General features: G+C 27.9%; 4 protein-coding genes and 1 non-coding gene across 8 annotated transcripts; 3 read left to right on the forward strand and 2 right to left on the reverse strand.

Moving 5' to 3' along the window:
- Positions 1-2,799: 2,799 nt before the first annotated feature.
- On the forward strand, positions 2,800-55,289 carry LOC100206895 (threonine--tRNA ligase 1, cytoplasmic). Of its 2 annotated transcripts, none has more exons than XM_065815099.1 (21): positions 2,800-2,942; positions 12,950-13,031; positions 27,356-27,455; positions 27,617-27,650; positions 34,501-34,582; positions 37,700-37,944; positions 39,692-39,756; positions 39,923-40,001; positions 40,277-40,360; positions 40,530-40,592; positions 40,677-40,775; positions 41,002-41,097; positions 41,185-41,255; positions 45,089-45,251; positions 45,539-45,676; positions 51,276-51,353; positions 52,982-53,082; positions 54,162-54,266; positions 54,384-54,456; positions 54,584-54,692; positions 54,988-55,289. In XM_065815099.1, exons 1-21 carry the CDS (start codon positions 2,826-2,828, stop codon positions 55,134-55,136), a joined length of 2,133 nt encoding a protein of 710 aa, XP_065671171.1. In that variant the 5' UTR covers positions 2,800-2,825; the 3' UTR covers positions 55,137-55,289. The 2 variants fall into 2 exon arrangements, with proteins under 2 accessions (XP_065671171.1, XP_065671170.1); XM_065815098.1 differs by lacking the exon at positions 2,800-2,942 and adding an exon at positions 12,264-12,644.
- Positions 12,220-12,301, forward strand: trnas-gcu (transfer RNA serine (anticodon GCU)). The gene has a single exon. It is a non-coding gene; the product is annotated as a tRNA-Ser (tRNA).
- A 12,929-nt stretch (positions 55,290-68,218) lies between the features above and the next one.
- Positions 68,219-68,761, reverse strand: LOC136089695 (uncharacterized). The gene has a single exon (XM_065815754.1). The coding sequence runs from the start codon at positions 68,759-68,761 to the stop codon at positions 68,219-68,221; it is 543 nt and encodes a 180-aa protein (XP_065671826.1).
- A 45,215-nt stretch (positions 68,762-113,976) lies between these two features.
- Positions 113,977-120,802, reverse strand: LOC105847024 (uncharacterized). 3 transcript variants are annotated; one of them, XM_065815186.1, is made up of 4 exons: positions 120,661-120,796; positions 119,791-119,843; positions 118,577-118,825; positions 113,977-116,719 (listed from the first exon to the last, which is right to left on the reverse strand). In XM_065815186.1, exons 2-4 carry the CDS (start codon positions 119,816-119,818, stop codon positions 114,093-114,095), a joined length of 2,904 nt encoding a protein of 967 aa, XP_065671258.1. In that variant the 5' UTR covers positions 119,819-119,843; positions 120,661-120,796; the 3' UTR covers positions 113,977-114,092. The 3 variants fall into 3 exon arrangements, with proteins under 3 accessions (XP_065671258.1, XP_065671259.1, XP_065671260.1); XM_065815187.1 differs by lacking the exon at positions 120,661-120,796 and adding an exon at positions 120,124-120,334; XM_065815188.1 differs by lacking the exon at positions 118,577-118,825 and having other exon boundaries at positions 120,661-120,802.
- Positions 120,803-142,099: 21,297 nt separating this feature from the next.
- Positions 142,100-143,899, forward strand: LOC124815784 (beta-2 adrenergic receptor). The gene has a single exon (XM_065815353.1). The coding sequence runs from the start codon at positions 142,253-142,255 to the stop codon at positions 143,258-143,260; it is 1,008 nt and encodes a 335-aa protein (XP_065671425.1). The 5' UTR covers positions 142,100-142,252; the 3' UTR covers positions 143,261-143,899.
- The last annotated feature ends 280 nt before the right edge of the window (positions 143,900-144,179 follow it).

Raw genomic sequence — 144,179 nt, forward strand, 5'->3', positions numbered from 1 at the left:
TGGGCAAATGTGGAAAAACGAGGACCTTTTTTATTTTTTTATAGATAAGTTAGTCATCAAAAAAATTTGCTTTAGTCGTCAAAAAACAGATATGTCACATACACCACTCCCCTTCCCCCCCCCCCCATCCCCATTAAAATCTCTTCGGGACAGCCCTGGTCAATTGGTACGGATTTTAAGGATTTAATCCTCCCCCCTCATTTTATTCGTAGAATCGCGAATGCATAAGACTATTGGATTAATACTTTTTGTGGTATTTTGTTACAAAAAAAGTTTATTGCAAGCAATCTGAAATTTTTAGAGAAGTATCTTATACTAACTTAATAAATATATTATCAATGGCAGTAACTGTTCTTTCATAGGAAAATATTTTATAGTTTAGAGGCTATAACTCGTTCTTGCTGCTTAGTCAGAACACTATGTGACACCATTCTGTTAGATTATATTGAAAAAATATTTGCATTAAAGGAAAAAGTTTTTTAAGGTGCAGATAAACAACCTAGATATTATTTTAGTTTAATTTATTTTTAATACAAATTAATTCAATATTAACCTGATTTCAAGTTGTGTACGTGCAGGTTAATTAATTAACGAATAAAAATAAACCGTAAATAATTCTGTAAATAAGGATATTTTTAATTTTCAATCTTGTTTGCTGTTGCGGATACTGTTAATTAACACTATTCGTAATAGCAAAGATTGAAAATGAAACAATACAAAATTGAAAAATTAAGTTACCCAAAACTCATGTCCACAGATTATTAACCATGGTAACAAAGTTGTTACAATCTGGACACTTTTTTTTTTAAAATTTCATTTAGGTACCCCAAGAAGTCCTTATGGTCTTATCACAGAGCACAGTGGATGAGCATTTAATTAGAAGCTCACACCTCCTTTCTAACCGTTGTCGCAAAACTTGCCCAGAGGTGGTGTTTGAACCACGGATACTTTGTTTCTAAGGGAAGTGCGCTACCACTGTGCCACGGCTGCGCAGTTAATTAACAAAGCTGTGATAGTTAAGTGTCCGGATTGTAACAAACAAAAAGAAGTTTTATTGTCTGTACCTTTAAATTAAAAAAAAAAAAAATACAAAAAACTTCTAAGATATTATATGTATTATAATCTACACACTATCGGCTACTATCAAAGCCTACCATTTTATTTCTAACCTATGAACTATACCCAGTTACTAAAAAAAGGTTGGAAACCCGAAAGTTAAAGTTAAGTTTTTTATCCAACAAAATTTTCAACTTGACCATCATTTCTACACGCCTGGCTTTTATTATCATGATATCATCTGGTGATAAACTTAGACCAATAATTTCATTTAACTAACATTAAACAAGTTGCATTTATTTGTCATAAGTTTCCCCTCAAAAAAATTGCAAGAAGATTTTTATTTAATCAGTTTTAATTTTTTAATTAACAATCCACTAAAACAAAAATTAAAAAATTACAAAATCAACCCCTCCCTAACATAAAAATTTTTCAAAACGTTAAAAATAAAAAACTTTTAGATAATTTGGCATATCTATGTTATATAACATAATATTGATTTTTTAAACTCGTAAAATTCTACCAAGTTCTAGGAGACACAGAGAACCAGATATATACAAACTACGTACGTGCTAACTGTCTTTAATACCCTCCTTCTTTTTTGCATGTATCCGTACGTTTTTGGGTTACTCTCTTCCTCCACACCTACATAGGGGAGGAGGAAAAGGAAGTTTATGGAAATATAATAATTTGTGCAGGACGACTGAATAAGCGCGAATTTAATAAGTGCGAACTGGCATAAGTGAGAGTGGCGAAAGAGCAAACTGACATAAGTGCAAATTAGTTACAAAAACTGACACAAGTGCAAACTGGCATAAGTGCAAATTAGCATAGGTGCGCCAAAAAGATTTGCAGACATTGGCATAAGTACTTCATAAGTGTCACAACTGTCATAAGTGCGAACTGTCATAAATGTAAAGCAGTTGCAAAAATCGGCAAATGTGCAAACTGGCATAAGTGTGAATTGGCATAAGTGCGAAAATGCCAATTCGCACTTATACCAGTTCGCTTTTATGACAATGTTCACAAATTCTTTTGGTGCATTTATGCCAATTCGCACTTGTGCCAGTTTTTGTAACTGCTTCGCATTTATGCCAGTTCGCACTTATGTCAATTTTTGCAAATTTATATGCTGCACTTATGCCAATTTGCACTTATGCCAGTTTTTGCAACGCTTCGCGCTCGTGCCAGTTCGCACATATGAAATTTGCTCTTATTCAATCTCCCACTTTGTGCAAGAGCGTTTGAAAATTAAGATTCACAAAACGGCGTTATATTTGCGGACGCTATTGTAATTGTCGCACGTGGGGTATTACCATCTTGAGAATCAGTAAAAATCTGGAATTGATCGCAACCGATTTGATAAATTTTTGCTTTGCTTTGTTTTAGCGTTTAGAAAATAAATATTTACAATTTAATGCATACATAAGTATACATTAAATATGCACATGGATATATTATAATATGCGTTTGATTTGATATATCGTTGATTTATAATCAAATTACTTTAGGTTGAAGTAATTCGGTGTTTAATATATAAAAATATATTTTTTAAAACAATGCTTTTTTATATAGCAAAAAATTTATTAATACACTTAGAGAAAAGATAATAAAATAAAATTGTCTGACGCAAATTTTTTTAAATTTATTCATTTCATATTTTGCTATTCTTATTTTAAATGTATTTTATATTTATTTGTAATGTTTGTAATGAATAAAAAGGTTTTATATAATATGGCTAAATTGTATTTAGAGTTTAAAAATTCAACATGTTAAAAAGACTACCTTTATTTATTAATTTTTTACATACTCATCGTATCTCAGTTGTAACATCTATTCAGAAGAGGTTATATGCGATCAACAATATTAGCATTTCTCCACTCGAGGTTAGTTTTGCAATATGCTTTTTTAAATATTATTGTTAATAATATTATTTTATTATTAATGAGCATACAAGCAACATGTGTTTTTTTGTTTACATATTTAATATCAAGTTAGGTTTATGATTTACTAAATTGATTTTTACTGCCTGTTCAAATCTGTAAAAAATGTGTAAACCTTGAGGTTAAAAGGGCAGGGTTTTCAAGGTGGTAGAGCTATGGGTTTACTGGTGTATGCAAAATTATTATTAATCATGGTACGAGTAAATTGTTATTAGTTTTTATTGAAGAATTTAAGATTAGATGGTGTGGTATGTTGGGAAATTTTTTAACAGTGTTACAGGCTAAAAGCCAAAGTTTGAGTTAAAGGATATTTATAAGTTATATTTGTAAGTTATCTACAGTATAATATATACAATACAATGCATTGTATTGTATATATTATACTGAAGATCTTTCTTAATCATAACATTAAACTGATTCTATGTTAGGATAGGTATGGTTTTTTAGCAATGGTGAAGGCAACTTACCTTAATGAAGAAAAAACCTTTAATTTAACGGGTACAATATTAAAACAGCTTCGCACTTTTTTTTTCAAGTTAAGCTTTAAAAAAAATAAAATAAAAGGTTAACTACCCTTCCAGACATTAAGTTATTTTATAGATCAGGACTTGATATTTTTATCGTGATGCTGCCACTAAAAAAATTTTCATCTAAAATTTATAGTCTCTCTTTATCTTTACCCACTACTAAATTGCCTCAAGTGCCTCGCCTGCCTCTTATGTACTATAACTATGTATAAAACACTTATAGGGTTTAAAAAACATGTTTTGTGTTTCAATATGTTATATTTATCAAAATTTATCTAAATATGTTGTAGTTATCAATATCTGAATATTTTTCATTTATCAAGGTCTAAAGTATCTGAATAGAAATTAAGATATATCTATTAATAAAATAAGATTCAGGTGGCATTGAGTGATTCAGGTGGCTGTTCATCAAGTATGTTGTAGTAATAGTGTATTAATATTGTAATAGCAGCAGTAATATTGCAGTAGGAGCAATAATATTTTAGTTATTATTAAAGTTGTCACTTAGATGATAATATAATTAAAACTTTTGCAAAGCAACTTTAATGTTTCTTAAATATCCTTTGACTAATATATTGCTGTTGAATAATTTGTCAAAAAATAAAGTTTGTTTCTTAGCTTGAAGCCAGATTAAAACCTGTTTAACAACTTTGTAAAACCAACAAAATTGGTTTTTCTAAAACAATGGCTACATAATGATTCTTTTCAAAGTGACAATAACATATATGACAATATATATAATAATAGAATACCTTTTTTTTTTTTTGAAAAAATTAGCATAGACATTCATTTTACTGTGCTGAAGACAAGTGTTTTATAAAATTTGTTATGTCTTTTTATGTTTAATTTTTTGTTGATTTTAGTTTATTAAGTTTACAACATTACTCATATGTAAATTTTCCAATAAGTATAAAGGTTTTCAAGGTAAAAAAATCCCTAAATTTGATTGCTTGTTAATTGGTCAGTGCGTTAAAAAGAGCAGTCTACAAATTATTTAGATAGATAAATGCATATATATAAATTTAATTATTTATTTTTTTCAAAAAGTTGTTATTTCAACACTCACATGCAAGTAGATATGGTAGTTTGGAAAAATTGTTATTTAATTGTTTTGTAGAACTCTGGTTTTTTGTACTAACATTTTTTATCTGCCAATGCTTAGTGCTAAATGATCAGTTTTATGCTTATGTTCAAGTAATGGAACAGCATTTGAGCAATTTTTAAAATAAATTTTGTTAAAGTTTGATGTATGAAACCTTTTTGTAATAATAATAGATTTTTAAGTTAGTTGCCACAAAGTTGAGGCAGTAATGGTTAATGGTTTATCCAAAGCACAACTTGATAATGGATTTAATCTTAGTTTGAATTAATAAATTTATGAAGAGGTTATTAAAGCATCTGTTTGTTGTTGCCAGATTAAGTTGGCGTTGAAGATGTGAGTGTTGAAATATTTTAAATAGAAAATTTTATACCTTTTTTAATTGCTGCATGTTACATATTATTTTATTTATATTTTATTTATTTTAGAAAACTTGCTCCTACATATCTGTTAGAGCTCCTGCATTTATTCAGTTTTGGAAATTAAATAAAAAGTCTTGATAAATTTATAATAGTCACAGCTACTACACATCTGATAGATGTTGCACACCTGTTCTGTTGCACACCTGTTCTGTTGCACACCTGTTCTGTTGCACACCTGTTCTGTTGCTCACCTGTTCTGTTGCACACCTGGCATTTCAAAACGGCATTTCATTTTTCTAAAGTTGTTATATAAATATTTAAATCAAATTATCAAACAACGATAAACATATTAATAAAAGTTGAATTTCAAATTAACAACAATAACTCGAATTAACAACTTCAAGACAACGTCAGAACAAACAAGCAATTAAACCATTGAAAATGTTGCTATTATAAATACTTTTGATTTGGTCAATTTGTTTTTTGATTGGTTTTAGTCGACAAAGAGATTTGAAACAAAATGAAAAATATTTCTATATAGCAAATGAAAACATTTATATATATAATATATAGCATATAACAAATAGTGATTATATCAAAACTCTTGGAGCAAATTTTCAAAAAAATGTATATATATACATCATGTCTATATACCTGCAATATTTATGACTATACCTGACATTTTTGAGGAGTAAGTTAAAAAGCCGATTTTAAAGATTGTTTAAGATAAAAAATGCTTTAAAATTATTTAAAAAACTTATTTCGAAATATTTACTAACTTTTAAAGAAATTGTATTTAAAATGGTCAACAAGTGTGCTGTATCTAAGTGTACATTTGGATATTTAAGCAATGAACACAAACAAATTGCATCATTTCATTTTCAAACAAACCAAAACATTTTGAACTTTATTTTGAAGATAAATATGTAACTAGAGGTGATAAATGCACTCTGAATCTCTTTATAAAACTTGTTACTTCCAAATATTCTTGCGAATTTTTGAAGAAAAAACAAACATCTTTACCAGTTTCCAAGACTTCTCGAAGTCCTCCTAAAAGCAGAATATTTCAAGAAGATCAGATCAATCAGAGGATATCAGATATAAATATTCCAAGATTTTTTTCTAACTTTACATAAGTTAACATAAGTTAATATAACTTGATTAAAGCAGTAGCACCATCTGGGTTTTAATTTAAACGATTTGAAAAATCGTTGTTGTATTTTATATTATATTACTCTATGGACAAACTATATTAGAATCAATAAAATAATAGATGCAGATTTAAAGGTGCATTTGCAATACAAGAGTAATGGTAGTGGTATTTGCAGTACCACTAGTTTGTTAAAGGATATAATACTAAACTTGATAAAATCAGTATGCTAAAAAATATTCCTTCTTTTATAAGAAACACTACATTAGAAAATCACAACACTGTTTTGGATGAGATTAAAGCTTTTTAAGCCACAAGGTCATGGCCACCATATCACAAAAAATAGCTGACAGCCTTAACATTTTTTCCATTGTCATTAGTTACAATGTTCAATTCTGAATCAAAATATTTTATAAATTGCAACAAAATTGTGAAAAGAAGACTTATTTGTTTTTAAATACTGTAATGTGAATATCAATATTGATTGTCCATCAGGATATATTAGTTGGGACTGTTTATGCAAGATTTACTAAATTGATAATGGAATAAAAGGTAAACCTAAAAAAGCTTCTAAGCATACATATGAAAAATAACACCCTAAACTAAACAAAACGTGCCACCAGACTTATCACTTATATATGAAGTTACAATTACGACTTAAAAAAGTTATTATGCAAATCGTAATGATATCTCAAATTTTTAATTATTTTTTACACTTGATGGGCTATTGCTAGTTTTAAAAACAGATTTTCAACTAATAATAATGGTATTGCTATTGTATTAGGAGACAAAAATTGGCATTTTACCTGGCTGATTGGATCAATTAGTGGTCTTTTTCTCCTGCATTACCATCACAACTCAAACAGCATTAGCATTTGAAGTTTTAGCGTAGTTGTAAATGCAAAAACTGCGAAATATTTAAAAACAGGAGACTGATTTCAAAACAGTTCATCTTTCTCCCTTATCACGTGGTGGGTTATTTCTTCTATCCAAACAGCTTGCAGAATTAGTTTGTAGTGTATTTGCCGGTTTGGATTTAATTGAAAAGAAGTTTCATCCTTATTAATTCCTGTCATCAACGAACATGTTACATAAATGTGCACCAATAATAAAATTAATTTGTGAAAATCATGAAATTTGAAGATGTATATTTTTAACAGAAATTATTTTCGATGTTTTTTTTAATAATAAAAACTATGGAAGAGTTTTCTTTCAAATGATAATTTAAAAACATTAAAAAGACAGAAAGAAATGAAATCAAAATTGCTAATATGCAAGTTGTATAGCGTAAAAAAAATTTACCTATTAAATGATTTTTTTGACATTTTTTCATATCGTTAAAATATACATAATTATAGATTTATGATATAGATGAATATATGTAAATATAAATGTACATCGATTTGAATTATTTTTTTGACAATTGCCTTATTAATATTTTGGCATTCATTAACAAACTCCAACAAATATTACACAGAAATAAAAACCTTCATGCAGGACAGGGCACCATTTCAAACGGCTAAATCAGTTAAAAAATATCAAAACAGAATATTCCATTACTTGATTGGCCAGGAAACTCTCCTGGCCTAAATTCTATAGAAAATGCTCGGGCGCTCCTAAAGAAGCAAATATCTAAAGAAAATATTACAAATAAAGTGTATTCAATAGAAAGAATTATTCACCATCGGAACCATAAAAAAAATTGAAGGAAATGACTGAAAAATGCATCAAAAGTATGCCAAAAAGGGTTCTTGCAATTATTGAGGCAAAAATCGCCAAATATTGATCTTGAATATATTTGTAGTAACATTTAAATAATAAAATTTATTACCAATTTGTTAAATGTTTTTTATTTGTCAAAAAATGTCTCTTAAATAAAAATTATTTTTGAGGACATAAATCCAAAAAAAAAATTAAAATAATAGACTTTGAAACTTGAAAATGTAAAAAATGGTGGGTGGCCATAATAAATTGTCACACGACTGTATATAATTTTTTAGTTTCACTATGTTGATAACAAGTAAAAATTAATTAACGGGAGGGTATTAATAAGCTTGGGGTAGTGGGAATTTCCAAAAATTTATAATTTATAAGTTAATTTTTAATTTATAGTTCCTCAATAAAAAAGTAGCAGTTGGTGTTTATTATTAAACAGTTATTCAAGATAAATTAGGTACCCAGGGTTTGAAGACATTAGGTACCCAAGATTTCTGTTCTGATAGATATTTTTTAACTGATTCAGCCATTTGAAATGGTGCCCTGTCCTGCATGAAGTTTTTTTTTTTCAGCTGAACCAAACCATTTTTATGTCATGCTTTCTGGAATAACTTCAAAACTTTTGGAATAACTTCAAAACAAGAAAGTTCGACCTGGTCAGCTACCTCGCAAATTTACTGAGTTATATTTTTAGTAAAATATTTTTACAGGAAATATATAACCAAATAAATAAATTCCTTTAAGAGTTGATATATTCCTACCAGAATAATTTATTCTCATGAAATATTATTCGTCTAGCATAAGTAATGATTCAGACATTCATTTTATGCTAGCTACTTCAACAGTAATGCACATAAAAAGTACACTGAACAATATCTATATGATCAAATGATTGGGATTGTTGAAGATGAAAAGCTATCAAACAAAAGAAAAAGAAAAACTTTTTGCACTAACTGAATGCATTTAGCTAATGAGAAAAAAACATCTCGAAAAACACACAAAAACTTTAAAGACTTGAAAAGTTTAATTGTTTAATTCAACTTTTTGGAAGAAAACTGGTTTACCTGTGTCAGAGGTCTGAAATCAGTAGGTGATCCATCAACAGTGCCAATCGTATTACAAGTCTTTTCATACGTTACAGCTGAGATATTTGATGTTGCAAAACCCAATTCTGCTCACTTTACAACAAAATGAAAATATCGAGAATTGTGTTAAAAAGAAGACTGTGAAGGACTACCCAGTATCATAGGGGTGTCCAGACCTTATTCGCAGGTCGTGTAAAACAGTTGCATATTTAGGGGGAGTAGGTTCCTGCACCCCTATCACCCACTAAAAAAATTAGGTTTCAGTTTAGGGATATGACCCCCGAATTTCTTAATAAGCTTTATCATTATTATCTAATAATGATTAAATCAGTTTTACTTTTTTTATTAGGAATAAAAAACATTTTTTTTTATTAGGAATAAAAAACATTATTCCTTTTATTAAATAAATAATTAACTAGGCAATATGAAATTGTATTTAGTATTTAAAAATATAATTTGTAATTTTTTTTATTTATAAATTGTTTCAAATTTAATATTTTTATAATTACAAACTTAATATATATTATAATTCGTCGTTTTGTTGGTGTCATCACTTTAAATTCCTCGATAACTTTATGATAATTAATATTTGTTATCATCTGTTGTTCTATGAATAGAAACATTAAAGCGTCAAGTCTTTCTCGAGTCATAGTGCTGCTATTTTTAACTAATTATTAAAAAAGTTTAATATTTCAAAATATAAATGTAAAAATACTTGGTTAACTAAATAATAAAAGACTTTCTACATCTAAGAAAGTCTTTTTTTCCCATTTTTTTTTATAATTAAAGTTCTGTTTGGTGATTTTTAACTAACAGCACTACTACTATCACTATTAAATAGCGTATTATTAGATAGAGATCGCTATAGCAATTTATAATGTAAGTTAATCAAATTTCGCAGGTCATGCCTGTGCATGACAGGCAAAACCCGTAGACACGCCTATGCCCAGTATTAAAACGTATTAGTACGTATTTAAAATGTGTCAAACACGTCTTGTGCTTTCCAGGAAATACAGAAAGATGCGGGTAAAAATACCTGAAGCAAAAAATACTTTGCACAAGAAGCATTTTTCACTTTAAGTTGAAATCGGCTTCAAATTTTTATTGTAGTTGTGGTAACTCGGCAACCATTTATTTAATTAAACTCTTTTTTTACAAATTCGAAGTAATCTTTGAAAAGTGTTAAAAAAATGTGCGAAGTTAACCGGGGATCTGAGGTTTAGCATTGCACAACATTATAAAAGGTAAAAATATTTTTACGATTAATATTTATATGGATTGATGTAAACTCTTTTTATCTTATTTTTTCAAGGACTTATATTTTTAAGGAGAATTTAATTAAAATCAAAAGTTCAATTCACAGTTATGTAGGCTTATAAAGAATTTAATATGTTAGTTAATATTAAAAGTAAATTAAAATAAAGTATTTTTGTGTGTAGGTAAATTTAATTTAAACTTAAATTAAAAATATTGTTTTTAAACGTTTAAATGAGGTACTATGTCGAGTTCTCATATAGAGTTTTAAGGGCTGGATTTACCCTGGTGGGGGCATCTGTACTTTTAAGTATTGCTTATCTAAATTTTACTGTACTTTTGTTTCCTTAGTTGAAAGTCTAATACTAATGGGTCGGTCATATTTATAACAGTCATTAGAGATCCCTATCTTACATTAGTACAATCATGTGCAACTGAAATTAAAAAATCAAATTTCCTGAAGAAATTCCTTTTTTCCTGTTTTTTTTCTCCTGCAGAACTTCATTTACTAGGATAGATAGGACAGTACAGTAAACGATATTTTTTTCAAAGAAGTTTCATTCCTGAATCGACATTTTTTGACATTTTTTTTTATTAGTCCTGAATTTTTTTAAATCTTAGAACCAATGACATCGTAAATCCGAGCGGTGTGATTTGTTTATAGCATCAGTATAAATAATTCTCCTGTATTCCAAAATTTTCAACATCTTTTATTACCTTTTTCATTATACTTAACACCCCACAATTTATAAGTTGATAATCTTCAAAACGGTTTTACTTCTTATCTGTTTTACAGGTGATTATTTTTTGCACACTTTGACAGAAAGGATGGTTCCTTCTGTTGCTTAATTTGTTCTGTCACCAACAACAGATAATTCTTTAGCGCATAAAGAACAACTCTGTTCGTGAGATTTAAATTCTTTTGAAATAATGCATAGCAATTTTGAACATTTGTTTTTTATAGTCCGCAACTCAAATACCAGTTGGGTCAATAAACTATTGCTTTCCAAAGATTGATGATTTTTGTCTTTTTAAACAACAGATTGAACTGAATAAAGTCTTACTGAGTAAAGTCTTGCTATTTGCAGGGTCGTTTTGCAGGGTCGGTTTTGCTATAGTTTTGTGACAAACTTATAAATTGATATTCTGGCAAATGATCTTAATTTAATCAGTTAAGTTATTAGATAATTTAATTAGTTTATTAAGACTAAATTGTCTGAATTTCGAAATATTTTTTCTAATCTTTTCTAATTAGTTTCCGAATAAGAAAAAAGAGTGACTTTGGTTGAAGCACGTTATTTAAAAGAAGTTATTTAAAAACTAAAACAAAAATGCCTGTGAAAAACGCTTTAAGTTACTTTCTAGTTGAGGAAAACTAATTTAAACTAATAATAATAAAAAAGTCTTAAAAATCATAATATACTTTGATTTAAACTCAAAAGATACAGCCATGTAAAGTTTACAACCCCTTCATTTCTTCATCTTAAGGATGGGGTATTTAATTTGTTTTTATCTCATGCTCACCTATTGGAAAGGTGGTTACAATAAAATCTTTAGTAAAAACAGCTTTAAGTAAAACACTCGTAAAAACAAGCGTGGGTATGATAAAAGTCAAAGAAAACCCTCAAAACTTGAAAAAAAATTATGGAAAGAGAGAAGTATTCATGAAGAAAATCTGTTCCTTTTTCATTATAGTTACCTTTTGAAAATTTGTTTGCGATGCGGTTTGTGTGCGATGATAACAGCCGTCAGCAGCGGCGATTCAAGAAAGAAAATAAGAGAGGGGGGGGGGGTAAAACCTTTAAAAGTACCCCGAGTGTTTCTAAAATTGTCCTGGAGTAGCTTCCACAACTTTGCAACTTAATAGATAGTCCGGATATCGTAGAGGTGCGGATCAAGCTGCACTACTATTCAACTTTTCATAAAATCATATCATAGTTCTAAGAATATTTATTTCTACGACTAAGAAAACATCAATTATTAAAATAAATTTGTTTTAATAAATTACTAGTTGCATATTTAAATAAGACGAGGTGGCCGAGTGGTTAAGGCGATGGACTGCTAATCCATTGGGCTCTGCCCGCGTGGGTTCGAATCCCATCTTCGTCGGATTAATTTTGTCGCTAGCATAACAATTTTGTTGGTAAAAAATTGTTTTAACTTTAAACGGTTTCAGTTGTGAAATTTACAAATAATAAAATTAAAATAAAAATGAAATTAAACTTGAGGACAGCACGAGTTTCACTTTACAAAACTTTGTTGATTAAATGTGATATCCGATCGTGATAATTCAATTATTTCTATTGCGTTATTCAACATGGCAACGTTGCACGAGAAAATGGAAGACATGAAGGTAGATGAAAAGCCTGCTGATTTAGTACCAGAAAAACCTGAAAACAAAAATAAAAAAAAGTCAGCAGGCTCTGACAAGAAACATGCTAGTAATCTTGAGGTAATAAAAGTTTTTTGATGAGGTTCTTTTCATCAATAATTTTTCTTTTCTGTTTAAAAAGTAGAATGTCAGAGTTATGGTTGTTTAAATTAAATTTGTTACTAAAGAAGTTAAGCACCATAGAATAGTAATTTTGTTTAACACAATTCTGATATTTTTAATGAAATTACTATTAATTAATGAAATTACTATAAATATCTAAGAAGAAAGTTTAGATTTAAATTATTATAAAAATTTACATATATTAATTTTGTTTTTTGTTTGTTTCATTAACTTTTTACATAGTCTAGAATAATTTTTTATAGCTTGATCCTCCTCCAAGTTTTATTGCTGATAGAATAAAAATGTTTGATAAACTTAAAATAGCATATGATGAAGAAATAAAAGGTAATTGATAAATATTTATATATGTTTTAGTGATTTTACATAAGGCACGTGAGATGTAATAATATGATATAAAACTTCATTAATAAGTAGTTTACATATGCAAAAATATTAAACTTTTTTTTTAAGTAAATATAAAATAGTCTAAAATTAAATTTAAAAATAAAAAATATATCAAAATTGTTTTAACCTTTTTTTAAAAACTAATTTTTTTTTAGTTAAATTTCCCCAAGGATCCATAATGGTCACTACAGTTAAGGAGACTACTCAACTATTTACTTTTATTTTTTAATGTAATTTGCAGCTTGCTAAATTCTAAACTCCACAATGCCTTGTTAAACGAGGCTGCTGCATGGAGAAACAGTTTGATTTAATGGGTAGACAGACTGAATTAATAATAAAGATTATCTTAAGTTTTAAATAGTTGTTTATTTATTTATGTCTATACTTTATTTAACCAAGTTCATGTGGTAACTTTTTACTACACACAGCAGCCTTGTTTGTCAAAGTTTGTTGTATATAATTAAAAATGAGAAACCTTGACTTCTTCTGGCCTCAGTGGCAACAACTAAACATTTGAACTAAAATTTTCATGATAAATCTGTATTATATATATATATATATATATATATATATATATATATATATATATATATATATATATATATATATATATATATATATATATATATATGTATATTCCTGTTGTTTGACATCTAAATTTATCGTTTGTGGTAAAAAGCAGCTCTTAATAACTTTTTATGTTTAGGAAAAACAAAGTACACTTTATATAAAAACCATTAAAATTAATTGAAAAAACTAAATTATGAGCTTAATACTAAAAGTACTCAAATCACAAAATAAATGTTTTGAGAAAGTCTACTTTGATCAGCCAATATTAAATCCTTATTTTGAAGTGTTTTATCTCTAATCAAATAAAGGGTAATTCCATGTAAAAGTGGGACAGTCATTTCATTCACCCTTTGGATTTTCTTTGAATTTTAACCAGTGATATGTATTGATACAACATGACAAAATGTAAAATTTAAGCTCTCAAATCCAAACAGTTCAAAAGTTATGAGGTTTTAAAATTCAGCCTAAAATGTTCCTTTTTTTTTTACCTAATCCACCATTATGGGTTTTGTAGTAGTACTTTTTAATGAATAATTTAAGGTCTAGTAGAAGAATGTGGCTAAAAATTGGTACCTGACTATTTTTGAGGGTACTGAATTCAAAAATGTAGAGAAAATAATGAAATTTAAGTTTTTGGATAATTATTTTTTAATTTAAAAATGGTCAGTTAAATTTTTTTGTTCTGTTGCCATGGGTTGCGCTTTCATTAACTCCTGGAGTTACCCATGTCTTATGGATTCAATTTTTTTTTCAAATAAAGTATTAGATCTTAGGCTTATTTTTATAAAAAAGATGGTTTTGGTTTCTTAAAGCATAATATAGATTTGTCATTTTTAAATTTAGACAAAAAAATTCTTTTTTTGGTCTCCGTTCTCTATTATTGAATTTATAGCGGTATTTTTTGTATGAATAACTTAAGTTTTAGAGGAAGAATAAGACTGCAAATTGGTACCTGACCATTTTTGAAAGTGTTGAATACAAAGATGAAGAAAATAAGAAAATAACCCAATTCTTAATATTTGAGAATAAATTTTTAATTTTTAAATATCAATCAATTTTTTTGTTTTGTAACCATGGTTTACATTTCACTTATTTCAGGAGTTGCCTTATTCTAAATGTGAAATAAAAGGTCTAAGAAAAGGTCTCTTTAGGTCTCTGAAAGAAAATAAAAAAATTATATTGCTTTGCATAACTTGCATATTTATAATCAGTATTTTCAAAAATATAGTTTGCAATATTTTTTTTTTTTTTTTTTTAACATCTTCGCTTCCAACAAGGCTGCAAGCAGCCACTAATTAAAGTTGGAAGTTACTGTAAGAGAAAAGATGAAGATTGTAGAGCAAGATAACGATTGACAGACGATTTAAAAGATTGCAAATTATATGAATCAGGAAAGCAAGATGAAGGAAGAGAATTCCAAAGAACTGATGTTCGAGAAAAAAAACTAGACGAATAAGCGTTTTTGAAGCACTTAGGAACAGTCACAGAAAAAGGATGACACTTAATTGAATGACGAGTAACATGAGAATGAATTTTAGTAGATGGCACAAGAGACGCTAGCTCTTTAGAGCAGTGCCCATTATGCAAGAGCAGGTCCAACTATGTTTACAATGCGTTTTTGCATCTTGTCTAAAAGAGAAAGGGCATCATTAGAAGATCCGCCCCAGATATGGCAACAGTATTCCACACAAGGCCGGATTTGAGATTTATAGAGATAGAGAATAGAATCCAGAGTAAGAAAGTGGCGAGCTCGATAAAGAGATGCAACCTTAGCAGATGCTAATTTTGCAACCGATTTGATATATGGTTTCCAAGAAAGATTGGAAGTAAGAGTTAATCCTAGAAGATGAAGAGTAGGTGACTCATCGAGTACATCACCGTTCATAAATATAGGAAGATCTAAATTATTGCGATAACGATTGGCTGAAAAAAATTGAGTTTTATCTGAATTAAAGTTCACCAGCCACTGTGAGCCCCATGCTGTAGCAGAAGTGAGATCCTTTTCAAGCTCAAATGCCCCCTCCAAGCAATCAGAGGGTGTTGGTTTCTTATCACGACAAGAATAAATGGTAGTATCATCAGCAAACGATGCCACCTTAGATGTGAGAATATCTGGAAGATCGTTAATGTAAATTAAAAAGAGTATACGGCTAAGGAACCTTGAGGAACCCCTGAAGTTACAGAATAAGAAGAAGAGTGTTGTCCATCGAGGACAACTTTTATGCTACGATTGGAAAGGAAGGATTCAATGATCTTAAAGATAATGCCGGATACACCATAAGAAGAAAGCTTATGGAGAAGACCAGCATGCCAAACTTTATCAAACGCTTTTGAAATGTCAAGAGCGATGGCCTTAACCTCTCCACCTTCATCTAATGCACGATAAAACCTGTCAGTTATTACTGTTAGCAAATCAGGTGTAGAACGAGAAGATCAAAATCCATATTGATGGTCAGAAAGTAAGTTATTAGATTCAAGATGAGAAATTAAGTGTTTGTTAATTAAAGATTCAAAAACCTTGCTTATGATAGGAAGAAGACTTATGGGACAGTAGTTAGACGAATCAGATCGCTCCCCAGAATTTTTTAAGATAGGGATAACAGATGCGGCTTTCCAGCAGGCTGGAAAACAAGACTCTGATAAGCACTTGTTGAATAGTTTTGAGAGTATAGACGACAGCTCCGGAGAACACTTCTGCAAGACAATAACAGGTATGTTGTCTGGGCCACAAGCTGTAGAAGAGTCTAGGCAGGAAGTCACTTTAGATACAGATGCTGGAGTGATATGAATGTCAAGCAATGGATCAACCTGTTTGTTGGCAATATCAGGTAGAACGTAACTAGTGGAATCAAGATATGATATTGATGAAAAGTTTTTAGCAAACAGTTCGGCTTTGTCTTTAGGTGAGGTGACAAAGTCTGAACCATACAAGAGAGGTGGAATTATAGATTTGCCCTTATTATTGATATTATTAAAGATTCTCCAGAAGTCACGAGAGCCTAATTTTTGAGATGAGATACGAGATTTCATGACCTGAGAATAGCGGATTTTGGCGTTAGACAAAACCTTTTTACAGTTGTTTCTAGCAGTAATAAACAGACGTCTGTTTTCTGGGGAATTGTTTTGCTGATAAATATGGAAGTAACGGTTTCGATTGGCAATCGCAGCAGCACAGTGTGAGGAAAACCATTGAGGAGAGTGAGGCTTGACCTGGAATCGTCGACAGGGAATAAAAGATTCCATGCCAGCCTGAATCCACGAAGTTATGCAAGAAGCACACTTGTCGAGAGGAAGTTGAAAGATTTCTACCCAAGGGCCATCACGAAGAAAATCACAGAAAGAATCCCAGTCAGCTTTACTGTAGTTGTAAGAGGTTCGATAATAGGAGTATTCAGGTGATGAAGAAGAATGAGATATTAGTTTTAAAGAGATCAAACTGTGATCAGAAGCACCTAAGGGTGAATGTGGAGAAACTGAGCACTGACTAGGATCAGAAACAAGACATAGGTCGAGTAGAGAAGGTAAATGATTAAGGTTGTCAGGAAAGCGAGTTGGAAAGTTGACTATTTGAGTTAGGGATTGAGAAAGGCAAAAGTTGTGGGCTTTAATGCCTGCAGAGTCACTGACACTAGAGCCAAGCCATTCAGAGTGGTGAGCATTAAAGTCACCAACAACAACTATATTAGCTGATGGATAAAGAGAGAGGGCTCGGTCAATATGATCAGAAATAATGTCAAAAAGAGTGCAGTCTTGAGATGAAGGAGAGCGATATAGAACAAAGAGAAAGACAATAGAGTGAAGTGGTGCTAAACGAAAGCACATGAAAGAATAGTCTGTGGATTCAAACCTAGTTTCACGACAAATGGGTGAATTCTTACGAATGTAAATGCCCAGGCCAAGTATGTGACTATTGGAGTTTTTACGAATCAGAGGAAGATAACCATCAACACTAAGATTACAAGATGAGACAGCCGAACTTAAATTAGTCTCACAAAGAGCAAGTAGGTCTGGTGAACTTTGCAAGAGATAAGACTCAACAGAAGAAAAGTTACTTCGAAGACCACGAATATTAGTGAATGAAAGGTTTAGAGAACTTGATGATGATGATGATTTTTTGTGCTTTATAGTTTTTGGTACTTTATTCATTTTTAAATTAGATTGAAGAACTTGACTCAAAGCATAGATAGTACTCAGAACACCGTTTAATAGCCCAAGCAATTGCCTCATTACTACTAATAAACCTTAAGCCGTAACAAAGGGCTCTAAATGTGGCCTCCGCAATGCACACCAAAAGTACAAACAAGGACACCATCCATGCGCAACATGGCACTGTTAATACTTTGATATTTTTCAGCTGTTGATGGAATCAGCCTCTCTGAGAGCTACCACAGAGTTCGGGAAACCTGACTACCAGCCGGCCTCAGAACCATAAAACTGAATTTTAGAGCTGTACCCTCATAAGGAGATAATAGAATGAGTTGCCTAGTCATAAAAACAGTGACACAAGCAAAACCATGCATTGAGTCAAGAAGATCCAGCATTTAACATCCTAAACTGGAAACAATGTATTAAAAATACATCTGGGCCAGCCTAATAGATGAAGAAGGGGTGCGAGGCTGGTCAACAAATAGAATCTGTTTACCCCTTAAATATATCACATATGTTTACCCCTTAAATATATCACATATCACATTACCCCTGTTTACCCCTTAAATTTACCCCTTAAATTTAAACACACTGTTTACCCCTTAAATATATCACATATCACATTACCCCTTAAATATATCACATATACCCCTTTAATATATCACATTGAAAATATAATTTCATTATTTATTAATTATAATAATTTAACTTGACATTATTACTTAATATCTTTTAATTAAGTATTGTTTCAAAATATTGGTTGCTCAAATTTTAGGTTGCTCAAATGTTGTGTTAAAAAATGAGAAACTAAAATGAAATTTGTTTTGAAAAATAATAAAAAACTTGCTTTATTGAAAAAAGCTCAAAAATAATAATGAAAAAGAATAACCCAATATTACTGAAATTGATATCATTTAAACAATGAAAGTAAAATATTAATAAAACTTTCACTGACAAGATAAAAGCTGTTCAAATCAGGGTTGGTACCCAAAAACCCAAGACGAAAAACCCACCAAAAACCCAACTTAATGGGTTTTTGGTCTTAAATTTTTTATTATTTATTTATTTTATTCATAAATCAATTTCCATTAACAAACAAGATTTGATGCTGCTCAACGGTTATTCTAATAAAAACAAAATATGAAGTTTAGTAAATCATAATTGAGAATTTTATTTTACTTGGAGCAATAATATTCAAACTTAAACATTTAAAACAAAGTTATCTAACAACTTAGTCATCAGCAATTGTGCATCTTGATTTTAAATGCCTGTAAATTCGTACAAGCATTTCAGCTTTTTCTCTTCCTAAACGATTCCTAATTTTGCTCCAAATAATCTCAAAAGATGAGAAAAATCTTTCAATGGATCCAGAACTAGCTGAACATGTGTGCAACTGCCGTAAAAGTTTTGCAAAATTTGCAGGCAATTTGGAAGACTTAGATTCCTTCATTTCTATAATTCTCCACTAATTTGTTGCTGATGTTGTGCTTTTTACACAATCGTTGAAAAAATATGTTGGGAAACAATTAGCATCTTTTAGTTTAAATGCATAGTAGCCTGGCATAAATTCAGGATATACTTTATTCAACCATTCCTCGGCTTCTTCTTCTTAATTTCTATCCAATGTTCTTTCTAAGTAAATAAGTAAAGTTATAAGAGTGGTAAACTTAAATAAAAACTTTACTTCTGTTTTTATTTAAAACTGATCAGATGCAATATTTTAATTTTTTTACAATTGTTTAGTTACCTTCATATTTTGGATCTGTTAAATTGACCAGAAAATGACATGGAACGGTTGCTTTCTTAAACCTCTTTAAAATATCATCTTTTTACAAAGCCAATTTTTCATTATGTATGAGGCTTTGCCAAATCTCAACTGCCTCAGACAAAGTTGTATCGTCTGCCTGCAACTACAGTAAACACAATAATTTTGCTGATAATTATGTAAATAAAGTTAATGATGGCATGGTGCCTAATATAAGTAGTGTTAATATACTTATTATAATTAAATTTAATACATCCAGTTACTAACTTTATTAACTTTATTTAACGCAACACCAACAATTTTTAGTTGTGCATATAAATTTATTGCTTCTCTCTGTATTGACAGATTGTCAATTAGTTTTCCTAACGAAGGATCAATGGATTCCATATAGGCCATTTCAAAATTGTATATAAAAATAATAATTTTTGAACTTTATTTGGGCTACCCTTTGATTTAATGTGGTTTGTGGTCAGGAAAATTAGTTCAAAATTGCAAACTTAAATAATGTGTTTTAGGGACAGCAAAATTAACTTTACTTTTTAACAGGTCCCTATTATTTTGAAAAAAGAAATTTTTTCAAAAGTATGTCATGTTGGGTCTTAAAAGTAGCGAAATTATATAAAAATTTCAAAAAAAAAATGATAATTTCATACTACAATTATTATTTTAAATTTAATTGCACAAAAACTATGGTTTTTTAACTAGAAATAAAAAAAAGTACATTTTTACAAGTTTTTAATAAAAATAAAAATTTTTTAATTTATTTTTTATAAAACAATTATTATTTTTGAAATTTATATATTATTTTGCTTCTTTGAAGTACCAGGTTGACCTACTTTTAAGGAATTTTTTTTTTTTAAATTTAGGACCCCATTGAAAAGTAAACTTAATTGAACTGTTACTAAATATTGGAATAATGCTTTGAGACTTTAATGGTTTACTTTTTTTCATCAATTAACAGCATTTAAACATCTAGCCACTTAATTATTAAAAAATATTTTTCTTGAACTGGTCTAATGCTCACCTCTAATGTCAACATACAGAGAATGATTAGAAAGGTATGTCTGTAAACAATCTAGTTGGGAGTTCCAGTGAGTATAATTGGGTAGCTATGGCATCAGTCCACCTTTTTCAAATAACCATCCCTATAATACATTTGTTCAAGAAAATTTAACAAAGAAATATTAAAAAATAATTTTGTTAAAATAAAGCTAGGATCTCTTTTGTCATAATTATCATTAGGCTTATATCATTAACGCAGCTGTTTTATTTCATAGTATTGTATTATTGAATATGATCAATAAGTAAATAACAATCTAGAATTCAATACATACGTGTGGTTGGTGATGATTACAAAAATATTTATGAATTGCTATAATATGCTTTACCAGAGACTATATATAGAGACATCCTTTTCAACCAAATTTAAATAATGAGCAGAGCAACCATATGTTATCAACTTAGTGGCTTCAGAAGCCTGCAAAAGTTTTCTCATTTTAGACATTTTATTTGCTTTGTCAGTGCATACAGCAAATACCTAAATAAAAAATTAAATACATATATATATATATACACACATTAAATAAAACAGCTAAACATTTAACACTTAAATCTTTATTGAATATTTCTTTAGCAATTTTGATTGCATCCTTAGCAGCTTGAGTGCAATATTCTGCTGTTTTTGATTGGCTTCCAGTGTCAATTGCAGAAATGAGATAGGGTTTATTTCCATTATGGATGCTATGAGCAATTATAGGAACATTACTGAATATACTCCAACCGTCTTGAATTAGGGTAACAGCACAATCATCAGCAAGATTATTTTTCATTAAATTGATTACTTCTTCATTTATCTTTACTAAGAGTTCTGAAGATATCTGTTTTCCATTTGGTGGCTCATATATAGGTCTAAGTTTTATAAACAGCTTGTTAAATTCAAGATTTTCTACTAAACTGAATGGTATATTTGCTGAAAAGAAAAATCTTGCAACTTGTAAATCCAGTTCGTCTTTCTGATTGCTTGTTGTTATAGTAACAAATTTAGAAATGGTTGTTTACCTTTGCATCGTCATTGCAGTTGACTGAATAATTGACGAATAAGGAGAATCACTAATAAAGCTTAAGCAATCTTGCTCATTATCATTGGACAGGTTAGACTTACTTGATGCTGCAGATGTAGATGGCTTTGCCTCTAAAACTGATATATCACTTAATACTTCAGCAGAATTATTAGCGCTTCCTTTATTCTTTCTTCTGCATTTAGCCAAATGGATCTTAACTATCTCTATTTTTTTAATTATGCTCACTTTGTAATAATTACAAATTACTCTATTTGGTTGATCACTTAATATGGTCACTTCATTCCACTCACTAGCCTTATTTCTTCTCCCTGAATGATACTTTGGCATGTTGAAGAAGTATTATCTACTTATATTTTAAATTTAACTAAAAAAAATAACTTTATTTAAAGATAGATTTATACTATAAAAAAATGCAATCTGATTATTAACTAAGCTTTTGTATAAGAAAGTATACCTGTAAAAATGAAAAATAGCTTTATTATATTATATTATAAACTATAAAAAAGTTGTTAAGATATTTTTAAATTTGTTACTAAAGGTTTATATCAAACTTGAGCAAAAACCCAAAAACCCAGCTAGGTTGGGTTTTTGCCAACCCTGGTTCAAATAGAGTTTCATCTTCATTTGAGATGTGGTACTGATGCCAAGAAGATGTTGACAGTGTTATAACAAGAAAAATGACATTTATTCTTGGCACCCAGCAATTAACATCCAGCTTTGGCCAGTAGTATGAACGACTTGGATAATGTGGATGTATAAACTTTACCATAAGATCATCATTCTCTTTATCAACTTCAGCAACCATACCAAGCCAGTAAAGTTTGTCATATTTGCAAAATAGGTATTGTGACATTATAACACAGTCAGTTTTAATTGTTTTAAATTTTTGTTTATTGAGGAATTCAAATTTTAGAGCAAAATCATCATCATCTGATACACTTATCATTTTTATCATTGAATGAGAAGAAGGCCTAAATTGATGAAAACTTCTTGTCCCAGGAACAGTGACTTTAGACAGTGTTCAAACATTTCTTAAGAAGACAGTATTTAACCTTCAGTTGGACTCAAGCTAGCTAGCAGTTGCTACAAGCCTTTTAACAGTGCCACCTATTCCATCACATGGAGATTTGCCATGGCTTGTTGCAAAAAAATTCCAAATGTAATGAAGAAAAAAATCTTGAGCATGGTGACATAAATTGTAAAAATATTTGCAGTTTTTATATTGCCTTGCCCAGCCATCAGAAAAATAATGAATTTTTGTAATTGTGGGACAAAGATAAGTTTTTATATGATTTTTATATGATAAATGGTTTTATGCATAACTTCATTCATAATTGCAACATCATGATTCAAATCATCTGAAATTACACAAAAAGAAGATATTTCCAATTTCATTTTCTTGTAGTAGATGACAACTGGATGAAGAGAACATTGAGTCTTGCTCCAATGGTAACTCTGTATCTCCTCTTGTACTACAAAAGTGTAATTCTATGCAAAATCGGCCAGTACAATAGCCTCATCAATACTAATTGTTTCTTTGAGATGCTTTAGATAGCTAGATTGTGATTTTGCTATAAATGAATGAGAAGTAATTTTATTAAGTTTTTCACACAGGAGCTCGATGAATTCATTTAATGGAAGTTTTATTGTTAATCGTTCAGTTCTATCTGTCATTGTCCACTGTTTAAAATCCACTGACTGTTCATTTTCATCACTGTCATCGTGCTCTTTTGGATCATCATTTTGTATGAGATACTGATAGAAATATTTTTGGGCAGCTTTTATGCCAGGACAACTATTGCATCAGTAAATCATGCAAACTTTCAATTTTTTGCTGCAGACAAATTTTTTTAATGATTTCATGGTAAGATGTTTCAAGGCCTACAGCACTCAACATTAATTTAACATTTTGGTGTATTGTACACACACAAACGAAATGTGTACCTTTTGGACCAGCAAGAATGCACCATTTAGGTCGAAGACTGCAAAATTTAGAAAATCCAATTTTATAGTCTGGGTACTTTATCCTAATTGACACATTGAGCTCCAAGTTACACAAAATCAATTTTTTTGACATGTATTTTTTTTTTCTTACACTTACAGTCCTTTTTTCCTGGCATTTGCCTTAAATACTCATTGTTGCAGTGAAAAAGCTTTACAAGTTCTATAACATCTTTGCTGATTTGGTGCCGTTCAGCCACATTGGGTATGATGCCTTTTTGGTCGCGTGATAACTTTGCATTTTGAATTTTGTATTTGGAAACTGAAAAATCTTTTGCTGCTCTTCTGATAAGCCAAGATTTTGGGGTCAATGTCAAAATTTGAAGTTGCTGCCTTCTGTTAGAAATTTTGGGTTTTTCTTGCAGGCATTAAACAAGGAAGTCTAGATTCCCAGCTTTGGTTTGAACTTCCTTTAGAATTTCATTGTTGTTTGGTACAACTAGATTAGTTTCAGTGACATTCAGAGCAGTTGGAAATTTATTAATAACTGCTTCTTCAACTTGCTTTCTCGTTCTCTTTCCAAGTGAAGGCTTTTTAGAGGTTTTGGGTAAATCGACTTTTAGAAGAGACACTTCAAGTTCACAAAAGGTACTGTCGAGTAATGATCTTGCTGATTCCAGTATAATTTCTTTTTCCATATTATCTTCTGGTAAATTTATCTGTCTCATTTTCTTCTGATTCTTCACTTGATGCTAATTTATGTCTGCATTGTGGACAAAGCTTTTCACTTGGCACTACAAATTTGCCTTTGCTGCATTTACTTTGCTGTATCCAAGTTGATTTTACGAAGACTGCCTTAAAAAGGGAAGATCTTTTTTAATATGTATAAAAATGTTAATAAAATCATTTAAAGTTGTATGGCATTTAATCGTGCACTTTCAGAAGTCAACTATAAGTAAGGCTAAATATTATTAAAATAGAATTTAGCTGCAAAGAATTTCGTTATTGTAACTCACAACACTTTCACAAAATTATAACTTGTGATTAATGTAAATACCTTTTATAACTTTGTTAAAAGTATTGAATAGATTTTGATTATAGATAGTGCAGTCCTCCACATTAATATTTCTCTTTCATATTTAGGGATATCTTCAAATTATTCGATTCTAAACAAGGATGTATATGTTACAAGATGACATTCACTTTCTAGCTTGATTCCAATGGAGCGCTGATGGCTGTTTGCCATTACTAAGAAACTGAATTACCAAATAAGACTCATTGATTATTTAATCTAAAATTAAAATAGTTTTTATGTATATACAACTGCTTTTTCAAAACAATATTTATATGACATAACTGGCGTCACAAAACTATATTTATACATCACAGCAGATATTGCAAAACTATATTTTTACATAACAATTCACTTCACAAAACCTTATTTATGTATCAAAACCAACCCCAAAATACTTTTTTTATACATTACAACTGTATCCATAAGAGTAAGGAAACTCAAGGAATTAGAGAAAGCGTTACCCCGTTTTATGGTAAAGTAATTTTTGACCATGTTGAAGTAAAAAACAGTTATCAAACATTTTGAATTAGGTTATTTTCTTTTCTACTTTGGATTAAGCATCTTCAAAAATGGTCAGGTACCAATTTTCAGTCAGTTTCTTCCACTAAAACTTAAATTATTTACACATAAATTATTGCTAAAAAATCTACGATACAGAATTTGAGTCCAAATAAAGAATTTTTTGTATAAGCTTAAAAATTAAATATCTAAATTATTATAAGCCTATTACTAGCCTAAATTATTATAAGCCTAAATTATTATAAACCTATCTAAATTATTATAAGCCTATATAGCCTAGGATCACCTACACCAATAAGAAAAAAAATTTGAATTCGTGAGACTTAAGCAACTCTAAGAGTTGATGAAAGTGCAACCTATGGTAACAAAACAAAAAGTTTGATTAACCATTTTAAAATCAAAAAATAGCTATCAAAAAATTTAAATTTCATTAATTTCTCTACATTTTTGAATTCAGCACCATCAAAACTGGTCAGGTACCAATTTTAAGCCACATTCTTCCACAAGATCTTAAATTATTCATTAAAAAGTATTACTACAAAGTCCATAATGGTGGATGTGGAAAAAAATAGAGCATTTTAGGCTGAATTTTAAAATGTCATAACTTTTGAACCGTTGGGATTAGGGAGCTCAAACTTTACATTTTTTCATGTTACATTAGTAGGTACCACTAGTTAAAATTAGAAAGTAATCTGAGAGGGTGACAGAAAAATTTTCAATTTTTTGTCCCACTTTTACATGGAATTACCCTTAAATAGATTTTCTTGAAATATTTACTTGGTAACTTGAATACTTTCAACACTAAGCTCTTCAATTGAGTTTTATTGTTTTTTAAAAAACCACAAAAATGCAAATTAATAGACTAGAATGTTTTTCAAAACATTTAGAATGTTTTTATTTTTTTAAAGAAGATAAAAACATTCTAAACACTTTTTAATTTTTTTTTATATACATTGACTGAAAAATAGGTAGAACATGTGAAGAGTGTTGCTACATCAACTAACAAATTGGTAAAACATGCAAGGATTGCTGATACATCAATTAAAACATTGGTAAACAAGCAAGAGTGCATCTACATCAACTGACAAATAGGTAAACATGCAAGGAATGCTGCTGCATCGACTGACAGTTTTGGTTTGAGCAGGAAATCTATCAATTAAAAAAAAAACTTTTCTAAAGTTGTTACTCTTTTTCCGGTTTTCTAAATTAATTTAAAAAATAATAATTAAGTTTACTTTTTATAGTAAAAAAGACAACTAAGCAAGAGTATATATATATATATATATATATACATATATATATATATATACATATATATATATATATATATGTATATATATATATATATATATATATATATATATATATATATACATATACATATATATATATATATATATATATATACATATACATATATATATATATATATATAATATATATATATATATATATATATATATATATATATATATATATATATATATATATATATATATATATATATCTGTCTGTATATGTATTGGACCTGCTCTTGCAGCCAACCTCCAACCATTATCACAAAGAGCTCTTGTGCCATATACTAAAATTCATTCTCTTGTTACTTGTCATTCAATTAAGTCTCATCTTTTTTCTGTGACTGTTCCTAAGTGCTCCAAAAACTCTTATTCGTCTAGTTTTTTCCTTGAACATCATTTCTTTGGAATTCGCTTCCTTCATCTTGATTCATATAATTTGCAATCCTTTAATTCGTCTGTCAATCGTTATCTTGCTCTACAATCTTCATCTTTTCTCTTCCAGCAACTTCCAATTTTAATTAGTGGTTGCTTGCAGCCTTGTTGGAAGCAAAGATGTTTAATATATATATATATATATATATATATATATATATATATATATATATATATATATATATATATATATATATATATATATATATATATATATATATATATATATATATATATATATGTATATGTATGTATATGTATGTATATATATTTGTATATAAATGTATATATATATATATATATATATATATATACATATATATATATATATATATATATATATATATATATATATATATATATATATATATATATATATGCATAGATTTAAAAATTGTTCTTGATAAATTTATGCTTGTTTATTTACTTCATTAAAGCTAAAGAAAAATCACCAATAAAAATAGTACTGCTTGATGGAAAGGAAATTGATGGACTCGCATGGCAATCAACACCTTATCATATTGCTCAAGGAATAAGGTAAAATATTTTTTTTTAATTTAAAATAAGCAATGAATAAATTAATTCAATCAGTTATCTTATTTTATTTTTTTATTAAAAAGTTGTTAAGTGAAATAAATAGAAAATTTAAACAAAAAAAGTAAATGTAAAGCTATAATAAAAACAAAATTTTATTTTAGCCAAGGTTTAGCTGACAACGCTGTAATTGCCAAGGTAATAGGTTAATAAAGAAATAATATTATACTCTTTATATTCTTTTATATTCTTTGTTATAACATATGTAAAGTGCTTTGTATAACGTAATAAGGAAATATTGGTTAACAATGCAAAGCAGGAAACTGTTTAGTCTCTAGAAGTCCTGGCCCAAGGAGGTTAGGTATGACAAAAGTTGTTTTTAGAAGTTAGCTACTTTTTTACAGATCATGGTGCTGTAAACATTATACTCAGTAGTTATGTTCATATTTGTGTCCAAAAAATATATTAATTGGAAACTTGATGACATTTTCTTATGCTCTATTATATGAAATGTAACTTAGCTTTGACATTGTTAAAAAATATTGTATTATATATTATATTCTTTGCATACTGTATTTTATTGTCTTTTTTATCAGTTTAATTAAGTTAATTAAGTTTTTTTATTAATGACTATAAATGGCTTATAAATTAATATTTTATTGTTATTTTAATTGGCTAAATATATATGTACCCATCACATAAAATAATATCAAAAAACAATTAAAAAAAGTTATTTAAAGAAAATAATATCAAAAGAGATTACAAATTATAAAATGAAATTGCATATATATAAATAAGTTTTCGTACATAAAATGTTTATAGTGTTGCAGTTTTTTTTATGGTCTGCATCATTGCACTTTGAAGTTTATCATATATGTTTATAATAGTGTTAAAATCTCTAACTTGTAACATGCCCACATGCTTTGTTACTAATATTTATCCATCTCACCCCATACTGCACCTCCTTCCCCCCCCCCCTTCCCCCAAAATAAAAAGTTTGAGGTTGGTTCAATGTTCTGTGGATTGTTTGGTATATTAAACTTTTAAACATGTTATATTTTGTATGGTTATAATGGCTTTAAATTAGGTTTTGAAGAAAAATTATTTTGATAGGAGCCTGGAAAAGTAATAAAACAAGATTATATTTAAAGTCCAGTTATACACAAATAGAAAGGAACTAAACTTTACATACCTAAAAGACTAAACTAAATTTCATTTAGTTTTTAAATGCATAAATCAATTTTTTTTTTTTTTTTTGAAGTCAAAAACTTTATTTTTAGCTGCATTAATTGTTGTCAAACATGTATCACTAAGATATATTGCATTACTGACTTGCCACAACTACATGATACAGACTGATGCAAGTGTGTTCTTGGAGATCTTTTAGAATTAGAATATCGTTTGCAAGCTAAGCATTTTTAATGTGGATTGTTATCCCTATTAATTTTCAAGTATACCTTATAAAGATTTTATTGACAAATAGTATTTAGTTGTTATGTAGACTTGTTTTCTTGTTTTTGCTGCAAGTCATCCTATGCCATCAAATGAATTTTTTCCATGACTTGTTGCAAAAATACTATTCTTCACAAGTTCTATCATCATGAAAGTTTATTAAATCTGTTTTAAAAAAATATTAAAATTATTTTTTTTTTACATTTTTTAAAAAAATTTTTAAACGCTTTTCGTTTTCATTATTTTTTAAATCATTGATTTTTGTATGAAGAGTTTATTAATTTTATTAATGCTAATAGTTTAATCTTTTTGTTTCATTTTTTTCTTTGACCGTTTCACAAACTAATCTTGCTATAATTTTTAAATAACGCACATTAACAAAAAAATTTATTGCATTAATTTTGACATTTTTTTTCTCCTCTTAATTTTAATATGCTGAATTTAAATCTGACATCAGATTTTTATGGCAGATTTTTTACAATAGACAGTTTTTTTTATTTTTCAAAAGTAATGTGGGTCACAAAAGTTTTTAAAATATTTCTGTAAGGTGGCAAAAAAATTAATGTACAAATTAGTTTTACAAATGGTTACAGAATGTTTAATTAAAGTTATTTATTCATTAAAAAACTTTTGTTTATTGCTCTTTCTTTTATAAACATTTCCCAGTTATCTCAATGGATGGTCCAATAGTTGTAGTCTGCCATCATGAGTTTGTCCCAACAACTATGGTAACAATCTTCAATTGTCTTAAGATCTTTAAGGAATTTCTCTCCTTGTTCTTCACTCATATCTCAAAGATTTTCAAGAAACTGTTCAAGATGACTATTTATATAAAGAAGTTTTATTTTACATTTTTTACCTTTTACATTCAAGATCATATATAGCTTTTAACAATTTTTAACTATCAGTTAAATCTGCATAGTTTTCAGGTTTATTATTTCCAAGAAAGTTTTTTACAACATCCACGAACAACAACCAAGCATTTTTTTCCTTGCAATTCATTGCTTTTACAAATTAAATCATTTTTAACATTTATAAGGTATCAAATTTTTGGCCCATCAAAAATTCCTGCTTTTTTTTTTCTTTAATGACAAACCTGACAATGTTTTTACTATATGTTGAAAGCAAAAACTATCAGTTTTCAGTGCTTTAACAAATTGTTTCATGAAAGCAATTTTAAGATGGAGTTTTGTAAAAACTATTTTATTTACGCTAACAATTGGTTCATTTACATAAACTAGCATGCCCAATGTGAGAGTGTTGTAAACTGTCCAATCTTTTTGTATCCACCGTTGCTTTCTGGCTTGATTATACCACATGCAGAGATAACTTGGAAATATAATAAAACCAAGCTTACTACGGAATAAGTTAACCATTTTTGGGTCTACTTAAATAATCCAGTTGTGTTCTGGATATTTAATAAAATTATGCATCATTTGAATGTCATGGTAAGTCTCTTGCAAATAAACAGAATGTTTGATTGGTACAGAACCAAAAATATTGGCATTGCGCAAAAGAACACATTTAAGGTTTCACTTTGAGATATCGATAAACTGTCTCCATTCTGTTAGATTATATACAAAAATACCTAAATGTAATAGGTGACCTGAAATATCATTACAGAAAACACATTAATGAACTTCTGAAAAACAGTTGACACATGTTTTCTCTCTGGTTCTAAATTAGAAAACTTTTGCTCTCAAGATCTTATACTTTAATTGAAACGCTAGTCAATTAGTTTTATCTGACTAAATTATCTGAGGCAATTTTAAATGTTTTGCATTAGAGAAGAAGTTTTCCAAATCTGATATTAATTCTTCTGTTTCTGTAGCAGAATGTTTTGTTTATCTTCTGAAAAAAAAAAAACCTTGAAAAATTATAACTAGAATCTTTTCAGAATGTTGAATTGGTCTAATAGCAAAAGAAATGTTGGAACAAGCTTTTTTTTGCAATAGCAATCGTCAATAAGGTTTAGTGATTCTCTCCATACCATTAGGATTCCAAAAAGTAAACCTTTTCTTTTTCTTTTCTTTTTGTCAAACCTTGAAGACTCTCTTTGCAAATACAGCACGCAGTATGTGAAGCCCTCTTTTTTGTTGGTCATCAAGCCTTATATCAAAATACAACTTAAATTAACTATATTTTTTAAAAATACAACTTAATTAACTATAATTTAGCAATTGCTTGGGCTATTAAACGGTGTTCTGAGTACTATCTATGCTTTGGGTCAAGTTATTCAATCTAATTTAAAAATGAATAAAGTACCAAAAACTATAAAACACAAAAAAACATCATCATCACCAAGTTCTCTAAACCTATCATTCACTAATATTCGTGGTCTTTGAAGTAACTTTTGTTCTGTTGAGTCTTATCTCTTGCAAAGTTCACCAGACCTACTTGCTCTTTGTGAGACTAATTTGAGTTCGGCTGTTCCATCTTGTGATCTTAGTATCGATGGTTATCTTCCTTTAATTCGTAAAGACTCCAATAGTCACATGCTTGGCCTCGGCATTTACATTCGTAAGAATTCACCCATTTGTTGTGAAACTAGGTTTGAATCCACAGACTATTCTTTCATGTGCTTTCGTTTAGCACCACTTTACTCTATCGCCTTTCTCTTTGTTCTATATCGCTCTCCTTCATCTCAAGACTGTACTCTTTTTGACATTATTTCTGATCATATTGACCGAGCCCTCTCTCTTTATCTATCAGCTAATATAGTTGTTGTTGGTGACTTTAATGCTCACCACTCTGAATGGCTTGGCTCTAGTGTCAGTGACTCTGCAGGCATTAAAGCCCACAACTTTTGCCTTTCTCAATCCCTAACTCAAATACTCAACTTTCCAACTCGTTTTCCTGACAACCTTAATCATTTACCTTCTCTACTCGACCTATGTCTTGTTTCTGATCCTAGTCAGTGCTCAGTTTCTCCACATTCACCCTTAGGTGCTTCTGATCACAGTTTGATCTCTTTAAAACTAATATCTCATTCTTCTTCATCACCTGAATACTCCTATTATCGAACCTCTTACAACTACAGTAAAGCTGACTGGGATTCTTTCTGTGATTTTCTTCGTGATGGCCCTTGGGTAGAAATCTTTCAACTTCCTGTCGACAAATGTGCTTCTTACATAACTTCGTGGATTCAGGCTGGCATGGAATCTTTTATTCCCTCTCGACGATTCCAGGTCAAACCTTACTCTCCTCCATGGTTTTCCTCACACTGTGCTGCTGCGATTGCCAATCGAAACTGTTACTTCCATATTTATCAGCAAAATAATTCCCCAGAAAACAGACGTCTGTTTATTACTTCTAGAAACAATTGTAAAAAGGTTTTGTCTAACGCCAAAACCAGCTATTCTTAGGTCATGAAATCTCGTATCTCATCTCAAAAATTAGGCTCTCGTGACTTCTGGAGAATCTTTAATAATATCAATAATAAGGGCAAATCTATAATTCCACCTCTCTTGTATGGTTCAGACTTTGTCACCTCACCTAAAGACAAAGCCGAACTGTTTGCTAAAAACTTTTCATCAATAATATCTTGATTCCACTAGTTACGTTCTACCTGATATTGCCAACAAACAGGTTGATCCATTGCTTGACATTCATATCACTCCAGCATCTGTATCTAAAGTGACTTCCTGCCTAGACTCTTCTACAGCTTGTGGCCCAGACAACATACCTGTTATTGTCTTGCAGAAGTGTTCTCCGGAGCTGTCTTCTATACTCTCAAAACTATTCAACAAGTGCTTATCAGAGTCTTGTTTTCCAGCCTGCTGGAAAGCCGCATCTGTTATCCCTATCTTCAAAAATTCTGGGGGGCGATCTGATTCGTCTAACTACCGTCCCATAAGTCTTCTTCCTATCATAAGCAAGGTTTTTGAATCTTTAATTAACAAACACTTAATTTCTCATCTTGAATCTAATAACTTACTTTCTGACCATCAATATGGATTTCGATCTTCTCGTTCTACACCTGATTTGCTAACAGTAATAACTGACAGGTTTTATCGTGCATTAGATGAAGGTGGAGAGGTTAAGGCCATCGCTCTTGACATTTCAAAAGTGTTTGATAAAGTTTGGCATGCTGGTCTTCTCCATAAGCTTTCTTATGGTGTATCCGGCAACATCTTTAAGATCATTGAATCCTTTCTTTCCAATCGTAGCATAAAAGATGAGTCACCTACTCTTCATCTTCTAGGATTAACTCTTACTTCCAATCTTTCCTGGAAACCATACTTCAAATCAGTTGCAAAATTAGCATCTGCTAAGGTTGCATTTCTTTATTGAACTCATCACTTTCTTACTTCGGATTCTATTCTCTATCTCTATAAATCTCAAATCCGGCCTTGTGTGGAATACTGTTGCCATATCTGGGGCGGATCTTCTAATGATGCCCTTTCTCTTTTAGACAAGGTGCAAAAACGCATTGTAAACATAGTTGGACCTGGTCTTGCAGCCAACTTCCAACCATTATCACATCGTCGTAATGTTGCTTCTCTTTCTCTTTTCTACAAATACTATAATGGGCACTGCTCTAAAGAGCTAGCTTCTCTTGTGCCATCTACTAAAATTAATTCTCGTGTTACTCGTCATTCAATTAAGTGTTATCCTTTTTCTGTGACTGTTCCTAAGTGCTCCAAAAACGCTTATTTGTCTAGTTTTTTTCCTCGAACATCAGTTCTTTGGAATTCGCTTCCTTCATCTTGCTTTCCTGATTCATATAATTTGCAATCTTTTAAGTCGTCTGATAATCGTTATCTTGCTCTACACTTTTCATCTTTTATCTTTCAATAACTTCCAACTTTAATTAGTGGCTGCTTGCAGCCTTGTTGGAAGCGAAGTTGTTTAAAAATATATATATATATATAAAACTAATTTAAATATTTCATGCTACAGAGTTTTTTTGTTTTTTTTAACTGTGTAATTTAAATAGTTTAAAGTTAGAACATGGAATGAGTTTGAAACTTTATTTAACTTTCTTATTCCATAACTGGGCCTATCTTGAATAGATACTGATTATAATGGTAGACAATCTAACATCCCAATAGTTTCATTTGCAGTTTCTGAACCAATGATGATGCATGGTGTCCTGGTTTCATCAAAGTTTTAATTGTCACAAAAATTAAATATTTAAAAAAATAAAGGGAAGAAAAAAACTTATTAATATTGATATGAGATTTAAAGTTGATAATAATAAATCTCTTATGAATAGATTATTTTGAATGTAGTTTAAGATTCACCTATGGGGCTGAGGTGGCTCTACATTTAGGGATTGCTTCGTCAATAGAATTTCAATAATTTATTTAAATCCATTGCAAAAATACAACAAGTGAAGTTAAAAATCTTAAATAGCAAGCAATCTACACAATGTTAATGACAAAACCTCAATATGATGCGACATGCATCAAAGCATTCAACATGACATGCAGAATAATATTACACATAGTCAAAAGTGTATGTTTTAAATTAAGATACAGATGTTTGTTCATTAAAAGTTAGCAAACCTGTAATCTTGAAATTTATGCTGAGAATACTCAAAAATTTTGAAATCTTGCATGTATGTAATATATTATTTTGTATATTTCACAAGGTTAATGGAGAGTTATGGGATTTGGATCGTGTATTAGAAGGAGACTGCAAAATTGAGTTCCTAAAGTTTGAACAAACTGAAGGTATAGTCACTAATGTATAATAAAAAGATGTTAATAATTAATAATAATTGTGTATTGAATAAATAATAACATTTGTTTATTTAATAAATAATATTTTGTTATTTATTAAATAATTTGTAAACAATACTACTAGATTGTGCTTTTTGATGTGTTTTTTTTCCCCCTTTTTTTTAATGTATTATTTATGTTTATTTTACCTCTAAAAATGAGCGATAACAAAGATACCTGGACATGTATGTGTGATAAATAAAAAATGCTTTGAAATTTGTGACATCATAGAATACTTAGATTCTGGTTTTTAGAATATAAAAATATTTGTTTATTTTCTTGACAATTGAATTAATAATGTTTTGTTTATAACTATATGTATTAAAAAAAAAAAATTTTATTTTTTTTTATTTCTTCAACTCTAATTAATAGTTTTTGCAAATAATGATTATTTTTTATTTTTAAAAAGTCAGTAACAAACTAAAAACTTTTCTTACTGCAAGAATAAAAACCGAGCAATAACTTAATATTTTTTCACCAGTGATTTTATGTACAATTTTTTTTTTACAAAATATATACTTGTGTTATTAAAGTATGTTATTAACACTTGTGTTACCAAACAACGTTAATGTACGGTTTTTACATATTTTTAATGTTTACAAGGAATTTCCAGTAAAATAAAATAAAAAGCCAGAATAAAAGCATTTTAAACGATAATTCCAGTGAAAAAGTAAAATTTACTTATTAAACAATATATCACGCTAAAAATTTAAGTCAATTAGGTTAAACCTGAGTATTAAATGCTTAAATATGACAAAGTATTTTTTATATAAGCTAGCTTATTTTAAGCGAACTTGCTTTTAATAAACGCTGTCTCTGTTAAGTTATAAAATCAATCATTATGTCTTAATCATAAACAACTCTTAAGTTGTTTATGATTAAGACATAAACAACTTAAGAGTTGTTTATGTCTTAATCATAAACAACTTAAGAGTTGAAAAATTAGTTGTTTAAGACAAAAGTCTTAAACAACTAATTTTTCAAGTCAAGCTAAGTTTCCAATACCTGAACAAATGTAAGTAACAAAACTTGATCTAAAAAAATATTCACTGCCTTGCTAGATTATTTTACTTGGCTTGCACTAGCTTGCTAGATTATTTTGCTTAGTTGAATTTTAATTATTTTTTTTTTAACTTCAAACTTTTTTTTTTTTTTTGCATTGAACTATCAAATTTTGTTACTGAAAATAACAACCACTCTAAAGGCGCAACAATAAAAACAGCACACAAATTATTTAAATTATAAACTTTTTTTTTCTATTTAAGTTTATTTTAATTTCCTATTATGTTAGTTATGCTTTCTTTGTTTTTGAAACTTTTTTCCGCAATACTTAATCAGTATGTTAGCCAGAAATAAATTTTATACTGCGTTTTTGCCGTATTGGGAATTTTTATTGTTGTTGTTCTAGAAAATGTTGGGAATTTTCTAGAAAAGGTCCTAATAAACTCAAAAAAACACTCAAAAAAAAAAAGGTCGTTGACTTTTGGGAATTTTAAGCCCATTGGGAATTCCGGGTTATACGCGGCACCATTAAGCTAGCTAACACCCTGTTAATATAATAAAACTTGCAAACGGTCGTGACCAAGTTGTTTAAAGTAAAATACTGATACGTAGACATCCAAGACTAAAAACCGCACTCATTTCCTGGGAAGGCTTGTGTATTAGTAATTAAACTTTTGTCACAACTGTTTGCGTTTTAACTACTTAATTAAAGTACCAATAAAAAAAATAAAAATTACTTCATTAAAATATCACTTAAAAATATCTTTAAAGTTTTTTAAATATTACCAAACAAAAAAGTTTTTAGCTTAATATAAATAGCATAATCCCTCATAAAATTGCTCTTCACATACATGAAATGCACTACACATAACACTTTATCACAAGGTCTGATATATGAGGAATACTAGTAGTAATGCTATAATTTTGGGGGATTTATGTAAATATGGGTCTCATCAAGAAAACTAATATTTCTCTGAAATGGGATGTAACTCACCCATATGGTCTTCTTATTTATGATCTACTTCGGTGGTGCCCAATTCACTTCTTTAAGTTCATTTTGCAGCTCCCAAATCATTAAAATCCAATAGATAAAGTTTACCAAATCAAGCTTTCAGTTTGTTATCAGAAATTTTTGTATTACTGCAAATCACCCAAAGTTATTTCAGTTGATAAGAGTTATATTTTCTATAAGCGAAAGACATCACATCTGCATTAATATATGCTTAAAAAATGTCATTCTTGGTTTAAGATCAAGTTAACAGCAACTTAACAGCTGCTTCTGCTTATATAAGATAAACACCAATGAAAACCCTCATGTGAACAATTTTATGATCCTAAATGTAGAAAATTTGGCTGGCGACTACTATCCAGTTGAAAAATGTTTCTTAACGACTGAGACCCACAGGGCTATATAATATATAAAATGACCAATATCCACTTCCCCAACATAGCACTAATAATATGGTTAAAGTCTTATAAAAATTTGTAAAGAGAAGTAAAAAAAAAACGCTGGTGTTTGCGTATTCTGTTTATGTCAACTTATAGTATAATACTGTGTTCTGCCTGTTTTTCTACTTGTCATATATTAAGGGCTTTTAGAAAAGAAAGATTTTTGAAAGTTTTCAAAAACTTTTTAATAAACCTTGTAAACCTTATAAAATATAAATTACAAAATACAAAATTAAATTTTATTTATTTTTTGCTGAATTTTGCTAAACAGCTTTTGATTTTTTTTAACACAATAAAGCTATGTTACCAAATCAGTTTGGTAACATGGTTTCATAGTGCTGAGATTTATAAATGTTTAAGGTGATAGGTTGTCGTAAAAAATGTAGCATGTCATTGCTGTTTCAAAAAAGATTTTAGAGTAAATCTCTATTAGTTAGTGTTAACAAAATTATAACAATGATTGTAATAAGTTCTTGTTTACAGGGAAGCAAATCCTTTTATATACATTAAAAAAAAGTCTGAAGTATGTAATATTAATATAAAAAAATTAATATCAAAATAGGATAAAAAAAGAAATATTAATATAAAAATGGTCCCTATCATCAAATTGTATTTTAGGTCAGCAAGTGTTTTGGCATTCAAGTGCACATATTCTGGGAGAGGCTATGGAACGCCATTATGGTGGTTGTTTATGTTATGGCCCACCAATAGAAGAAGGATTTTATTATGATATGTGGACAGAGAAACTAGTATCAACTCATGATTTTGGAAATCTTGAAACTCTTATTAAAAATGTCATCAAAGATAAGCAACCATTTGAGCGCTTAGAGATGAAGAAAGAAGATTTACTTAAAATGTTTGAAGTAATATGAGTTATTATAAAATTTATTTATGATAATAATTTGATAAAATAATTTAAAATAATAATGTAATATAATAATTTATAATAATAATATAATATAATAATTTATAACAATAATGTAATATAATAATTTATAATAATAATATAATATAATAATTTATAACAATAATGTAATATAATAATAATTGCATTATAATAATAATATAATAATTTAAAACAAAGAACAAAAGATTATAACAATAATCTTTTACTTGATATTTTGTCTTCCATTTGATATTTTGTTGTATGGTATTTTTTATATTTTGTGGTATTGTGTTTTGATATTTTGTGACTGAGTGAATTGGTGCAGCGATTTGTACAAACTGACTTTAATCGGGAAAATATGCAGGTAGTGTACAAACATCAGTGATTGTCAACCAAAGCCACAGTCTGTATATGCAGGCTTGACCAGGAAGGCGTGCGATTTCAAGTCTTTGTATGACCATGCAAATGAAATTTTGTTTTGATGATTTAACCATAGTTTTTAAAAAATTTGCTGAAAAAATTGGTTTTTAATTATGTTAAATAAATAAATAACTTCGGCACGTTTATCTTTACTGGCAGTTTTATATTAGCAAAATGCTTTTAAATAAATTAGCTAATGATTTTAATTAAAGTATTATTAAAAGTTGTATTATTTTTTATTTATATTATTTAATTATATCAGATTTTTTTTTATAAGTAAAAATAAAAAAGTAAAAGTTTAAAAAAAAGGTTAAATTTTATAAGCGACAACTTTATATCATTAAAGTTTTTTTTGAGAAGAAAAAAAAGACAAACTTTTTTAAAAGCTAAATAAAAAATAAATTATATCAATTTTTTAAATAAACGATTTAATTATTTTTTCTTTAGTGCAAAGAATTGTTAAGAATCTTTTTTTAAACTATTAAATGTGCACGTTTATTAAACAATCGTCTGTTGTAAGTTGTTGCTTTATTTAAAAAGCATTTCGCATAATATTATATTATAAAAACATCAGATAAACGATTCAAAGTTATTTGTTCCAATTGTAATTTAGATAATCTTATCATTATAGTTTATTATCTACTTTAGTTAAGTTTTAATTTTGTTTCTGCTATTTTAGTTTTAGTTAAGTTATTTTTTTTTTTTTTTGTTATTTTTTTACCAAGATTTATTTTCTTCTTTTACGATAAGTTTTTTTTTAAGTTTCTTTATAGTTATGATTATTTTTTAGCGCATTTTTAAAAAGTATACAAATTTTCAAAACATATCACACTCGTGGTCAAGTTAAGTAAAATCAAATAGTATTTGCGTGGTCATATTATGACGTGAAATCGCATGCCTTCCTGGCCAAGCCTGTATCGTACATTCCCTTTTAAAGTCAGTTGATTTTTGTACAACTTCCTATTAAAGCCAGTCAATGTATTTACACACCCTTCATGTTCTCCCTATTTAAGTCAGTCAATGTATGTACAAAAAAATTAAGCAAACAAAGAAGTATAATTATAACCAATCCATACTGAGAGACAATAAAATACTAACACTTTCTCAATAATAGTAGTGATAGTAATAATAATAATAATAATAATAATAATAATAATAATAATAATAATAATAATAATGATAACAATAATAACAATAATAATAACAACATTAATAATGTTGTTATTGTTACAATATTAAAAATAATCATAGTAATTTAAGCAATTTTTGTAATAATAATTTTTAATTTTTTTTAATGTTTTTAGTACAATGAATTTAAGTTGAGAATCATAAATGAAAAAATTACAACGCCAACAACTACTGTATACAGGTAAGTTTGTAACACAAAATTGTATTTTATCTTATTTGCATTACGAAAACTACTATATGCACATAAATTTCTTAAAAGTAAAAAGTTATTGTTGCAGATAAAATTTGCATGTGTTTAAGTATTTGTATGTGGTTCACTCCTGGGTTTTTAACCTCTTGTTTTCTAGATGTGGTCCGCTCATTGATTTATGTAGAGGTCCCCATGTTAGACATACTGGAAAAGTAAAAGCCATGGCTGTTACCAAGGTAATTTTTGTTGAAACAACCACCAGGCTTAATTTTTGCTACTTGTGGAAACAGCTTTTATTTATAAAGTGCAACACCCAAGTTTGTAACTAAATCATCAGTAATGTTGATGGGTTTTACTAGTGATAGGAAAGTTGTTATATATTGTAAATTATAGTTAAGGTGGTTTATTTTGTTCTATCTTTTTACTTGTATGCAGTTCTTTATTTATTTAATGTTTTTTTTTCTTTTTTTTTGTTTGTACTTTCTTCAAAATTTTGTGCTTTTTATTGTAGAACTCAGCAACTTACTGGGAAGGAAATAAAGATGCAGAAACTCTTCAACGTATATATGGAATATCTTTTCCAAATGATAAATTGGTATAATTTTATATAACTTCATTTAACTTATTTAAGCAGATATTTAAAATTATAAACTTTTTAAAGTTATTTGAACATTTTGTCAATATTTCAAATCTTTTAAAGAAATAATATTTTTGTTTTAAAATTAAATTGTTAAATGTAATAACTGTTATTTTCTTTGTTCTAGTTGAAAGAGTGGAAACATTTTCAAGAAGAAGCAGCTAAGCGAGATCATAGAAAGATTGGAAAGGTGAATACAACTACAACATAGTTTTTGTTGTTGTTGTGGATAAATAAAAATGTTAAAAAATTTATTTGATGTTTTTTTTGTTAGGAACAAGAACTTTTTTTTTTTAATGACTTGAGTCCTGGATCTGCTTTCTTTTTACCTAAAGGAGCATTTATTTACAACACGTTGGTCAGTTTTATCAGAGTAAGTACATTGAGCAATTATTTCAATAGTCACTTTGTGTTTATTTATTTATATGAGATTTATAAATTTAAATATATTAAGTTTATAATTTTTCTCAATATTTTAAAATTCAAGTTAAAATTTTTTTTTGTATTTTTTTACGTTTCTTTTTTTACTATATTTTATTATATATTTCTGCTATTTTTTGTTGTTTACTTGCTATATATTTGTATTAATTTTTGCTTAGTCTGAATATAACAACCGTGGTTTTCAAGAAGTAATTACACCTAATATGTACAGTACAAAACTTTGGGAGCAGTCAGGTCATTGGCAACATTATGCCGTAAGAAGTTCAAAATTTATTTGTGATAAAAAAAAAATTTTAAATAATTAAATAATACCAATAATATTTTTTTACTCTTTTTAACAGACTAATATGTTCTCTTTTGAAGTTGAAAAAGAACGGTTTGCTTTAAAGCCCATGAATTGCCCTGGCCATTGGTATGGCTTTATTGTAAATTAACTATGATTATATAATAAATTGTTTTAACTTTGTTTAGGTATTTTGTTGAAACAACCATTAGCATAAGTAGGTTATAATATACTTTATTATAATTTACTAGGTCTGAAAGTGTCAAAGTACATAATATCAAAAGCTTTTAACAAAGTCTGGTATGATAGTTGTCTTTATAAAAGCTCCATAAGCTTTTATGAACTATCATGGAAAATTTTCAAAACTTTCCATTGTACAATTTTTAATTGATGAATCTTTTGATTCTAAATGAATTATTAAAGCTACTAATCATTAAATATTAATTTTTATTTTAAAATTAATATTTAATGTTTTATTATTTATAATTATAAATACTAGTGGTTAATGAGTTAATAAATTTGTTTAAATTAAGCTGTTAAAATTATTGTTTATAAAATTGTGTTTTAAAAAAAATATTCTTTGCATAGTTATTAGTAGCTGAAAAGCAAGAAAAAGAGAATTTAAAATAGGAGCTAATTTTTTTATTTTTTGCTAAAACAACCATAAATCATAATTAAAATCAAATTATTTTTAGTTTTTATTTGCCAAGCTCTATTTTCAATTGATTAGTTCAAGTTCATTTATTATTTTTTCTGTATACATTATAATTTTAAAGTTTACTGCAAACACAAAAAATGTTGACACACTGACATATCCCACACACACACACACATATATTCCATATACAGACAGAAAAAATGTTGGAAAAATGAGTTTTATAAACGAATGCTAATGAGTTTTATACATAAATTTAATAAGCTTTTTTCTTGAACATATTTTTAAACAACTTTAAGAACAAATAAAAAACATCAAAAAATACCATTTGTTTAAAAATCATGTTTATTTTTGTATACAATAATTTAATGGTAAAAAAAACCAGCAAAACAAAATTTTATTTAAGTTCTAAATAAAATAATTAAAACAAAGATGGGAAAACAAATGTTTTGTTTTCATTATAAAATAATTAAATAAAAATGAGCAAATGAATGTTCTATTTAAACTCTAAATGCAAACCTTTTATTTAAATTTTAAACAAAACAATTAAAAAAAAAAAAAACTTTTTATTATTTCAAAATGAAATAATTAAAATAAGATTGGCTCAACTAATGTTAATTATTCATAATAAAATGGTAAAGTACTGCATTCGTTTTTCAAAATTTTAGACAAAGATTGACTGTTTAAAGAAAAGTCAGCAAACTCTGCATTTGTTTTTCTGTAAATTTTATGCTAAACGTTCTTCTGTTTTTCAATTTCTTGTTTAATTTCTTTTTCTAAATTTTACCCTATTATGGATCATTTGGTATTTAAAATTGTACAACAAAGCTTTGTCAACAAAGCAAAATCCTGAAAATTTGATTCCAGAGAAAATCAAGTCACTTTTGATTGTGAGCATTATATTCCTTCATTTTGATTGTGAGCACTATATCCCTCCATCTTGATTGTTAGAATTATATCCCTTTATTTCATTAGTCAAAGTAACCTTTTTAATTTTTGATATTTAAAAAAGAAAACATTGATAGTCTTAATATACTAACCGAATTGACATTTGTTGGTATGCATTAAAAGATTAATCTCAGCCTCAGTCAATTTTATTTTTAAATAAAATGGAATCTGTACCAAACTATAGCCCAATTAAAATTATCCTTAACAGTCTAAGGAGGCGAAGCTTGTTTATCATGGAAATAAATCAGTCAATTTTCATTAAAAACTTACAGAAGATATTTAGATGACACCCATGCCAGATTTGACATATTACACAATAATGAAAATTTTCTGAAAATACTGAATAAACAAGATTAAGCAGTAATATATATATATATATATATATATATATATATATATATATATATATATATATATATATATATATATATATATATATATATATATAGGCCTTGTTTAAGATAACAAAGCTTAATGTATTAGTTTAATGTGAATTTGACGTCATAAAATTCTCTTTATCTTTTTATTTTTTAAAGCCATTAACTTTTTTAAATTACTGCAATAATATTATTACCGCAAAACGAGTTAAATATTAACTCGTTTTATATTAATACTATTATGAAATGTTTATTTCTTTCATTTTTTTTTATATTCAATAATTAAATTTAATATTACATCAAAAAATTTTCATATAAAAATTTGTTTTTCTCTACATTTGTATAAATGAATTAAAATATGTTAAATTTTTTTAAAATGATTATTTCTGAAATAATCATTTTAAAAAATTTGCAACTAAAAAAGATTTTTTATTTTAAAAAAATTAGCGAGTAACAAATAAAAAAATTACTTTATCTACTTATTAATTTATTTATTAAAAGTTTATTTGCGATTTTATTTTATTTGCGATTTTGTTTTCAAAGCAAAGATTATTTTTCCAAACACCATTTGTTAAAATTATATCGTTGTATATATCATTTATCCAAAAATAATTGCAGTGCTCTTCTTGCGTTATAAAAATAAGTTCAACTTACGTTTTGTGCAAATTCTTGATACAGCCTCAGAACACGTTTATTTAATATTTAATTTTGAGTAAAAAAAAAATGTTTAGGAAAGAAAACCGAAATAACAAATGCGATAAAAATGAGCTATTTTTTTTTAAGAATGAATAAAATTTAAATATTGAACAATATTTAGTAACATTTTAAAATAAATTTGACAGTGAAGTTAAACCCAAGCATTAACATTAATTTTATAAATTTAAATATTTTTTTTATTTAGAATTTATATATATATATATATATTTTTTAAAATCGAAATTAAATTATATATATTTTTTTTATCAGAATAAAATTGTATAATTTTATTAAATTAGTTTGAATTAAGTCATATATTTTTTATCAGAATTAAATTATATTACAATGATCTTTGCTTTGAGCTTAAAGTATTAGCATTTTTCAAGTGAAAAAATTGATCAATACAATAATTTAAAAAAAAAAAGTTAAGTATAAATTATTTATTACTATATAGAAATTTAAGTAAATTTTTTTAATGCAATAAAAAGTTACATAAATATTCTTTTCCTCTCAAGATGATAAATAAAAGTTTTTATTATATATATTTAATAAAAACTTTTATTTATTTTTTTTTTTTTTATGTTCCAATTACTAACTTTGCATAAAAAAAATTGAAATTGTCGTTAACTATAAACAGTTTTGTTTTCTGTTCGATAAAATAATTAGCTTAATAGAGATTAAGTTTTTGTAGTTTTTAATTTTATTTGAGTTTTTTTCATTAGTAAATAGCACTTACATCTAACATAATTGTCATTCAAGCTTTTTTACATAATTGTCAAAGTGGTTTTTTATAAAGTTAATTACTTCTTTTATCTTACCGCCTAATAGGGCAATTTAAAAGTTAAAAAATATCAAAAGTCGCTTTATGGAAATCGCTCTAGGCATACGTAATTCATGTTAATTGCCGGCAAATTCACGCTTTAAACAAGGCCTGATATATATATATATATATATATATATATATATATATATATATATATATATATATATTTATATTACTGCTGAATCTGAAAGATATATTAGTCTATTTGTATATACTTAGTGTAAAAAGAAATAAAGAAATAATAACTTAAATATAAAAAAAAAACAAAAACATTTTACCAAGAAATATATCAGATTTGTAATTAAAGTTGTAATTTTTGTGGTTTTTCTAAAAAAAAAAAAAGTTAAGTTTAATACACTTCTGCAGTTAATGTGTTTCTGCATGTAATGGTTTTAACACACACAATCACATTATAACTGTTTAAAAATTCTATCAATTAAAACAATTTTTTTTAATTCATTAGTGTTATGTTTAATAATCGTCCTCGTTCTTGGCGTGAGTTACCACTTCGTTTTGCTGACTTTGGAGTTTTGCATCGTAACGAGTTGTCTGGAACATTAACTGGTCTTACTCGAGTTCGAAGGTTTCAACAAGATGATGCTCATATATTTTGCACAATGGATCAAGTATGAATTTGAAATTTAAATTATATTATTGTTTTACATATTTCATTTCATAATAGCTTTATTTTTTTTTTTTTTACATAAATTGCATATAAATATTTTTTTTTTTTTAAATAAAATATTTTTTTTTTTTTAAATAAAATAAAATTACTTTTTTTTTTTAAAAATAAATTTACTAAAAAATACTTATAAAAAAAATCTTTAATCTAAAAGTACCTCTAATGGTTTAAAATTTATTATAAGCAAAATGAACTGCTAAATGAATTTTGTTTATTTCACAATTTTTTTAGGTAGAATCAGAAATAAAAAGCTGTTTACAATTTCTTCGTCATGTTTATACAATCTTTGGATTTACATTTAAACTGTTTCTTTCTACACGACCTGAAAAATATCTTGGAGATCTAAAACTGTGGGATCATGCCGAAAAAGTAATATTTTTTTCTTTTAAATTATTTATTAAATATTGCTATTGTATTTCTTTTTCTTTTTTTTACCAAAGTTTAATAATTTTCACAGTCCCTTTAAATAAAATAATTTTCCCTTTAAATAAAATGCTAATTTTTCTTATAAACGCTCAAAATTAAATTAAATATTCCTTACAAGTGTATAAAAGAATCTGGAGGCTTTTATACTTCTATTTAATTGAAATTTTGAAAAGAAATGAATGAATGAAAATGAAAATGAATTTTTAAATTATTTATCTTTCGAAGAAAGCTAATTGCTCACAGATTTCATTTTCAAGATTTCAAGTTTTGCAAGAGGTTTTTAGTTCTTTTTTATTTAAATAACTATTTTATATAAGTAACTAAATTTTAAACTAGATGTAATTACTAGCATATAATTATTTTAAAATGCTGTAGTGGTGTAGTGGCTGAGTGCTTGCTTCATAAGTGAGAAGTTCCAAGTTCGATCCCCACCATGTCCCTGGTAGTACTGTGCTCAACTTGTTTCTCCAGGCAGCGGCCTTGTTTGTCAAGGTTCCTGTTTCAGAGTTATAGAGTTGAGAGAGGGAAGCTACTTTAGTTGTAACCATGACTAAAGTAGCCTCCTCAACTGTAGTTGAGGAGGCTACTTTAGTACTAAAAATAAGATTTTTTTTTTTTTTAATGGCTACTTTTGAAATTAAAAATTTTTTTTTTCCTAATCTTTTTTTTTTTTTTCAAAGAAAAAATGGACTGGCTAAAAGAAAAAGATAATTGGTTAAAAAGTTTACAAAGTGCTACGTTTGAAACAGAAACTATTTTTTCTTTTTATAATACCTTAAAAAAAAAAGTCATAAATAATTTTTGGACATTTATTTAACTTAAATGTTGCCAAAACATATCTGCATTTGTCCCTGACAACCTGTGTCTTAATAATTTGTAGAGTTTATAAAAACCGTTATAGCTTTGTCTGATAACAGTTTTGTTCTCAAGAAAGTTCTTCAGATTTTAAAAAAAGATCAACAATATTATAATAATGTTATGGTGTTCAGTAAATATCACATAACTACACCACCTGAACACTAGTTCAGGTGGTGTAGTTGTTTGATAATTTCTTCATTAAATTTTGATCTAGCATGTGTTGATTAATGATATTTCTGTATTATTGCATCTGCAAAAATCAACTCACCTATGAGTAGGAAAACCTTAATTATTTTTTTTCTACCTAAGTATTTTCTACTACAAGATGCCTTTCCTTGTCAACCCTGATAGATATTTATTTTCTAATATTATTTTTAATAAAAATTAATAAAGGTTGGTTCCCTCTCTTAGATAAGTTTTAATGAAAGTTTGGGGGATGCTCTCTCCCTCCCTCTCCCCCTCTCTCCCTCTCTCTCTCTCTCTCTCTCTCTCTCTCTCTCTCTATATATATATATATATATATATATATATATATATATATATATATATATATATATATATATACGGTCATGTCTTTCCCTGCCGGGAAGAAGCCCCTATCGTGGTTTTTAAAAAAATAGATACATTTTTTTTTATTATTGTTTTATACAAAACTAACTTTTTTCAGTAGTATATTCAGTAATAATATATTTTTAAAAAGAATTATTTTTATAGTTTTGAGATGTTTTTGTATTCACGAATGATTCTTTATTGCTTTCTTAAGAAAATCTTTTACAGTCAAAAAAAGTTTATCTTTTTTTTTATGGCTAAAAATTAAATATATTTTTTGCTAAAAGCGTAAAGTTTTAAAATGCTGAATATTTTAAATTTTATCAAAAAATAATTGTATTTTTTGTATAACATTGTTTAATCCTTTACAGGCTAGGTGATTACAAAAATTATACTAGTTAGCACTTACTGTTTATGGAAACATGTTTCTGGACATGTTTGTTTTGTTTTTAAGGTTAATCATTAAGGTTAATCTAAATTACCAAGTAAAGGTAATTTAACCCTAGGGAATATTCATTTGGTATGTTTTTTATTTATGATATAAAATGAATTGCAATAATAAGATTCAAGATTTAAAAAAGGAAACACTAAAACAATGTTCAGAAAAAAGTTATAAAAGTTAAGCTAATATATTCATATAAACAACTGCAGGAGCATTTACAACTATAAATTACGGTGAAGAATTAAACGACACAAAAAAAAAATGCATAAAAAAAATATATTTAAGAAGAAACAAAGTTCTAATTCAGAGAAAATCTTTAGTGGATAATTTTTATAAAACTAAAAAACAAATGTTTCTTTTATTTAGTAATCATATTAAGTTTTTTTCTTAAGGTAAATAAATATAATTAAAATATATGACTTTTTCATTCATGGTTAGTGCAGATTCAGTTAAAGAAAGGTGAAGAAATAGATCTTACAAAAATAACATAAAATATTTTTACTCAAATTTGAATAATATAAATTTGTTAATAATTGAGTATAAATTATTAATCCGAAAACCCTAAACTTAAATCTGTTACGGTTTTGAAGTTATGAAGTTTAAAATTAAAATTAAGTTAAAAGTTTTCTTAAAGTCACAGTAGGGAAAGACATGTATGTATATATATATATATACATATATGTGTGTGTGTATAGATGTATGTATGTATATATATATATATATATATATATATATATATATATATATATATATATATATATATATATATTTATATATATATATATATATATATATATATATATATATATATATATATATATATATATATATATACATACACACACACACACAGAGTGATAAACCCAGAGTTTATTTGGGGATACCGCTTTTTTTTCAGCAACGTTGAGGGAGGATGTTCTTGAGATTACCACACTCCCTCCTTCTCCCTTAGTTAAAACCATAACAATGACTTTTAATCATCATTTTATTCATTTGTGTTTATCTTGTTTAGTTTTATCCGAAGATAAAGAGTTAATTTAAAGGCATTTCTTTAAATACATGAATTTATTGGTGGACGTAACCATGTTACTTTAGTTACGATAAGAAAACTATTTTACTTAAGAATTTAACCACGCTATATGTAAATATTTATTGAAAATTGTTTTAAGTATTTTAAACATTTATTAAATAACTATTCGAATAAATAACATAAACATTTAGTAAACATATTTACTATTATTTTAATTTTAAAATTTTGATTTAAAAAATTAGCAAATTTGTTCATTCTACTTATACTAAAGGTTAATAATTTTTAAAGTGATTTTAAAGCGCCTTTTAAATTAAAGATAATTAAAGAAAAGATAGTTATGGTAAACGTAATTTAAAAACTAATATAATTTTTTGATTAAAATATTCATAATTTTATTAAAAAAAAAATTACCTTTAATAAATAAGTTACTATGGATTTTTTTTAAACAATAAAGACATTGAAGTTTAAAAATAACTAGATTTTAATAAAAGTTTTATTAAGTTATTGTAATTGTTATATTTATTATTAGTCAAAAAGGATATGAAAAAGAAGCAAATGTTTCGTTTTTCTTTTTTCTCAAGTAAACTAAAATAGAAAGCTAAATACAATGACGTAATGATATAATTAGATGCGTTAAATGCTCAAGGTTTTTGAGGCACCTATAATGATTAATAAAGCAAATTTCAAATCATGAAAATTTAGAAACTTTAAAATCATATTTTAACAGAAGCAAACCTAAAATAAAACAGTTGAAGTATTTGTATAGTAATAAAAGTTAGATTTTAAAATAAGATTTAAAAATGTTCAATTAAAAGTCAGCATGAATCAAAATCTGTAAATTTTTAAAGCCTTTTAACAAAAAGGGGCTTTTAACAACGTTGGAGACCTACTTTTATTCCTTGAAGGTAATATTTTTGATGTTTTGAATGGTTAAAAATTTAGCAGCAATTTTTTTACCAATGGAACAACATGTAAGTCCTCATAAAAATGATCAACATGCAAGTCCTCATAAAAATGATCAACATGCAAGTCCTTATAAAAATGATGCGACTGCATCTAAATCAATCAATTTATTTACGAATTGATGCACTTATTCTATGAAACTTTGAAAAATAAATAATAAACAAAACTATAAATAAACATTAGTTATATTTAAAAAACATAAAACTACATAGAAATTAAAATTAAATAAAGTTATTTAGATATTAAAATAAAAAAGAAAATTTCCCAAATGAAGATTTTAACCTTCAACCCTGTCGACTGCGCCTCAAAAAATGACAGTTTTCACATCCACAGAAGTACCCAAATATCGCATTGTTAAAAAAATTAAAGTATTACAATGTTTTTTTGTGTACAAATAAGATTTTTATAATGTAAACATTATTTGTACGCACGTACAAATAATGACTTTCTAATTGTAATGTACAATTCACAAAGTAAAATAAAAGAATAAATAATATACAATTATTAATATGCCTTGTAATAACTTATACAACTGATAATAGTATTTACTTTAATTATAAGTGTATTTTGAGTATTGATAGTATTAGTATTAGGCTAATACCAATGACAGTTAGTATTAATATAATACTAATACAAAAACAAGGTGTGTTGTTTCACAGGTATGATAAAATATTTATACTTATTATAAGTATTTCATCATACCTGTGAAACGACTTGCTTTGTTTTTGTTTTTGGCAATTTGTGCATCCATATGCACAGCATGAAATAATCATAACTTTGCAATTTTTCAAAGAGAAGTAGTTGCTTTTAAAAATTTAACAGTTTAAACCTTTTTGAAAACTTAAGCCCAGTTAAATAGAGTCATATATCATTATGTAACGCTTTCAGAATTTAAGATTTTTGCTGTACCGCAAGATGGCAGAGGCTGGCTTCACTTTTTACTTAAGTCACACATCTAGTTATACTTATACGTCATTGGCTAAATATCAAAAGTTCATTCATGTAACATTAATTTGCGTGAATACGCAAAAAAAATTAAATTAGCGCGATTATTATTAAAACTGAAATTTTTTACTTTTGTTCATTTATTATCAAAAGCTGAATTGCTTTTGATAATAAACTCGTAGTTGTCAACAAACAAAAGTTAGTTTTACTAAGAATGGATATTTTAAAATCGTTTTATCTTTCGAAAAAGCAAACTTTTCATACATTCCATACATTCCATACATACATTTTAAAAACAAGTTTTTAAAATTAAGTTTTGCAATGAAATTAATTTTTTTTTAAACATTCAGTTAGTAACCAAAGGACAGTTATGTCTCATAATTGCAAGAAAAAAGAAATTTCTTTTTAATTCATTTTATTGTGCTGAAGAAAAAAATAAAGTACCTAAAGCAAACTGAAAACTATTTAAATACTACTGCTTTTAAAACCCAAAATTTTTTTCTCTCTATTTTTATTAAAACAATTAAAAGATACAATAATTTTTTGGCGCTTTTTTTTAGGCGCCCATACTGCTCCAGCGGCACTAAAACAGGTCTGGGTTTGTCCCTGATGTATATACATATATATATATATATATATATATATATATATATATATATATATATATATATATATATATATATACACACACACACACACACACACATGTTTTGTTATTTTTTAGTTGCTATATAAACTGCTGATTTGTTTTTTAGCAACTTGAAAGTTCATTAAATGATTTTGGAGATCCATGGGAGTTAAATCCTGGAGATGGAGCATTTTATGGACCTAAGGTGATTATTAATATTGATTGATTTTAGATATATTTGTATTTTTAGTTTTTCTACTTTATAATGTTTTTGCTTTTTTGTTTATGTTTTATTATTTTTTTACTAATTATTAAGTATTATGTTTTATAACTTTTATGGTAATTATTAATGTTTAATAAATAGTTTGTGCTAGTTATTATTTAATAATTTTCAATAAAATAATAATTTTCAATAAACAACAGTATTTATAATGGATATTTAACAAGTTATTCTTTTTTTTGTTTTAAAAATAATAATGGTTATATTGATTTACTTTAAATTGCTAAATTTTAATTCAGTTTTTAGCTATTACAACCTTTATATTCGTTATTTTTTTTCTCACTTGAAGTTGAAAATTTCAAGTAAATAAAATAAATAATACAAATTTAAAAAAATAAAATCAATATAGATAAATTCATTTTTAGGCAAATAACATAAATTTTTGTGAATATTTAAATAGATCCCAAACCTCCGAGACGACATTGACTTTTGTTTGTTTACATAATCGATCTCTTGTGCAAACAAAAGTCGATGATGTCATGTATTAAAACTAGTATCAAGTCTGTAGATTGCGGCATATACTACTCTGACTTTTAGGCTGACAATAAAACAGAGAAGGCAACCTTCAACTAAAATTAAAAAGTTAGTTTTTCTTGGTATTCATTTATTCTTTTGTTTTAATCAAAAAAATTTAGCCCAAACATTTTTTTTTATCATTCTCTTTAATATGAACATAACATGTCTCAGAGGTTTGGGATCCCTTGGCCAAAATGTTTATCTGATAACCTTTAGTATATACACCAAGTAACATAATTTGTTTAAATTTAAAGTTGAAAAAAGTGTAAAAGATTATTTTTTCAAGATGGTGATCTTAAGATGTCATTTTAAAAATTTGAAAAACTTACAGATATATTTCTGCCCATTATTTACCTCATGCAAGTAACATAACCCTTTTTTGAAATAGTTTTGGAAATGAAACACCCTATTGTTCCATCTATAAAAGCAATTAAAGATTTTTATATTTATTGGATGTGGATATTGTCATCTTAAAAACACCTGAAAAAAGATGTCACCTTAAAAACACTTGAAAAAAAAGTTTAAATCAAGTTATGAATTATCAAAATAAAAAAATCTTGAGAAAAATAATATATAGATTGTTTATAGTTATATAGCTTTCCAAGAATGTATATGAGTGGCAAGTGCTTTACCAGAATGCACAATAAGTATATTTTTTTTAAAAATTGATTTTTTTTTCTTTCAATTAACAAATATTAGCATATCAAAATTGAAATTAACAAAAAGTTGAAGATTCAACAACAGAGCAAACATCAGAGTTAACATATGCTATCAACTGTACAGTATCATCAATTTAAACATCAAATTTTTTAGTTGAATGCTATAATGATACACAACCTTTAAATAGTTTAGTTAAAATTTAATTATTTAAGAATCTGCAATGAAATATATGTTTATTCTAAAAATAAAAGAAGAATTGCTTAAATGAATTGTCATTTTTGCCAAGAATCTAATAAATGAGTTATACCTAATACTTGAATTATTTGTTATATTATAGTATAATTATAAGTATATGACTTATATTACAATTATTTCAGATTGATATTCAAATCCGGGATGCTCTTCGTAGATATCACCAATGTGCAACTATTCAGTTAGATTTTCAGCTTCCAGAACGTTTTAATCTTACTTATGTTAGGTATTGTTAATTTCAGTTGTTAAATTCATCTTATTTGTACAATATTTTGAGTTTTTGGTTTGAACAATAAATAAGGTTTGATTTTGAAACAGGTTTAAAATATATAAATATCATGCAGAACATTTAATATAATTGCAGAACATATGTGGGTTTGATATGACCCAACATGATGTACTTTTTAAGAATTTTTTAATAAATTATTATTTTTGAAGTTATTCTGATGTTTAAGGGTCTTGAGCTACCGCTAAAAAAAAAAATTTTTCGAAAGTTTTTTAGTTCTAGTATTTTATTATATAAAACATATTTACGGGTTAAAGCAGACATTTTCAAAAAATGTTGTTTTTATAATATATATATATATATATATATATATATATATATATATATATATATATATATATATATATATATATATATATATATATATATATATATATATATATATAAATGTCTTCCCCCTCCCCTTGTATTAAGGACTCGAGAGTAGAAGTACTCTTCTTAGTTTTATCTACTGTAGTTTTATTAATTTTATCACTGTTTTTTCTTTATTTTCCAAAACTGAATCTAATTTTCTTTTTTGATGCCTTGATTCAATTTTGATTTGTGTTTTGAGGTTTCTATTGTAAAACAAATAAAAAATTCACAAGACTGTTGTTATAAGAGAATCATTATCATTGTAGAAATTCGCAAGAATGTTATCATTAGAGAATCATTTTTAGTATAAGTATGATCTAGTTATGCGATTAGTAGTTAATAACGAAAAATTGTTTATTACTAAGGCAAAAAATCAGGTATTTGAATTTTAATAAAGTTCTTGAAAATTCCAGTGTATTAATGTAAATTTAAACTATAAGTTTAATTATTTTTTTATATATAATTAATTAACGTTTCTTTTTTTGGAATTTTTTTATTACTATTGTTGGTTGGAATTTTTTTATTACTATTGTACTAGTAGTTATTATGAATAATTATTCCAATAAATAATATCAAATATTCAAAAAAAAAAAAGCAACAAGGAATCCTCTTTTTTTTTTGTTTTTTGTTCTTTTCTGCTTAAATAAATTTTTTTCTCTATTAAGTGGCGAAGGCGATGATCAAAAACGACCTGTTATTATTCATCGTGCCATTTTGGGTTCTGTCGAAAGAATGATTGCTATATTAACAGAAAATTATGGCGGAAAATGGTAATTTTGATGTTCTCAAAGTTTTATCGTACATTTTCACATTTCGCAGTTAGTGTCTAATAAACTTGATATAAAAAAGTAAATTGTTTTAATCGCTTAAACTTTGAATTTTTTTAGGCCGTTCTGGTTGTCTCCTATTCAAGCAGTTGTGATTCCAGTCAGTAACAAATTTGATGAATACGCCCAAAAGGTCAGTCATTAATAAATGAAACATTTCTAAGAAATTATTTTGTTCTGCTAATGGTCGAAGAAATAAAAAAATTAAGAAACTTTTTTGTTTGCTGTTCAAAAAAGAAATTTTTATATTTAATTTACAGGTTCATCGTTTTCTGCAAGATTTCCGGGTCGACGTCAACTTAGATGCTGGCGAAACTTTAAATAAAAAGATTAGAAATGCTCAGCTAATGCACTACAATTTTATATTAGGTTTGTTTTTGCAAAATAATGAAACATTTTAGAATACATTTAATAAAAAATTGTTTAGTGTAACAGTATAAGTTTTATTATTTTATTTGTTTAACTTTTTCTTATAATTTTATTTAGTTTCAGATAGTATTTGTTCCGTTTATTTGATTTTACATTTATGTCTTTTCTGACAATTTGCAATTTATTGCATAATTTCATAAATTAACATCATAAATTATTGCATAATTTCATAAACAATTATACTATTATATTGCAATTATCTTTATTATTAGTGTCAATTAATAATTTTATTTAGTTGTTGGTGATAAAGAGATGACTTCGAATACTGTTAACGTTCGAACAAGAGATAACAAAGTGCACGGTGAGAAGTCTCTTGAAGCTGTGCTTGCACGTTTTAATGAACTCAACACTTCAAGAAAAGACGACAGCGAGAATGAGTTTTAGCATAGTTTTTTTAATGTTAGTAGTGTGCAATAGTAATTGGTAAAAGGAGTCGGTTTTCAGTGCGAACACTTTAAACATATTTAAAGCACTTTAGACACATGCATGGGTTTGCTTATATAGGTATTTAAAATCAATTATATATGTTTTTTCTCTTTCCTTGGAATTTTCTTACGTCTAGGTACATAGTTTTAAATTATACCCTTTTGTTCTAAATAATAAACTAGCCATAAGTAAAGTACGTAAAAGGTATCGAATGCGTATTGCGTCTGAGTTTTTTTAGGTCTTTTTTATTTAAAACAAAGGATGACTTTTTATTAAATTTAAGTAAATAATTATTAAAAAAAATAAGTAAATTTTAAAAACAACTTTCACGGCCTACTTTATTTATACGGCCGGATTTTTGCATTTAAAAAAAAATAGATAGCGAGTTTTAAAAATCGCAATGTCTTTAAAACTTTTGACTTATTGATTATGCGGAATTAGTTTTCTTTATAAATTTAAAAAGTTTACAAAAGTAGTAAATATTCACAAATTTAGATATTATACGAACATTAGAAGTAAAAATATCAGATTAAAATAAAAAACGGTTTCTTCTCGCCTAAATTTAAACAACTTCAAGGACGCCTTCTAAATCTCAGCAGAACATTTAAAAAATGCGAGTTGTAAAGCACTAACAATGTTGATCAGATTCTTTAAATTTTCTATTAATCATGGACAAACCCCAACATCAATGTCTACATCACTTATTATACCATTCGCTAAATCGTTTAAAAAGTCAATATTTGGTTCAAATAATACCGTGGAATTAGCATCATTGCAATATTTACGAAATTAATTTTATTTTGTTATTCTTTTCAAAAAAAAAACTTATCCTCTTCAGTTTGGCTCAAATTGCTCAACCTTACAAGCCGAATTCGTTATTAGTAAAACAATCAAATACTGCAACGACAGCAACTCACCTATCCATTTCCCAGATACTGAAAAAACGTTTAATAGATGCAACTTGGATAATCTATTTAAGAAGCATCATTTACTTATAGTTCGCTTTTTTTTATAGTTCGCTTTTTTTTATATTTACTTATCTTATATTTACTTATTTTATATTTACTTATTTATTTAGTTATCATTTACTTATAGTTCGCTTTTTGCGTCACTTAATTGTTTAAACATTGGTTACAGGATTTCAAATTTTAGGACAGTAATCCAAACTCTTTCAATTTAAAATTCGTTTTGCTCATCCAAACTCTATTGTCCAATTATATAAAGCTTTGGCTGTTCCAACCCTAACGTAACCCTGAGCTTTGTGAACACAAAGAAGTAGTAATAAAAAAGCCTAATGTAGTTTGAAGGAACGCATTAAAGGCAATCCTAATTGTTTCAAAACATAGCAAAAATTATATTTTCTATCCAAGATATATCAACAATCAAACAGCAAAACAAACTAAACTTATTTATTTGCCTGTTGAAAAATAAAATAACATTTGATATTTTTAAGTCACAGTTGAAAAACCAAACAGTTCCACACCTTTTTTTAAGATAGTGTCAAAGTTTTGTGTAATAGTTAAATCTAGCCAAAATAATGCAAAGCAAAAAAAAATTATTTGATGTGCCGAACATGAAGAAGAGCGATTAAGATGATGATGGTTGGCTGCCTAACGACGAGCCGAAGTCTATCAGCCAAAGACAGCTGGACTTGTTTGTTAGGAGACTTGGCCTGTCCAAACAGGATGCGTGTTTGGCTGTTTCAATGGTTAGATAATTGAGTGTCCTTGCTAAGGAAACGAGAACCTCTGCTTATAAGACAAGAGACGTTACGTGCCACTTTTTAAGAGAAGTGAAGACAATAACTTTGTATTTTGTTGTGATATTCCTGGTTTGTTGATGAAGATGGATATCTATACACAAGTGGAGAATGACTAGGGGTTGATCATCGATGGCAGCACAATAAGTGTAAAGGCGGTCCTTTCGCATAATGAGAACGCATAGCCAGCCATCCCGATTGCTTACTCAATTACAACAAAAGAATCTTATGAAACTATGAAATCTATTTTGCAGCTTGTTCGTTATGACACATTTCAGTGGAGAGTTTGCTCGGATCTGAAAGTTATAGGTCTGCTGACAGGTATGCAAGGAGGTTACGTGAAATACATATGCTTCATATGTTTGTGGGATAGCTGCGCTAAACATGAGCATTATATCAGGAATGAGTGGCCAGCACGAGGCAACGCGACCCTTGGTGTTAATAATATTCGCTATGAGCCACTTGTTCAGTCTGACAAAGTTATTATACCTCCATTGCACATAAAGCTTGGCCTGTTTAAGAATTTTGTTAAGGCATTACACTCTGACAAAAATTGCATTTGGTCTTTAGGGCCATCCAAAGAACATTATTTTCGTTCAAAACCTCTTGTATAAAGTGAAAAGTGAAAAAATGTCTGGTAGTGTAGCTAACGGGTGATGCGGAAGTTATCGGACAAAATAAAAACGTCAATAACTTATTTATAAATAAAAAAACAAACTGCTATTATATTTTTTTTAAATAAAGCATTTATCTTTTAATAAAAATATATTATTTTTTATATGAAAAAACACCACCATCTGCAATTGATCTCAATTTTGCTCTGACGTCTTTCATATGCGACTGTAAAAAGTTTAAATCAATTTCTTGTAGTTTTAGTTTAATGCGATCAATCAAAACTTGCTCTGTTGAAGCTTACCAATCTCCCTCGTTAACCTTCTGTGCCAAATGTCCCCAAAAATTTTCAATTGGTCGTTCTTGAGGCACATTTGGGGGATTGGATTCTTTATCAACGTAATAGACATATTGGTCCATCCAATTTAGAGAATCTTTAGAATAATGAGAACTTGCTAAATCTGGCCAAAATAAATAGTTAAAGTCTCCATGATACTTGTGAATAAATGGAAGAAGTCGTTTTTCTAAACATTCATTAATATAGATTGATGAATTGATTGCTACAGCCTTGGAAGTGCGAAACAATGGCTCGGACATACCACGGTCAGATATGGCTATCCACATTAATAATTTTTTTGGAAATTTTTCTTTTCCTATAAAACGACACTTTCTGGGCATGTCTTTTTGTTGTTTGTGTAGTATCCAGAATTTCTAGGCATGTTGTCCCCTGCAAAACAAAAGTAATTTTCGTCATCGATGACTAGAAGCGATTTTGTGTTATAGAGTTGGTTAACTAGTTTCCTGCTTCTTTTCTTTGCCTTTATTTGTTGTTCTATAGTGTATTTTGGAGTCTTTTTACGTTTTCTATATTTAATATTCATTTTTTTTAACTGACGACCAATTGTCGATCGATTTACACCGAATTTAATACCTATTTTTCTCTGACTGACCCCTTTTCGATTGTTGACAAGTCTCGCTAATTTAGCTTTTTTTTCTCTAGTCCAGGATGTGGGACGACCAGGGTGCTTTCTATCAGAAAACGATTGAACAGTTTCAAGTCTTTTTAGGTTATCATATATTGTACTTCGAGCAAATCCTTCCTTTTCAAAATGATTTACGATTATTTTTTTTTTTATATTAGGTTTATTTACAAAAAACATTTTTAGTCGCTTTCGAAAAGATCCTCGTTCAGCTGCATTTAACCTCATTTTAAATAATTGTGTTTCAAATAATAAAGTTTATATTTTATAGAACGTTTATGCTTACGCATAAAACCACAAAAACTAATTATTATGCTCAAATAATGAAATTAGGATTTGTCCGATAACTTCCGCATCACCCGTTATTCCGTAATAACCATGGCCGTCTGTACTAACAGGCCTCGTAAACGTGTTAATCGGCGCCTGGGGCTGGGGGCTAATCTAATACTCTTAAGCTTATCTTGTAAGTTCTAGCGACACCTTGGTTAATTTTCAAATTAAGTAAAATTCTATCTTGTTTGAATCTAAAATCTATCTAGAATGCTTAAAAAATGTTGCGTGACCAAATGTAGTGGTAATTACAATAAGCAAAATAAAGAAAAAGTTTTTCGACTTCCTTCTGAAAAAGAATATAATCGTTGGGTGAATGCCATTCCACGAGATAATGTACCTGACAGCCCAAATACAGTTGTTTGCAAAAGATACTTTCCACCTGGATATCCAACAGTTACCAAATTTGGGTATAAAAGACCTCGCAATCCTCCATCAGTTCTCACATGTGTCAAGCCTATTTTAATACCTACTTTTCCACCACCATTAAGAACAACTTTTAAAGCATCTTCATCTGTCCGGAACATTATAGCCGATGAACTTGATATGTTTTTAGCTGCTGATAAGATTTCATGTTTTAAATCATTACATCAGAAGCTACAAAATAAAGAAATTGATTTTGGTGTAGTTGATGTAACTTGGTATTTTGCTGGTGAACATTTGCTAATCATTCAGTCAATAGACTTTGAAAAAAACTCTTCGATTGTCAGATTTATGCTTAAGATTAAGAATGATCTTACTTTAGAGGGATACTTTTGTGGAGTTAAGTATAAAATTGCATCTCTAACTCAAAATAGGATTTTCATAATTGATTCTTGCTCGAAATTACAAGAAGCTATTAATTTTTTGAATAACTTAACAAAAGGCAGATAAATTATGAATCTTTTGCAGCTCATCCGTGACATAAGCTCTACTACAATTTGGAAGAAAAAATACAGCACAGAAACTATTGTTAGAGCATTTGATTAACTTCCAAGTATTTCCCTCTCAACAAAGCTAACTTCAAAATTGGATTCTGCAATGGACGATATAGAGTATTTAAACTCAGTTTTTTCAAAGCTTGACAATGAAATGCAAAAAAAGTGTATGCTTTTAATTGATGAAGTCTATGTTAAATCATCGCTTTCTTATCATGCATGCTCAGTCTTTGGTAAAGCAGTAAATAAACCAGACTCTTTAGCAACAACTGTTTTAAGTTTTATGTTAGTGTCACTTTATAGGGGGCCGCAATATCTGTTCAGAATTTTACCAGTTTGTGAGCTTGATTCTGAATTTCTTTTCGAACAAACTCAATTTGTCTTAGAAAGAATAAAGAGCGCTGGAGGGGTACCTGTAGCCCTTATATGCAAAAATAATCGAGTAAACCAAGCACTATTTAAAAAGTTTGATTTTGTTGATCCATGGTTGACTAAAGACAATATGTTCTCGTTATATGACTTTGTGCATTTACTTAAATTTGTTCATAATAACTGGATCACAGAAAAAAGTCAAAAGTTACGTTATGAATATGGTGGGAAAACGAAATATGCATGCTGGTCTAGTATCTTAAGCGTGTTCAAACTCGAAGGAAATAGCATTGTAAAATTCTCCATAGTAAAATTTCTCCATAGTAAATTCTCCATAGTAAAATTTCTCCATAGTAAATTCTCCATAGTAAAATTTCTCCATAGTAAATTCTCCATAGTAAAATTTCTCCATAGTAAATTCTCCATAGTAAAATTTCTCCATAGTAAATTCTCCATAGTAAAATTTCTCCATAGTAAATTCTCCATAGTAAAATTTCTCCATAGTAAAATTTCTCCATAGTAAATTCTCCATAGTAAAATTTCTCCATAGTAAATTCTCCATAGTAAAATTTATATTCTTCTAGCTCTTCCACTTTATTTCGCACAATATATCCAGCAATATATACTAATCATGCTTTTGTGTCTACTTGCAAACTCTTTTCTAACTCAGGCAAATTGTCAAATATATCAATAGCATTACTGCTAAGAAAGTATCCAAATTTTGGGCAGTTATGTCCACTTTCTGCTGATAAAGAATCAATATCTATACCAATATAGAGACTTAATTTTGCTCTTTGAATTTTAACTTTTTCTATGAAATTTTGCACATTTATAAAATAAGTGCCTCCAGATCCTAGTCGAAGTTTTCCAAACATTTTTTCTAGTGGGTCAGTTGTAAATTTTCCCAGTACTACATACTTAAAAAAATGTTGTAACAAAAATTTAGTAATGGCTGCTAAACCACGACACGTATGAGCTAAAGCTGCACCTGTATCTCTGGTCAACTGAAATTGTCTGTTTCCCTGTTTGCTGAATATTTGTTTTGCCAATGTTGCAAGAGAAAGTAAAAATACCAGTCTAGCATCTTCTGAAGTTGATATAACTGCTCTGTCTGGATCTTTATATCGAATATCAGCACAAGGTCCTTTTGTATTGACAATTTTCCAGAATCTTACAAATATTTCAATAAAAGTATTGGTATCGTCTGCTTCTTTTATGCTACTGTTGGATTTTTGAGCAGTTGCAGTTTCATCACAAAAGACTTGTAGGCAAGTAGACACTTTTTGTCTCTCAATAGGTTTTGGTGTAACAGACACGCTAGTAAGTTTAGACAATTTTACAATGCTATTTCCTTCGAGTTTGAACACGCTTAAGATACTAGACCAGCATGCATATTTCGTTTTCCCATCATATTCATAACGTAACTTTTGACTTTTTTCTGTGATCCAGTTATTATGAACAGATTTAAGTAAATGCACAAAGTCATATAACGAGAACATATTGTCTTTAGTCAACCATGGATCAACAAAATCAAACTTTTTAAATAGTGCTTGGTTTACTCGATTATTTTTGCATGTAAGGGCTACAAGCTACCCCTCCAGCGCTCTTTATTCTTTCTAAGACAAATTGAGTTTGTTCGAAAAGAAATTCAGAATCAAGCTCACAAACTGGTAAAATTCTGAACAGATATTGCGGCCCCCTATAAAGTGACACTTACATAAAACTTAAAACAGTTGTTGCTAAAGAGTCTGGTTTATTTACTGCTTTACCAAAGACTGAGCATGCATGATAAGAAAGCAATGATTTAACATAGACTTCATCAATTAAAAGTATACACTTTTTTTGCATTTCATTGTCAAGCTTTGAAAAAACTGAGTTTAAATACTCTATATCGTCCATTGCAGAATCCAATTTTGAAGTTAGCTTTGTTGAGAGGGAAATACTTGGAAGTTAATCAAATGCTCTAACAATAGTTTCTGTGCTGTATTTTTTCTTCCAAATTGTAGTAGAGCTTATGTCACGGATGAGCTGCAAAAGATTCATAATTTATCTGCCTTTTGTTAAGTTATTCAAAAAATTAATAGCTTCTTGTAATTTCGAGCAAGAATCAATTATGAAAATCCTATTTTGAGTTAGAGATGCAATTTTATACTTAACTCCACAAAAGTATCCCTCTAAAGTAAGATCATTCTTAATCTTAAGCATAAATCTGACAATCGAAGAGTTTTTTTCAAAGTCTATTGACTGGTGATTATACTGCAGAAATAAATCGTAGAGGTTTGAAGATACCAAATGACAATGTTTGTCAGTGGGCTATTTTCTCTTATATATTATTTCATGAAACTGTTAGTAAAGTCTGCCGAAAGCTACTCTGCAATCTACTAATGTTGATATCAGAGTCTTTTAACTTTAATATGGAAAGGAAACATGCTATTTTACTTTCAAACATTTTTTTAAAAAACTGTTTTTTAATTTATATGCACCAAGGTCGTCTAAAGAGCCACAACAAAAGATTTTGAAACTTTCAAAGTAAACCTATCGATTTTTTAACAACTTTTATGTTACATATGTGTTTTGTTTATTTTCTACTTATAATGTGATTTTGGTAAAAAATATAACTTTAATTTATAGCTTGGGAGTTTTTTAAAAATTGCACTTTAAAATATACCTCGGTTTTTTTTTTGTGTGTAGCCACCTTGATATATTTCCTATATTTTCTATGTATATGTTCAATCAATGATTATGTGATTTTGCATGATTTTTAGCACCTTATAGCTAGGGAATGTTATTCTAGGTTTAGTTTTTGTAGATAAAGCTTTATAGCTAAGGAATGCTTTTTTTTATTTTTGTGTCAACTTTTTATTTATAAATTGGTCTTATTTATTTAGTAAGATAAAAAAATGAGCTATAGTTCATGTATATTAAAATGTAAATGGTTTTTTACGAGGAAAAGTTCATGCAATCATAAACTTTTCTTTAGTTGTTGTTGTTTTTTGATTTATGAAAAGAAACTTGCGAAACAAATCATTTCAAAAGAATACTTGCGAAACAGTTCCTTACGGAAGAAGAATTTCAGAATGTGCGCTTTCGGAATAGACTCGAAAGCATTCATTGAACTGTTATACAAAAATTGCTATTATTTATTATTTAAATAAAATAATGTTATTAAATAATTCTTCAATAATTTTTACGTATATATCTATATATCTATATTATTATTATTTCCATTATTATTATGATGATTATTATTTTATAAACATCAATAAATACGAATTTCTCTCGATACTAAATTTATTTTGTAAAAGAAATTTTCGCTGGATTGTTGTGACCAGCGTCTTCAGCTTAAAAGTTTTTTTTTGGTTTTTTTGTTTATATCTTATTTTTAAAACGGCAGTTCTATTTTATGTCAATGGGATGGTTTCATCTTTTTCTGACGTATGTGCGCAAGATATTGTGTCCAAAATTTTGTTGACACATATTGTCCCTCATCTACATTGGTACCTTTTTGTTGAGGGGCACATTGTTGGTACTGTATTTCAAGTGCCTCACAAACTTTCCTATAAAACTTTTTAGTATTAACTTTTTAGCCACACACGAGACATTGTACACAACAAATTAACTGGGACAGTTGCAGAACTCAAAAAGTTGATGCTTAAAAGTTTTTTAGATTTTTTGCCAAGGCTATCGAAATCAAGATAAAATAAGCTATGTAAACATTAGTTTAATAGTAGCACACACAGCGTAAGGAATAAAAATATTTTCTTTATTTGTTTATTTTCCAATCAGTTTGTAAGTCTAGAATTCGCATCTCCAATCTTTGGTTTGCAAACAAAACGAAAGGCATGTTTTACCATCACATTTTTCGAAGCAGTGAAAAAGTACAGTTACAACACTCTTTTTCATTAAAAATAAACTTCCAATGCTTTTTGTTATTGTCATCCCATAACAGTGATTAGAATTCTGGGTCAGAGCCAAGAGGTCCGGAGTTTGACGCCTAATAAGCCACATTGGTATGGAAGGAGGCGTGAACTTAGTTAAATGCTCTTCCGCGGTGCTCTGTGATAAGACAGTAAGGACTTCTGGAAGCACCTTAATTACCACATAAAAAAAGTTATTAAATTTTGAGCGATTTGCTTCTTCTAGCATTATGGTATCACATAAAATTCCTTTTATTTACTGTTTCCGTTTAATTTCTAAAGCTAATTAATACGTTATATTGCGTATGACCAATGATCTCTGCTCATTTTATTTCTATGTAATCTTCGCAAGGTTTAACAGCAACAACATCAATACGAGTTGCTATATCACCTAAAGATGTTGTATCCTTTAATATTTTTTTTTTCAAAACACACAAAAAAATTGATTCCACAGATGAAGCTGACTAAGTATGACTGGATTCACTTTTGATAATATAAGTAATGAAACTCATTATATTCCTCAGGAAAAGTTTATTTTTTTAACTTCTATACTGAACACGACTTAAAGTTTTAGATTTCTGTTTCAAACTTAATATATTCACTATTTTCTATTGCATTAGCTGTTACTACTTTTTTTTTTTTTTTTTTTTTTTTTTTTTTTTTTTTTTTTTTTTTTTTTTTAATTTCAGTTTACAAAGTTAGTCGTTATACAATTAAATAAACTGTTAAAATACTTTTACAAATATATAAATATAGCAGACTAACAATATAAACTAGGTTTCCGAAAGAAGATCACAAGGATCTTGTCATCGGGACCTTATAAAATCAAATAATAAAATATATAGTTTTTTACATCTTTTTTAATATTTTTTTATTTACAATAATTGTGAAGTGCAAGGTATTATGAAGAATACATATATATTAATCTTTTACATGAGTTAAACTGTAAATAATATAAACTAGCAAGATATAAAATACAAAACGTTAAAATAACAAGAAATTAAATTTTTTTCAAGTGATTAGTAATATTGTAAAATGTTATCTTGAGAAAGAATAAAATTTTTTGCTTTGTTTTTAAAAAGATGAAGAGAATTAGTTAGATCAAAATCAAAATTTGGCAAAACAAGTTTATTCCACAGGTGTGGCGCACGATAGGCAAGACAGAATTGATTAAAATTTGTGTGACAAAAAGGTTTTTCTAAAAAATTTATGTTTCTAAGTTCGTATTTGTTGGTTGGTTTTAAATTGAAGAGATCTTTAAAGACTGGAGGAGATAGATTGTTTTTCCACATATAAACAAAACATAAAATTTTCAAGACGTTGAGTTCATATATATTTAAAATTCTCATTTCAATAAAGTAAGGTTTACAATGAGAAAAACAATCAGCAAAGTTAATTATGCGAATTGCCCGTTTCTGACAGCGATAAAGACGTTGTAGTTTACTTTTTCCAGTACTTCCCCAGGCAATATTTGCATAGTTTAAGTAACAATGAATAAATGAGAAATAGAGTTGTCTTAAATTTATCTTATTGAGATAATTTCGAGCTTTGTATAAAACTCCAATGTTTTTAGAGACTTTAGAGCATATATAATTAATGTGTTTATTCCAAGTAATGTTCTCATCGAGATAAACACCTAGAAATTTGGTGACGGGATCTCTTTTAATTTCAATATTATCAATAAAGATTTGAGGCAAGTTTGAGGGTAAGGAGTTTTTTTTCTTAAGCGAATGAAAAAGTGTCCATTTAGTTTTTTCGGTGTTTAGTGTTAGTTTATTAGATTTGAACCAGTGGGATAAATTTTCAAGTTCTTTATTTGCTGTAGCAAAAAGTTCGTTAATATCACTCTTAGAGACAAATAAATTAGTATCATCTGCGAACATGATGCTCATCAGATTAGTTGCTTTATTTAGATCGTTTATATAGATTAAAAAAAGGAGTGGTCCAAGGATTGAACCTTGTGGAACCCCGCATGTTATATTTAGACAATTGTTTTGATAGCTGTCATTACCAATAACAAATTGTTTTCTATTCGATAAGTAACTTTTGAACCACCTTAACACTTGTTTATTTATTCCATAGTATTTCAGCTTTTCAAGTAAAATGTGATGGTTGACCGTATCGAAGGCTTTCGATAGGTCAATAAAAATACCTAAAGTATATTTTGATTGTTCAAAAGATTTTGAGATTTCATTTACAAATTGGATGATGGCATGCTCTGTTGAGTTATCCTTTTTAAAACCAAACTGATTAGCGTATAGTAAGTTATTTTTGTCAAGATGTTTGTATACTCTGTTACACATAATTCTTTCTAAAACTTTCGAAAATATAGAAAGCACAGAGATGGGGCGATAGTTTGTTATTTTAGATTGATCGCCCTCTTTATAAATCGGAGTCACTTTAGCAATTTTTAATTGCTCCGGAAAAATTCCTTGTTTAATTGATGCGCTAAAAACTTTAAAGAGAACATCTTTTAATTGCTCGAAACAATCTATAATCACGTTTCCGTTTATTTCATCTGATCCACATGATTTATTCTTTTTAATAGATTTGAATGCCCTTTCAAGTTCTTCAGTTGATAAATCAGAGGACAACTCATCAGAGCATACGCACTTATCCAATGGTAATAAGAAGTCACTAAATAAGGCTTTGGTATTAGGGATCTTAATTGATAGTTTAGGACCTATTTCAGTAAAAAATTTATTAAATTCATGTGATATTGCATTTGGTTCAAATATAACAGTGTTATTAATTTTAATCATTTGTGGTAGAAAACCTAAGCATGATTTTTTTTTCCCAGTAATTTGCTTCATTATTTCCCAAATGCGCTTTGTGTTATTTTTAAATTTGTTAATTAATTCTGTATAATAATTTTTTTTTAAGTTTTTACGAATTTTCTCAAACAAATATTTATAATTTTTGTAAATTTTTTCGTTTGCAGTTGTTTTTGTTTTAAGAAAAGTTATATACAACTTTTGTTTGATTTTCGATGATTTTTTTAATCCCTTGGTAATCCAAGGAGAGTTCAAACTCTTAGGTTTTGCAATTATTTCGACAAAGGGAAAGTTTGCGTCATATACCGAATAAAAAGTTTTGAAAAAAGTTTCATATATGTCATTTGCATTATCATTAATGTTTATATTACTCCAATTTAGTAAAGATAGCTGGTCTTTGAATGAGTTAAAGTTATTCTGATTAAAAATTCGTTTCTTTATTAATTTTTTTTTGTCAATTTTTTTTTCTGTATAGGTGTTAATTGAAACGAAAATGGGAAAATGGTCTGTTATATCAGTTTTTAAAATACCTTTTTGCAAATCATTATTAAATATATCTGTTGAAATAATGTTATCAATTAGAGTCGCTGAGTTTTTTGTTACTCTAGTAGGTCGATTGATGAGGGGGATTGATCCTGTTTCAAAAATTGCGTCATAAAAACATTTTACTTTGTAGTCATTATTATAAAGAAAACAATTCATATTAAAGTCCCCAAGTAAAATATTTTTTTTCTTTTCCGCGTCGCCTTTTTTAATAATTTGTTGTAAAAACATGCTTAGGTTTTCGCTCACGCCACCAGGTGGCCGGTAACAACAGCTAATCAATAGGTTTTTTGTTTTTTTGTTTTCAATTTCAATTGTTAAAACTTCTTTATCGCAGTCAGAAACGCTCAACTCGCTTCTAAGTATAAGCCTTAGTGTTTCATGTGCGTAAATTAAAATTCCACCACCTCGTTTGTTTGTTTGTCTCTCTAATGAAATTATGTTAAAGTGCGGGATTTGAAAAGCGCTATTTAGATCTTTTAAAGTTATCCAAGTTTCTGTTAGGCATATTATATTAAAAAGATTTTTGGTTTCTTCTAATAGATTTAAAAGTTTTTCAAAGTTACGATTTAAACTTCTTATGTTGAGGTGGAGAATTCTAATTTGATTAGAATTTTTGTCAATAACATTCTTAAAAAGAAACCCTTCTAATTCGCTTGGAAAAAGATACGAACAATCTGAAAAATTCTCAGAATAAAAATTACTGTCGGGATCTAAGTTTTCATCCAAGGAAAAAAATTCTTTTTCAAAGAAATTAAAAGCAAGAGATTCAAAATTATTTAATGCAGCCATGATTGTTTAAAATATGCTCAAAAGATTTCCTTTTAAGAATGCGTATTTTAGTTTACTTTTTTTCTATCATTCTCAAAAATAGTATTTTTAAAGAAAATAATTTTATCGTATCGAACAGAAACATTCTCACCGTTTAAGCGTCTTCGTTTAACATCGGCGAACAATTTTTTTCTAATCGAAACGGTCTCTAGCGAAAAGTCTTCGTTGATGAAAATATTAGTGCCTTTAAGTCGACTCGATTCTTGTAAAATCTTCACTTTGTCTTTGTATCTTTGGAGCTTGATAATTATTGTCCGAGATCTTCCGTCTGTCTTCTGTCCGGTACGATGTGCACGCTCAATTTCTATGTCTTTAATTCCAAGTTGTTGCTGGAAAAACAAATGAACTTTTTCTTCCGTTTGTCCCCACGTTTCTTTTTTATCTTCGTTTAAGCCATCTATTCGCAAATTATTTCTGCGCGATCGATCTTCAAGCTTACGATGTTTATCTTTAAAAATTTCGTTTTCAATTCTTCCATTCTCTAGTTGATTTCTTTGGTGTTCAAATTGTTCTTTAATAAATTTTTCGTTGAAGTTCAAACTTTCAGCCATATCTACAATTTCTTTTTCAAATTTTTTTATTTTAACTATATTTTCGTTATAGTTTCGTTTAGCTTTAGTTTCGTTTAACTTTATTTTCTATAGTTATAAGTATATAATTATTATAGTTATAAGTATATAAGTATATTTATTATAGTTATAAGTATATAAGTATATTATAGTTATAAGTATATATAGTTATAAGTATATAATAATTATAGTATATAAACTATAGTTTCGTTTAACTTTATTTTCTTACACTAAATTTAAGTCGACAGGTTTTAAAATTCAAGATTCAAAGGTTATGATTATACAAAGTTTACGTCCAAACCGAATAAGGTGATTGTTTCAACATTTACCAACTTTTAACATTCTAATGTGATATTAACAAGAACATACTTTAGTTTGGCACTAAAGTATGTTTTATTTACCAAAATTATATTTATTAACCAAAATCATTGGTTTTTTATAATTATATTAATAATAGGCCAGGTGAATAAAAAAAAGCTATTGCTTTTACTCAGTAATTGGTCAGTTTTACGTGAATAAAAACTTCAGCAGTTTTGCACAAATTTTTATTCACGTAAAGTTAAGCAGTTTACTTAGTAATTGCTAAGCTTTACGGGAATAAAAACTTAAGAACAATTGCTGAAATTTTTATTCACGTATAGCTGACCAACTACTGAGTTAAACCAATTGCTTTTTTTAATTCATTTCATCTCAAAATTTACGCAAGTAGACATCATATTATTGGTTACCATAAAGTCTTTAAATGAGTTGAATATATATGGTTTTTAACAACACATTAAATACCTCATTTGTACGTAACTATTAATAATACTATTATTTAAAGATGCTGTTGATTAAGTAATTCTAATCGGTTTTGTGATAAATGGAATCGCCGCATTTTCAAATAATGAAACCTTTTTACACTGCTTTTAATGTGGTATAATACCATTCAATACTTGTATTTAAATTAATTTAAAATTAAATCTTGTATTTTGTTTAATTTATATTTTCATGGATAATATTTTTTTAAACCATTTTATTTATATGTTAAAAAAATAAAATTATTCTAAATTTCCGTTATTTATGCAGTATTTCTTTTGATTTAGTATGTTATTTTAGAAAAAGGTTTCTTTTTTTCTAAATATAACATACTTTTTCACGAAAAAATAATTAAATTAACTTTTGCTCCGAACTTTTGAATAAATGTTTAACTTTTAAACGTTTTAAAAGTTTTAATCGCTTAAAACTTTAAAACATGTAAAAGTAGATAAGTCTATATTTTTAAACGTTTTAAAAGTAAAGAGTAAAATATAAATAATATTTATAAAAGTATATATATTTAAAGTTTATAAACTTTTTGTTGTTGTTAATGTAATTTGGCAAAATTATTTGCTTAAAACAGCGTGGTCGCAAATTTTTAATAAACGTGAGCAGATTTTTTCAATAACTTTTACAATATCCAATTATTAAAAATATGTATTTAATGTTATGGCAAATGATAAAATAGATACAAATTTTAGCATGACTTGTTCTAAAAACCTTAAACAAATATCAGTTAATATTACTCATTATAATTTTTTTGTTTTTTTTTGTCAAAAAGAATGGTGAAATTTCCAACTTTCAACTTTTCTTTTCAATAATAAAACTTATTTATTCTACTTATTTATTAGTTTTAAAAAGTTTTGAATAAATTTTTTTTTTAAATACTCAAAATTTTGTAATTGGTTTTTTTTTACCTAAATTATATAAAGTGTAAAACTTAATTACTTAAGTTAAGTTTTTTAAATGAGTAACCGTTACTTGAAAAAGTAATTTACTTTTAAAAAAGTAAAAGTTATTTGCATTTTTACTTTTACTTGTAAGTGTAACTTACTTTTAATGGTAAGTCGTGTAAAGTAAATTACTTTGAAAAGTAATTTTGGTTATAATTATGTAAAAATTTTACATCGAAATGTAATTTACTTTTTAAATGTAAAAAAAGTTATTTATGAAGTAAACTTACATAAATATAATATTTAAAAAACATAACACTTACTTTACAAAGTAAAATAAAACTGCATAATACCAACAAATTACTTTTACGTGTTAAAGTAAACTAATTAGAGAAATCAGTTTACATAAAAGTAATTTGAAAAAAATTGTTATTTACAATTGGGTATACCAGTAGTGTAGAGAGAGACCAGAAGTGTAGAGAGGCTCCCTGCTGCATGAGTGCTAATAGGGGCTGCTAAATAATCATTGATTTTTTATTTCTTTTTTTTTGTTGAGCAGAAATAGGTTAGTGGCCATAATAAAACTTTGTCAGGGGAGGAAGGGGGAAGGGGTTATATTTTCTAAGCTATGGGTAATTCATGCATGTATAAACCTTGATTGGTTTAGTCACTGTTCGTTAGAGCACGTTTTTTCTCCAGTTTTTTTTCTTTGTATTTGCCTTTTCAATCAAATATTTTGTTATGGTAATATGAGGCAATATAACATTTTTGGTATCCGCAAGGACATTGACTGCTAAAACAGTTTTCAAAAAATTATAAGTCATTTAAACTATCTGATATAACTTATATGATTAAAGGAGTGTTTTTCAAGTATAATATTTTATTGCGTTTTATCATATATAATCTATTTTAAAAAAGATGGTTAAGAAAGCTTTTCAATCTTCTACTATAGGTTGTGGGCACCCTAATAATCTCCATTTTGTTGCGTTGGTATCCAACCCACACAAGGATAATTAGAAAAATAAAATCTTATTTAATTAAAATTGTGCTTTAGTATAACTTGTAATTTTTTTTCAAACATTAGTTTGACTTCACAAGTTGTTTTTCGGCTCTCAGTTGTTCCGGAATCTTGCGATTGGTTTTTCACTACCTAGCAGACTAGCTAGAGCTCTGAAACTTCCAGCATTTGTATAAATTTAATAAAAGTACATCTTAAAATTGTTTTAGAGCCAACTGGTAACTCCACTTTTTGGAATCTCTTTTTTTTTTTTTGATTTTACTTTATCTTTCAGACTTTACTTTGATTTTACTTTATCTTGACAGCATTAGTGTAGTCATTAGTAGATGAACATTAAAAAACATAAAACGTAATTAAACTAATTTAATTTACCCTGTAAATTGAGTTATATAATCTGTAAATTAAAAAAAAAAAAAATAAAAAAAACTTCACAGTAATCATTATCAACAATCACATTTTTTCCACATTACGTTGTTGTTGTTGTTGTTGTTGTAGTTATTGTTGTTATTGTTGTTGTTGTTGTTGTTATTGTTGTTGTTGTTGTTGTTGTTGTTGTTGTTGTTGTTGTTGTTGTAGTTGTTGTTATAATTTGTTTCTTTGTTTTTTTATCTAATTTATTTATGGTATTATCTATTAATTGATATGATCTTATTTTATTCTTAATATGTTTTTAATATTTAGTTAAATTCTTAGAATATAAAGTAAAAGAAATAGAGGATAGAATGAAATAGTTATAACAATGTTTATTCTTTTGCTCCTACATATTTATTGAATAAAGATTTTGCAAATATTTTTTGATCATCTTGTGGAAAATCTTTCTGAACAAGATGCTTTAAAATTTTAAGCTAAAATAAATATTTTTTTTGAATGACCAAATTTTCGGTCGAGTAATAATTTTTTTATTGAAAAATGGGCGGAAATGGCATTAAACTCAAAAAGTATCTGTGTATAACTTTTTAAGCCGGTAAAGAATCTATTTTCAAAATTAAAATCGCTATTTCCAGTAAAAGCGATGAGTTTTTTTTTTTTAATTTTTAATTTTATTTTTAGTTAGTTTTATTTCTTCAATGTGCACACATTTTACAATGTTATCCTTAAGATCTAATAAATATATATAATTACAATCTGGGGCAAGTAGAAGACAAAATATCTCATCATCAAGCTCTATCTTGAAACAGAGAAAAATATAATTTTACAAGTTCTAATATTATGCAAAAGAGTTAAAATGTTTGAAAAAAAAACTTTTAAGTTTGAACAAAATTATAAAGTTTGCAAAAAAGAAAAAATATAAAAAAAAACATTTACAAATCGGTACATATACGTATCGTAATATAACTTAAATGACGTATTGTTTGTATAACGTAAAGTCTTGTTTTTTTTCAAAACCTTTATACAAACCAAAGTATATGTTATATTTCTTTCTTTCAATGACTTTGGCTTTTTTCTTCCCAATTTAGTTAACTTGAGTTAGCTTTAGTTAACTTGTGTCAGATCAGGTGTATGGTCTTCATGATCACCCTGCTACTGGTAGCATGTAACCCAGTGCAATCTTTTTAATATCCTGCTGCCTTGTAGGATTTAATTTTTAAGCAAAGGCTGAAAGGAGTTTGTTTCCTGTTATCAGTACTATTTAAAATAAGTCATGCCTAAAGTAATATATACATATATATTTATTACTATTTGTGTATGTGTCTTTTATATAGTTGGAGATGCCTTAGTTACTGTTTTAGCTTACCTGGAGTCTAATTTATATGTATGTTTGTGTTTGGTCTAAACCTCTGGTGCGGTGTTGACTTACTCGTAAGTTGCTATCTGTATGTTTGTGTTCTGTCTGTTTAAGTTTATTTGTATGTTTGTGTTCTGTCTAAAACTCTGGAGCGGTGTTTGTTCACCCGTAAGTTACTTTATGTATGAATGTGTTCTTTTTAAATGTTTGAATGTCCTATTTAAATGTTTAAATCTTGACGCAGTGTGAGCTCAATAACTAACTAGACTAACTAGACACTCCAATTATATAACCTTTGCTTACTCTTATCTTTAGTATTATGTTAGGTGTAATTTTTTTCCTAATGCATTTCCAAAATATCATGTTCAATGTTTTAAGTTACTGTTTGCAGGAAGTAGCTACTTTTAATTACTCCAGGTCAGGTCAGGTTCAGGATCATCACGATCACCCTGCTACTGGTATAATGTAACCTAGTACTACCTGTCCCAAGTCCTGCTGCCTTGTAAAGTGTGCATTTTTAGGCCAAAACTACGAGAAACTAACTACGACTTAAAAATCCCCTGCATTTGGGGCTCTTGGTTGAGTAAAGATGGTTGACTAGAAATGGTGTCTCGATAAAAATATTCATCTTAGGCAGGTGTTAACTGCATCCAGATAAACTTTCCCTGGCTTGGGTTTGTAAAGTTGAGTTAAAGGTTGAGTAAAGGCTAGAGATCTATCCACACCACCTAACTGTTTTAATAGATCTTTTACTAACATTTGTGGTCCGCGAATCAACCTTCCATCAGTTGAATCTTACCTCTTGCAAAATTCACTAGGCTTGCGTGCTCTCAGTGAGACTTATTTAAATTCTGCTATTCCTTCTTCTGATCCAAGTGTTGATGGGTGCTATCCTTTGATTCACAAAGGCTTTAATAGTCACATGCTTGGCTTGGGGCCCTACATACACATCAATTCACGTATTTGTCGTTAAATCAGATTCAAATCCTTTGACCATACTTTTATACGCTTCTGCTTAGCACCTCTTCTTTCTATCACCTTTTTTTTTGTTCTTTATTGTTTTCCTTCTTTCCAACGCTGTAATCTTTTAGACGTAATTTCTGATCAAATCGACCACGCCCTCTCTCTTTAACCTTCTGCCAATATTGTTGTTATTGGTGACTTTAATGCTCATCATACTGGGATTTTTTTTAGGTTTTCAACATACTGAGGTTCTTTTTGTGATTTTCTTCTTAACGGTCCGTGGGCTGATGTCTTCTCCATTTCAGCTAAAAAATGCGCCTCCTACGTAACCCCCTGGAATCAGATAGGAATGGAAACTTTTATTCCTTCTCGCCAATTCCAAGTCAAACCTCATTCTACTCCATGCTTTTCACCCTTTTGTGCAGCTGCTTTGTCTATTCGTAATCACTTTTTTTCATTTTTTTCAAAAGAACAACTCTCTTGAGAACAAACGGCTATTTATTATTTCAAGAAAGATTTTGTTATGCATTAGATGGAGGCGGAGAGGCTTGGGCTATTGCTCTTGGCATATTTAAGACTTTCGACAAAGTTTGGCATGCTGGTCGTCTCCATAAGCTTGTTGCTTATGGTGTATCTTAGAAATTATTTGAGATTATCAAATTACTTCCTTCTAATTGCTTTATCAAAGTCATTCTTGAGGGCCAACATTCTTCTTTATTTCCAGTAACTTCTGGGGTACCAATGGTTATATATTTGGTCCTGTTTTGTTTCTTATTTACATTAATGATCTCCTCAACAGCCTTACATCTAAAGTATCCCTTTTTGCTGATGACTCAACTTTATACTCCTGTCTCGACAAAAAGTCTTCTATTTTCAATCACTTAGAACAGGCAGCCGATCTTGAATCTGATCTCACTTCTGTAACAGAAGTGAGATCAGATTCAAGATCGGCTTATTTATTGTGCTTGCCATTTTCTTACACTTAATTTCATTCCGTACCTCTAGAAATTTCTTATTCTTCCTTGTATGGAATACTGTTGTCATAATTGGACTGGTACTTCAAATGATGCTCTTTCTCTTCTAGACAAGGTCCAAAAACGCATTGTAAACTTAGTTGGACCTGCTATATCAGCTAATCTTGAGCCTCTTTCCACCATCTTAAAGTTAAATCTCTTTTTCTTTTCTACAAATACTATCATGGTCGTTGGAAAGGAGCTATTATCTTTAGTTCTATCAACTAAAATTCATTCTCGCTTGACTCGTCATTCAGCAAAGTCTCATTCTTTTACTGTATCTGTCCCTGCATGCTCAAATAACTTTTGTTGTCTAGCTTTTTCACCCGCACTTCAACCCTTTGGAACTTTCTCCCATCTTCATGTCTTCCTGATTCATACAACCTTCAACTTTTTAGGTCTTCTCTTAACCGTTTCCTTGCTCTATAACTCTATTCTTTTTTTCTAGGAACTCCCAAATTAATAGTTGTTGCTTGCAGCCTTGTTGGTGCGAATCAGAGAAAAAAATGAAAGAGTGTATGTATTTTATTTGATAAGTGTTTTTTGATAGTTTTTTTAAATAGAGTAAGATGGGGTAATTTCGCCACTAATTCTTTCAATTTAAAATAACTTGAGAACTTAAAATGAAAATCGATTTTTTTTTATTGTTAATAATATTTTTATATACTTTACATACTTTAATTTTTTATTTTTTTAAAATTATTAGAACAAAAAAAATGGGGTGGCGAAATTACCCCAATAAAATATAATTTAGGGAAATTCGCCACCTATGTTATTTACAACATAAATTTTTTATTTTAAATTATAAATCTTAAAAACACATTTGCAATCAATTAAATAAAAGAAATTTAACAATATTCAATAAGTGAGGGCATGGACATTGATACCGAAAGGTATCGGGCATGTCTCCCCCTCCACCTTTTTTACCTATTTTTTTTCTTCTTTCATTTAGGAATGTTTTTGAAAGCCGTGAAGATGAGAATTATGAGAACTTTAAATTTCGTGTTAAATTTCCAGATTATTTTTGTCAATTAATTTTCTTATCAAGTTTTCACAAAAAGAAAACTTTTTTTACATAACTTGATAAGAAATCTGTTTTTCTTCTTATAGAAATTTGAATTATAAAAAAGTTTTATTCCTTAATGAAGTTATAATTATAAAAGTAGATATACACCAATTGGTGGCGAAATTTCTAAAGTGGTGAAATTACCCCATTTTATTTTATATCAATAGATTTTTTTTTTCATATTTTCGTCAAGAACCAAGTTCCCCGCAAACGTGGTCCCAGACATGTAATTGAGAAATCTGATTTTTTATTAGTTTAAACATAAATAACAACTTATGGAAATATTTAGTTTGTACAAGTTTAGAGCATTTATTTCTTTGAGTAACACAGCACTACCCCAGTAAACACACAAACGTCTATTAAACGTCAAAACAACGTTTCGACAAAACGTCCAGATTTGGTCGATTATTCGTTTAGAATGTAATCCAGATTAACGTTTAGAACAAATGCCCAAAAAACGTCTATATTATAGTTGTTGATCGGAAGATTTCGTACAATTAGGGAAAAATAAAATTCTTTCGGAAGGATATTGAGATTCAGGAATTTTTCTTTTTTCGTACTGAATTTTACGAAACAAAAAAAACCGTCGATGTTCATTTTGCAAATGCTACTTACGAATTGTAGCCTTTTGCAAGTTGAATTAGGAAATAAAACTATTTTGCTATATACGAAAGTAGTGCTTGCGGAAGTCGCACTTGCGAAATGAGCTCTTTTGCTAAACGATGTTTTGAAGTCTATAAAGAAAGTTTGTTTGCCAAACAGATATAATTGTAAAAAATAAAACTTTTTTATGCCAAAATGTTTGTAATAAAGTTTTATTTTCAGCATTGCAACATATGTACATTTTAAAATTTAATTTTTAAAAATAACGATAAAAAACCAAATTCCTTTCGAAACGAAACTCTTTCGCATCGCAACTTGCGAAACAGTTTTTAATGGAAAAAAAACTTTCGAAACGCGGCATAATAAATGTATTTAATTACGTTTTATGAATCAAATACGTATAATTATCTAAGTAATTAAAATACTAATTTTTTATATGATATTGATAAGTTTCAGTTTTAAACTTTTATAAAAAAATCAAGACTTTCATAAAATATACTTTTTAAAATGTCATTTAATGAATAAGAATTAAATAAGGAAGATAACTTGAACATTCGAATGCAGTTGCATAATCGGGAAACAATGCCTACGTTGAAATCAAAAATATACGTAATTTAAATTGTGAATGCTAAAACTTAATTATGTAATGAAATGTTTAAAAATAGCACTTGTTTTTAAATAGAATAATTTTATGTTTAGCCTGTTTCAATTTTATTATTTTTGAGGTGCTCTGTTATATGCGCTTTCGCTTTTATTACCTTAATAACAACGAGTAAATTTAAAACAAATTTAAAGATATTCTTTTCAATGATTTGTTCTAAAATGTTTTCCTTTATAAAAAATAAAAAGTCAGGGTGGGAAGGGTATTTGTTGCCCCTTGTGCCGTTGGCCCTAATAATGTTTTAATTTTCAACATCCCAACGTTATTGGGACTATACAACTGCTGAAAGTTTTAAAACTCTAGCTATTTTGGAGAGCAGTAAAAATTTAGTTGCAAGGTTTTGCAGTAAAAAAGCGGGCACGTACAATGCAACCCTTCCCAGGGTCTTTGTCCCTGGAAACAATTTTAACATAGAAGCTTACCAGGACTATACAAGCGTTGAAAGTTTCAGAGCTGTAGTTAGTCCGAAAGTTGGAAGTAAACCAAAGTTGGTACTTGATGAATTTAAATATATATAAACACTGGCATAGAGAAATGTAGCAGAGGGAAAGTTTTCCTTTCCCTCAAAACTAACTCAAAGTTTCAGTTTTTTCTATTTAAATTTTAGCTGTGTTAGGCCCCCTTACTTTCTGTTTTAGCATCCCCCCGTCCTCACTTTCTTAACCTTTCAAAGTCACTGTATATATATATATATATATATATATATATATATATATATATATATATATATATATATATATATACATATATATATATATATATATATATATATATATATATATATACATATACATATATATATATATATATATATATATATATATATATATATATATATACATATACATATATATATATATATATATATATATATATATATATATATATATATATATATATATATATATATATATATATATATATATATATATATATATATATGTATATATATATATATATGTATATATATATATATATATATATATATATATATATATATATATATGTTTTTATATATATATATATATATATATATATATATATGTATATATATATAGATATGTATAGATATATATGTAAAAACTATTGAAGAATTATTTAACAACATTTTTTATTTAAATAATAATTAATAACATTTTTTTGTATAACAGTTTAATAAATGCATTCGAGTCTATTCCGTAAGCGCACATTCCGAAACGCTCCTTCCGTAAGAAACTGTTTCGCAAGTATTCTTTCGAAATGATTTGTTTCGCAAGTTTCTTTTCGTAAAGGGTTATTACGGAATAATAATAATTTTTTTTTTCGTATAATGCCTTACGGAAGGTGATTTTGCGCAAGTACAACTTCCGCAATACCAACTTTCGTAAGTTTTTGTTTACGGCGAACAACCCTAGTCTATATTCAAACGTATTTTAAACGTCTATTATAGGATTATTATACGTATATAAACCGTTTAGGTTATGTATAATATACGTTTGAATCTAGTCTAATTAACGTACATAAAGCATTTAGCTTTAGTCTAAGTAAACGAATATTAAACTTTTAGATCTTGTGTTTCTTTGATTTAGTTAACGTAATTTCAATTTATTTTATTTTTAAAACTTATATAAATTAAAATTACGTTATAACTTTTTAACTATATTTAAGTAATAAGAGCTATAAAGTCTTGAAATTTATAAATAAGATATAGTTATAAAAGTAATGAAATTTATAATTAAGAATATATATAAATTTTAATATATATATATATATATATATATATATATATATATATATATATATATATATATATATAAATAAAAAGAATATATATAAATTTATAAAAAGTAATTAAATTTGTAACTATTATAATATGTTTATAAACTTTTATACTATACTACTTATACTATACTTTCATTTTATAAAACTATATGTAAGGTTATAAAATTATATGAAACGTTTTCATATAGAGGGGATTTAGAGAAAAAATTTTTGTGTACTATACTTTTTTATGCTTTGATAATTTAAAAAAATATCAAAGGATCAAGCTTTTTGCAGTAGAAATTTTACAGTAACAATTTCTATCTAATATTTTTAAAATTTAATATCATCAGTAGAAAATAAAAGTTTACATTAGGTAAGTCAAAGATTACTAATAAAATTAATAAACTCATATACATATATTTTGAATTACTGTTTTCTCTGGTTTATACATTATCAAAAGTCTTCCTAGAATATCGTCTACCGCTTGTTCAACTTGCACCTGTTTGTGCATCATCATCTTCTACATTCGTATCCTGATCGTCTGATTATAGCAAAAAACTACGGTAAAATAGTATGCATTTTAAATGTAAATTCATAAATCAAATTGGAATTATACAGAACAACTTTACATATAGAGGATTTTATGAATGGAAGTTTTCGAAACTTCTAGTACCATCCATGTTTATTTTTGACATTAAAAAATGAATGACGTTGCGACATAACATATGCAGTGGTTTTTACCAGATCTGTTCCACCAATTTTCTTTAGCAAATGTTAAGCTAAAATGCATCTAAAATAATAAAATAAATATTTAGTTATTAAACCTCTTGATTATTGCAATGATGAATACCTACTGTTACACAATCATACTAGCGTTTACAAAATAAATTTAAATTGTTTATAAAACTTACGAAAAAAGTTCTTGCAGCAGGACTTTCATAACGAGAGACCAGCAACTGATGTTTTTTAAATGTGTCAATGTCGCCATCAATAATTTCTAAAACATCGGAGTCAATTGGTTTAGGAAGGCATATAGGAAAGTAGATTAGATAAGGCCTTCATAATATGTACATCAAGGGCTAATACATAGGGCTATTTTTTTTTGTGATATAATTTAATTTAAAATTTATAAAAGAATTGAAATTGAATTTTAATTCAATTTCAATTCTTTTCTTATTATTTAGTAAACTTTTAGCCAAAACTTATATATATTTTGTTTACAAACGTCACATAAAGAGGAAGGAGGATGAGGGGGGGGGGGTTGACTAAAATATCACAAAATGTTTTATGAGGGAGGGAAAAATCTAAAAAGGGCAAAAAAAGTGTCACATTACTTGAACAGCCTTATAACTACAAAATCAATACCCCAGGTATAATTTTAAAACATTAAAAACAAACAGGATCAAAAGTTTTTGTTAACTCAACATTTTTCTGTATTTAAGACAGATAGTCTAAAAGGGCATGAAAAAAGACATGAAGATAAGTTAAACTTATTATTTGTATAATATTAATAGTTTAATTAAAGAGCTAAAAATATTTAAGCTAAAAATTTTAATATATTATAATATACATAATTAAAATCTCTAAACTTAAAGTAAACATGTTTGAATCTGTACATTGGCTCAAAGGCCAGGTTAGCTACATTATCTTTGTAGATGGAGCTTAGTGTCCCATGAGAGGGAAATAAGTTTATACAAAATTTATTATCTATATTTTCAACAACAACAACAAAATCATAGATAAATTTTATTTATCTCTCAGTATTACATAATTTAAAAAGTTGTATCATACTGATTGAATTTTTGATTTGATTATCAATTGAATTTCTGAAATTCATCAATATAATCAATCTGTAGATTATTAGCATATATCAATTATACATACAGTGTACCTACTTTATACAATCATAGTTTTCAAATCTTAAAGTTTTTAAACTTTAAAAATAAGTAGAATCTAGTTTCAGCTTCTGTCGCACAAGTACAAGTACTGTGCTTTTAATGATCAAATTGTTTTCTTAAAGTGTTTTATAAAATCATTTTATAAAATTGTTTTGGCTAGATTCATCTAGAGAAAAAAATTTAAACAAAATAATATATTTGAATCAAGGAAATTTAGGAATGAACTTCCTTCACCATTTTCATTAAATGCCAAATTACATTAAAAAAAAAAGTAATACTAAATAAGGGCACCTTTTAGACGATGAAAACTGAAAAAAGTCTACCTTAGAAAAAAGTCTACCTTAGAAATCTTAATGAAAGAACAAGAGAAAATAGTAACAAAATTAGCTATAAATATGTAAAAAAAATTTAAGTAAATATTACTATAGTAAAGTACTAGCAAAATAAGCTAAAAATTTACACTCACTTTGATGCCATTAAAGTTAAAATAGATAAAAATAAATAAATTCAAACAATTAAGAATCTTGAACAATATATGTTATAAAAACACAAACTAACATAAATATAAAATCATATATAATACTAATAAATATCAATAAGCATTGTCTAACTCAGCGCTGGCCAGACTTTTTAGGACGAGAGCCGCATTCAAATACTTCCGTGACCCGAAGAGCCGCATTAAAAATTTCGTTAAGAAAATTATGATGCATTCTTTTTTTAAAAAATTTTTTTGCAAAAAATTTAGATAAATAATAAGTGTTTTAAAATACTTCATGAAGTTGAAAATTAAATTTTTTATGAAAAGAAATAAATTTTTCTGAAGAACTTTTTTTAAAAAACCTTTTGTGTACAAATTTTATGTTTACTTCTAGTTTTTATGTCTAAATTGAAAAAAAAAATTTTCAAAGGCAAAAACTTTACTTTAAATGTAAACTTGTTTAAAATTTCAAATTATCTTGAGTGTTTCGAAAAATTCATTTCGATCAAGTTAAATAAAAATCTGATTCCCTTTTACTCACACTAGAAAACCAGTTATATAATTGTTAAAAAAAGCATATTCACATCATAAGTTTTTGAAAAAGTAACAAAATTACAAACAGTTATAAATTTTCCAATCAGGCACTAAGATTCTGAACTTTACTGGTAAGTCTCTTAAAATCTGGCTTCAAGCTTGTAGTCACTGTTCTAAGTAACTCTGGCAAATACTCAGTGGTGAGATTTGCACGATACTTTGATTTGACAAATTTCATAGTGGAAAATAAAGATTCACATGTGTATGTTGAACCAAAAAATGAAATAAATTTTATATTAATTTTTTTAGTAAGGGATAGTTCACCTCAGGCACCATCTTCCATAATTCCAATAAAGTCAGTGTTTTATGCAGCATCAGAAGATTTTGATCTTCTTGGAGATTTAATAGTTCTGTTTCAAATTAAGATACTTCTTCAACCATGCTTAATGGAATCACTAATAATATCAATTAAAAAAGGATTTAATATAAATCCTAAAGATGATTTAAGTGCATGCAAATCTATAAACATTTTTTGAAAGTCTAGTAAATTCTGTAATTTTTACCTGTATGATTCAATCTTATGATCATCATACTGAATTAAAGGATTAGAAATAATCATCTTTTTCATTTGAGGAAAATGGTTAAAGGTTTTTAAAGTAAGATCTTTCTGAAAAAGGATAATTTTTTTTTGAAAACTTAAAATAGTCTGATATAATCAAGATATAGTCAAAAATAGTCTGATAAGATCAGATATAATTTTTTCTTTTCCCTAAAGAGACAAATTCAGACTTTGTAAATGTTGCATTATATCAGTCAAAAACAGAAGATCTTGCAAAAAATTCATATCATCAAGAATTTTAAAAGCCTTTTTCTTTTCAATCAAAAAAGATTTATTTGTTTCTAATAATTCTACGAACTTATATAAAGCATCACTAATTGAAAGCCACTGTACAGCACAGTAAAATGATAAGTCATTTGGTTTGTCAGCAAGATCCAATTCATTAATAAAGTTTTTAAACTGTCTGTGATTTTTAGCATTTGATCGAATATAATTTACAATTTCTGACACTGATTTTAGAACGATTGAAAAATTAAAATGTTTTGCTACTAAATGTTCTCGATGAGTTAAACAATGAACTGGAATGAACTCTGGATACTTCGGATCACTTTTTAATAAACCAATAAGTCCAACATATTTTCCAACCATTGCTGGTGCACCATCTGTAGCAATACTAAAAAGTTTGTTGATAGGTGCATTGGCTTTAACTAGAACTGTTTCAAGAGCTTCCTTTATATCAACTCCATAAGTTGTATCTTTTAGCTCAACCAAATCTAATAATTCTTCTTTCACAATTACATCTGATGTTACATACCTAACAAATACTGCCATTTGAGATTTATCTTAAACATCTGTTGATTCATCCAGAGCTAAACTAAATGGTTCACAGTTTTTTAAGTCATTCAACAACTGCAGCTCAATATCAGCACTAATCTCAGATATTCATCTTTCAGTTGTATGTCGAGAAATAGGAAAAATAGAATCTGTAAAATTAATCTTTGAGTTTTGCTATTTTTAGGATCTAAAACTAAAAGGACATTTGAAATATTTTGCTTTACAAATTCCCCATCAGTGTATGGATGTTTTTCTCTTGCAATGCTCCATGCTATAACAAAACTTGCTTTTGTTGTAATAATTGATTCTTTACTGAAAGATGAAACATTTATTTGATTGTTAAATTATGATTTTGAGCAACTCAATTTTATTTTTCCTGTAATCTGAATTTAATGGATATTCCTTGGAAAAATTTATATGATTAGTTTCATAGTGGCGTTTAAAGTTGCCTGACTTGTTATGAGCAAGTTCTTTATTACAAATTAAACATATTGGTTTATTTTCTTTTTCAATAAATGCAAATTTTTCTGTCCAATCTTTATTAAATATTCTTTTCTCGTCATAAATTTTTTTTTTCTTACAGCTGTTGCGAAATGAATTATTGTCGGCATTTATTTTATCCATTTCGAAAAATTAAGTATATAGACCTTTTCATAAATAAACTTCCGCATAATTCCAAAACGAGGCTTAGGTTGTACCGTTTGCATATTTTAAAACCCTATACAGACTCAGAATAGGCAGAGATATGCGCAATCTGATTCACTGATTTTGAAAGAGAGGCTTTTGCGCGTATGTTTAAATCAAAACAAATGTCAAAAAACGTATTGAATAATAAAAGTGAATTTGAGTAATTTCACAAAAAACCAAATAATAATAGCAAAAAAAGTAATGATTTTTCTATCCAATTTTGTGCAATATAGTACAAATACTTATACAAACCCTCACAACTCAAAACATCCGTGATTTTCAGAATTTTTTCTTAAAAATAAAGATTTAAAAAAATTAGTTTGTTTTTCTAATTGTTTTTATAATTCTAAGATAAAAAAAAGACAACCATTGTAACAAACTATAAACCAGATGGTAAAACTTGACTATGCTGTGATTCTCATACGATAGATTTTTTAAAACAGTTTTAAAATTTACCTAATATCAATAGACTATTATTAACTTGGTATAATTTTTTTCAAATTAAGTTCCCATTTATCCAATCATTTAGCAAGAAAAGTATTTTGAAATAATAGCCTAATTTCTTTTTAGAACTTTACACTTATTACTTCCATATATAAATTATATACAATACTAAAAAAGTTTGAGAATATTGCTTATTGGTTGTTATAGCTAGCCCAGATGATTTGCAACACTCTTAAATTAAAAGCAATTGTAAGCAAGAGCGAATTTAGATATCCTTTGGTAATGTATAGTAATAAAAGATCACAAAGCATTGTAGCATAGTAAGCTATTAGAAAAAATCTATAACCTGATGTTCACAAGTGTGTTTTGATATAGTAAACTGATTACCAAAAGCAATAACTCTCAACTTACCACACCTTTATGAAAAATTAAGTGTAAAAAGGTAGAAACAAGAAAGATTGCTAACATGCAAGTTCATGTTGTTGTTTATTTTAATCTCAAAACTCAATACATGTTTGTTGGTATATAGCTTTTAACCTGAACAAAATACTCGTTATTGTATTCTATAATTAATATAAAATGTGTATCCTTCTATAGCAACTGATGGTAAATAATATTAAATAAAGCAGCAAACTTTAATAAATTTATAATGCTAATAAATTATTTTACATTAAATACTCCAGAAGAAAAAGAAAATATGTCAGCTCTAAAAAAATTAGAAAAAAAAACCTTAAATAAAATGTACTCTATATTTACAAATTTTATGAATAGTTTCATTATGTAATTTTTGGTATAACCAATAAAAACAAGTGTTTTTTTTTTTAATTTCTGTGTATATCTCTTGTTTATTAATATAAAAACAGAGATGCGTCATGTTTTATTTTGATGTAATATTAATAATTTTTTTGAAAACTTGCTTCTTCAAATGTAAAAGCTAATTTTGATGAAGTTATTTTTATTACAAAAATTGCCAGAATTCTCTTTTATTTTGTTAAATTTTTTGACTTTAATACTCAGTAAAGTTTTAATGTTCAGTGAAAAAACAAATATCACTTTTTTTGTTAAATTTTCCAATAGATTATTATCCAATTTATTATTCAAATTATTTCCATTAGATTAATATCCAATTTTCATCCTATATAATATATATAAAGAAAAATATTGATGTATGCCTTATCAGCCTTCTCGAAATTTAGGTTGATTTATATGGAGCATGTAAGATAGTTTGGAAAAATATCTGTAAAAATTTTCTTTTTCCAAAATATTAAATGTTAAACTGTTTATAATTAGCAAGTTGGTATAAAGATGCAGTAACGAGCTTAGAACAACCTCTGCCTCAGCTTAAAATTTATACTTTGCATATTTTAAGTACTTTACCAGTAGTCTGGTGCAATTGCATATAAACTTTGTATCGAGCATGCTTTATAGAACACGGACATTATATTTGATGAGAAACACATTTAGAAATCTTGCAAAATTGCACACATGCAAATTCAAGTAAAATATTTCAAGAGTTTATGCATACAAAACACATTTTATAATAGCAAAAATATTCATAGCATGACAACTTATTTTGTTCTTTTTTTTGATAATTTTCTTTTTTTTATTACTCTTTTTTCATTAAAACGTTTGATTTTAACCACTTAGTTTAGTTTTTTAAATCTTTTTTTTTTCAATTAATACAATACAAAAAATGCCACAATCATTTGCCATAATCCACTTTTATTTATGCCATAATCCACTTTTATTTGGTTAACTTATTTGACTTCAATACTTTTTCTTGCTTGTAATGTCAGTGTTTATATGTAACTGTACACAAATTACTGTTCTGTAGACAAACATAAATATCACTTCTTTTGTTAAATTTTCAAATATTTTATAACTTAATACTGCCTGCCAAAATTTTTTTAAATTTTAAAAAAGTTTTTAATGGTTTAACACGATGTTTTGTTAAAGTTACGTAATAAAAAAATATATCCGCCTCCTCCAAACTATGGTTGAAACAAAGCATGAAAACAAAATCTCCTCAGAGCTCATATATTGACATGGAACATGTAAGCTAGTTTTGCAATTAGTACAAATTTTCTTTTTTAAAAAACTCTAATTTTCAACTCTTTATAATAAACATGTAAATTAGTTAATAAATAAAGTTCTTCACCAGTAAAACTGCATATAAACTTTGTATGCAAAAGTGCTTCACTATTAGTCTCGTACAACATACTTATATAAACTATGTATTTGAGAATGCTTTAAGGCCAAGAGCATATTTAAAGAGAAGCACATTTGTAGATTTTTTCAAATTTACTTCAACACATTTTTTTTTCGTTTCTTAAAATTAACAATAGATAAAATCTTCATCACCAAGATAAACTTTATTGAAATTTTTACGAGTGAAAATTCTCTTGTACAAATAGATTTTGATACATTTTAAATACTCTGAAGAGTACTAAAATAAAATGAATTTCCTGTTTTGATAGTAACACATGACTTGTATTGATAAACTTAGTATATCATTACCTAGGAATTTATTTCAACAAAATCGCACTTGCCTCTCTTTCAAAATCAGCGAATCAGATTGCTCGTTTTTCTGCCTATTCTGAGCCTGTATAGGGTTTCAAAATATGCGTATCGTTTGTAAACAAAAAATGTCTTCTAATAAAAAACCTATAAGAAAATCATCAGGCAAACAATGTGCTGCCTATAATTGCTTTAATTGAAGCTATATTATCGAATTTGGAGAACCAAAGGCTTCTGGCATTAAATTCTTTCATTTTCCGAAAGATAAAAATGAAATTTTTCTTTGGTGCAACTTGATAAAGCGTAAAAATGGTTTAGGTAGTTTTAATGTTGCTAGCTCATCATATGTATGCTGCTCTCATTTTAAAGCGCAGGACATTTTAAAAGCTGCTGGAGGTACTAGATGCACTTTAAGAAAAGGTGCTAAACCATCACTTCATTGCTGGAATAATTTCAAAGCTAGTGAAAAAGAAAGAAAATCACCAGGTTATAGACAATTTCCCCCCAAAAGTATTGTTTTTCCTGACAATGATGTTCTTAACAAAACAAGCAGTAGCTCAAATAGAGATCCACTCCTTTATAGAAAATTAAACATGAAACAGTTGCAAAATGAAAATAAGAAAATAAAAGAAACAATACCTAATGAAGGAAATAAATTTGTTGAGCATGTTCTCTCATCTGATAAAGAATTAAACCATTACACAGGATTTCCGAATCGAAAAACATTTGATGGAGTTTTTATATATCTTGACTCTGGAGAAAATGGAGAAAACTTTATCTTATTCAATAGTAAGCATTCAAAAGAAAATGAAAATAGGGGGAGAAATTGAATTATGTTACCTTTAAAAGCATATTTATTAACATTAGTGCGATTAAGAAAAAATTATGATATTAGACATTTAGCATTTCTTTTTTCAATAAGTGAAGGAACTGTAAGTAACACTGATATAACATGGTTGAACTTTATGTACATAAAGCCGGGTAGCCTTAGCATATGGCCTTCATTTACTCAAATAAAACAAAAAATGCCTCAGTCAATGAAGGATAAATTTCCCAAGGTTAAATGTATTATTGATTGTGTTGAAATAAAAGTAGCTGTGCCTCAATCATTGACTGTACATAAATTGCTCTATTCTGACTATAAAAGTCACACAAATGTAAAGATTTTAGTTGGCATTGCCCCAGGAGGTGGTTTTACTTTTATATCTGCTGCTTACCCTGGGAGTATATCAGATAAAGAGTTAACCATTAAGAGTGGACTTTTAAATCCAAATTTATGGAATCACGGTGAAGAAGTTTTGGCAGATAGAGGTTTTACTATACAAGATTATTTAAGTCCACTCGGAGTTAAATTAATCACTCCATCATTTCTTTGAAATCGCGAACAATTCACTGAAACAGAGGTGATACAAAGTTAGCAAATTGCAAGTGAGCACATTCATGTTGAGAGAATGATTCAAAGACTAAAATGCTTTGATATATTCGATAGAGTTATTCCTCTAAACATGATTGGTTCTCTCAATCAAATAGTTACAGTGTGTGGAATTTTAACTAACTTTCATGAGCCTATTATAAAAAACGCATAGAAAGTAATGGATAAAAATGTGTTGAGACAATAAAAAAAAATGTAACATTGAATTTAACATTTATATATATCATAAATAACTACAATTTTTTGTCATAAATTTATAAATGCATAAACTGTAAAATAGATTCTGCAAATTTCAATAAAATCTTCGTCTTCAAATTAAAAATTGTTGTTTATTTTTTCAATTATTTCGTCCAACATATAGTTGAAGTAAAAGTCTAATACTCTTTTCCTTAGAGTCCCCCGATATACTTTGTCATACGTAATACGATCAATAACCAATCCTTTTGAAGTGTAAAACACAAAATCACACCATGTTTGTGTTGTCAATCCGAGTTGCATTTGGATTTGATCATAATAACTATGGTTTTTGTTTATTAAAATTTTATTACTAGATTTATCAAATATTATAGATGGATTTTTCGCTACAAAACATATATCTTTTGGGTCCAGGTTACTGTATTTTTCGCTGCACTTAATTTCTATTATTCCACAATCATTATCACACCTTACTTACACTCCTATCAGGTGATGCACCCAAAACAAAAATTTTTTCATCAAGTACCAAACCACACGGTTCTACATCTAGTTTATAGCCAGAGGATTTCGAAAAGTTTTCATAATATTTTAACGCTATAGGTTCATAATGTTTACCATAGGAGATTTTATATGAAATAATATTGTTTAGCTTAGTTTTGTTTTTGATTGATTTTAATATAAAACTTCTTGAATTTCGACACAAAAAGATGTCGGTTGTGATAGTTCTTCTTGTTTGCTTTTAGCGCAATCATCTGATTTTGTTTGGAGACTATTTTCTTTTGCTGCAAATAGTTGATCAAATAATTTTGCAGCATAAACTTGAATATCTTTTTTAGAAGCGTAAAAAAATGTGTGGTTTTTATTAAAAAAAAAATCTAGATTGTGCAAATAACGACTCAATGATACCAACATAATGTTTTTATGATTTTCGTATCTGGAGATTAACATCTCTGCAAAATTAGAACTGATGTTAGTTTCTACAACCTTCAATTTCCTTACTAACGTTTCCATAATGATGGTCACACTCCAAAATTGTTGTATTTGGTTTTTCCAAGCGAACTGCAGCGTCAGCAATGACTTCCAATAAGTCAGACAGCGATTTTAAGAAATCCAAGTCAATCTCATCTAACATGTATAAGCAGTTTAGTTCTTCAAGTGTTTTTTCACAGCTTCTAAGCAATCCAAAAATCTTTTGATCATCTGAAAAACACTGTTCCGTCTAGTGCGGTTGTCGAGCAACAGTCCTTTGTCATGCGAAGATTCGTAAATTTTGTGTATTATTCTTTTAAGAACTTCATACCGAAACGATGAATATTTTAAAAACTTAATAAGTATTCGAAGTTTCTGTAGAATTTTTTCGATATTTTCTTCATATTCAATCTCATTCTCCGAATATTCAATAAAAAAACTCTCCCTCAGTCTCTCCATCAGTTTCCGTTTCTGTTTCAATATCCGATTCAGTTTCTTTGTTCACAATTTCGCGACAATCTTTTTTAGCGTATATCAAATCACAAACACTCAAATGAATTGAATGATTCTGGCAGATTTGATGTGGAAACTTAAATATGGTACCCAATTTTACCATCCAGCTACAGCCATCCGTAGTTTTACCTGCAACATCTTCATCATCTATACCGAATTCTTTTAATTTTTGCATTATCAAAATGCTTAATGTTTCGGCAGAACAAGGACTTGGCAATCTTACCATTCCTAAACAATATGTTCGCTCGTGATGAACATTTAAATTGTCATTTACCACAACATTATCAAAGTATTTCCACGCTTCCGAAACCATTCTTCTCTATAAAAGAAAAATTATCAATTTGACTGTGATAGATATTTGTTTTTAATTTCATTTTAATTGTGATAAGTTATCACATTTTAAGTTATTAGTTAAGTTATTTATTCTAATAGGTAAGTATGATGAAACATTAGTTATTATTATTTGTTATCAGTGAAAACATTTTATTACATAATTTCGCCACAATGCACAGTGGGCCGAATATTAGACTTATGGTGGACAAAGTTATTTTGATCATACGATATACGACATTATTGTAAAAAAATAATGTATTATATGTTTAAAACTTACCTCGTTATTTTAAGACCGGTTTTTGTATATATCATAAATAATGATCTAGACTTATAATTTTTTTTTTTAAACTATTAAATAGTTAAAATATATTAACTAATATCACACACGCATAATATTTTAAAAGTTATTGTTTACTATCTTTAATATCTTTGTTTAAAAATTAAAAAATTCTTGCTTTTTTGACAAAAAAAGATATTTTATTATACATTACATTTTATTATACCACAAATGATTTTTGCGGATTTAAAAACTTCTATTATTAAAAAGATACTATTATACTCAAAAGAGTTTTGGAAATAGTACAATGGAAAAGTAGGAGAATGTTTTATTATATGGTTTTGAATAGAATAAGCTTTTTTTTTGACGTTTTTTCCACCACCACCACTAGGCCCACTGTGCATTACTAATTGCTTTGTGATGTAAATTAGTGTTGACATTGAACAAAGAGAACACTTATATTTTAAAAACAACATGAACTATTGTAAAAGTAGCGTAGAAATAAAATAAGAATTTAATTAATTTACAAGTAAAAATTGATATTTTCTAAAAACCTCGTCGAAGTTCCGTCGAGGTTTCTCGATTTCTCCCGAACTCCGAAACTCCGAAAAACCGAGAAAAATCCGACGAGACGGTGTTCCGAATGGATCCTTTGACCAGAACAAAGTTATTAAAAAAACTAAGCTCTTAACAAGCTAAACGAGTTAAAATACATTTTTACAGAAAAATTAAATTTAAGCAACGACCAAAAAATTGTCAAGTAAAAAGAAAGTAATAATAAAAATAAAGAAAATTTTCTTTTCAATTTGTACAGTTAGAAATTTTCAAAATTTATTTCAAAAAAATAAACAAAGTTTTGGCCAAAATACAAATTAAAACATTTAAAAATAATTGTTTAGCGTATTTATTTATTTACTAATACAAAAAAGGCATTTATTTATTGATTTAGATCAGTAAATTGGTTGCAACAATAATTTTTACAAAAATAAACTAAAAATAACAGTTGCCATATAAGAAAGATTGTGTAGCTAAGAACCGCTAAGAGCCATTTTAAAATCCCTGAAATTTCTAGAAACACATGGCACATGCGCACCTAAACATAACGCTCGTAAACGACCGTGCAGGGTAGGAGTTATAAAGAAGTAGTTAAGACAATGTTGAATTTATAATTGTCTGTGATGTTTATAACTTTAGATTTTGAAGTTTATTTAATAATTATTAAATCAACTTTTTGCAACTGTTTTTTGATCATTTATTAGAGAATCTTTTTCTCAATAAGTTTATATAAAATAAAAAATAAATATTTGTTAAAAAAATTGTTTAATTTTCAGCCGGGTAATATTTTGAGAGTTTTTTGCCCATTTTTTTTTTTTTTATTAAATATTTATAAAACTCTAAAAAGCGATTTTTAACTAGAAATATTTTTGACCATAAATATTTTTTACAACTAGGGGGTCGTCCATAAATTAGGTCTCGCTTTTTTTGATTGTTTTTTGACCCCCTCCCACCCCCTCGTCACAATATCATAACACTTAAGTAACAAGTCCCTTATAAGTCGTCACAAACCCACTTACCTTCCCCCTCATCCTTCCCTTTTGCGTGACCTAATTTATTGAAAACCCCAAGTATATTATTTACTAAGGGATTGCGGCAGTGAGAAAAGTCGGTATTATATTCTGGTCGGTATTGATAACTAGTCACTAACGAAGTTATGATATTGAAATTGAAAGTAATTTTTTTAAATATCAGCACTTTCAAAAGTTCGGTATTGAACGGTATCTTTTGAAAGTGTTTGATAGTGTAAACTTAAATTATCGCCACTATCAAAAGAACCAAACACCTCTTTTGGTTACTCCGCCTACAAGACAAAAATCTTAAATGATTGTTCATATTTTTTCAAAAAAAATTAACATTTTTAAATTGGTTTTTATTTCCCCAGAGACAAAATATGTATCAAGGCTTGATCAAAATTACATTGTTTTTCTTTTTTGTTTTTTTTTCATATTTTATCAATAAAAATAAATATAGTTCAAACTCAAGTCTCCAACACTTGTGAGAAATACATTATCAACTCTTAAGATGTCACTTTCTTCAAAACAATAAAACAATGTTGTTCTCACAATTAATTTTTTAGCCAGACCCTGTAAATTTTATTTTTAAAAGAAATAACCTCTGCACAAAAAAAATTAAACCATAAAAATAATTGAAAATTAGAATCTTTCTAATTCAAATTTTATGGGGAAAAATAAAAGTTCGAATTAGAGAGATTTTCGAATTATAGAAAGTTGATTTTTCTTAAACGCATTTCACGGTGGCTCAGCATTTAATCGAATTATGGAGGTTTTCGAATTAAGGAGATTCGAATTAGAGAGATTGTTCTGAATAATTCAATTTTAATAAAAATTTTTATAAAGAATTATTTTAAATTAAATTTAATTTTAATAATATGTCAAATGTACAGGTAAAATTATTATGCTCTGAAGTTTTTTAATTTAGGACAAAATATTTTTAATCAAATTTATTTCAAAAAATTCGTATTATTATTACGAATTTTTTTTTTTTTTTTTTTTTGATATTGAGTTCGGTAGTGGTGGGAGCAATTTTCATTATTGGAAAAAATATTTTCACTTTCAAATACTCGATATTGAAATTGAGTTTTTTGCTATCGCACTTTCAATTTCATTACCACCGATAGTTCGGTGTTTTTTGATATTTTTATAGTTCGGTAGTGATCTCGCAATACCATAGTATTTACAAGTTTTAACAATATGTAATACTTTTGCAACAAATATACTAAAATATAAATAAAAAAGCATCATTAAAAGATACTTTCGAATACAAATATTCAATGATACTTTTAATAAATGAGAGACATCAAAACACTTTTAAGCTTTGTACTTGTAGTTCAATGATTATATCTTGAAAAAACAGAATAAACGTAAATTAACTTAAGTTCGTTGGGAACTCAAAAACAGTGTAAAGTTTTGTAATCGAAAACTCTTTTTATTATATATATATATATATATATATATATATATATATATATATATATATATATATATATATATATATATATATATATATATATATATATATATTAACTTGGGAGAATTCCTACGCTATGTTTCAGTATAAGTAATATACTTTCATATATTTGGATTTGGTATATTTTTAAAGCATTCATCTGTTTAAGATATAAATTTGCATGGGTAAGCTTGTCTTTGTAAAATATATTTTAAGAAGCGAGTTTCTATTGTTGATGGAGTGAGCCTAGTTTTAACAGTACTTGCTCACGTTGTATTAAGGTATGAAATGTCACTGTGATTAAAGGGATTAAAGGAGTTTTGTATGGTAAGAGGGGTCTTGCTTAAAAAAGTAGACCTGCGTTTTTAGATATTTATATATTTTTTTTTTTACCTGAAGTTTCCAAAATTAATTCGCGCACTAAGAAATTTACATCTATGAGTTCTTTGACTAATTTTAGTTGTGCTTTTTATTAGTTTTGTATGGTCTACTGTGTCGTACTACTACCGTGTAGTACGCTTTTGTATGGTCTACTGTGTCGTACGACTACCGTGTAGTACGCTTTTGCACGGTATACTGTGTCGTATGCTTTCGTATGGTCTACTATGCCGTTCGCCTTTTTCACATTTCAATAAAGACTCCTAATACACAGTTGTCACTTTCAAAATTTGTGCTAATGTTATTAACAAAATCTAAGAAGGCATGTTCAGTTAAATATTGTGCTTGAAAACCGTGTTGGTTTTCACTTAACACTTTATGTTCTTTTAAATATTTATATAGTTTGTAAATATATAGTTGTAAATGTAGAGTTATATAATTGTAAACTATACTTTTAAGTAGTCGAGAAAATATAGAAAAATTCTGCGTCTATAACTACTTAAAATAGATGCGCTCCGGCTTTAACTATATGTACAATTTTTTTTTTTAGTTTGTCTAGGGCAATCCATATTTTAATTAACGAGTTAAAGATATTAAAAAAGAATTTTTTATGACAAAAAAAAATTAGGTACAAGATTGCTAAATATGTCGTCAACACCTTGAGACTTATTTTTTAAAATTGATTTAACTGCTATTTCTAATTCTTCTAACTTTAGATCAACATCAGGAAACGAACCGTGAGAGACGCTAAAATAATTTTGAAATGGATATTTCGAGGTTTTATTTTTGATGCCAGGTTGGGACCAGTGTTAGCTTAGAAATGATTAAATATTTCTGATATAAATATTTTTTATTTTTGTACTCAATTTCATTTTTTCTTTACTTTGGGTCTGTATGAATTTATTTTAATTTTGCCTCATAGTTTTCCACGTTTTCCTAAACCTCTCATTTTTTTATTTTGGTTGTTTAAAAAAAATATCTGAAATTACTTTTTTTATTTCTTTTAACAGATTTTTATACTTTTTATAAACAGTATCCTAGATTTTGCCTCATAGTTTTCCACGTTTTCCTAAACCTCTCATTTTTTTATTTTGGTTGTTTAAAAAAAATATCTGAAATTACTTTTTTTATTTCTTTCAACAGATTTTTATACTTTTTATAAACAGTATCCTAGATAGCATACCATATTGGGCCAAAGTCGGAACAAAGTTGGTCCAACGTATTGTGATTATTTCGTGTCTAATTTTTAGATTTTTAGGTTTTTATTTAGTTTTTATTACTATATTCTACATTGGAAAATGTTTATTATAATGCTTAAAAAAGATGTTAAGTATAATAAGCGGAGTTTCGGTATTCAAGGTTCTATTCATAGAATGTTTACTAATTTTTCGTTTAAAAGTTTTAATTTCAGAACTGTTAACATTGTTTGGGTCTTCAATAACAAAAAAGAAAATTGGAAAAAAGGCTAATATATCAGTTTTAACTTTTCCAGCTTTTAAGGTTTTTAACATATTTAGAAATGAGTTTATTAGAATATTATCAAGAGAATAAAAATTGTAGTGATATGAGTGGGATTGTTAATGATTAGGAAGATACCATGTTAAAACATTAGGTTGAAAAATTTTATAGTTTTAGTATTGATTATTAATAAAGTATTGAGTCATCAACCCATGTTTTCTGTAAGACAAATCTTTTTAAAAAAATATTGGATTTTAAAAGAAAGTTTTTAAAATTATCTTTATTGTTGTTTATACTTAATGTTGATGTGTATTACCGTGAACTTTTATTTATCTGTACTTAGTTGCATTTTAAACTCTTTCAACATCAAAGTATTGCAAGTTAAAATCTATTCAACTAAATTTCATCATTTTTTTTTATTTGTAGACGAGTCACACGGACTTTTGTGTAGACATATCGACAGTTATTAAACTTGCTCGTTATCAAAAAGCATGTAGGGTAGATTTGTAATGTGCTTTTTTTGAAACCTGGAATTAAGTAATTAGTTGGTTCGACAGAAATGTTGAATAATTATGTTAATTGATATGTCAACAATAATTTGGATAAATAAAAAATGATTTGGATGGCATTTTCATTTATATAAATTTGATCCGTTGAGATTTACATCAAGAACAAATATTAATTAACCAACTTCAAATTACATAACTAAAATGTTTTTTATTATTTTTAAGTTTGAACTTGGGTAAGTGCGAATTTGGATCCAAATTAAAAAAACAAAAAACAAAAAAAAAAAAAAAAAAAAAGTACTGCAAAACTATGAAAGTACCGCAGAACTATTAACAAGTACTACTTTGTGACAATTGTAAAGCGCTCATATTTTACTATAGTAGCATATTAAAAAAAAAGTAAAACTTGATTCAAATCATACCTAAACTCTGAAAATAATATAATGGACAATAATATGCTAACAGAAACAGAATTAATTGATGCCGTGTACTTACCTAAACTAAATAAAGGTAATGGGTTTGATGGCGTAAACAGTAACGTAGTAATGAAATCAATACCTTATTTAAAAATCCCGCTTTTCCATATATTTAGAGTCTCTTCAGAACGAGGAATCTTTCCTGGTAAACTTAAAATTGCAGAATTATTTGAAAAGATTGTAATACAATATTCTTTATAATAAGCACTTGGGATTTAAAAAGAGGCACTTTCACTTCTGATCAGGCAATTGTTTATATTGTTTATAATATCTTTAAATTATTTAATGAAAATATATATACATAATGTGTATTTATTGATATCAGTAAGACTCAGTAAGATCTTTACATTTTTAGAAAATTAGAAAATTATGGTAATAAACATCTAAATTTTGCGAGGTTTAAAAGCTATTTGTCAAATAGAGAGCAATACATTTCTTTTTTTTTTGTTTTTTAAACTTTATTTTGGTGCTCTAAGAAGTCCTTACGGTCTTATCACAGAGCACCGCGGATGAGCATTTAATTGTAAGTTCACGCCTTCTTCCTAACAGATGTCGCAAAACTTGCCTAGAGGTGGCGTTTGAACCACGGATCCTTTGTTGTTGAGGCAAGTGCACTACCACTGCGCTACGGCTTCTTATTTCTTACAGTAATGGTAAAACGACTGATATGAACATTACATGTATAGTTCCTTAGGACCACTTTTATTTCTCATTTATATAAATGGTTTAAGCAAAGCTTGTATTGAACTAGATACAATTTTATTTGCAGATGATACAAATCTATTTTATGCAAATAAATATTCTGTTTAGTCAGTATATAAAGAGCAATTAAATCTTACTGAATGGTTCAATGCAAACAAATTATCACTAGGTATCAAATTAAAATATACTTTTTTCCAATGTTTTTATGATCGAGATAAAATTACTCAAAAATTTCCAAAACCTTGTATAACCAATCAAGTTATAAAAAGAGAAATGATTGAAATTTCTTGGCGTACTTTTTGACGAAAATGTGATGTGAAAAGATCGTATACTCGAAAATAAAATAAAATAAGAATATTGGCCTATTTTTTTGAACAAAATCTTTTTTTAAGTTAAATTTGTTTAAAACTTTTATATTTCTTGTTCATTGTCCCCTTAATTATGCAAACATTGCTTGGTGCAGTAAAAATAAAAAATATATATGTTTAATAAACAAAAGCATGCAATCAGAACATTTCCAATTTGGGCCGTTTAACACATTCTCAAGTATTAACTATCGCACACTGTTATTTGTCTTCATTATTATTTAACTATCTGTTAAGTCAAATATAGTGAATGTCTACCAAATAAATATCTTCTCAAAGTTAGGAAAATATTTCACCCTCTATTCAAAATAAATCAGAACAGATATCTGACTAGATTTTCTTATAAGTAAAACTAAAAACGAATTTTTAAAACCCAATGTTTTTATATGTTATTAAAACGCAAATTTTGCAATCAATTTTTTTGATATTACTATTTTATTTAATTAACATTCGGCTGTATGCATGTGTATAAAGACAACAACAAAAAAACAAAAAACATAGGAAGAGGCGGGTCACTGACATTACGTTTACAAAGTCAACGCCTTATCCAAATAAGCTAAATGCGCGTATAAGTTAGTTAGTATTAATTAACTTACTTATTTTAAAAATTCTTCTTGTTCTTTCGATATAAAAAAAAACAAACAATTAATTTAGTTAATTAAAATTAACTAAATTAATTAACTTATTGCAAAACTAATTATTGAATATTGTATTGTCATCAAGCAAGATATATATGCAAAATTTGAAGAAAATCTATCATTAGAAAGTGACTCAAAAATTTATTGCAAGATTCGATGTTAACAGACAGACAGAGACAAGGAGGTAATAAAAGCATTGGGAAAAACAGTTATATTCAATTCCAAAAGTTGTTTTGCGGCAACTGAATTTTCACAGACAAAAATTATTGAATTTTAATAAGCAAAAACTATTGAAGAACGACGTAGCGCTCAGCTTTTTTTGGTGTGAGGTGCTGGTGATAAACTTACGCAACGAATGGAGGACTGTCATCATCAGATTGGCGATCTTAGAAAGTATCATGTCATTTGTTATTGTTTTAATTCTTCTTTGAGAAAAACTTGTGATTTATAAAAGCACCTGTAACTTTTATGCACATTTAAAAATATTAACTAATTAATTTTTAATATATGTGTTAATGTGTAACTAACATACTTTTAATTGAGTTTTATATTTAAATCTAAAATCTATTCATCTCCGGTTAAATTACATAACATTTTTTTAAAAAGATAGTTTTTGTAGATCTTTTTTGTGGGTTTTATTTATAGAACAAATTGTTTTTGAAATATTTTGTTTTTTATCAAGGTTTCTTAAATTTAGTAATTATTGGCTAATGTATTATTTTATTCGTATGGCCAATATTTATTTATAAATACCATTTATGAATACCACAGCATTTATGTGTTTTATACGTATGTAAATGATGCATTTGTTTATTTAAATGAGTTGTTTAATTAAATTTACTCTTTGTAATTATGCAACACATTTTATAAATATGCAACACATTTTCAAATTAAAACGTAACTATAGTTACGTTTTAATTTGAAAATGTTATAAGTTATAACTCCTAACTTATAAGTTAGGAGTTCTAGGCAATAAGATTACGTGATCATTTGCAAGTCACAGCGTTCTTATTATATAACTTTTATTTATAAACATTTTTTTAAATTTGTTTTCTATTATTTTTACTATATATATATATATATATATATATATATATATATATATATATATATATATATATATATATATATATATATATATATATATATATATATTTATATATATATATATATATATATATATATATATATATATATATATATATATATATATATATATATATATATATATATATATATATATATATATATATATATATATGTTACCTATTTTTGTAGTTTGAAAGTGATAGGACAATACTTTGCTAGAATTAATTTAATAACCCATTGATTGGCTGTTATTTTAAACGCTGATTGATTTCATTTTTAAAGAAATAAAAACACTATTTTTCATAGGTTGTCCTACAGGTCGTACCGCAAAAATCACAAAAAAGCACAACTTAATAATGCTATTATCAATTCTTTTTGCAAAAAAACTGTTTTAAATATCTGTTGAACTGTTTAAATTTAGTTTTACCCAGTTGGTTTGGTTATAATTTTAGCAACAAATTTGTTTTTACTGTTAACACTTTTGAAGCGCTTTTTAAACTAGAGATATGGCTGAGCAAAGTCTCCACTTAAAAAAGTATTCCTAACCTGTTAACTATTAAGAAAATCAAGCCAAAAATTAAATAAGCATCTACTCTCAGGTAACGTGTGTAGATCAGGTAGCACGTGTAGATCAAGACCTGACGGTTCTATAGTATCAATAGGGTAGAGCAAGGCTAGTTGCGCATAAGGACAAGTTGGCAATTAAAGTCTCAAAAACTATGCATTGCTTGACAAAACATCTAATGGATTGAAGTTAGATAATTAGAATGGTAACACAATGCAAAGCAAAAGGTTGTTAGACGGATTTCAAGTGAGATGCACAGGCAATTTTTCTATTTTGGACCAAAAAAGTTAAAAAAATAACTTAGCAATTTTTCTCTTCGATGTTTATAAATTTTTTTATTTGCTATCATTTAAGTATTGATGTTTTACCAGTTTATTTGAGTTTCTATTATAATCAGCTGTTTTTTCTTAAGTCTTACTGTCCTCATTAAAACCTAGCCAATGTATCACCTTGTTTAGTAAGGCTAAGTAGAACAACTTTAATAAAATAAATACTGAACTACCGAGCACAAAAAAACAACTTTGATAAGAAAGAATTTTGAGGTACATTATATACATATTATTAAAATTAGTAATTTTTAAATCGGGCATCAAAGTTCAAAATAATTTTATAAAATAATATTTTTATATTTTATGACACTTTCTTATTATTTAATTTTTTCTCTTCTCTTACGTACGTCATTAAAGTGTGTATATAAAAAAAAGTTTAAATTAAAGACAAGCTTACTTACTTTTATACGATAGTTTTATTGATGATTTCTCAAAGTTCCATATCCTGCATATTGATTTATTCCTTGATTGTATAATTTGCCCAACACATTTGCCTAACTTACCCCATTGGGCCAAGTTGAGCAGCTCGGTAAACTTTAGACAATATCTTCTCAAATAAATTTAAAAAATAAATTTTTTTCTTAACCAGTTTTTAGCTGGTTAAACTATTTTTCTAATAGTGAAAAAGTTATGTAAATCCGACGCGTCGTTCATGAGATCTGTTAGAATTAGTAAAAATCGCTGCATAAAATATGAAAAAGATAATAAAAAAGCAACAAAATGGGACGGCAAAAGATAGTCTAGAATAAGAGAGAAGTAACCAAAAAAAAAGAAGAGCTTAAAAAATGTGCCGATGATCACCAACTAAACTTTTTGAAAGCTTTAAATTTTCTTTGTTTTATATGCAAATTTAATTCTTTTTTTTTTTTATAACTTTTTTATATCTTAAAAGATAAATAAATGCAATTTGAGAAACGATAATTTGATTTGGCGTTTTCTCAAATTAATTTTGGAAAACAATGGTTTTGACTTCGTAAAGCTTTCCATTGAAATGATATATTTTTCTTTTTGAATAAAATACTCTTTTTTTGTTTTGTTTTCAATAAATTATTATTTCCTTTTCGAAAGGAAAAAATTGTTAAGAAACATTTCATTTTTCTTTTAAATGCAATTACCTCTTATTCAAGAATAAACCTAAATAAATCATTTAATGTATTTCTGCACTTGAATACGCATTTAAACATGCGCGCGAATTTTATTCAAAATTTACGCACTTCAACATGAACTTGAGTTCTCACTTTAAAATGAAAAAACACCTTTTATGTATTTATGCATCTAAACTCTATAAGTTTTTAGCTGATAAAAAAAATATATAACTTTTTTAAGTCAAACAGCTTGGTTAAAATATTTAGTTCAAAATTAAAGGTAAAAACAAGCGAGTTTTTGTTGAGCACGAATTACAGCTCGTATTTTAAGTTTTCAGACTAAAGTATTTAATTTAAGGTATTAACAATAATAACTAAAAGAATAACTAAGGTAAGGTTAGGGTAATAACTAAGGGTATTGATGTAACATAAATAGACTTTCTGTGTGTTTTTTTTTAAACCTCAAACTCAAAAAATAAAGGCAAAATAATTTTTTGCCTAATTTTGTATAATGTATGTATGTATGTATGTATGTATGTATGTATGTATGTATGTATGTATGTATGTATGTATGTATGTATGTATGTATGTATGTATGTATGTATGTATGTATGTATGTATGTATGTATGTATGTATGTATGTATGTATGTATGTATGTATGTATGTATGTATGTATGTATGTATGTATGTATGTATGTATGTATGTATGTATGTATGTATGTATGTATGTATGTATGTATGTATGTATGTATGTATGTATGTATGTATGTATGTATGTATGTATGTATGTATGTATGTATGTATGTATGTATGTATGTATGTATGTATGTATGTATGTATGTATGTATGTATGTATGTATGTATGTATGTATGTATGTATGTATGTATGTATGTATGTATGTATGTATACATGCATGTATGTAAGTATGTATGTTTGAATGAATGTATGTATGCTTGTTATTATTGTTAACTATATTATTGTTTTATATTAAAAGTTTGTAAGTTATATTTATAATGTATAACTATATGATTATTATCCTAGTCTGCATTTGGTCCAAAAAAAAAAAGTTTTCAAACGTTTATAAAATGTCTTTTTTAATTCAAATACCCGCTGATATGGTATTATTTTTATAAATGCTAAATATTCGTCTATGTACTTTATTGCAAACAGTTTTCAACATTGCTAAAACTGAAAAACAATAACAAGAATACTTTTATAATATCGAAAACAAGGTTTAATATAACTTCGTAGCCTAGCTACTTAGCCTTCATAACCTTCCCTTTATCCATACAAACTTAAATTGCAAATTATATTAGTTTATTATTTATTAATATGTAATTGTCTTTTAGATCTATAGTTGAAAATGAATTAAATGTCGATTCCAAATCTCTATCGCATTGTTGTATTTGTTGCATATAATCGTATTTGCTTTAAATGTTGAAACTTATTATACTAACAATTTTTCTGCTTCTTCTGAGGCTCAAAATTATCTTGACATGGAATGCTAGGAAAACGTGGTATTTCTTTGATCAGAAAATCAAATAAAATGGGTTTTATCGCCGTCTTTAATTTGAATATCAGGAGTGGCTTCTTCTTTACTATTAATTATTATCACTTTAAACTTATTTTTTATTTTACTAAATTTTAATTACTTTTGTAAAGCTTTATTTCTTTAATCTCATTTAAAACAAGTAAAGTAGACAAGCGTTAGGAAAATCGAGGAGAAGCAAGAACCTTTTATTCAAAAAATAAAAGTTTGTTTTTCCTTAAAAAATTTTTTATATCTTGAACGCTTAGGGAACTTTGTGAATAAATTGTACAGAAATGTTTTTAAATACTAAACGTTTTTATTGAAATAAAGTTTATTTTTTTAATTCGAACAAGCCTTGTGGATCATAATATCATAGAAATATCCGCCTTGCGGAGCATAATAGTTTTGAAAATGTTGCAAAAACAAGGTTGGTACATAAATGCATTAAGGTTAGCCACTTAAAAATTGCCAAACCACCATTTGGCGATTTTTAAGTTGCCAATGGTGGTGTGGCTGGTTTTCAATACATACAATAACTAACTGTTTGTATTTTGTGTAGTAGAAAGAAGAGTACTATATATATATATATATATATATATATATATATATATATATATATATATATATATATATATATATATATATATATATATATATATATATATATGTATATATATATATATATATATAATTGTATTTTGTGCAGAAAGAAGAGTACTATATATATATATATATATATATACATATATATATATATATATATATATATATATATATATATATATATATATATATATATATATATATATATATATATGTGTGTGTGTGTGTGTAGTACTCTTCTTTCTACAGAAAATCTTTCTATACAAAACAAAGGTTAATTCTCAAAAACGCAAAATGTACCCGAAGTTGTTTACATTGTTCTACTATTTCTATTATTTATTCTATTTTCTATTATTTTAAGTATTAGCAGCTGTGACGCAGCGGTTAGAGTGGTTTAAGATTGGGGATCGTCCATAAATTAAGCAACGCTAAATTGTTTTTTAAGAATAAAGCTGGAGATCGTAAGTTCTTTTACGCGGCGATTTTTATTAAACTTAATGAGCTATTTTGATTTTTCATTTAACTTAAAGCTCTGCGAGGGAAAACTTTTGATTAACTTTTTTTGTTTATTAGTGAAATTTAGCGTTGCGTAATTTACGGACGATCCCTTGAGAGATCTGAATTTTGACAGGAATTATTTTTTATACAAACAAATAAACATTTAAGAAACTCAATTAAATCAAACTTATACATAACTATACATTTCGTTATTGATGTTATGACTTTTATTTCTATTTTTGTTAATTTTATTTCTTATATATATTTCTCATATATTATTTTTTATAAATTTTTTTTTTTTTTACCTTTTTTTAGTAAGTGTTAAATTAACAAATATGATTTGTTGGCGTACAAACTTATTGGAATTACCAAATATAAATATCTTTGGAGTACTACTTATAATACCAATTATTGCCGCAATTGTTTGTAACTTTTGCGTCTTCATTGTTATCGTGAGAATGCAAAAAAGAGCAATATCTAATTACCTTTTAATGTCTCTTTCCATATCTGATTTACTTGTTGGGATAATTCTTGGTCCATTAACCTTGGCACAAGTTTTTGACATTAACCTATTATCAAACTGCAAGGCTCATTTTATTCGTAGCTACTTCCTCGTTTTACTTGGAGGATCTTCCTTGTTAACGTTGGCAGTGATAGCGTACGATCGATATTTACTTATGACTAAGCTAACAAACTACAACAAATATATGACCAAAAGATGGGGATTTACACTTGTTGGGTTTTCTTGGATTTTTCCTGGAACAATACCTATTGCCAAAATACTTAATATGAATGCGTATGTTGTTCTACGTATTTTAAATTTTACCCTTTCAATAGTTGCCCTAGGAACGTTTTATTTTTTAATAATTAAAGCACTTAATAAAAAAAGAGAAGAGTTTCGTCAAAATAATCAAATTTATCAAAGTGTGTCTTGCTATAGCCAAGTTGACAAAAATATTAATAAACAAAACAAGTTAATAAAATCGTCTGTAAATTATTTCTTAATCAAAAATTTAAAAAGGCAAAAGTACTTCACAAAAGTAGCAAAGTCTGTAACATTATTATTCACATGCTATTTTGCATTTATTTTTCCTTTAAATATTTGGTTGATTTTAGAGCTTTCAAATTTAAAATATGACGCCAATGCTCATCGAATCTTCTACTTGAGTGCAATTTTTCTTATGCAAGCCAATTCTTGTATAAATCCCCTTATTTATTATTTAAAACAAAAAGATATAAAAAATGGTTTGCGACAAGTTTATAAATCAGTTATACGGGAAAAGAGAATTTCTAGCATATAAATAAAAAAAAAATTTGACAGTAGAAACCACATGCGTAAAACTTTAGGTTGGCACAAGAAGTACCGAACCAATTCTGTAAACCAGCAATAGTAATGTGCGATAATAAATATGAGACAATCAAGTTTGTAAAGTAACAAAATATTAATAAATAAATAATGACAAACAAAAAGTAATAATAAAAAAGAAAAATAATATGCAAACAGATTTTGTGCAATACGTTTAACCATTACGCGTGACGTTTAAAAAAAAGGTAAATTAGAAAATAATTTATAACGTTAGGGGAGACTGGGGCTAGTTAAACAGGGGTAAGTTGCAACAATACGTTTTAAAGAATGGTTTTTGTATACTATAGCTATATTTTTTTTACATTATATACCTATATATACAGCACGTCAGCTATAAAAAACTTATAGTAATAAGTTATAAATTTGTAAAGTTATTGATAATTTTTTTTTATTTTATATATAAAATTCTTGTTTTCGTTTTCAAAGTCTTTTTGGGTTTAACGGTAAATTTAGAGATATATGACCATAATAAAATAATGGTAAGTTAAAAAAATCTTCTTCAAATACAAAAAGCTAAAAAAAGGAGATTTATTTAAAGTAAATAATTATATACATTGACTAAAATGATCATGATGTAAACATCAATGTAAGTTGCATCAAATTGCTTGGGATAAGTTGAGTCATAAAATATCTGTGAGTTTTATTAATTTTATTTTACGCACTTTTCTAGTTATTTCTAAAGTTATAGACGTTTTTTTAACGAACAAATTAGTCGTATGTACATATGTATGTATGTATGTATGTATGTATGTATGTATGTATGTATGTATGTATGTATGTATGTATGTATGTATGTATGTATGTATGTATGTATGTATGTATGTATGTATGTATGTATGTATGTATGTATGTATGTATGTATGTATGTATGTATGTATGTATGTATGTATGTATGTATGTATGTATGTATGTATGTATGTATGTATGTATGTATGTATGTATGTAATAGTCCGTCTAATCCTAAATAATCGGTAGTTAAAAATACGCTCTTTGATTGTCAAGTTTTTACCAGAAAAAGGCTTTATTAACAATGGTTTTAATGCAAAAATATCATCACCAACTAGCACTGGTGGTACTTGCGTGCTAATTGATAGCTGTTGGTTATTGGGGAGTTTAAATAAGTTGATCTTAAAAGCTTTACCCATTTTATTTTCATTGAATATTGAAGCATCATTATCTTTTCTATAACTTATGTCCACCAGAGTAAAGCAATATTTTGCATCATATATGGCTAGAAAAACCATAGTTTAGTTTCACTCATTTTTAAACTCATTTGCCAATTTTCCCCACTCCTCTGAGCTACTTGGTGTCATTAAATAACTTGGTTGTAAAACATCCCATATAGCCTTTGTTGTTTCGTTTATGTTGCATACTGTTGTTCTGCCCATTCGGAAATGAAAAAATGTATTTGTTGTGAATCACCAGTAACCAAGTATCTTAGTGTGATAGGCATTCGTTCTGTGGGTGATATAAAGGGTGTTTTTTTTAGAGGTATAGAACTTTAAATTGCAATAAAACAACGATGGATTATTCGATTGACAAGAATTTTTTTTTATTAGAAATATAATCTTGTGGCATTACATTTTAAATATAATTTCTGGCATATGACCACGGCTGGCTCGGATGTAGTCCAATCTGGACGTCCAATTTTCGATGACTTTTTCTAACATTTGTGGCCGTATATCGGTAATAACACGGCGAATGTTGTCTTCCAAATGGTCAAGCGTTTGTGGCTTATCCGCATAGACCAATGACTTTACATAGCCCCACTGAAAGTAGTCTAGCGGTGTTAAATCACAAGATCTTGGAGGCCAATTCACAGGTCCAAAACGTGAAATTAGGCGGTCACCAAACGTGTCTTTCAATAAATCGATTGTGGCACGAGCTGTGTAACATGTTGCGCCGTCTTGTTGAAACCACAGCTCCTGGACATCATGGTTGTTCAATTCAGGAATGAAAAGGTTTGTAATCATGGCTCTATACCTATCACCATTGACTGTAACGTTCTGGCCATCATCATTTTTGAAGAAGTACGGACCAATGACTCCACCAGCCCATAAAGCGCACCAAACAGTCATTTTTTCTGGATGTAACGGTGTTTTGACATACACTAGAGGATTATCTTCACTCCAAATGCTGCAGTTTTGTTTGTTGACGTAACCATTCAACCAGAAGTGCGCTTCATCGCTAAAGAAAATTCGCTTATGAAAATCAGGAACAACGACAATCTCGTTTTGGGCCCATTCGACGAATCTACGCCTTGCTTGATGATCGTTTGGCTTCAATTCTTGCACGAGTTGGATTTTGTTGGATTTTTCCTTCCGCAAAATCTTCCATACAGTGGATGGACATAGATCCAATTCCTGTGCTCGATGGCGGATAGACTCATTCGGGTCTTCCGCAATGCTACGCTCTACAGTAGCAATAGCTTCTTCTGTATGCACCGTACGGCGTCTCTGGGGATGCGAGTTATCAATAAGAGTAAACGTGGTGCGAAAACGTTCCATGGTTAATCGAATTAACTGCTCTGATGGATGATTTTGTCGAGGATAAAATGGACGTAGAGCACGATACGTATTCCGCACAGAACCATTATTTTCGAAATAAAATTGAACTATTTGCAAGCGTTGTTCAGGCGTGAGTCTATTCATGATGAATTGCCAAACCAAACTGAGAATAAATCACTTGTCACCTGTTAAATCGGTCGCCATCTTGAACAGTAATGCCAACTTAAAGTTCTATACCTCTAAAAAAAACACCCTTTATATTTTTTGAATTCCAGCTGTAACTATGAAAGGTTTGTTACATAAGAGAGATGTTTTTGTATTCTTCAATAAATGACGCACATTTGCTAAAAAATCAATCGAACAACTTCAGCCACATGGATATTTATTTAAACTGGAATAAGAATAACTTTAAATACAGCTTACGCTAAAAGATTTCTACACTGGCTATTTGCACTTTATATACAGAACTTTCACTATGATAATGTTACAGTTTATTTTCATCTCGTGGATATTCCTCTAAGCATAAAAACTAAAATATGGTTAGCTTGGCCATAATGTTAAGGTAACCTAACAATTCCATAGTATGAGCTTGATATGTATCATAGTTAACACTTTCAGTTATTGACAATTCATCAAGATTTAAAGCATTCTTTTTCATGATTTTTTATTACATTCATATTAGTTTTCATAACCTAATAATTGCAATATTTATATAGAAAGAGGCGCAAGCACAAAGTTTATTTTCCCCTAATTCATAATGCCTTCGAATCGCTATAATCCCCTAATTCATAATGCCTTCGACTTGAAGGATTATGTTTCAAAAAATACTGCTACCTTAATTGATCAAACCATAATTAATAATTTCAAAAACATAAAAAGTAAAACTGGAATATTTATTACAGACATCTGATCATTTTCCGGTTTTTATAACAGCACAAAAATCGTTAAATCAATCTTCTAAAAAAGTAAAAACTAAAAAACGAGTAATTAAGGACGCTTCTCTTGTGACATTTATTACCCTTTTATCGAAAACAAACTGGGAATCTGTTTTGAGAACAAAAAATTTTAATGAAGCTTATGATAAATTTTATCATATAATTGAATGTCACTTCAATAAAGCATTCTCAATAACAACCAAATTTATTATCACAAAAACTCTACAAAATCCCGAAATAATAAAACTATCTATATAACACCGAATAACGCCCGAAATCATAAAATCTTCGAAAAAAAAGCAACGATTATACGAGAAGTTCATTAAAAAAAGAACTTTTAAAAATGAAACAAACTATAAAAACTATAATCGTCTTTTTGCGACGATTGTAAAGCGCTCAAAAAAGTTTTACTATAGTAGCCGATTGCTAAAATACAAAAATGATATACAAAAAACTTGGATCATAATAAAAGAGGTTATAGGTAAAAAAGATATGAATATTAGTCGTTTACCAAAAAAACTAATTATAAACGACTGTAAAATTATTCACGACGTAATAGTTGCTAATTCCATGCATTTATATTATAATATTTATTTATAATAGTTGCTAATTCCATGCATCCTAACACCATGCATTTGTTAGCACAGGTCCAAATTTAGCATCAAAAATAAATAAAAGTAAAACTTGCTTCAAATCATACCTAAACTCTTATAATGATACAATGGACGATAATATGCTAACAGAGACAGAATTGCTTGATGCCATGTACTTACTTAAACCAAATAAAGGTAATGGAGTTGATGATGTAAGCAGTAATGTAGTAGTTAAATCAATGCCTTATTTAAAAAATCCGCTTTTGCATATTTTTACGCTCTCCTTAAACCAAGGAATATTTGCCGATAAACTTAAAGTTGCAAGGGTTATACCTATACTAAAATTTAGAGATGAGACTAGTGTCTTCAATTACAGGCCTATCTCCATACTATACTGCTATTCAAAGTTATTAGAACACTTTATGTATAAAAGATTGTATTACTTTTTAGATGTAAACAATATTTTGTATTGTAAGCAATTTGGGTTTAAAAAGAGCCACTCTACTGATCAGGATATTGCTCATCTTGTTCATGATATCTTTAAATCATTTGATGAAAATAAATATACATTAGGTGTATTTATTGATCTCAGTAAGGTTTTTGACACTGTCGATCATTATATTTTATTAACAAAATTAGAAAACTATGGTAATAAACATATAAATATTGCGTGGTTTAAAAGCTATTTGTCAAATAGAAAACAATACATTTCTTATAATGAAGGTAAAACAACCAATATGAACATAACATGTGAGGCTCCTCAGGGATCTATATTAGAACCACTCCTATTTCTCATTTTTATTCATGATTTAAGCAAAGCTTGCACTGAACTAGATACAACTTTATTTGCAGATGACACAAATCTATTTTATGCACATAATGATATAAATATTCTGTTTAAGTCAGTAAACAAAGAGCTATTAAATCTTACTGAATGGTTTAATGCAAAAAAATTATCTCTAAATGTAACCAAAACAAAATATACTTTTTTCCATCGTTTTCATGACCGAGATAAAATTCCTTTGAAACTTCCAAAACTTTATATTGCCAATCAGGATATAAAAAGAGAAACAACTTTAAAATTTCTCGGCGTACTTCTTGATGAAAATATGACGTGGAGAGATCACATACAATATCTCGAAAATACAATCTCAAGGAACATAGGCCTGCTTTGCAGAGCTAAGCTTTTTTTAAATCCAAATTGCTTAAAACTTTTATATTTCTCGTCCACTAATTGCCATCTTAATTATGCAAATATTGCCTGATGCAGTACAAATAAAAATAAAATAAAAAAATTATTTGATAAACAAAAGCATGCAATCAGAATCATTTCCAATGTGGGCCGTTATACTCACTCTCAAATGAAATCTTTAATGTTTCTGGCTTCTTTTACATTGAACCTTAGTTTTCTTTTGACAAGAGCCCAATATCTTTCGATAGGACGTAGTTCGGAACAATTTGGTGGATTGCAGTATTTTTCAACGAAATCTACTTTATGTTCTCTAAGCCATTTTAAAGTTGTCCCAGAGTTGTGGCATGATGCTAAATCGGGCCAAAATAAAGGTTTACCCGTGTGCATTTTTAAAAACGGAAAAAGGCGTTTCTTGAGACATTTTATGTATATTTTGGTGTTAATTGTTTCCGTAATTACAAAACAAGAGCTTCTCTCATCACATTTATAAATTGCTTGCCAATCTAAGAATTTTTCAGCAAATTTTTGCATTCCAATGCATTTATAATTGGAATTCAGTTTCTTGCGATTATTTGCTGAGTAATATTGGTGTCCGGGAAGAGATCGGAAATATGCACAATAAATTTCATCGTCAGTAATCAAACAAAATTTTTTAGCATGTAATTTTTTATAGAGCAGCTTTGAACAACGAATTGCGACATTTTTTTGCTTTTCTTCACGACGAGAAACTTTTTTCTTTCTGTAAGATTTATAACTACAATTTCTCTTCACTCTTTGTATAGTGGAAACAATTGTTTTGATTTTATTCGCTAAAGTTCGAACAGAAATCTCCGGTTTTCTGTCTTAGGCATCTTTCACTTTTTTACCAAGATCTCGTCTAACAAAACATTTTTTTTCTTTCACTTCCTGATTTCCTTTTGATTGTACCAGTGTCCTGAAATCGTTTCACAACGTTCTGCACTGTTCTCAAAGCAACCTGCAACTCTTTAGAAATTGTTTTGTTTGATACACCAGGATTTTCAACGAGAAAATGCAAAATTTGTTCTCACTTCTTATCTTGATTAAATGACATTTTATTAAAACTAATTGTTTAAATAACAGAGTTGTTTAAATGACATTTTATTAAAACTAATTGTTTGAATAACAGAGTTGTTTAAATTTTTGAATAATACTAATACAATGACATTTTAAAACAATTAGCTATTTGAAATGATGCACGGTATCCGTAAACACCGCATCAGAACACGCGCAGGTTTTTTCTGGTACATGTCGTATTTTACCCATTATTCAAAATAAATCAGAATAGTCATCTAACCAGATTTTCAAATAACAGTTATATTCAACCCAAAAGTTATTTTGCGGCGACTAAATTTTCAATTTCTACTAGAGGGCCGAAATTATGGAATAAAATATTAACTAATGAACTTAAAACAATTTCTACGCTTTATGAGTTTAAAAACAAATTGAAGCAAAAACTGTTGATGAACGACGTAGCGCTCAGCTTTTTCTGAAGCTTTAATGATTGGTACTGTTAAACTTACCCAACAATTAGAGGTTTGTCATTATGGGCTTGACGATCTTAGAAAAGGATTGTGCCACTTGTTATTGCTTAAATTCTTCTTTTTTTTTTTTTTTCAAATATAAATAAAAAATTATGGTTTATAAGAATTATTCACATATTTCAAGGTATATGCTGGTGTAAAAGGAAAGCTTCAGGATTATGCGTATTTGCTTGCATGCTTTTTAGTAATATAGTTTCTTTGTACTAATTCTTTTTTTTTTTTCTTTTAAAATTTTCTTAACCAATACAAAAACAAAAAGTTAAAGAAGGACTTTAGGACCGATGATTTTTATTAGAAAAACGTTTTATATCATGTAGCGTTACGTTTTTTAATTTTTATTGTCTTATATTTATGGTATAGACTAAGATGTTTGGTGATAAGACCAATTATGTCTTCTTCTTGCCCCTGCTATTTGTATTTATATTATGGTTTACGACTTTAATAAATTTATATGGCAAAAACAAAAAAAACAAAAAAAAATTTTCATTAAATGCTGATAAACAAAAATTTACCAAACCATACTTACCAAACCAAAATAAAAATAAAAATTGCAAAAATAAAACAAACTTAAAATAGTATTTAAGAAAAAAAAACTTTAATGGTTTGAAATAAACGTTATTTGTGTTGAAATAGATAATAAAATTATCTTTAGAATTGCATCTATTATTCCGGTATTTTAAACAGGCTCAGCAAAAATAACTAATTTGTCCCGTCAAATAAACGTTACCGCCTCTTCATTTAAATTCATTTAAATTAAACCATTGGTATTTAATAACGTTGTCTGACAAGTTGTGTTCGGCTGAAAGGAAGCATAAAAGTGAGGTGCTTATTTTGAAAATTTTGCAGCGGGTTTTAGAACTTTATAGAAGTTACGCTCTGTCTTCTACAACCTAAATTTTTAAACACTAAATGAGACAGGTTAGTATCGACGTCGAGGAAAAAAATTAAAAATTGTTTTTTTGACCTTATAAGCGAAAAAATAGATATACTTGTGAAGTACATACTTAAATCATATGTCGGATAGAAAGCATATGTCGGATAAAAATCGAAGAAAAACTATCCATACAATAATCTCAAAAGCTCCCATAGTGTCTCATCAGAAAAACTATTTAAAGCAATAACAAAAACCATTACAGATATATACCTAAACTATAAACCAATCATAAACGGTTTATAATTAAAAAGTTATTTTAAAACTCACGAATGAAACATTAGATGTCTTGAACAAGTTCAGCCACATTGAAAAAAGCTACAAATATAAAATAAACAGTTTTAATGTGCCAGATAAGATGTAACTCTTTCACAAACTAAATTGTCTGTTGGGTTAGTTTTTTAATTATTATTTGTTACTATTTAATTAAAAAAAACCTGTTGTCTTTACTCTATGAGCGTTCTTTCTGAATAGAATTAATTACCTCCCTACATATCTTTGCTGCACTTACTGCCTAACACCAGCACCTAACAATATATTTACTAGCTAGCACAGTAACATAATTAAGAAGTAACAGCTAACACGGTAATAAAGGTCGAGACAATCAAATTTAAATTAAAGTTAAGCGGGAAAATATTGAACAATCTATATCTAATATCTTCTTACTGAAAAGTTTTTCGTAAATTATTTTATAAAAAATATCTAAAATTTTATTATATTTAAACTTTTTAATTTTTAGATAAAAAATATTTACAATAATATATTTTACAATAAACATTTTTACATTTACAAACTCCAAAAAAAGGTCTTTTAATTGGAATGTTCTACAATAACAAACATTTATCATGTTTTTTTACCTTGTTTATGCATATAGAAATATTTGTTTTTGTAAGCAAAGTTGATGGGTTATCAGGCCCTAAAATTTCAGTTTGCATTTTCTCTACGTAATAATAAATTTCTAGAGCTTCGATATATTTTCCCATGTTTTCTAAACAAAATGCAATATTATATTTTGTAGTTAATAACGAAGGATGATTATTTCCTAAAATTTCAGTTTGTATCTTTTCCACATAATAGAAAATTTCTAAAGCTTTATCATAATGACCTATGTTGTCTAAGCAGAGTGCAATATTACTTTTTGTAGTTAATAAAGACGGATGATTCATCCCTAAAATTTCAGTTTCTATTTTTTCAACAAAATGATAAATTTCTAGAGCTTCGTTATATTTTCCTATATTGTTCAAACAATAGGCGATATTATTTTTTGTTGTCAAGAACGACGGATGATGAGTTCCTAAAGTTTCAGTTTGTATCTTCTCAATACAGTAATATATTTTAAGAGCTTCGTTAAACTTGCCCATGTTGTCCAAACAGCTCGCGATATTATTTTTTGTTGTTAACGTTGATTGATGATTGTTTCCTAAAATTTCAGTTCGGATTTTTTCCACATAATAATTAATTTCTAAAGCATCTTTATATTTTCCCATGTTGTACAAGCATGATGCAATATTATGTTTTGTATCTAATAATGAAGGATGAGTACTTCCTAAAATTTCAGTTTTTTGTTTTTCAACATGATAATATATTATAAGGGCTTCATTATACTTTCCCATGTTGTTTAAACAAAAGGCAATATTATTTTTTGTAATTAATAACGATGGATGCTTGTTTCCTAATAATTGAGTTTGCAATGTCTCAACATGGTAATAAATTTCTAAAGCTTCGTTATATTTACCCATATTGTTTAAACAGTTTGCAATACTATGTTTTGTATCCAATAACGAGGGATGATCGACACCCAAATTTTCAGTTTGTATTTTTTCAACATAATAATAAATTTCAAGAGCTTCTTTATACTTTCCCATGTTGTACAAACACGATGCAATATTATGTTTTGCAATCAATAATGATGGATGAGAGATTCCAATAATCTCAGGTTCAATTTTTTCCACACTATAGTAAACCTCTAGAGCTTCATTATATTTTCCCATAGCGTACAAAAAAGATGCAATGTTATATTTTGTAGTCAATAATGATGGATGGTTAACTCCTAATACTTTAGTTTCAATTTTTTCAATGTGATAATACATATCTAGAGCTTCGTTGTGTTTTCCCATATCGTTTAAACAAAATGCAATATTATGAATCGAGTCAAGCGTAAGTCGATTACTTTCTCCAAATACTTCCATATTATAGCTTTTTATGCTTTGCAATATGTCAATTGCATCTTCATAAAAACAGTTTTTAGTTAATAAAATTCGTACATTGTTAGTTGTGTCGTGGAATTCTTTGCACATTCTTCGTTTGTCAGTGCGAAACATAAGTAGAAAATGAGGTAGAAAATCTTTTTGGTAATCTAAATGGTCCGTTGTTTCATTTAAAATCTGCCTAAAATAATTTATAATATATTCTTTATTTATTTCGGTATTGTTGTTTTTTTCTTGATAATATTTACACGAGATTTGTGTTAGTTCATGCATTGTTAGGTGGTCACATTCACTGTCAAACCAATCAAGCATTGTGTAGTTGATAAGTATTAAAATTGCTTTATCTACAATATGTTTGTCATTTACTTCAATTTGTTTTGATATTTCAAAAACAAACTTTTTGGTGATTTTTTGACCATTGCAATGCGACAAACAGTTTAATACTTTTAACGGGACTTCGTGGCATTTTTCTAACTTATATAAAAGTAGATTTACTGATTTTGTCGCGGATAATAGTTCTGGTTCATTTTGATACCAATCGATTTGATATTTAAAACAATTTTCAAAAGTTTGAATAGGATATGATCGAAGTAGATCTAGATATTTTTCAAAAGAAAATTTATGATTAATAATGTAGATAACTGCCTGATTGAAGGCAAAAGGATGGTACATTAACTCTTTTGTTATTTCTCTCAGAATTTTTTCCTCGTCTGTGATAATGTGATTTTTAAAAAAAAGAAGACCTTCGTCGAGTGAAAAAGTTGTAATTTTTATTTGTTTAAAGTTTAAACACAAGTTTGACCATTGTGATGTTATCAATGTGAACGAGTTCAACTCTTTTGAAACGTATTTTTCAAGAATTTTAATGTTTTCGTTGTTTACACCATCAAAAATATATAATGTCTTTTCTCCTTTGAAATATTCATGAATCATTTTAATGACGAATTCTTTGTCGCTATTTAATTTTAACCCCAATTTTTCGGAAAGGTTGTTTATAGAAGTTTGTAAATTACCAAATGCAGCATCAAACCACAAAATATTATCATAATATTTGTCATACTGGAAACAATATCTTCTGGCAAGTTGTGTTTTTCCAACACCGGAAATTCCTGTTAGCAAAAGAGTTTTCTTTGGTTTCGCTGTTTCAAACATATATTTATGTATAAGTCGAAGTTCTTTATCGCGTGCAAAATACGTATTTTTAGGCTGTAAAATACCAAGTTTTGATTGTCTAGATAATAGTTCTAAATAAACAATTTACATTTATAGTATTGAATGTTAAATGTATTTGAATAATTTAACAAAAACTAAACTATTTCATGACTAAAACACGTTATACAAGGGTCGACCATATAAAGTGTTTGGTTGATGATTGCCTAACTTAATGTTTTTTCGCATGGTTGTTGTTGAAATTTAAATATTTAATAATTTTTTTTTAGTCATTGAGGTGTTCCAAGAAAACCTAAAGTTATCACAGAGCATCACGGAGAAACGTTTAACCAAGAAGTTTACGCCTCATTAATTACCAATGTTGCTTATTAGGCTAGAGTCGACGTCAAACCACATTCCATTTGGTTCCAAAACTTTAACCACTGCGCCACGGTTAATTAATGTTTATAAAATCTAATATTATTAAATTTATTTGTTAAATCTAAATCTTTATAAGTTAAATCAAGCTATGTACAAGTCAATACCACCCAATGGGCACAGAAAGTCTAACATCTTTAAGACGTCCTGCGGACTTGTGACGTTTATAAGATGTATAGACGTCTTATGCTGTATAGATGTTTATGTGCCGCCAAGTGACACAGACATCTTATAGATATCTGTGCCACCTGGTACTGTGTTAACAGTTGTTGTCTTGTTTCCTAACCAGTACCAGATAAATTCTAAAACTGTGCTAGGTTCGAAATTAAATTACCTAAAGAATTCTTAAAAAATTTTTTTACACTTTATATACAGTCAGGAAGTGGAGAGAAATCAGTTTTTGTGCGTTTCTCCCAAAATAATTCTAATTCTATGCAATATTATTTGGACAAATGTTCCATATAAACTTTATTCGGTCTGACAACACAAAATTTAATTTAATTTAAATTTATTTATTGCTGAAAAAGTGGCCTTTTGGCAACTATGACAGCTTAGCTGCCAACAATCAATCAATAACAATCAATGTCTAAACTCTTATCTCAATTGTTAACTATGACTGAAGGAAATGAATTTCATTTACAGCATAAAATATACAGGGTCGCCCCTGGGAAGGGGGGAGCGTAGAGATGTCTAACCTTTCAACAAAAAATTTATTTAAAAAATATTCTGCAAATTCGGACTTGTAGTCAACGAAATTTGGAACTTTATTAGGCAGTCAGCAAATTGTAGTAAATTAGGATTTTTTTAAATCATTTTTTTAATTGCTAGTCAATTTTATTAGTTGCTAGTCGGCAAAAAGCAGATACGTAATCCCCCCCCCCCCCCCCCCCTTCACTCCTTTAAGATTTCTTTGGAACTGCCCTAAAAATATATTTTCAGCATATACGTTCAATAATTAAAATAAAATTTTAGCTATATACGTGTTCATTTACGCGTAATAAACATGTACTTAGATACAAAAAAAAGATCGCTTCGAATGATCCGATTTAACAAATTAATAAATGACTTATGATATAAAATGATTCAACCATTGCACAGTGAGTGCAACCACAGTGAGCTAGAACGTATTTAAAACGAGGAACTAAAGACAAAGTTTTTTGGATCCAAAAATCTATTAACGAGATAAAAATTAAAATTTGATAACGATCTAAGGTCACCTAATAAAGTTTACAGAGACAGCAAAAAGAGTGAAAAAATCTCAAATCAAAAAACATTTGATAATAGAGGTGAGAGGCTAATAAGTGCGACCTCAACCAGAGCTAAAACATGCTTTTGTGTTAAATATTTATTTAAATGAAATTATTTAGTCTTGTTGTAATACAAGGTTACCTACCAGAGCACTTGATCCATCAACCTAATTTTTGGTTAGACTACCCCTTTCACACATTAAAACATTGCATACATTACTAACGCAGACATACATAATCATACACAAACTAAAAATATTAAGTTACTTTTTTTGTATTCTATTTCGAAGTTGTCTTGTTCGCAAGAGGTTAAAACGTGTACAATTTCACTTTGTGATTCCGATGGAATAATTACAGACAATGTATTTATTGTTTGGATTTTTTGCCCGTCTACAGTTGATAGTTCTTCTAATAAACAATCTATTGAATGATTGGTAACTGAGAAAAAACGACCAAATCGTTTTGAACCATGAGTTAAGTTTTCAGCTTTCATTATGATAGCATCTCGTGGAGTCTCTTCAATAAAATAGTTAGTTTTATTATTATTATAAAACTTTTTTTTTCGTTTATTACGTATATTTCCATTTACTTAAAAATCAATTATCAGTTTTAAGACTAAATCAAAATTAAAATCAAAATTATTTAAATCAAATTTTTAACGGTTTTTAACCAATATCCGTATAATGTCTAGAATCAGTTTACTGAAAAAACAATATCCTAACTAAATGTTATCACTTATTATTAGTTGACACAAAACAAAATGTTACAGAGCCGACGACACCTGGGGAGGAGGGAAAGCATGGGGGTGGGCCCACGCCCTCCCCCTTCCTCTTATTTTTTTTCTAAAGGACTTTTTTTTTTTCTAAAGGACTTTTTTTTTTTCTCTTTTTTTAAAAAAAAATTCTAGATTCCTTCCACCTTCAAACCCGTCGGCAATGACAAAAAAAGCAAATTAAACTTTTGAGAAGTAAATACCATTTATGTAAAGTAATTTTGATTAGAATTACTATTTGAATAATTTTTTCCAGCTTCATAATATCTTCTTTAAATTTTTATTAAAGTAAACTTTGCCGTCAACTCTTAAATAGGTTGCCGTCAACTCTCAAATAGGTTGCCGTCAACAAATAGGTTGCCGTCGACAAATAGGGTTAAATCTTTTTTTTTTCAGTTTTAACTCATAAAATAAAAGTTATTAAAAATAAAAGTTATTAAAAACGAGACTTTACAAATAAAAAAACTATTTTAAACAAAATATAACTTTTTTTAACCTTTATAAATTAAAATCAAATAATATTAAATTAACCAAATAAAATTATTTAAAATTATTAAAAAAAATAAGTAAGTATAAATAATCTGTTATTTTATTCAAGATGAAAAACGAAAACTAATAATAATAGTAAAGTATATAATAACTAATAGTAATAGTAAATTACTTCAAAATCAATTAACTTTGTTTATTATAATATATATTAGTATAATACCTCTAATACAGTCCAAGATATTTTCCATTATTTTCTGTTATTCAATAAAAAACCTATAAAATAATTTTAATACTTATATAACTATATTTTCTTATTTAATTTATTTAACTTAATTTTCTTATTTTCTTATTTAACTTAATTTTCTAATTTCTACATATATATATATATATATATATATATATATATGTGTGTGTGTGTGTGTGTGTGCGTGCGTGCGTGCGTGCGTGCGTGTGTGTGTGTGTGTGTGTGTGTGTGTGTGTGTGTGTGTGTGAAAATTATATAAAGTGACGTGTTTGAAAACCCAAAATATAATGCAATACTACAAAATAATACCTAAATGCTGTCCGTGATGGATTAAGACTTTTCTTTTTTTGAGCAATTTTATAGCAGGAGGCTCCTTTCCATGCAATTATTCAAAAGTTTTATTTTCAGAGTTTCTTTTTAAAATTTTTTTTTTTTTTTTTTTTTAAATCGGAGCCCCCAAACTGCGGGATCCGGGACTATAGTCCTCCCGAGCCCCCGTCTTAATCCAGTACAAAATCCTGTAAATAGTCCAACAGTTATTATTATAATCGGGATCACAAGACAGAGGCTACCCAGAATCACAAGACGTTTAAAAGATATCTTGTGGTTGGTAGATAACATTGTATGATAAAATAAGATGCGCACACAAAAAATTGTTTAATGAATGCTCTGTTAAAACAAATCTGGTCTCAATTACTACATTCTTTTTTATGCATTATTACATGTAAATTAAGTCCCACTCCTCTTTTAAATAATCTGATCTTTTAGTAATTTTTGTCAGATGAAATAAATTTTGAAGTAAATGTAAATAATAATTACATAATATGTTACAAATAAAGTTTAAACCTAAAACACTGTGACTCTTTGTATATATACGTCAAAAATACTCAAACGTTACTAATATCGAGTATATTTCATTATTACTATCATCGATTTTACCACAAAAAAGTAAAACAACAACACAACATTATGAACTTAAATTGAGGTTATTTGCTCATTTCAATATTTGTTAATCACATCCATTGAAAATGCTTTTGTGTTTCCTATTATATATTATATGATTAACAATACCTTTAATTTGCGTATTTATGTTCGATCAATTAATTTTTTATTGTTCACTTTATAGTTCTGTTTCTCCGTAATTAATGGATTACTACAATTAAGTGTTTATACAAAGTTAAATGATGCAAAAATACATTAAAGAACTATTTAAATATAACTGCTTTTAGCTAAAACATTTCTTATAAAGGCATAACTTATTAAAGGCGTAACTTATTAAATTTATTTAAATAAAGGTTTATGAAGCAATAATACTTTTACGTTCCTTAAATAATTTAAGAATATAAAAAAGTAGCAATTTATTGCTCCATTGAAATCAAACTAATTGAAAAACCTGATCAGAAAATTTAAAATCCAGGCCATAGAATTTATAGATTTATATAAAAGGGTATTTCAAGTTTATATAAAACACTATATAATTAAATAGAGATGTCTTATTTCAAACAAAAACTGATTTAAAAGCCTCAAACCATGATTGATCTTTCATAGTCAATTATTGTTAACTTGTTTATCAAAAAATCTTTCTTTTTTTTTTTTTTTACTTGCTTTTTCATTTAAATGGAGCCGTGGCGCAGTGGTTAAAGTTCTGGCTCAGAATCAGGATGTCCGAGGTTCGACGCCGCACAGTGCCTCACAGATACGAAAAAACGGCAAAAACCCTATTAATTTTTTAAATTTATTTTGATGTTTTTTAACTTTATCTTGGTTGTTATAAGCATACTGAACAAGGTAAACCCATTTTTTATGATTTTGTAAATTTTTACTCTTTTTGTGAGCTTGTTATATGCAGGTTGTTTGTGGGCAAAAATTCACGAGAAATTTTAGAGTTTTCAAGTAGATCTTAAAATTGTCACAAAATAGTCATTTTTAAAAATTTTTCTTTCATTTTTTCGGTGAACATCATATATATATTATATCATCCGGTAAGTAACTGACATTGGACTTTCATCGACACCAAAAATTAATGTTCAAATTTCACAATTTGTGAAAAAATTAAAAATTTTCAGAAAATAATATTCACAATACTTACTTTTTCTAAAAATGTCCACACTTGTCCACCCTGAATTTTGATGGGGAAGTATCTTGAATATATACAGGAATGCCCGGAAAAAAAAACCCGCCCCAAAGTAGCACGTTTTTGAGAAATTGAATTTTTAAGTTTTTTGCAATTAATAAGAAATCCGCAAAAAGTTTTTTAAAAATCCAAAAAATTAGTTAGTAATATGTGCCTTTGTGATTACATCTCAAAATGAAAATAATAGACTTGATTCCCAAAGTAAGAGAAATTTGTATAACTATCAAGGATATTGTGAGCCTCCTTTATGAGGAAATTTTGATATCAGAAGGTTTGGATGGTGAAAAAGTGCATAGTGAAAAATTAACAGAAAAAATCCGAATTTTGGTGATAAAATTGAAAGCTAAGTGGATTGCAGTAAACAAAACATATGACAGGCTGTTAATGAAAGAAAAGAAATGGTTGCAAACCGAAATTCAAATTGTTATGAAAGCTGACAATGTAAGCAGAAAAGAGTTCAGTGGAGGGCGACCAAAGAAAGATTGGAAAGATCTAGGAGAGAGAAGTAAGCAAACAAGAGTTGTTGGATTATCTGCGCATGATCCAGAGGTTTTAGCTCTGGCTGCTGTTAAAAATGCAAAATCATCAGGTGACTTACAAGACTTTGTTTATGTGGTTAAAGAGTCTATTCAGAAAGCATCTGAAATCAGAAAAAGTATGGACAGCAAGGAACCAATAATGATGAGTGAGAAAGAAGCACTTTCATTAAAAGTTAATTGTGATCTCAGTGATGATCAGTATCAAATGATAAGAAACTCCTCAATCAAACACAATGCCAATATTTATCCAACATTACATGCTCTATTCAAGGAAAAAAGTAATTGTTATCCAGGGGACCTTGTTGTAACTGAAACTTCTGCTGAAAGTAAATTACAGTCCATGGTGAATCATACTCTTAAAAAAGTTATTGTATTAAGTGAAGACAATTTAAAAACTCTAGATACAGATCAAAATGTGCTCAATGGTAGTTTTATTCTAAAAGCAGGGTTTGATGGTGCATCAAGCCAAAGTTTGTATAAACAAAGGTATGATAACACAGACATTGAGGAGGCTAAAAAAAATGAAGAATCCCTTTTCCAAACTGCAATTGTACCTCTTAAGTTAAGTGTAGAAAGTAAAACAATTTGGGAGAATAAGAAACCAAATAGTTCTCATTTTTGCAGACCTCTTCGTCTTCAATACAAAAAAGAAACCACAGAACTTAACAAGTCAGAAGAAAAACACATTCGTGATCAGATGGCTGATTTGGAAGATTATGTTGAGATTATTACACTTGCGGATGGAAGAAAAGTCAGTATCAATATAAAATCTCATGTTGAACTAACCATGTTTGATGGCAAAGTGGTTAATGCCTTAACCAACACAAAATCATCTGCAAGCTGCAATATTTGTGGTGCGAAACCATCAGAAATGAACAAGCTAGATCTAGTTAAAATTAAACCTGTGAATGATGATGCTATGTCCCTTGGTTTATCATCATTGCATTGTTGGATTAAATGTTTTGAATACATACTTCATTTAGGCTACAGACTGGAGATGACTATTCCAAGGACAGATGTCAGGTTAGCCGAAGATAAGGTACTTGTTCAAGCTAGAAAAAAAACTATTCAAGATAGGTTTAGAGCAGAACTTAGTTTACTAGTAGATGTTCCAAAAACTGGATTTGGGAATACAAATGATGGTAATACTGCCCGAAGAGCATTCATGCATGGTGAGGCTTTTGCTGACATAACAAGAGTTCAGGTTGAGTTGATTCTCCGGGTGAGGACAGTTCTTCAAGCTGTTTGTTCAGGGTATGACCTAGATATTGATAGATTTAGCCAATGCTGCAATGAGACTCTAGCCTTTATAATTAATAACTATGATTGGTACAGAATGCCTCCAACTCTTCACGAACTTCTAGTTCATGGACCTGCAATTGCTGAAAATCTAGAACTACCCATTGGTTATTATTCTGAGGAGGCTCAGGAGGCCCAAAATAAAGTGATAAGACATGCTAGGTTAAACCATTCATGCAAAATTTCCAGACTCAATGTAATGAAAAATCAATTTCAATATTTGCTGATCAGAACTGATCCAGAAATTTCGTCGATCAACTTCATAAAACACAAATCTTCCAATGGAAACCCCTTGTCTGAACAAGTTCTTAACTTGCTGAAACACTAAGTTTAGTTTTTTTGTTTAAATCTAAATAATATTGTTACATGTTATATATGTTATATGTTACAACATACAGAAATTGTAGATATTTGTTTCTGAATAATGTAATCTTTATTGTTTTCACTGTTTACTGACAAAATCAGCTGTTATTAAAGGATTATATGTAGAGTGTTTAAAAACAATGAAAATTTGTCACTTTTTATGTAAATAAACTATATATATATTTATGAATTTGTCGCTATAAGTACAATAAAAAACGACAGAATAGCATGTTGAGAAAGTGGGAAAAAAATTCAGAATTTGCAAATTTACAAAAATATTTTGAAAAAAGTGTGCAAAATTATTTTCTGACTTTCGGGTTGGGTTACTGATTAAATTTTTATATATTTAGAGCCAAAAAAGGTTGAAATTCATTCAGAAACACTGATTTGAGGGTTTTTGCCGTTTTTCCGTAGCTGTGAGGCACTGTGCGCCGGCTCCAAGTCCAATAAGCGACATTGGTAAGGAAGGAGGCGTGAACCCTCTTGTTAAATGCTTTTCGTACTTCTGGGGAGCATCTAAATGACTACAAAAATAAAAAGGATTTAAATATTAAGACTTTGAAGATTTTTCTGTTTTTAGCAATTTTAACGGTCTTACCAGTTTGTTTTTGTTTAGAGCAATTATGAATAAATAGAGCAATTTAGAGCAATTATGAATAAATAGAGCAATTTAGAGCAATTATGAATCTCCAATGCAACTAATTACTTTTAAAGTTCAGAAACTTTAGAAGCAAAATTTTTCTCGGTAAAAAATGTTTAAGAGAAATAGTTTGTCAGTTAAATGAATTAATGTTCATAGACAGATTTCATATAAAAATATTTCTTTGAGTTATGAAATTAAATGTGTTGTGAAAAGTTTTTTTGTTTCAAGGCATTTACAAATAGTACAAATATTAATATAAAGTAAAAACCATCAGAGGCGGATTTAAACCCTGTCAAGCTCAGCAAGTGATGGTGTAGAAATAAGTTTGAATACTGGTATTAGGAATATTTGCATTAAGAGCAATTATCTGAAAAATGACATTATAGGCAAATATAGCCATTATAGGCAAAATAAGCAAACTCTTGAAGTGATTTCTTCAAATTGTCTTCAGTTTTAGATATTTTGTAGAAAATAATGAAATTAGGTAGCTGTTAACATTTTTTTTAATTCCTATTATTTGGGTAGGTAGTGGGTCCCAAAATTTGGCCCATAAAAATGTTTGTGCATGGATCGCAATGGCTACTTTAAAGGGCAATTTTATCGACATGAATTTTAGAAACGCATTTCTTTTTTTTTTTTTTTTTATTTCTTCAGGTAGATATCTACAGTAAAAATTAAAATTCAATATTGTTTCACTTTTTATTATCTAGAAATCACGGTCAAAACCACTAAATTTAAAACTTTACACGTACTCATCCCAAATTTATAAGGCTATAACTTGTACATAAACTCCTTAATTGGTTTTGAAAGCCACTAAAGCATACATTCATTTTTTACCAAAAAGTTAAGTGCATGCAAAAGCCTGGGACAGAGTAAGCTGCCAAAAATGGATTTTTGCGATTAATACGCTTTGTTTGATTACTCATAGCAACCGTGGCCTTAGATCTGCCTTAACATGTAAAAATTATTTAGTTTCCTTATACATGAATTTTCTAATATTTGGAAAAAAGTCCATGTGCGCAAGCGATAAAAAGTCTACTGAAGTCCTGGAAGTAGTCTTATTTTTCTTCATTTTGAACATAAAAAATACCATAGCAACAGAAGAGATATGCTTAGCAACGGTTACTTTTCACTGTTAATAAGTAGTACTCTAATTAAAAATTAATATAAAAGACATTTTTATAACGGAACTCTACAAGAGTGCTATATAAAAATTATTTTCTAAGTATTTTCAATGAGAGAAAGAACCAAAAATGACAGAAAACAATGTGTTATTGCTTATGAAAAAAAATTTGCAAAATACTCAAAATAAAATGCGGTGTCCCCCAAGGTTCCATTTTTGCACCTCTTTTTTTTTTAATATACATAACCGATCTTCCAAAAGCCTCAAGTAAGTTGGATGTCATAATGTTCGCAGACGACTCTTATAAAACTTTATAAAACTACAAATACTTAACTTGAAAAAATAAGCAGTTGGTTAAAATCTAAAAAATTATCGCTAATCACAGAAAAAACAAAATACATTCTTTTCATTCTAACCTTATAAAAATACCTCCCGACTTACCTTCGCTAAATATAGATACTAAAGAAATAGAGAGAACCCAAACAACTCAATTTCTAGGGATACTTATTGATGAGAACATCTCATGAAAATCACATATAGATACATTAAATACCAAAATATCAAAAAACATTAGTATCCTTTACAAAGCTAGCTCTATACTGTCTCCTGATAATTTAAAGTTCCTATACTTCTCGTTCATACAAAGCTACTACGTATGCGCTAATGTTGCATGGGTGAGTACTCATAAATCCAAACTAACCACACTACAGATGGTGATCGATTGACGTCATGATGTAAAGATTGTTATTCCGACGCCATTTTGTAGGTCAAACAAATGCGCTTTTAGTTTAAGGAGCTTTAACGAAGTCTAATTACTATTATCTATTAGTGTGGTTCCTATAGAAAAAATAGTTAAAAAGCTTATTATTTTGATTAAATTTATGTAGAATTTAATTCTCTTTTTCAAAATATAATTATTTTTTTTTAATTTTCAACATTAAATAACTTGTTTTCTAAACAATGTCAAACAAGGTTTAACTTTAACAACTAAGTAAATTGTGAATAATAATTTTTGTTATATACAATTTACTTAGCTGCTAAGATGCTTAAATTTACACAAAAATGCCAAATCAGCATATTTAAAAATATATATAATCAACTTTTTTTAGGATTGTTTATTTGTGTACAGTATATTTTCATTATTAATTAAAAAAAAATCTGTTTCAAAAACTCAACAAAATTGTAGTTTTTCTTCTTTTTATAGGAACCATTACAATAATACAATAAGATATCATAGTGGGAGAGAATAAACCCCACAAATCTAAAAATAGTAGTAAATGTCGATGAAATCCTACACTAAAAAGGATCTTCAGCAAGTCGTCAAGTTTTTATTTCCAAATCCATAATATTATAAAAAATTTTTTATTTTAACGATAAGCGTTTAGCTGTATATATTGTTGTGAAAATGGAGGAATATGCTTAAACATTACAGGGTTCTACAGGTTCAGTATGTTACAAAACTGCAGCTTGTTAGTGGGGAAGACCTGTATAAATTAAAATTTAATGAATGGGACACAAATCATAAATCACTTCCTTTCGTGGGGTTCCCCGTAAAGTATACACATATGCTTAGCAGATATTGTATGCCAACAAATAATTTATTTATGGATGAGCCTAAATATATTTATTGTTGAAGCTTGCAAGAAAATTAATAAGGAATATCAATATCACAGAGATATTTATTTTATTCCTTATAAACTGAACTAAAAAAAAAGTATAAAAAAGTTGCCGACTGAAAGTACTTAAAAGTCCTGCTACATATTACATTTAAAATTATATATATATATATATATATATATATATATATATATATATATATATATATATATATATATATATATATATATATATATAAATCATTCATTGTTCAGGTGAGATACCTTTAGAATTAAAGTGAGCAGGGCATACTTTTGAGAATTTGGTTGGTTCTTTTTGCTTATTAATTGCTCCAATTACTTGCAACGCCTCTTAGATGACAACTCAAGTGTTTCACTGTCTTGATGCTCAATAATAGCGGGAAAGCTATGGAAAGACATGTTATCATGGTCTGCTCTACTTGAGCAACCGTTGATAAAATAAGTACTTGGCATAGCTTTGGTGACAAGGATAAAATAATTTATAGTTTTTATGAAAAAAAACAGCAACATTTTTATGCACGTTTTAAAAAAATCTCTTTTAAAATGTATAATGAAAATAAATAAACCAACTTTCTGTAATTAAAAAATCTCTTAATTTAAACTTTTATTTCATCTATAAACTTTGAATTAGAAAAGTTGTACTTTCTACAGTACACAATTCTAAAAAAAATGTAATGTATATTATTTTAAATGTGCTAGTCCAGCATTTTTTTTGTTAATTTGAGCATATTTTCAAGGTGTATCTGAAAATTGATTTCTTAAAAATCCAGATAACTTAAAACGTTCAGAATCATGTTTGTTTATAGTATCAACACAATGTTGTGTCATTAAGTCATTATTGAGATCCATTATTAAGTTGCAATTGTTTACATTCATCATTGAATTCAATCAGAAAAAAACTGTGCATGTCCTACACACTTTCCTTTCAGTGGTAATATATAGAATTGTACATAAGGCCCCAAACTCATTGCACGCTAATCAATGAAATGAAATAGATTATCTAAACATTATACCAGCTTGCTTAAATGAATAAATATATTCCTTGAAAATGTTTAAATACTTACACATCTATTACGTATTTACTAGTACTATTTATAGAAGTCTTTGAAATGTTACAACTTATTTCAAAAATTTTTAGAAGTTATTCGTGTCCTCTTCCTACTTCTCTTATAGCTAATGCAGATTTTTTAATCAATTTTGTCTACTATGTATACTTTTATTTGCAGCAAAATTTGATGCAAAGAACGGTTTATTAAAAACACTCCTTTTAAATTTAAATTTTAACTTATGAACAGCACCCATGTGATAAGTTAACTTGTCAATAAAAAGTCTGCTTTATGAAAAACATTCTTGCCCTGAGAGCAAAAAGATACACATATATTTTCAACAATTTGAAGTTTATAATAAAATTATAATCATTTGGATCCTTTGCAGCTTGTTTATGCACGAGTGTTGATTGCCTCTAAAATGACACATTCTTCTAAGTTTGTGGTTTTGCTTGCTGCCCATTATTATTGTTATTAATTATTATTAAATACTTTTAATATATTAAAGCAGTTTAATAAATAATTCAGCATATTATTTATATACATAGCATTTTGAAATATTAATACAATTTAATAAGTTATTAACATGCTTAAACAACTAAAATGTGCTCACAGTGTCTGAGTTATGTAAGTTAACAAATTGACAAAAATATTAAAAAAAGATTCTAATGTCTTCTAATACTTAAGAGAAGATGGTAAAAATGTAAAACAAAAATAACTAAGTCTATTATTGAATGCTTTGGAGTACTTTATATACAGTTTACTTATTTGGACATTACTTATAATACATCTTTGAAAACAAGTTATTTAATAGTTTTATTTTAAACAAAAATAAATTATTTATATCGTGAGATAAAAAATTAAATTCTACATAAATTTATTCAAAAATAACCTTTAAAAATCTATCTATTACAAGGTAATAGAAAGATTCTTAAAAATTTCGAACACACCCCTCAAAAAAAAACTATTATTACAAATCGAATATATAATGACATTTCTATGGAACTTTTTAATAATTCTCTATTTTCTGAAAACTGGGATGAAATTCTACAAATTCAAACCACAGATACTGCTTATAACAGTTTCCTTCGAATATTCAAAAAACGCTATGATAAAGCTTTCCCAGTGGTAACAAAAATTATTAAAACTAAAACATTTATAAACCCTTGGATTACACCAGGAATAATAAAATCATCAAAAAAAAAAACGATTGTGTGAAGCGTTTCTAAAAAAATGAACTTATGAAAATGAATTAAGGTATAAAAAATATAAGAGTTACTTTGAATCAATTATAAAGCTTTCAAAGAAAATATACTATTCAAATAAAATAATAAATTTTAAAGGCGATACTCAAAAAACGTGGCAAGTCATCAAAAAGTAATTGGAAAAAAAACACTTAAGCTAAATGGTCTTCCAAAAAAACTAAACTATCATCATCAAGATATTACTAAAGAATCTATAATTGCTAAAACATTTAATGAGGTGTTTGTCAATGCAGGCTGAAATTTAGCATCAAAATTAAAACACAGTGAGTTTAACAAGGAGAAATACTTGACTCCTAGCTATTCAAGTATGGAAAATGCTGAGTTAACTGAAAAAGAATTATTAGATGCTGTGAGTTCATTAAAATTAAACAAAGCACAAGGATTCAATAATGTTAGTAGTAATGTTGTAGTTAAATGTATTTTCTATATTAAAAAAGTTCTTTTGTATATATTTAATCTCTCGTTTAAACAAAGAGTCTTTCCAAAAAAACTTAAAATTGCAAGGGTAATACCAGTTTTTAAGTCTGGAGATGATACTAATATTTCTAACTATAGACCTATTTCCATTCTTCCATGCTTCTCTAAAATACTAGAACGCATTATGCATAACAAGTTATACCCATTTTTAGAAAAAAATAATATTCTCTATAACAAACAATTTGGCTTCAAAACAGGGCACTCTACTGATCATGCAATTCTTCATCTCATTCAGATTATTTTTCAAGGTTTTGACAAAAACAAGCTCACTTTAGGTGTTTTCATAGATCTTAGTAAGGCGTTCGACACTGTTGATCATAGCATTTTAATTAAAAAGTTAGAAAACTACGGAATCAAAAATATAATGTATATTGTATCAATCAAAAATATAATGTATATATATGTATATATATATATATATATATATGTATATGTATGTGTGTATATGTGTATGGGTGTGTATATGTGTGTGTATGTGTATATATGTGTGTGAACTTGGTTGACTCATATATAGTTTTGGGTTGTACAAAGTTGTTACTTGAATATTTAGTCATGTATTTGTGTTGAATTTTATTAAACAATGGTTTGAAGATATTTGGTATTGTATTATTATTAGTTTTATACATAAAAATTAGCAGATGATATATATTTATTTGGTACAAGTTTGATATTTCTAGTTTGTTGAACAATGGTCCAGAATGTGAGAAGCGGTGTGCATTTGATAATAATCTAATTGCATGTTTTTGTTTGCTAAATAGCTTTTTTGTCTTTGACTTATTGGTGCTGCACCAGCCAATGTTTGCATAATTCAGATAGGAATGAATAAATGAGTAATATATGTATTTCAGACATGATTGATCTAAGTATGGTTTTGCTTTATAGAGTAATCCGATATTTTTAGAAATTTTATTTTCAATCATGTTTATGCGGTCTTTCCAATTTATGTTTTCATCTAGAATTACACCTAGAAATGTCATTGAACATTCTCTTTTTACGATGTATTCTCCAATAATTAGTTTTGGAAGTGCAAGAGGGATTTTATCTTTTTTATGGAGGCGATGAAAAATAGTATAATTAGTTTTAGTTAAATTAATTGTAAGTTTATTCATATTTAACCATTCGGTTAGTTTTAGAAGTTCAATGTTGACCGTTTTAAATAATGCTGTTATATCACTGTGAGAATAAAATAAATTTGTGTCATCAGCAAATAAAATAGAATCTAGAATATTAGAAGCTTTGCTTAAATCATTAATATAGATTGAAAATAAAAGTGGTCCTAATATAGATCCTTGAGGAACGCCGCAAGTAATTGACATATTGTTAGTTTTTTCATTCCCGAATGAAATATATTGTTTTCTATTAGATAAGTAGCTTGGTTTAAAAGCATTGGTGCAGCACCAATAAGTCAAAGACAAAAAAGCTATTTAGCAAACAAAAACATGCAATTAGATTATTATCAAATGCACACCGCTTCTCACATTCTGGACCATTGTTCAACAAACTAGAAATATCAAACTTGTACCAAATAAATATATATCATCTGCTAATTTTTATGTATAAAACTAATAATAATACAATACCAAAGTCATATGACAAATTAATATCCAAAAATACTCAACTGAAAAAATTGAATGACTTAAATACTCTGAAAACCTTATTAAAAGATCTCATTTTAAACACTAACGACTTTATGAATTTTTATTAACCCCAAAACAATTAAAACTATGTATAAAACTAACTTTGTTCCGAAACCGATGTAAACTCTAATAAATCTAAAAACTCTAAATAACTCAAAAGCGACATCAACAAAAAAACAAAACAAAACAAATAATAGGCTTATTTATCAACACGTGAACGACTATACATTACCTATTTAGCAAATCGTGTACCTACTTATATTTATGTGTATTGAAACAAAATTTAAAAAATTAAAAACTTCTTTTTGTCTGCATTCTTTGTTTTTTGCATTTTGCATTTTTATTTTCATTCTGCCGAAACTGATAACATTTTTTTTAAAAATATAAACTTATTTTAAATTGAAGTATCAAAAAATATTAGTAACGCATAGCGGTTTCTTGATGACAAGACCATCGGTCTTCTGCAAGTTTCCCGCGTTCTTTGAAGTAATTTCTAATACTTTACAGTTTTATTATATATATTTTTTGTATAACGTAACTTTGTGATTTTTTTTTAGTATTACTCTGTAAAGATTCTATTATATATTACGAATTTGTAAAGATTAAAGAATAAAAAAAAAAATAAAAAAAAAATCAAACACTTTGATGCGTTAATACAATGATATCCATTTCAGAATAACGTTTTTTCCAATAAAAACTTTTTAAGAACTTTTTTAAGAATATAAACAAAATAAAGTTTGTAAGAAGCTTTATAAATTGCCAAACTGAATTTCACGTTGTCAATGTCGTCTTTTGAGAGAGAATAGTCTCCTCTTTGCTATGGTGGTATTTGATAAATTACCTGATGGTTGATAAATTACCTGATGGTTGAGTTAGAAGTAAAACAACTTCTAAACATTGGTGCTTACATTACATGAATATGCTTCATGAATATTGCTTACATTTAAACAATGTGATTTAAAATCTAAAAGAGATTTAATATTCAAAGATAAAATACCATAGTATTACAACGTACTAGATTTCGAAATATTGCAGGATACCATTGCCTTATATGTTTACTAAAAAAACAACCAATAATTGAATATCAACAGCTAACTCCTTCCCTATTAGCTGAATATTGTCGTTTGAATCATCATCATTATTTTGAGTTGCATATCTTTCATCATCAGCCAGATTAAACTCTTCGCAAAAATGGTTACCAGCTTTACTGTTCTTTTTTGTTTGCTCCATCTAAAAAAATATTTATACAAAACATTTAAAAATGAAGACAATTTGAAGAAATCACATTCAGAGTTTGCATTTCTCAGATAATGGCTCTTAAGACGTCAACAACCCGTCAAATAATATACTGACGATTTTTATATTTTTGTTAGAAAATATATTCTGAAAAAAGTTTACAGTGAAAATTATACTTTGCAGAAGTTGAAAATTTTATTTTACGAAACTTTCTAATGTAAATTACCTTTTGCAGAATATGAGAAAATTTGATAAGTTAATTGGTTCCTTGCTATTTAAAGTAGCAATCTTTACACCTTTGCAGCATCTGCACCCAGTCGACTTGGGACCTAAAAAGGACGTCTTTTGAACGTTCAAAAGACGTTCAAAATGTTCAAAAGATGTTCAAGAGACGTCTTTTTTACGTCCCGTGCCCACTTGGCAGCAGTTGAAATTTGATAGGTTGCAAATTTACTAAAGATTTAGCACACAAAGTATAATTTTTTTAATAGGTAGAGTACAAAAGTCTTTTAAGTTTTAAAGCCAAAGCGTGGCTTATAACTGATATGAAGATGTTCTGAAAAGATTTAAAACCAACGATCTTGTTTATATGAACATATTTTTACGAAATTTTTTTCGAATATATATATAATATTATATACTTATTCAATTATATTTTATTAAAAAAAGTATAGTAATGACCCGCCCTAGGACTGGTCATAACTATACTTTTTTTAAATTTTAACAAGCAGCACTATGTAGTGGCTATGAATTGGTATAATAAATTATAAAAACCATATTAAAAAATTCACCGCCTAGAAGTTGCTTATACACCACAATTTTCGCAAAAAAAAAAAAAATTTTTTACTTTTATATTTAAATCTCCTAACTATTTTTTTATTTTATGTATAACTAATTTCTGAGTTTTTAGTCATTTATTTTTATAATTTTAATATAGGATTTCACTTCTAGCGATTGCAATCCGGGGATCCTGAAATCCCGGGATCTCGGCCTTTTTTATAATGCCGAAATCCCGGGATTATCTAATATCAATCCCGAGACTCCCTACAAGATTGAACAAAAGAAATGTAATGAAAAGGTATATAAAATTAACAGCAATTTACGAGTACCAATGAAATAATTTTTATAACATGTGTATAATTATACATGTTATAAAAATTATTTTATAATTATTATAACATATAATTATAATATGTACAATAAAAAGTATTGAACAGGTTTGATTTAGAGAAAGAAAAAAAATGAAAACCTTTCATGTTGGTTGCCATATACGCAAATTAAAAAATTAATATTTAAAAAAAAAAATTTATATTAAAAAAAAAAAATCTAATCTTGCTAGAGCATCTAGTATTTAGTAATCAATCTAATCAGAGCATCAGTTAAATCTAATATGCTGCATTTGATTGAGGAACCTGAAATGGTACCTGAATCTGTAAGTAATCCTTTTAGAACTGAAGAGGAATTTAATTGTGTAATTAAAGAAGGATAATCGCCAATGCAACTAGTTAGAAATGAGACAATTTTTATCAAAATTTTTCAAAAAAAAATGACACTATTTGAAAATGGTGGTACACGTGGCGGTTGTTTAGAAAGAACTTATTCATTTCTAATGACAGTGAAACCGACTAGTGTCGAGGCATTTTCTTCCGATGGACTATTCAATGCAAAAATCCATTTGTGTCATTTTAGACGCGTTGTGCTTCCTAAATTTGCATTTAAAACACATAAAATAATATATTTCTTTATTTCTGACATAATTTCTTAACATTTATTAAGATGTTAAATCAACATGTTTTTTCCCATACGTGTAACAATGTAAAGTAAACTGCCTTCATTTAATAAATATATTTTTGGTTAAAAATGTACTGTTTTTATTCTATTTAACACTATGTAGATGTTAAATTTGACCGGGGCAGGGGCCGGGACCGGGTTTAATAAAATATAGCTGGTGTCGGGTTTACAAACGGGGCTACCTAAAAATTTATATATACTAAAGTATACTTTTTATTTTTAATTAAAAATCATGTTATATTTTGTATATATATGGATATTTAAACATTATGATCAATATGATTATCATTTTTTTTTTAATTTTATTTAGGTGCCCCAAGAAGTCCTTACGGTCTTATCATTGAGCACCGCGGATGAGCATTTAATAGAAAGTTTACGCCTTCTTCCTAACCGATGTTGCAAAACTTGCCCAGAGGTGGGGTTTGAACCACGGATCCTTTGTTTCTGAGGCAAGTGCGCTACAACTGTTCCACGGCTGCCCTAAATTCATAATAATCATTGTCATCATCATGATCTTGATCCTCATTATCATGATCATGATCATCATCATCGTTATTATCATAATAACTATAATCATCATCATCATCATCATCATTATTATCGTCATAAGGCCTTAGCATTTCTCATTTATGTTGTTTCTCTAATACAAACAATATAGAGTATTTTCTTTTCTTAAATAAAGCTTATTCATACAATATGTAAGGCATTCTCTTCAAGTTTTCTTACTTCAACCACTACCATTTTCTTCTGAAGCTGCTACCTCTCTACAGGCTGATACCTAAATCACTTTAATCTTCTCTGAAAAACGTTGTTCAAACCGACGTTTTTTTCTAAATTTTCTTTTTAGGCAAACACTACACCATGTAAATATTAAAGTTTATATATATAAAAGGATATTGTATGCCTACATCTAAATAAATAACAAACATGTATGTTTATATCAATATTATGTGTGCACAAAGCGTATCTTTGAATATTTCTACATTTTCACCATCTTGAGTAGTTGCTTTATTAAACAATAACTTTTTTCTTCTTTTTTACAGGAACATCTCTGTTAAGAACAATTTTCCTTTTATTATTACAAGAAGTTAATGTAAAAAAGTCCTGTCTGATGTCAAGCGCTGTTATTATCAGTTTACTAAATCCTATATTTTATCTCAAATCACAGTTGTCCTAAAAGGATTCATAACCTCTTCAAAAATGATCCAAAAAATCCCTTGGAGGGTGTATTCTATAGATTATGGTGATCACTTTAAAACAAAATTTAAAATCTTTTAATTACGTCCGAAGGAGAAAATTGCATTTAAAGTTTTTGCCTAATTTACTCTATGAAACTTAATTTTCAAAATGCATTTCCATTGCTAAAGGTCCCTAAAAAATACCTTCTGTTTTGTCATAAATGTTGCAAATATCTTTAATCAGCATTGTATTAACCTATCGTTCCACTGTTTTTTGAATCTTCATTAAAAATTTAAATTTAAAGGCAATAAAATTTAAATATGTTGGCGCCAAATTTTTGTCGCTGAAATAATGTAAACAAATAAATTGGCATTTCTGTTAAAAATTTATTTGTCTTTGACAAAAAATGCCTAATTCAGCAGAAACTCATGGTTATTGCAGAAAATCTGTTTGCTTTTTGTGTTTGAAGAAAAGTGAGGGCATATCAACTAACTGTTTGATTGAAAGAGTCAAAAATATTTTTAAATGTAATATTAATTTTATGAGAAAATTCCAACTGGCATTTGCAATTCATGTAAAACAAACTACAACGGCTTGATGCTGTAAGTATTATTGGACAGATACCAGACTTGTACAATTTCAATTTGATTATCATTGAGCCATCTACAAAGTATTCTGGTGCTTAATAGTGTATAATTTGTAGGGTGGCCAAATCAAAGCTAAAAAAAATCTGCCACAGAAGGAGCTTGATATATTGAATCAAAAAATAAAAGTCTACCCTGAAACTGACCGTAACAAAGTTTTCAGTCCCAAATTTTCATCATCACCACAGCCAGCAGAAAAAAGATACTGTATTTTTTTTGTCAATACTTGTGAAAAGACGTCCTAACTTTTGTACTATAGGTACAAGGCGAGAAAATAAACAGAAACTTGCCGTAGAGGACCGTAAGTGTGCTGAGCAAGTCGGAGCTGATTTATTCTCTAAAAAAAATGCCTCTTTAGGCGGTACTGTTAAACTTAGTCGAGAAAGTGGAGTTAAATCTTTAAAAGTTCTGCTGGGGCATTCAGCAAAGTACAAGCAGCAGCTATTTACTGCTGAATTATTGGCCCAAGTTCAAAACAGTACAAATCTTTTCAATGTTGTTGTGAAAAGACTTGTATCAGCTCTAAACAACTCAATGGAAAAAAGGGCTGTTGAGGCAAAAGTGAAGCGAAAACTTAACAGCTTCTGGAAAAAAATAGCTGGTTTTTTCATGTCAAATGTTGTCATTCTGGACAAAGAAATAAAAAACTTAGTTCGAAAAGCTGTTCGCTGCGAAAACTTGAATGCCTTAATTAACCATATTCTCTCTGTAAGAGGATTTCACATCATTTAGTTAAACTTGGAATTAATGGAGGTGATTTATTCTTGAAAATTACCATCAGCGTAATTGACACATGTTCCAAGCAAAATTATATTCAAGGATCATTATGTCTCCAATCAAGTTCTTCTGCCCAGGATAGCCGTGCAAAAAACAGCTGATTGTTGCTGCAGCAAAAGCTATTCTTAAAAAATATGAAAATCTTTGGAGAATATTAGGCCTCGTACAAAGTGAAGATGTGTCTTACATAATTTCATGTGACATGAAGGTAGTCAACTTTTTATGTGGTATCCAGTCTCACTCTAGCAAACATCCATATTGCTGATGTGATGTCGAGCCTGACAACCTTAAAAACTCTGGCCAATTAAGAACATTTTGTTCTTTATGCAACAGCTATGCTGGATTCTTCACTTCCGGCAAAACTTCAATCGGCTGAGAATTATTCAAATGTTGTCCATCCTCCGTTAATTAACCTCCACAGGCAATCTGAGCTTATTCTTGATGTAATCCCTTCAATGGAATTCCATGTTTTTCTTGGAATTTTCAACCATATTTTCAAGCAACTCCTTGAAATATAGGATCAAGCACAAGAATATTCAAATCTCTTGCACCTTCAAATGCAAGCATATCATGGGGGGTAGCTCAATAGAAATGAATGCAAAAAACTGTTGAAGAATGTTGACATTCTTCAGAGTCATGTCCAAAAGTATTGTGCATTGCAAGCAATGCCTTTTATTGATTTCTTCAAAAAGCTTTAATCTATTAAAAAAGCTTTCTTTGGAAAGATCTTGGAGGCAGGATTCTGTCAAAATATTTCAGAATTTAAGCTTTCTTACCTAGCTCTTGGAATTTTAGTTACTCCCAAAGCACATTCAATTTTTCATCACATTAAAGAGTTTACTGAAAAAAATAAAACTGGGCTCGAAGTTTTCAGTGAGCGAACCACTGAATTGATGCATGCCAAATTCAAGGACCACTGGCAAAGGTTTAAAAGGCAACCTTCTCATTCTGAATATGGGCACAAACTTCTGAGTTGTGTTATTGGTATTAACAGCAAACACATTTGAAATTAAATTGTTGTGGGGTTAAAAACTCTCAGTAGAAAAATCTCAGTCAGAGTATATTTTCGTGCGTGTACAAGGGGCAAATTAAGTGATCGGGAATCGAAAATTTTGTAAAAGTTTCTGGTCTTCAAATTTTTTTTCTTGAAAACCATTTTTGCGCGTTTTTCTCGGACCATTCGTAACAGTTTATTATTTCTTCTTCTTCTTCTTCTTCTTCTTCTTCTTCTTCTTCTTCTTCTTCTTCTTCTTCTTCTTCTTCTTCTTCTTCTTCTTCTTCTTCTTCTTCTTCTTCTTCTTCTTCTTCTTCTTCTTCTTCTTCTTCTTCTTCTTCTTCTTCTTCTTCTTCTTCTTCTTCTTCTTCTTCTTCTTCTTCTTCTTCTTCTTCTTCTTCTTCTCCTTCTTCTTCTTCTTCTTCTTCTTCTTCTTCTTCTTCTTCTTCTTCTTCTTCTTCTTCTTCTCCTTCTTCTTCTTCTTGAAGCCATCAACATTAGATAAAACTACTAAAATATTTAAAGATATGACCACAAGAAAAAAATAAACTTAGTTTGGGGGTATATAGTAAAAATCTGGTGTTCCTATAATAATAACGCGCAATGTGCTAAAATGGTTTACGATTCTGTAAAAAAATGAATAGAAGTTATATGCCGTTATAAAAATGTAATTCGACATTAAGAAACTACTCGTGAAATGATTAAAACTTATAATTTAATACACATTAAACACAACATAAAAAGTAGTTTTGATTTATTTGGCCACTTACTGAAAAAAGAAAATATATTTTAATCATATAGACCATCTATTTTAATCATAAATGCTTAATGCGCTAAGTCATAAAAATAAAATTTTTGAGTTAGTTCCATTTCCACAGTCTATACATTTAAAATCCATTATTAATTTAAATATTAGATCACTTAAACGTTTTTTTTTCGTTTAATTAGAAAAAAATATATCAATTGTTGATGCACAACTATGAGTAGCTCAGTTTTTACTTGTTTTCTTAAATTCAAATTACTTAGACTTTTTTTCGTTTTCTTAAATTTAAATTACTGGCGCGTTTTCCAGATGAACTCCTCATTAGGCCTGTAAATCGAGCCGAACGAGCCAAGCTTGCCAGGGCTCGGCTTGGCTCGTTTACATATTGAGAGTGTTCAGGCTCGGCTCAAGCTCGTTTCGAACATGAGATTCTTTGTTCGAGCTCGGCTCGTTAAGGATTAGTATTGTTTGTGCTCGGCTCGTTTTACATGTTGCTCGAGCTCGACTGGTTTAAAACTCGAAATAATTATTGTAACCTGTTAGTTTAAAGCTCGTTTAGTAAAAAAAAATTGTTCACTAACACTATATTTTTATTATATACTTATATATATATATATATAATATCACAATTTTATTTATTACATATATATTATTATAATATGAATAAATATATATGTATATATATTCGAGCTTTAATCGAGCCTATATGAACTAGCCTATGATGTTCAACCTCGGCTTGTTTAATAAACAAGCCTAATTTTTTGTTCAAGCCCGGTTCGTTTACCATTCGAGCCGAACATGAACGAGCTCTTGTCGAGCCGATCACCGAGCCGTTCACGAACACGAGCCAGGATTTACAGCCCTACTCCTCATATGTTGATGAAATAATTATTATAGTAATAATAGTTATAAATAGTAATAATTATAAATTATATTATATTAGTGGTTTTTATATCAATTAAACTTTATATATTATATAATATATGTGATAAAAAATAACATTTTATTATGACAAATTATAATATATTATAATACTAATTATATATATTATATTATAACAGTTATAATAAATATAAACAAAACGTCTTAAGATCTATTGATGCTATGTCCATTCAAACAGCGCTAGTTCGTTTACAAAACTCAAAACTTTCGGGGGAGGTCCGACATACTGTTTTTCAGGATTTTTTTTTGCGATGCATCTACTTAATAATTAGATCAGATTAATAAATCATTATTTAATGTAAAAAAAAAGAAAAGAAAGTAGTGTTGAAAATATTAAAAAATTGTATCAAGAGCGAACATGTAGAGCGTACAGTTGCAGATAATCAGGATGCAGTGATTTAGAAGAAAGTGTAGGTTAAAAGTAGATAAAGTTAGAGAATACATAGCAGGTAATATGAAAAATATGAAAAATCTTTGGATTTTTATAGATTTTTTATAAACAAGTATAAAAGTATACCATCAAAAGACAGTGAAAAATTTGGCGAAAGAAACATTATATATCTGAGTAAAGCATATTTATTGAAATATTACATTGTAGGACTAAATTTTTTGGATTAGCTTCACTTCTGGACGTGCTAGAGACATTCAAAAGGTTCATTCTAAATGGATTTAAACTAACTGAAAAAAAGTTTTTAAAAATTTGTTAGTAATATTGAGATTTATTCTTTTACAACTATTTTAACTACCTTACAGAGTTCAAGAGTGTTATAATTAGCCGCCATTATAATTAACAGCCATATGCTATAAGTAATTAAAAAAGAAAAAGTATATAAAAAGTTTGAAAGAAAATACATATCTATTTAGAAAGATTTAATCATAGAGAAGCTTAAAAACTGGCTAATAGTATGTCAAAAGTACATTTATTAAATAATTTGACATTTAACTGCGTTCTATACTTTCAATTGGTTGATGTTTGTTATTATACTTATGCGATAATAATAATTACTTATTTATTACACTTCAACTTGATAACAAAAATATATTATTTTATATATAAATAAACAAAACTTATTTAAACTGATTATTGCTAAAGTCTAATTGTCGCTAACTTTTTTTACTATCACAACTTAAGCAGATTTAATTGAGAATAAGAACTTAATTGTTTTAGAAGTACTCAATAGATTAGTACGATAAGTAGTACTCAATAGATAAGTATGTATACAACAGACATGTATAGATACGCCTAAATAGCAAAGCTGAGATTTTTTAAATTGAAAAACCTTATGTCACTTTACACCACGTTAAATCTAATTTTACTATGTTTATTGATGTATAACTTTGTAAATGCGGTACCAACATTACAATATATAAATAAAATAGTTCGAATAAATACTATGCAAAATAAATGTTTAATTTAAATTGTTTATCATCCGATTCCGTTTTCTTTTGTGTAAAAATTATAAAAAGAAAACAAAAAACTGTTAGACATGCTTGGCAGACATCACTAATCAATTACCAAATATAAAGGTCTTTGCAATTCATTTCCGAGTATAGCTTTTTGAAATGCTTTACACTATTCTGATTGTTTCGGCAATCGTTTGCAAATTTATACAAAAACAAAACAAAAGAGAAACTTAACTAAATTTAATTGCAAATAAACTTTAAATCTGAATTGATTTGAAACCAATAACATTTTATTTAAACCAATAACATCAGATTTTAAATAAAACCATTCAAAAACAATAATTAAACATTCTTATTTAAAAAATTGCTGCCTTTTTACTTTGGCTGGTAAAGCTTAATTTGAATACACACCTTTTAGATGTGGACAAGTTTTGAAAAAGATTTTCGTTTGCAACTATATGCTTGAATAATTTCATTTACGTAATCATTCGTAACATCATCTTATTTCTGATGTTATACTTGAGATTATAAAATAGTCCGGTAATATGATTTGCTGGAGAACCATGTTGCTGGTGTTACCAAGTTTAAAGGTTTTTGCAATTCTTTTTGCTGTTCCAACTATTGCTGCGATTATTTGCAACTTTATTGTGGTTATTATTATAATTAAGTTAAAAAAAAAGCCAGTCTCTAAGTACCTTTTGTTGTCTCTATCTATTTCTGATTTGCTTGTTGGCATGATACTTGGTCCAATAACTTTGACACAAGTTTTAGATATTAGTCTGCTATCAAACTGTACAGCGCATTTCATTCGTGGTTATGTAATGGTTTTACTTGTTGGATCATCTTTGTTAACATTAGCTATGATATCATATGACAGATACTTGCTGTTGACTAAGCTTTCTAACTATAATCAATATATGAGCAAAAAAAAGGGATTTTCACTCATCGGGTTCTCGTGGTTTTTTCCTGGGTTGGTACCTATCGTCAGGACATTCAGTATGACATTATACGCTGTTTTGCGTATTATAAATTTTACCTTTCCTATGATTGCACTTGGATCTTTTTATTTCTTGTTAACCAAAAAAGTTTATAAAAGAGAAATTGAGTTTCGTCAAAATAATCGAATATGTCCCCGTAATGATGTTATTCAACTTAACACGATTTATAGTAATGAAGACAGCTCAGCCAAATTATCTGTAAACAATCTCAATATTAAAAATTTGAAAAAGTATAAACACCATGTTAAAGTGGCGAAGTCCGCTACTTTGTTATTTACGTGTTATTTTGCATTTATATTTCCTTTAAACATTTGGATGATTTTAGAGTTTTCGAACTTTGAGTATCACGCCGATTCTCATCGAATTTTTTACTTGTGCGCTATATTTCTTATGCAAGTCAATTCTTGTATAAACCCGCTAATTTACTATGTAAAACAAAGGGATATTAAAAAAGGGTTCCGTCAAATTTTCAAGTTTACTAAAGTTCAAAAAAGTATATCTAAAAAGTTAGATATGTCGGAAGCCATAGAGACATCAAACAATGATTATAGATAATATCGATTTCTAAAGAGCAACGAGTGTTACAGACGTGAGAGGTAAACATAAAATCATTGAGTTTTGATTTAATACAAGCTGAAAATGTAGAGATAAAATCAAATCAAATTTTTTAAAGAATATTTTTAAATTTACAATGTTTACGCATTAATACATTTTTTTTTTTTTTATTGAGGCCTAAAGTTCAAACAATGATTATAGATTAAATCGATTTCTAAAGAGAAACGAGTATCACAGACGTGTTATAGACAATAAAATCATTGAGTTTATTTAAAAAAAGTAATACAAGCTAAAAATGTACCGATAAAAAGTGAAAAATTTATACTTTAGTCATGAAATGCAAGACTAGTAAGTCGTGTAGAATTATGGAAATTTTAGTTGATGGACTAAAAGATCACTTGAGTTTAAAAGAATGTTTAACACTCGTAGATTAGATTTGATCGATCGGTTGCTAAAGCAGATTGCACAATACTTACGTAGATGCACTTTATCTTAATGAAAAAGTTCTTCGACAATTTTAGTAAGCAAGGATAAAGATCAAACATAAAAAAATCCGTGTTTTTGTATAAAGTCTTGTATAATCGTGTATAAAGTATATTATCTTGTATTACCGTGTATAAAGTATATTATCTTGTATTATCGTGTATAAAGTATGTTATTTTAAAATTTTTAATTTTGGTTATTAATATTTTCATGTTAATTATTTTTATTTCGTTTTGTCAAACGAACAAAAAAATAGTCTATATTCTTGAACTATTTTGAAATTTTTACAATTTTTTTTTGAAAAACTTTGCCTTTCGATTCTCATTTTGCATGTATGGGTGCGTATGAAATATATACATATGGGTGCGTATGAAAATAAATATGCGTATAATAAAATGCAAATGTGTCTGTGTATCAAAATATGTGTGTATAAGAA

This window comes from Hydra vulgaris, chromosome 13 (assembly GCF_038396675.1).
Source record: "Hydra vulgaris chromosome 13, alternate assembly HydraT2T_AEP".
Taxonomy (NCBI): domain Eukaryota; kingdom Metazoa; phylum Cnidaria; class Hydrozoa; order Anthoathecata; family Hydridae; genus Hydra; species Hydra vulgaris.

Excerpts from the sequence above, each read along its gene's own strand:
- LOC100206895 (XM_065815098.1), top strand. The coding sequence starts at position 12,510 with ATGGCAACGTTGCACGAGAAAATGGAAGACATGAAGGTAGATGAAAAG. Across the intron at positions 37,945-39,691 it reads ATTTACTTAAAATGTTTGAA|TACAATGAATTTAAGTTGAG; the intron begins GTAATATGAGTT and ends TAATGTTTTTAG. Across the intron at positions 54,457-54,583 it reads TTGATGAATACGCCCAAAAG|GTTCATCGTTTTCTGCAAGA; the intron begins GTCAGTCATTAA and ends TTTAATTTACAG.
- LOC105847024 (XM_065815186.1), bottom strand. The coding sequence starts at position 119,818 with ATGGAAAATATCTTGGACTGTATTAGAG. Across the intron at positions 118,826-119,790 it reads TATCTTGGACTGTATTAGAG|AGACTCCACGAGATGCTATC; the intron begins GTATTATACTAA and ends ATTTTATTGAAG. Across the intron at positions 116,720-118,576 it reads CGAAATAGAATACAAAAAAA|AACTATTATCTAGACAATCA; the intron begins GTAACTTAATAT and ends TTGTTTATTTAG.
- LOC124815784 (XM_065815353.1), top strand. The coding sequence starts at position 142,253 with ATGATTTGCTGGAGAACCATGTTGCTGGTGTTACCAAGTTTAAAGGTT.
- LOC136089695 (XM_065815754.1), bottom strand. The coding sequence starts at position 68,761 with ATGGCTGAAAGTTTGAACTTCAACGAAAAATTTATTAAAGAACAATTT.